Source organism: Bos mutus, chromosome 14 (genome assembly GCF_027580195.1).
Source record: "Bos mutus isolate GX-2022 chromosome 14, NWIPB_WYAK_1.1, whole genome shotgun sequence".
NCBI classification, from domain to species: domain Eukaryota; kingdom Metazoa; phylum Chordata; class Mammalia; order Artiodactyla; family Bovidae; genus Bos; species Bos mutus.
In genome coordinates, this window is record NC_091630.1 from 75,869,399 (window position 1) to 76,012,190 (window position 142,792).

Consider the following 142,792-nt stretch of genomic DNA (forward strand, 5'->3'; position numbering starts at 1 on the left):
TGACCAGCCCAGCTTGGGATTCCTGCCATCTTGTAAATGAGGAAGGGGAGGGTCCCTGGACTGAAAGTCTTCCCGGACTATGTGAAAGAAAGGAGTCATTTCTCAAAACACAGCCAGCACTGGATTTCACATAAGGCTGAAATATGAAGCAACAAATAAAGAAAGAAACAAAAAAGAGCTCTATTACTAAAAGAAAAAACAACTATCACCAGAACCCTCTTATTTGTACATGAATAAATAAACAAACAGTTTTCTTAAAAGTTGAGGCTGTCAGAAACAGACTCACAGACTTTGAGAATGAGCTTATAGTTGCCAGCAGGGAAGGATGGGGAAAGGGATAGTTTGGGATGGTCCTGTCTACACTGCTATATTTAAAATGGACAACCAACCAGGTCCTACTGTAGAGCACAGGGAGCTCTGCTCATTGTTATGAGACAGCCTGGATGGGAGGGGAGTTTGGAGGAGAATGGATACATGTATATGTGTGGCTGAGTTGCTTTGCTGTTCACCCAAAACTATCACAACATCGTTAATTGGCTATACTCCCATACAAAATCGGAGAAGGTGATGGCACCCCACTCCAGTACTCTTGCCTGGAAAATCCCATGGATGGAGGAGCCTGGTGGGCTGCAGTCCATGGGGTCGTGAAGAGTCGGACACAACTGAGCGATTTCACTTTCACGCGTTGGAGAAGGAAATGGCAACCCACTCCAGTGCTCTTGCCTGGAGAATCCCAGGGATGGGGGAGCCTGGTGGGCTGCCGTCTATGGGGTCTCACAGAGTCGGACACGACTGAAGCGACTTAGCAGCAGCAGCAGCAGCAGCCGTACAAAATAAAAAATTCAAAAAAGAGTTGAAGCTGTCAGTGTTTATTATTACTAAACTGCTTTTGCATGTAGAAAAATATTTAAGACTGATTTTTTAAATGTGTTAATGTGAAAATAATTTAGAAATCCATTTTTTCCTTAGGCCTTTGAATTCAACTTACAAGTCTCTTTAAACATAGACTATATTTTAGCAGGGAGACACATAGTCTCTTAGTCAATGTTTAAAGAAACCAAAATAGCTTTAAACAATAGGCCCAGATAACAAACCTCAATACATTAAATCTCTTCTGATATTTATACCAGTTTGATAAGCAAAAGCCTTCCAAATATTCAAAACATCTAGTGAAGTGATAAAATCAAATTTAAAGGCCCTTAGATTCGTCTAAAATTCCACGGACAGAGGAGCCTGGCGGGCTACAGTCCATGGGGTTGAAAGGGTAGGACATACACACACACACACATGCAGATTCTTCTAAACAATCAAACGTAGCAAATTTTCTTTTGTAAAATTTTCCAATAAAAATTTATATATCTAAATTAAACTGCTACTCACATTTTAAAGTGGCATTATCAGGCTAATCTGTCTTTAATATGAGAAAAATACTCTTTTATTATATCACATATTTCAGATACCAAACATCTGCTGATTTGCCCACAAGTATTATCTCTGTGATTTACTTTCCCATCACTCAGTATATTTCTAAACTTTCCCAGGGTGAAAAAATGTTTAGCACTAGGAGAATAAACATCACAAGTGAGTACCATCCTAAACTTAGGAATTTATCAACCAGAGATTTCTGGCTAGAATACAGGATCTGAGATGCAAGGACAATTTTTTTCTTCATGGCATTTGGCATATTCAGCCTTTTTATGGTTACTATGGCGACAAGCAACTCTGAATCCATACTTTGCACATGGGATTAGCTTCTGCACTCTTGCCCTTGGTCAAAATTGAGTGATCTGTCTCCTTTTAACCCTGCAGCACACACTGTTAATTGTCCCTAAATACCCACTTGTCTCAGCGTACATTCCCAGGATAAAGACCATATTACCAGCATCCCTTGTAGCTAGGCAGCTGAAAGTGACCTGGCCGATGAGATGTAAGAAAATATTAGTGTGGGCAAACTGTTGGAGATGTCCTGAAAGGTAAAAGACATGCTCTTATCTCTTTCTAAATGCCTAGAATAATTAATAATCGTAATAAAGATCTGATGGCTGGAGCGACAGCAGCCAACTTGGACGAGGAAGTAAAGTTAAGGATGGATGGTGTACACTCTCATGGAACAAGGAATATGAAGCCTGGGTCCCCGAGACAATAGAATGCCATATCAGCCTTTCTACCAGGACTTGTAAAAGAGAGAAATTAACTTCTACCTGATTCAGTTCAGTTGCTCAGTCATGTCCTACTCATTTCGACTCCATGGACTGCAGCAAGCCAGACTTCCTTGTCCATCACCAACTCCTGAAGATTGCTCAAACTCATGTCCATCGAGTCAGTGATGCCCTCCAAACATCTTATCCTCTGTTGTCCCCTTCTCCTCTTATCTTCAATCTTTCCAAGCATAAGGATCTTTTCTAGCGAGTCAGATCTTCAGATCAGGTGGCCAAAGTACTGGAGCTTTACCTTCAGTATCAGTCCTTCCATTGAATATTCAGGGTTGATTTCCTTTAGGATTGACTGGTTTGATCTCCCTGCAGTCCAAGGGACTCACAAGAGTCTTCTCCAGCACTACAGTTCAAAAACATCAATTCTTTGGTGCTCAGCTTTCTTTATGGTCCAATTCTTACATCCAAACATAACTATTGGAAACAACATAGCTTTGACTAGATGGACCTTTGTTGGCAAAGTAATGTCTCTGCTTTTTAATATGCTGTCTAGGTTGGTCATAACTTTTCTTCCAAGGAACAAGCATCTTTTAATTTCATGGCTGCAATCACCATCTGCAGTGATTTTGGAGTCCAAGAAAATAAAGTCTTTCACTGTTTGCATTGTTTCCCCATCTATTTGCCATGAAGAGATGGGACTGGATGCCATGATCTTAGTTTTCTGAATGTTGAGTTTTAAGCCAGCTTTTTCACTCTCCACTTTTACTTGCATCAATAGGCTCTTTAGTTTTTCACTTTCTGCCATAAGGGTGGTGTAATATGCATATCTGAGCTTATTGATATTTCTCCTGGCAATCTTGATTCCAGCTTGTGCTTCATTCAGCCCAACATTTCACATGATTAAGCCATTGTTATTCTGGGTTTTCTGCAGCCAAGTGTAATCCTAACTGCTATAGATACTATCATCTGATTTGTATAGATGAAATTCTGAATCTTTCCTTCATCAGTAGAGTTCCTCACCAGTCATTTTACTGCTGAATGGAATTATCTGGCTCTAGACCACAATCCTAAAGCGCCCTAATGACTTAAATGATTTTACCAAATTGACACGTGGAATTAGTAGCAGATGTCACATCTCTTAAAACTGATGCCATGGCTCCCAGCACAATCTCAAGGTAGATAGATCTGCCTCCAGAATCATTAAATGCAGATCATTAAGTGCAGGATGCTAACATTAATTTATATTTTATGAGTTTGCAGTTCAAAATATGTCAACACTAAACTGTTTAGTACATCAGTACACACAGAGGTAACAATTGCTAACTTATTGCACACCTACTGTGTGCATGGCACACTCAGGTTGCCCCTATCATTATCCTTATTTCAGGCACAAGCAAGCTGAAGCTAACTGTTCTGCCCGACTTTATACATGCAGTTCCACTCTATAAACCACTGAGTTATGGAGGTGTCATACCTTTTTGCTTTTCATACTATTCATGGGGTTCCAGCTCTATGCACTCTCTGTATTGTTTCAACTATCAAAAGAGGGGGAAAAAGATGTTTGCAGATTTAGTCTCAAGGAAAGTTAACCTATTAAACAAAAAAAATACAAAGAAATAATTTCAGGGCCTCTTTTTTATTTCTTAATAATATATATGGATGCCATCTTCATTCTTTTTAAACATGGACCACTTATGCCCTGAACTTGAATATTCTAAGTTTCAACTGGGAAAAATAACTTGCTCTTCTTTGAAGCGGGAAAATAGGCCAACCCAAAGTTTGAAGGCCACCACCATGGACATGGGTTTTATTTTTCAGTTAATTTTATTGGCGCATAGTTGCTTTACGACGTTGTGTTAGTTTCTACTCTTCAGCAAGGTGAGGCAGCCACGCGTGTATATATACACCCCCCTCCTTCTGGACTTCCTTCCCGTTCACACTGCCCTCCGTTAAGCAGAGTTCCCTGTGCTATACAGTATGTTCTTATTAGTTATCCGTTTTATATATGTATTTTTTAAAAGGAAGAATTACAAGGCTTTCTTCCCCCAGAGAAGACGCTGCTGGCCTGGCAAAGCCCAGGTACTGGGGAACTCTTACCCTTCGTGATTTTCTAGTCTCATTTATAAAACATCTGCAGGAATGTTAACAAGTACCATGTGAATTAGACAGACACTTAAATTAATAATGGCCACCATTCACTGAGTGCTTACTAAGTATCCGGCAGTGAAACGGTAATTTTTTACCTATAATCTTTCTCCTTCAGAGAGCACTGAGAGGCAGGAACAATATGTCTATTCTGCAGATGGAATCTAACAGACTGAGGAAGAGTGACTCACCTGACAAGGGGCTCAGCACAGAGTCTAGAGCCCCGCCCCTGCCCCGCTGTACTGGCCGCTTCCTCCAAAAGGCAGGCTCACACGTCACCCTTTTCTGTCCTTTCACTCATTTCCCCAGGGTAAGGGCTGGCTTTTAAATGCCATAAAACCACAACGCAGAACATTTTTGATCCCTAAAGAGCCCCACAATTTCTTTTCAAGAATGAAGGTGATAACCTTGGGGTCTTCAGTTCGGTTCAGTCGCTCAGTCGTGTCCGACTCTTTGCGACCCCATGATTGCAGCACGCCAGGCCTCCCTGTCCATCACCAACTCCCGGAGTTCATTGAGACTCACGTCCATTGAGTCAATGATGCCATCCAGCCATCTCATCCTCTGTCGTCCCCTTCTCCTCCTGCAATCAATATTTCCCAGCATCAGGGTCTCTTCCAATGAGTCAATTCTTCCCATGAGGTGGCCAAAGTAATGGAGTTTCAGCTTCAGCAAAATTCCCTCCAAAGAAATCCCAGGGCTAATCTCCTTCATAATGGACTGGTTGGATCTCCTTGTAGTCCAAGGGACTCTCAAGAGTCTTCTCCAACACCACACTTCAAAAGCATCAATTCTTCGGCGCTCAGCCTTCTTCACAGTCCAACTCTCACATCCATATATGACCACAGGAAAAACCATAGCCTTGACTAGATGGACCTTTGTTGGCAAAGTAATGTCTCTGCTTTTGAATATGCTATCTAGGTTGGTCATAAAATTCCTTCCAAGGAGTAAGCGTCTTTTAATTTCATGGCTGCAGTCACCATCTGCAGTGATTTTGGAGCCCAGAAAAATAAAATCTGACATGGTTTCCACTGTTTCGCCATCTATTTCCCTTGAAGTGATGGGACCGGAGGCCATGATCTTTCTTTTCTGAATGTTGAGCTTTAAACCAACTTTTTCACTCTCCACTTTCACTTTCATCAAGAGGCTTTTTAGTTCTTCTTCATTTTCTGCCATAAGGGTGGTGTCATCTGCATATCTGAGGTTATTGATAATTTCTCTCGGCAATCTTGATTCCAGCTTGTGTTTCTTCTAGTCCAGTGTTTCTCATGATGTACTCTGCATAGAAGTTAAATAAGCAGGGTGACAATATACAACCTTGACGTACTCCTTTTCCTATTTGGAACCAGTCTGTTGTTCCATGCCCAGTTCTAACTGTTGCTTCCTGACCTGCATAGAGGCTTCTCAAGAGGCAGGTCAGGTGGTCTGGTATTCCCATCTCTTTCAGAATTTTCCACAGTTTATTGTGATCCACACAGTCAAAGGCTTTGGCATAGTCAATAAAGCAGAAATAGATGTTTTTCTGGAACTCTCTTGTGTTTCCATGATCCAGCGGATGTTGGCAATTTGATCTCTGGTTCCTCTGCCTTTTCTAAAACCAGCTTGAACATCAGGAAGTTCACAGTTCACATATTGCTGAAGCCTGGCTTGGAGAATTTTGAGCATTACTTCACTAGCGTGTGAGATGAGTGCAATTGTGCGGTAGTTTGAGCATTCTTTGGCATTGCCTTTTTTTGTGATTGGAATGAAAACTGACCTTTTCCAGTCCTGTGGCCACTGCTGAGTTTTCCAAATTTGCTGGCATATTGAATGCAGCACTTTCACAGCATCATCTTTCAGGATTTGGAATAGCTCAACTGGAATTCCATCACCTCCACTAGCTTTGTTTGTAGTGATGCTTTCTAAGGCACACTTGACTTCACATTCCAGGATGTCTGCCTCTAGGTCAGTGATCACACCATCGTGATTATGTGGGTCGTGAAGATCTTTTTTGTACAGTTCTTCTGTGTATTCTTGCTACCTCTTCTTAAAATCTTCTGCTTCTGTTAGGTCCATACGATTTCTGTCCTTTATCGAACCCATCTTTGCATGAAATGTCCCCTTGGTATCTCTGATTTTCTTGAAGAGATCTCTGGTCTTTCCCATTCTGTTGTTTTCCTCTATTTCTTTGCATTGATCGCTGAAGAAGTCTTTCTTATCTCTTCTTGCTATTCTTTGGAACTCTGCATTCAGATGTTTATATCTTTCCTTTTCTCCTTTGTTTTTCGCTGCTATTCTTTTCACAGCTATTTGTAAGGCCTCCCCAGACAGCCATTTTGTTTTTTTGCATTTCTTTTCCATGGGGATGGTCTTGATCCCTGTCTCCTTTACAATGTCACGAACCTCGTTCCATAACTCATCAGGCACTCTATCTATCAGATCTAGGCCCTTAAATCTATTTCTCACTTCCACTGTATAATCATAAGGGATTTGATTTAGGTCATACCTGAATGGTCTAGTGGTTTTCCCTACTTACTTCAATTTAAGTCTGAATTTGGCAATAAGGAGTTCATGATCTGAGCCAGTCAGCTCCTGGTCTTGTTTTTGCTGACTGTATAGAGCTTCTCCATCTTTGTCTGCAAAGAATATAATCAATCTGATTTCGGTGTTGACCATCTGGTGATGACCATGTATAGAGTCTTCTCTTGTGTTGTTGGAAGAGGGTGTTTGCTATGACCAGTGCATTTTCTTGGCAAAACTCTATTAGTCTTTGCCCTGCTTCATTCCATATTCCAAGGCCAAATTTTCCTGTTACTCCAGGTGTTTCTTGACTTCCTACTTTTGCATTCCAGTGGGTGTTAGTTCTAAAAGGTCTTGTAGGTCTTCATAGAACCATTCAACTTCAGCTTCTTCAGCATTACTGGTTGGGGCATAGACTTGGATTACTATGATATTGAATGCTTTGTCTTGGAAAGGAACAGAGATCATTCTGTCGTTTTTGAGATTGCATCCAAGTACTGCATTTCGGACTCTTCTGTTGACCATGATGGCTACTCCATTTCTTCTGAGGGATTCCTGCCCGCAGTAGTAGATATAATGGTCATCTGAGTTAAATTCACCCATTCCAGTCCATTTCAGTTCGCTGATTCCCAGAATGTCGACATTCACTCTTGCCATCTCTTGTTTGACCACTTCCAATTTGCCTTGATTCATGGACCTGACATTCCAGGTTCCTATGCAATATTGCTCTTTACAGCATCGGACCTTGCTTCTATCACCAGTCACATCCACAGCTGGGTATTCTTTCTGCTTTGGCTCCATCCCTTCATTCTTTCTGGAGTTATTTCTCCACTGATCTCCAGTAGCATATTGGGCCCCTACTGACCTGGGGAGTTCCTCTTTCAGTATCCTATCATTTTGCCTTTTCATACTGTTCATGGGGTTCTCAAGGCAAGAATACTGACGTGGTTTGCCATTCCCTTCTCCAGTGGACCACATTCTGTCAGATCTCTCCACCATGACCAGCCCGTCTTGGGTTGCCCCACGGGCATGGCTCAGTTTCATTGAGTTAGACAAGGCTTTGATCCTAGTGTGATTAGATTGACTAGTTTTCTGTGAGTATGGTTTCAGTGTGTCTGCCCTCTGATGCCCTCTTGCAACACCTACCATCTCACTTGGGTTTGTCTTACCTTGGGCGTGGGGTATCTCTTCACGGCCGCTTCAGCAAAGCGCAGCCACTGCTCCTTACCCCGGACGAGGGGTCTTAGACAGCTTAAATCCAGTCATTGCATTCTGCCTGTTTTGACTTTACTCAGAAGTAAAATCATGGAAAAACATCATAGAACAAAAGACTTCCTCTTGCATGGACCCTTAGAGATCACCTAAGTGCTTTCAAAGCCAGTGCTTTCAGTCCTGGGGAGGGTTTGCCCAAAAGGCAATCCAATGGGAAGCACAGGCATGACAATTTAAAGTCCTTTGGCCAGCTCCCTCTCTTCTTGTGCTTCTCTCTCTTGTTTTGATTCTTTTGGCAGTGCCAAGGGGCATGTGGGGTCTCTGTTCCCCATCCAGGGCTCGAACCTGTGCCCCTTGCAGTGGAAGCATGGAATCTTAACTACTGGACCAGCTGGGAAGACCCCTGGGGCTTCTCTTTTGAAGTATCTTTCATAATTATAATCAGCCATTGATTGGGCCATATCCCCAGTATCCAGCCCAGGGCCCAGCGGACAGCAAACATTTGCTAAGTGGATTAATCCAGATGGCAGACCCAATCTGGAACCCCTTGGGTCCCCTACAGCACAGTAGGAGAGCATTGGTTAACTCGGCCTCCTGATTGTACAGATGAGAAAACTGGAATCAGAAGAAGGAAATTGGCAGCAGTCAGGTGGCTACAAAGCAGCCAAGCCAGGATTTGGAACCAGGACACCTTATCAAAAAGACTGTCTGTGACCACTTCAGGATTTGTGGCTGAGTGGCTAAGTACTGTAATGCCTGCCCAGGCCCTGCAGCCATATTAGAGGTGGAAGTTGTTTAAAAGGCAGATTCCTGGACCCTATTGCAGTTCTGCTGAATTCCAACCCTCTGGGAATGGATTAGAGGAGGCTATGCTTAGTAGAAGCCTCCTGACGTCAGCCTTGTGCACACTAAAGCTTGAGAAGCAGACTCTAATTCAGTTCAGCTCAGTTCGGTCACTCAGTCGTGTCCGACTCTTTGAGACCCCATGAATTGCAGCACACCAGGCTTCCCTGTCCATCACCATCTCCCGGAGTTCACTCAGACTCACGTCCATCGAGTCAGTGATGCCATCCAGCCATCTCATCCTCTGGCGTCCCCTTCTCCTCTTGCCCCCAATCCCTCCCAGCATCAGAGTCTTTTCCAGTGAGTCAACTCTTTGCATGAGGTGGCCAAAGTACTGGAGTTTCAGCTTCAGCATCATTCCTACCAAAGAAATCCCAGGGCTGATCTCCTTCAGAATGGACTGGTTGGATCTCCTTGCAGTCCAAGGGACTCTCAAGAGTCTTCTCCAACACCACACTTCAAAAGCATCAATTCTTCGGTGCTCAGCCTTCTTCACAGTCCAACTCTCATGTCCATACAAGACCACTGGAAAAACCATGGCCTTGACTAGACGGACCTTTGTTGGCAAAGTAATGTCTCTGCTTTTGAATATGCTATCTAGGTTGGTCATAACTTTCCTTCCAAGGAGTAAGCATCTTTTAATTTCATGGCTGCAGTCACCATCTGCAGTGATTTTGGAGCCCAAAAAAGTAAAGTCTGACAGTTTCCACTGTTTCCCCATCCGTTTCCCATGAAGTGATGGGACCGGATGCCATGATCTTTGTTTTCTTAATGCTGAGCTTTAAGCCAACTTTTTCACTCTCCACTTTCACCTTTATCAAGCGACTTTTTAGTTCCTCTTCACTTTCTGCCATAAGGGTGGTGTCATCTGCATATCTGAGGTTATTGATATTTCTCTCGGCAATCTTGATTCCAGCTTGTGTTTCTTCCAGTCCAGCGTTTCTCATGATGTACTCTGCATATAAGTTAAATAAACAGGGTGACAATATACAGCCTTGACATACTCCTTTTCCTATTTGGAACCAGTCTGTTGTTCCATGTCCAGTTCTAACTGTTGCTTCCTGACCTGCATACAGATTTCTCAAGAGGCAGATCAGGTGGTCTGTTATTTCCATCTCTTTCAGAATTTTCCACAGTTTATTGTGATCCACACAGTCAAAGGCTTTGGCATAGTCAAAAAAGCAGAAATAGATGTTTTTCTGGAACTCTCTTGCTTTTTCCATGATACAGTGGATGTTGGCAATTTGATCTCTGGTTCCTCTGCCTTTTCTAAAACCAGCTTGAACATCAGGAAGTTCATGGTTCACATATTGCTGAAGCCTGGCTTGGAGAATTTTGAGCATTACCTTACTAGCATGTGAAATGAGTGCAATTGTGCAGTAGTTTGAGCATTCTTTGGCATTGCCTTTCTTTGGGATTGGAATGAAAACTGACCTTTTCCAGTCCTGTGGCCACTGCTGAGTTTTCCAAATTTGCTGGCATATTGAATGCAGCACTTTCACAGCATCATCTTTCAGGATTTGAAATAGCTCAACTGGAATTCCATCACCTCCACTAGCTTTGTTCATAGTGATGCTTTCTAAGGCCCACTTGACTTCACATCCAGGATGTCTGGCTCTATGTCAGTGTCAACTCTTTTGTTGACCATGATGGCTACTCCATTTCTTCTGAGGGATTCTTGCCTGCAGTAGTAGATAAAATGGTCATCTGAGTTAAATTCACCCATTCCAGTCCATTTCAGTTCGCTGATTCCCAGAATGTCGACATTCACTCTTGCCATCTCTTGTTTGACCACTTCCAATTTGCCTTGATTCATGGACCTGATATTCCAGGTTCCTATGCAATATTGCTCTTTACAGCATCGGACCTTGCTTCTATCACCAGTCACATCCACAGCTGGGTATTCTTTCTGCTTTGGCTCCATCCCTTCATTCTTTCTGGAGTTATTTCTCCACTGATCTCCAGTAGCATATTGGGCCCCTACTGACCTGGGGAGTTCCTCTTTCAGTATCCTATCATTTTGCCTTTTCATACTGTTCATGGGGTTCTCAAGGCAAGAATACTGACGTGGTTTGCCATTCCCTTCTCCAGTGGACCACATTCTGTCAGACCTCTCCACCATGACCCGCCCGTCTTGGGTTGCCCCACGGGCATGGCTTAGTTTCATTGAGTTAGACAAGGCTGTGGTCCTAGTGTGATTAGATTGACTAGTTTTCTGTGAGTATGGTTTCAGTGTGTCTGCCCTCTGATGCCCTCTTGCAGCACTACCGGACCCTAATTATCCTTTGTTTGGTTCTAGGAGATCACTGGAGACTCAGATAACTGGGGTCTTTCTCCTGCTTGGGGCCAGATGTAGAATCACCAGCCTGGAGGGTGACCTGAACACAGTCGTGTTCTTGAACAAATTATTAATTCCAGAATCATTTACTGACAATAGCCATGAATTCAGGGCTCTGTCCTCATCCCTCTTTTCATTTTCCACAATGTCCCCAGGGGATCTCATCCACGCCTGGTCTCCATCACCCCCTGCTGCCTGTGAATCTGTCGACACCTGGGTTGTGCAAATCAGTCCTGAAAATGCAGCAGCTGCATGGGGCTGTGTGCCCTTCTAAAGCAGGCTGCAAACTCTGACACTCCTCCCATCAAGGGGCGGTCTAGCGCCCCTCCCTAGTGTCTGGACAGGCATGTGACTGCTCTGAAATAGTGCAGGGTGAATGATGCTATGCTATTTCAGAAGTTAGGTCATAAAAGGCGTGCGGCTTCCACCTGTCTCTCCTGGGATGCTCCTTCTCAGAACCCAGGGGCTAAAAATGGGGCACTGTGGCAAAAGACAACAAAAGAGAAAGAAAAAAACACCCTTAGGATTCTGATACCCCGAAATACATCTTAAATGCTAAAAGGGAACAGAAATTGGATATGCCCGCTTAGAGCAACAGCTCCTAACAATATACACAACACTCCTCCAGAGATAACCTCACAGAAATAAACAACATGCCATAAAACCGTCTTATCAAGAAGTGGGTTGAAAATACGTTCCATTGATCCACTTCTGCTATGGCTCAGACTCTCACTTGATGAAGCAGCATGCCTATTTACAGCAAAGGAATACCCTGCCCACCAGTCCTCCTAGCTCTTAAAGTGTGGGGGCTGCTAGGCCCTACAAAATATGTAGACCCTCCAGATGCTCTACCTGTATTCCTATGGTGGCCCCTACATCCTAAAAAAAAAATTGTTTTAATTCCTGCTAGTGCCAACATGTATGATATTCACAACCAGCTCAATTTCCTAAAGCAGCCAACCTCCCTCTCCTTACGGCCAGGTGGAGAGATTTTATTTTTCACTCATGCAATTAGTTGGCCTGGCCACCATTTTTATTCCCTCCATTGGTTTGGGAAAGATTATCATACATATGAAACCTTTTACCAAATTCACAAAAAACCCTGAAGTGATAGTCAACAAAGCCTGCCCTTACCAAACACTGAAGAATTGATGCTTTTGAACTGTGGTGTTGTGGAAGACTCGAGAGTCCCTTGGACTGCAAGGAGAGCCAACCAGTCCATCCTAAAGGAAATCAGTCCTGAGTGTTCATTGGAGGGACTGATGTTGAAGCTGAAAACTCCAATACTTTGGCCACCTGATGCAAAGAACTAACTCATTGGAAAAGACCTTGAAGCTGGGAAAGATTGAAGGCAGTAGGAGAAGGGGAAAACAGAGGATGAGACGGTTGGATGGCATCACTGACTCAGTGGACATGAATTTGAGTAAACTCTGGGAGTTGGCGATGGACAGGGAGGTCTGGCATGCTGCAGTCCATGGGGTTGCAAAGAGTCGGACATGACTGAGAGACTGAACTGAACTGAAAACATCTCTAATAAAAAAAAAGCAGCACTCCCAAATAAAATGGCCTTCAGTCCAGTTCAGTTCGGTTCAGTCGCTCAGTCATGTCCGACTCTTTTCGACCCCATGAATTGCAGCAAAATGGCCTTAAACATTATTATTGCCACACAAAGAGTTACCTATGCATTATCCAAACAAAATATTATATGTTCATATCTGATAAGTCTATTAATGGGATGTTGTTGCTAAGTCATGTCCAACTCTTTGTGACCCCATGGACTGTAGCCCGCCAGGCTCCTCTAGTCCATGGGATTCTTCAGGCAAGAAAACTGGAGTGGGTTGCCATTTCCTTCTCCAGGGGATCTTCCTGACCCAGGGTTTGAACCCTTGTCTCCTGTATCACGGGCAAATTCTTTAGCACTGAGCCACCTAGGAAGTCCCAAGTCTACTAAACATCATCTTTATTAAATCATATAAAAACACAAATAAAGGCCCTCAGTGATTCACTCTCCAACCATTTCTTTAGAAAAATGGTTCCTATCATGGGACACTCCATTAAAAAAAAAAAAAAAGCTATTTATTTTAAAAATCATTATTGGGACTTCCCTGGCGATCCAGTGGTTAAGACTTTGAACATCAGCTGCAGGGGGCATGGGTTCAATTCCTGGCTCGGGAACCAAAATCCCACATGCCACATGGCATGGGCAAAAAAAAAAAAAAAAAAAAATCTTTATCTTAATCTGTACTGTGTCTTACATGTACCTGCCTCCAGTATAGTCAGGGAGCCACCAAACAGGCCACTTTCATGATAGGAAGCCTCATTGCTGATCACTCAGGCCACATTAAAAAAAAGGGGGGTGGGAAACGTGTAAAAACCAGGCACAAAAAAAGAAAATGTCAGCAGAGGCCATGGAGAGGACATGACCTCCAGTGGACCGGAAAGCTGGACCCAGGCCATCTGAGGCTCCTCCCCCCACCTTCGTGATACTGTGGGGGTCCCGGGCACAAGGCCTTTCTGTGTCCCCCATTTCTTCAATTATAGGAAACTGCCTTCATTCAGCCTCCATGACCTTCCCCGACTTCCAGTGGGCAGATTCAAGCAGTTATTAATTAGGGAAGAGAGAGAATGGGAGACCAGAGAGAAACAGTCAAGAGCAGCCTTGGGGCAAGGGCCTGGTTCCCCATCAAAGGATGCACACAATAACGTCTTAGAGCAATTTTGCAGATACTGAAGCCCCTTCCAGGAGCCCACAAGCATGTAGACTCCAGATCAGTTGGACCTTAAGGTTGATGATGTGGACTCCTGCTTACCTCACCACCAACCCAGCAAAAGGATGTCCATAAGCTGATTATGCCTTCTTGGGACAATTAATATAAAACTTCTCACTATCTTCTCCAAGTGGGGATATGTGGTTTGGGGGGCATGAACCTGCTATATTCTCCTTTGCCCGGCAAAGCAATAAAGCTGTCTTTTTCTACTTCATCCAAAACTCTGTCTCCGAGATTCGATTCTGAATTGGCGTACAGACAAGCTGAATTTTCAGCATCACTTGTCCTAGGGATGTACACTCTGCCCATCATCTCCACCATGGCATCTGTTTTCAAGGATGCAGGCTTGAGAGATCACATGTGGTTGAGACCCTCGGGATGGTGTATGTCACCAAGCCCCTTTAAGGCTATGAACTCCTATGGAGAAGGAACCGTAACCCACTCCAGTATTCTTGCCTGGAGAATCCCATGGACAGAGGAGCCTGGAGGGCTACAGTCCATGGGGTCACAATGAGTCGGACATAACTGAGCGACTAATTGATGATGAACTCCTAAGATTCTGGTGGGTGGGGGCAGAGATCTACTTGTTTCTCGCTGCCCGAAATAAGTCTCCTGAGTAAGTGTCCGTCTTTGTTAAACCTGCCAACTACCAATCTGGAGTGCCTTCTTCTCTCTTTGGTCTCTCCTCGCCTCCATGTACAGAAGTGGTTTCAGATTTCACCCCCAAAACTCCTAAAGTGGGAAACCATCACCCTGTTCAGGATCTCAGTACACCCACTTATCAGCCTATCATGGCAGTGCCCAAACATGGTGAAATAACCAGCCACAGTCAGTCCCCTGCAAAGTGTGGGCTCCTGGAGGACGGGAACTGTGTCGTGTCCACCTCTTCATCCCCAGCACTTTGTATCTGATGCTTAGCAGGTGCCTGGTAAATTTGCATTGGATGAACTGATCGCTCCTTTTCTCCAGGACTTTTCCATCTCACTGGAAATGTAGCTTAATAGGCAAATAAACTACAAAGGCACAAAGGAATAGGAGAGTCTAAGAAAGACACAGCAAGATATCATGAAGGGAAGGGAGTAAAGCTACAGAGGGAATGACAACCCCCCCAGCTTCATGGGGGGGTGGGCAGTGAGACCGCAGGGGTCAGGCTGATGGAGAGCTTTCAAGGGCACCAATAGTCCATATACAGAGCCTGGTGGTGGGTTTTCTAGAAGGACTGGCAATGTGTGAGAACACAGGTATAACAGGCAAGGTGAGACACTCTATTATATACTACTTGTGATTTTTGTCCTCTATGTGTTCCCTTTTCATACCAGGCCTTGACTGTTTCTTTTTTGCCTCAAAGACTTTTGCCAAAGGGGAAATCAGAAGTAGGAATTCTTTGAAATCTTGTTTCAATCCATTTGCATAGGAAAAAGGAGACAGTGGTGTGCTTCTGAGAGCACTAGGAGAAAAAATGACAAAAAGGATCTCTAAGGCTGGAGGTCAGCTGGAGGTGTGCAGAGGGGAACCAGCACTCAAGGGCAGGGCCTTGAAGCGGGGTGAGCAGGAAGGTCGAGCGTCCCTGGTACAATGGCTTGAATAGCGTCTCCCAAATTCATGTTCCCCTGGGAACTTCTGAATGTGATCTGATTTGGAAATAAGGTCTTGGCATGTGTTGTTGTTGTTCAGTCATGTCTGACTCTTTGCAACCCTACAGACTGACTGCTGCACACCATGCTTCCCTGTCCTTCACTATCTCTCAGACTTTGCTCAAACTCATGTCCATTGCATAGGTAATTAGTTAAATAAATTCAGTTCAGTTCAGTTCAGTCACTCAGTTATGTCCGACTCTTTGCGACCCCATGAATCGCAGCATGCCAGGCCTCCCTGTCCATCACCATCTCCCGGAGTTCATTCAAACCCACGTCCATCGAGTTAGTGATACCATCCAGCCATCTCATCCTCTGTCGTCCCCTTCTCCTCCTGCCCCCAATCCCTCCCAGCTTCAGGGTCTTTTCCAATAAGTCAACTCTTCCCATGAGGTGGCCAAAGTACTGGAGTTTCAGCTTCAGCATCATTCCTTCCAAAGAACACCCAGGGCTGATCTCCTTTAGAATGGACTGGTTGGATCTCCTTGAAGTCCAAGGGACTCTCAGGAGTCTTCTCCAACACCACAGTTCAAAAGCATCAATTCTTCGGTGCTCAGCTTTCTTCACAGTCCAACTCTCGCATTCATACATGACCACTGGAAAAACCAGAGCTTTGACTAGACGGACCTTTGTTGGCAAAGTAATGTCTCTGCTTTTGAATATGCTATCTAGATTGGTCATAACTTTCCTTCCAAGGAGTAAGCGTTAAATAAATTAAGAGGAGGTTGTACTGGATTAGTCATATGTGTGTGCTCTGTTGCTTCAGTTGTGTCTGACTCTTTGTGACGCCACGAACTATAGTCCACCAGGCTCCTCTGCTCATGGAATTTTCCCAGGCAAGAATACTGGAGTGGGTTGACATTTCCTTCTCCAGGGAATCTTCCGAACCCAGGGACTGAACCCACATCTCTTGCATCTCCTGCATTGGCAGGTGAGTTCTTCACCACTGAGCCACCTGGGAAGCCCATAGTGGATTAAGGTGGGACCCTTAAATCCTGGCGTCCCTACAAGAGGAGACGATTTCATACAGACAGAGACACACACAAAACATACATACAGACTCATACAGACACACACAGACACACATAGACTCACACACAGAGAGAGAGAGAGACTCATACAAACTCCCCACACATAGCCATACGAAGACAGAAGCTTCCACAAGCCAAGGAAGGTCAAGGACTGCCAGAAGCCACCAGAAGCCAAGAGGCAGGAGACAGATTCTTTCAGGGTTTCCAAAAGGAATCGGTCCTGCTGACACCTTGATTTCAGACTTCTGGCCTCCTGAACTGTGAGAAAATAAATTTCTGCTGTTTTTGGCCACCTAGTTCATGGTCATTTGTACTGGCAGCCCTGGGAAACCGACACATCCAGGAAGGCTGGACCGCAGGATGGGGGCTGTTTAGGAGCCTTGGTCCCTGAGGAGTCAGGCAGTTTAGAGCAGCAGGAGGCTGGGCCGATGCAGCAAATGCTGCTCAGAAGCTGAGCTCCCTCACACCAGGCCCTGGTTAGAACTCTGGACCTTTAAACACCTCCCGAGTTGAAGAGCCCCATGACAGGTATTGGGGAACTCTTTACCAGCCCAGCAACACAGAGATCTATGTTGATTTCAAGGACCTAAAACATGTCAGGACTTCTGGGCTGACCCTAGTTTGCTATACAGAGGTTCATAAAAAGGAAGGATGGAAGACGAGTGAGAAACACGGGACCATATCAAGGAGGACTTGTTGCTAGGCTCAGATGTTTGGATTTACTTTCCAAGGCAACGGGAGCAATTGAAGTTTTAAGGGTTGTAAGCTTGGGGCTGACTTGGGGGGATGACTATTTTGAAGGGGGACTTCAGAAAAAGCACTCTGGCTGTAGTTGTATATAGGTTATCAAGTGGTTGGCTGCAAGTAACAGAACCGTGGCCTAAAGTGACTTAAACAAAATAACTCTATTGACTCATACAAAAGAAAAGCTAGATGTAGGCTTCGGGTACAGTGTGATCTGGCCTATGGATCTATCTAGCTTCAATTTCGCTTTCCTCAGGGGCACAAGCCCTGGAAGAGGGCATGACAACCCACTCCAGTATACTTGCCTGGAGAATCCCATGGACCAAGGAGCCTGGCGGGCTATAGTCCAAAGTGTTGCAAAGAGGCAGACACGACTGAAGTGACCTAGCACGCATACATGCATGCAGGGGCATAAGATGTCTTCTAGAGAAACTGAGTCAAAAATACTTTCTTGGGACTTCCCTGGTGGTCCAGTGGCTAGGCCTCTGTGCTCTCAATCCAGAGGGCCTGGGTTTGATCTGTGGTCAGGGATCATGTGGTCTCACATGCTGCAATTAACGACCTCACACACTGCAACTAAGATCTGGCACAGCCAAACACATAAATCATTTAAAAAAAAAAAAACTTTCTTGTTCAGTCCAGCTAGAATAAACAGAAGCTTCCTAGGATATACTTTTAAGAAATTCTTCCCTGTAAGACCCAAGTATGTTTCTATCTTATTGATCCAAATAGGGGTTAAATCTACTTATTACTGAGCCAAATTCTGCAAAGAGATTAGGGGAATCATGACTGGACAAGACTAATCAGCTGCCTTAGCTGTTGGTTCTAATACATGTGAGTGGTTTCAGTTCAGTTCAGTTCAGTCATTCAGTCGTGTCCAACTCTTTGCAACCCCATGAATCGCAGCACGCCAGGCCTCCCTGTCCATCACCAACTCCCGGAGCTTACTCAAACTCATGTCCATCGAGTTGGTGATGCGATCCAGCCATCTCATCCTCTGTCATCCCCTTCTCCTCCTGCCCCCAATCCCTCCCAGCATCAGAGTCTTTCCCAATGAGTCAACTCTTTGCATGAGGTGGCCAAAGTACTGGAGTTTCAGCCTCAGCATCAGTCCTTCCAATGAACACCCAGGACTGATCTCCTTTAGGATGGACTGGTTGGATCTCCTTGCAGTCCAAGGGACTCTCAAGAGTCTTCTCCAACACTACAGTTCAAAAGCATCAATTCTTTGGTGCTCAGCTTTCTTCACAGTCCAACTCTCACATCCATACATGACCACAGGAAAAACCATAGCCTTGACTAGACGGACCTTTGTTGGCAAAGTAATGTCTCTGCTTTTGAATATGCTATCTAGGTTGGTTATAACTTTTCTTCCAAGTAGTAAGAGTCTTTTAATTTCATGGCTGCAGTCACCATCTGCAGTGATTTTGGAGCCCCCCAAAAAATAAAGTCTGAGACTGTTTCCACTGTTTCCCAGGCTATTTGCTCTCTCTGACTCAAATGCCTTGAGACTTTCAGGGTTCGGAGGGGACTTAAGAGTCATGGGTCCTACCTTCCCTGCAATGCAAAATCTCCTATACAGGTCTCCATCCACACATTGACTCCTGAGCCAATGCTGTGTGGGCAGCCTATTCAGTTGACTAGTTGACCTATAACAGAGTGAGACCTGCCAATCAGATTTCTCTCCTGGAAAAACTAAAACCTGGAGTGGTCGAACAGTTGCCACAGTGTGGATGGGCTGGGGTCACAAACATAAAGCTTTTGGGGGTGAACCCAGGACCTAACAGAGAAAGTCTATGGGCAGGAGAGAGAGCAGAGAGAAACAGAAGGAGAGCAGGAGAGAGACAGAGAGAGCCAGAGCAGAAACACAGGCTACCTTCCCCCTTCTGGCACCTCACTTTCAGCATCAGTCTGTACATCCCCCTTTTTTTTTTTAATATCTAAGGAAAAGCTGGGCTAGGTCCTCACAGCCCCAAGAACCCAAAGCAAAATGCTGCCCAAAACCAAACACCAAGTGCCCAGCAGCTCTGAACTCACCTCTGACAAGCAAGGCAGTTCTTTCCTTTTCTGCACAATCACCCAGATGGCATCAGAGCCCAATAGGATCTTTCCACTCTGATGTGCCAAGAAAGGGGACCAGGAGAGGATGGAATCAATTTTCTTAACCATTATTACTGAGAGCTTTGCTGTTGCTCTCAAGCTGTTGTGGGGGTGGATGGGGTGATGGCGAGCTTAAATCAATGTCGGGTCTCTCCCGGGAGCTCATTGTGCAGACACTCCAGTCATGACAGGAGTTACCGGCAGGCTGTGTTGGGAGACACACAGGCTGAGAACCTGGAATGCTCACAGACACACATTCCTGACACACAGCCCCAGATCTGGGCTCCTGGAAACTGGCCAGGGCGTCAGAAGTGCTTTTCATCAAATGTCACGACTGTAGGAAAAAAGGGAGAAGAGAGCCCTTCTCAGCTACCTGGTAAAAAGAAAAAGAAAAACCCTTGTAAAAAGAAAGGAAATAGGGTTAGAAAAAGCCTTGGCAGGTTAACCCATCAGAGGCTGGCAAAAGATGCGTCTGATGAGCATCTTTTTATAGCAGTAAGCTGATGATATATGCATGTTTCATCAGAGTCACTTAATAAGAAATTTCCATCTAAGCGAACTGCCAAAAGCCCAGAGCTGTGACTAACAGCCAAATTTGATTCTTGGCTGCAGAGCAGAACAGCTGGATGATCTAGGGCACTTACTTGCCCAATCTGATCCTCTCTCCTACTAGGAGATAGCAGGATAGTCTTAATGACTGAAGCGTTTTCTATTCTGTGAAGTGCTTTTCTGTACATTATACTATTTGATCCTTGCAATAAACATTTCTTTATTAATTCAGCTAGAAACTCTTTATTGAGCACAGAGATGGGCGTTGCAGACAGCCGGGAGCAGTACACATCGTATTTCCTGCCCCCAGCAAGCTGAATCAAATCAGAAGGCCAAAGTCACCAACTATATAATCAGGAAAACCAACAGGGCACTGCAGGCAGTTGTTCCTGTGAAGACAGCAAGATGATCGTCGCCGCTCTTGTATTTCTGATGACTTGGATATGGGTGAAGCTCCAAGCCATGCTCCCAGTTGCTAAGTCCCAGAGGTCCATGTGAGAAGGTTCCTGTGGCCCAGAGATGCTGCCACTGCCGAGAACAGCAGCTGATGTTGCTGTTCTGGGCAACACCTCTGCTCCCCTCATCCCATACGCTAAAGCATTTTGGGGAATGCCAAGAGCAGTAGATACCCTGACACTCACCTTGGGAAGAGCGAAGTCCACAAGATACTTCCACGCAGGCCAGAAGGTTCACCTCCACCACCCCCCCACCACCACCCCACCCAGAACTGAAACAAAAGCCAATAGGTTCAAGCAAGAGTCTCAGGTCATAAAATACCCAGAACTTTTCTTGCAAACCCTGGAGGCCAGGAAACATAGCCAGATGGCAGTGCCCTGGTGCAGTTTGGCAGGACTCCTTGAAGAACTCCTGCAGATTCCTAAGTATGCTTTCTGTTTCGGCCCCTCTACCTCCAGTGCCTCACTTGCGCTTTGTACGTCTTTATTCCTCTTTTCCTTCCCTTTCTAGTAGAGAATCTTCTCACTTTCTCCCTGCCCTGTTTAATCATTATCTTTTCTGCAGCTTAAAATATCTCTCCTTTTCTCCTTCATGTCCCAGAAGGACTTGTCCAGTGCCAACACCGCATTCCCTAGGCCAGGCCTTCCCCCGTTGTGGGCAGGGACCTGGGGCTGGAGAAGTCCACCACGGGCACAACACACTCTTACTGGGCATTTGACAATATGCTGTATAGAGTTTTTAGTATTGGGCATACATGCTTTCACTTAGTCATCACAGTGACCTTGTGGGACTGATCGCATTACGCCTATTTTCACAGATGGAGAAACTGAGGCACAGAGGTAGCAAGCTTAGGGATTCTGAAACTAGCCTAATTTCACACATCCAAGGAGTGGCAATGCAGGTTGCAACCAAGAAGTCTGGTCCTGCGGGCCCTACTCTGGAGCATCCACTACATCTCTTTCTGATGAAGAGCTAAGACTATTCTTTCTGCTTCCGTTGCAGAAGGCTGGCCTCTCCGACTGGGGCCGGGGGCACTGCAAGAATTGACTGACCCCCTAGACCAAGCTGGGCCTTTTTCCTCGTAGCATTCCTCCGAAAAGTTGTGAAAGAGGAACAGCCCCAATAAGGAGTTAAGAGCTGTAAAACTAGATTTTTTTTTTTTTTTTTTTTTTTTTGGTAATGCCTCTTAAATCCTGTGTCCAGCACTTAGCCTGTAGAACTGGCATTCTGCTACAGAGCAAGACGCCAGCACCGCCTCACTTCCCTATAAAGAAGAAAGGGCCCAAATCCGCAAAGCTGACCCCAAAAGGGGGCCTGGTCCTGGCAGTCAGGCTGGCGAGAGAGCTCGCCCTGCTCTGGATCACGTCGCAGCCCCGGCGGGTGGGAGGGAAGAAGCAGCGGCGGGCGGCAGGGCCAGGGCGGGGGGCCGGGCCGCGGTGGCCCCTCCGGGCTCTCATCTGGGCGCCCGCCCCGGGGCCTCACCAGCCGCCCAGCCCCGCTCCCGCCACCCCAGCTCTCAGTCCCGCAGCGACTCGCGCGCCCTTAGAGGAAGTAGGTGGCTTGGCCCCACCGCCGGCAGGGGGATCGGCCCCTTCCCACTACCGCGCACCCACGCGGGCTCTTCGGTGCGCCGCCGCCTCCTCCGCGGGTGTGAGCCCGCGGGCCACCCCCAGGCCGCGCCTCCCCAGTCTTGCCAGCCCGCCGGCGGCGACCGTCCCCGCAGAGCCCCGCTCGGGGCGACGATCCTGTCCCCGCGCCGCCTCCAGCGTCTCCCCCGCCGGGCCTCCGCAGAGCCGGCTGCAGTCCACGTGGCTCGGCTCTCTCGGTTCGGCTCGCCGGCAGCCCGGAGCCCGGGGAAAGCTGAGCCGAGGCCGGGTGGGAGGGGGGACTGCCGCCCGGGGAGCGCGGGGCCGCGAGGGGCGGGAGCTGGGCGGAGGAAGCGGAGGGCGGCGCGCGAGAGAGGCACCCGCTCGGCTCCGGCGCTCCCCGGCTCTCGGCTCCTGGCCCCGGCCCCTCCCCGGCCAGCCCGCCCGCCTCCCCCTCCCATTCCACCCGGAGGAAGGTGTTCCCGAGACCGCCCCCCTGCTCACCCCGCCTCTCCGCTCCCCCGGCTCCAGCCTCCGCCGGCGGAGCTCCACTATGCCAGACAGTTTCGACACTTTGCAAAGACAAAGACCAGAGCGAGGAGGAAGAGGAGGACGAGGAGGAAGAGGAGGCGGAGAGAGAGGAGGCAGGGGCAATGTGAGCCGGGAACGGGCCGAGTGTTCGGGACACCCCCGTTTTTATTCTCCTCCGGATCGCCTCGTCCCGTACCCACCCCCAGCCCCAGAGCCCCGGAAACTTCCGCGTGTCTCCGGCCGCGGTGAGTGAGCGCGGGGAGCTAGGGGTGCGCGGGGGGCTACATCCACCCAACTTGGGGCTCGGGCAGTTTCGTGTGTGTTCTCCGAGTGGAGGGGGTGATGGTCCGGACCTGGGGACAGAGGCGGTGGGGAAGGATCTGGGAGTGTGTGACAGGGGCGTGGAAGTGGACTGAAGACCCCGGCGCCGGGAGGGAGGAGGGCACACGCAGGGAGCCCCCCTCCTTAGCAGCGGCGTCGCCGGGGTCTTTGGAAGAGCGAGGAGGTCGGAGCGGAGGGTCGGGCTCAAGGGTATACAGCCATTTCAAAAAGAGCTGCTGGGATCTCTAGAGAGCCTACGCCGGGTCTGGGGCAGCGGTCCCCGGGGTGGCCCCAGTGACACTGCACTCGGCGCGCGGAGCTGGCATCTCGCCGATCGGGGCCGCCGAAAGCGAAATGGCCCGCGGGGTTGCCTGTGGGCTAAGACCCCACGAGGAGACGGGGCCGCGCGACCTTTTAGAGCGGAAACCGGGGTGCGGGGGCGCGCGGAGGCCGCCCAGTGATCGCAGTCGAGCGTCCAAATCCGCTGCGAGCAGGCGCGGATTCGGGAGGTGGCCATCGCCCCCGGGGACACCGCAGGCCCGCGTTGCTCCGGATACGGTGGAGAGGTTGGCACCCAGGGCAGGCCAACTGGACGTGGCGGGTTGGGCAGGGAGGGACTGGGGTGGGCGAAGGGGAGTTTGACTGGGGTGGTGCCCGTTGCAACTCGAAACTCTTGAGTCTGCCCGGGATCCCGTTAGGCGCCGCAGCTGCCGCGAAATAATCCGACAAAAGTTAGCAACTTATCTGCGTCTGGGGTGTGTGACCTGCGCAGGGCAGGGGCGGCTCCTTGGGCGGGCGCGGGAGCGGGCAGCAGTGCCTTTGGGGCAGAGCGCCCAGATGGGGGCACAGCCTGGTTCGAAATCGGGACGGTGGCGCAACTTTGAGCTCCTTCTTTCACTAAGCGAGAGTGTGTTTGAGCTTGACCTTGCGGGAGGCAGCGCGGCTGAACTTGAGATGGGCACTGAGGCTGCTCCCTAGCTGGGCACAGTTATGCCCCAGGGCGCCTACGCTCTATCCCGTGGCCTGGTCTCCAGGGAAAGGTGTTGGGATCTTTTGGGCTCCCCTAGTCCGCCAGAGACCCGAGTCCCACCTCCCTCGTACGTGAGGGTCGCGGATAGAGCCTACAGAGCGTGGGGCTCGGTGAGGGCTCTTGACGAGCAGACGAGAGTCCGCTCGCAAGTGTGCGCGTGGCTGGGGGCTGGGCGGGTCACTGCGTCTCGCGGGCTCTGCGTGTCCCACAGAGGGAGACAGCCTTGACCCTGAGGGCAGTGACCTCCTGGCTGCGGTCCCGCATCGGGCATCCGCCTGGCTTTCACGTGCCCACCTCCGGGAACCCCTCGCCTCTCCCAGCCCATCCCCTTCCCGGGTCCCACGCCACGTGGATTTGCGCCGAGATGATTCCCCGGGGAGACAGTGAGCACCCACTCCCGCTCTGCGGCTGTGTGTTTTGGGCGAGCGGTACTCTCCAGCTCGGAAAATGAGGTCCGCTGGGGACTGGGTGGTCCAGCTGTCGCGTCTGGCACACAGTAGGTGCGAAAGGTGTGAAAAGGTCCCTTCCTGGGAAGGCGCTGGCGGAGGCCACGGTGTCTCTTCCCTCTTTCTCCCCACGTTTACTATTATTGAATTCGCATCCATCTGCCCTGTCCAGAGCTTTTGACTTCTAGACGTATTTTGCGCACCTACTGCGCTCTGGGCTCAAAGATGGGCTATTCTAAGAAGATGCGGGCGCAGCCATCAGGTTTGTTTTTTTTTTTGTCCCTGGGGAGCTGAGCGACTGCGTTCCTCAGGTTCAGAAAAGGCAAAGTGCACTGCCCCCTGCCGACCACTATGGAAACTGCCGCTTGGCTACAGGGATGGGAAGGGGCTCTGGAGACTGGGTGCCAGGGGTCGCTCCCTGCACCTTCTAACACCTTCCGTTACTGCCCCCAAACATGGCCTGGCCTTTTTCTGCAATCCTGCGGGTAGCTGAAGAGACCAACCCGAATCCCCCACGTTAACATGTCCCGATGTTGTGCCAAGTGAGGGTAAAATGGGGTCATGGCTATTACCTTCCAAATATGTTAGACTACGTATTATATGAATTGTGTGAATGTGTGTGTATAAGTATATATACATACGTATGTTTACACACATATATATTCATATGCCTTGACCTCAAGTCGGCACGAAAGGAATTTCATCCTATGAAAAATTTATTTTGTGGAATAAATAACAGAATAAGTAGGGGGGGGAGCCGTCCCCTGCTTTGAAGAATTCCACGTGGGTGGAAATATGCTGTCCTGAGTTTTGCAAGGCCTGCATTTGCTCTCCAGGCCTGCCTCCCCAGGTCTGCCTCCCTGGCAAGGCTAGGGCCTGGGTGCCGGCAGAGTCTTGCCTTGACTTCCCTCCTCTGTTGGTGGCGGGACCACCAGCACCCCCCTGGAACACTGGGCTTAGAGTTAAAAAAAAAAAAAAAAAAAAACAGAAAGTGTTGGGCAGAGGAATTTCTCTAAGGGGTGCACATTCTGCTCCTCCAGGCTCTTATCAGCAGTGGCCTCCTGCTCACCTCAGGACTGTTTCCACTTGGAGGCACAGGCCGGGCTCATCAGACCTAAGGTCCTGAAGTCCTAGTACTGTCTGTCTGGAGCTCTCAGTGTGCCAGTGTTGGTGGGCTGGGTCTATCTGCGGGCCTGGTGGGGAGGGTTTTGTGCAGGTGGGTGTCTGTCTCCTCTCTCCACTGCCAACCCCAGGAGCATCAGCTGGAGGCCAGCTGTCTGCAGCCCTGTGGGAGCCCCATAGAGGCCCCATAGGGGCCTCTTAATCTTCTGGTCAGTTAACCTTGCCTGAGTCTGTTGCTGACTCAGAGGATTTGTATCTGAACAGGCTTTGCCTTATAGGATCTAAACCTTAACCCTCCCCTGAAGTCCCCTCCCACACCATGAAAAACAGCCAAGAAAGCAAAAAATAAAATCCACTTAAAACCTTGCACGGCTTCCCAGTTAGTCCTCTGTGCATGTCTGCACACACCCATCATGGGCGGGTGAAAGAGCTGGCCTGGTCACCAAGAATTATTCTAGGGTAAGGCTTCCATGCACTTTGTCCAGTTGTGGAACCCTCTGGATCCTGCCGCACCAGCCCCCACCTCACCCCTGCCCTGGCCTAGCAGAGGATCTGGGTGCCCCCGCCCCACACTAATTTGGTTCCGGGAGCCCAGCCTCGGACCCCAGCAAGAGCCTGTGTTCTGGCCTCGGCCAGTGAACAATGGCTTGACCACTTGGCACCTAGACAGTTTCAGGCTCAGGGTCTCAGTTTCACTGTGGGAAATGAGAGACTCGGAGCTCTGCTGACATCACCTTGGGGCCCTTTGAGCCTTTTCCTTGTGAAGGCAGCACCTCCACCCCACCCCCCGCCATTTGCTTTTGCCTCCAGCTTCATCCTCAGTACCCTCCAGGCCTCCCTGGCATCACAGACAAGCCTCGCCCACCCCTTGCCAACAGTGCGCCTCCTGCTCTCCCTCCTGGAGCCTTGAGGAGTACACTCTCATGGCGAAGTCGATCTTTTATGCCCAAGAGCCGCACAGGGTCCTGCTTGGTATTAGAAATGGGGTTTTCTTATTTCTTTAAGTTTTGTTGTTGGATTTTTTTATTTCAGTTGAACCAACATTTATTAGGAACTTATTGTGTCCCTGACACCATGCAAGGTGCTGGACACGTGGTTGATCTTATCCCCTATGTGCGGACGTGAAGGGTTACCCTCCAGTGTGGTTTGCACTAGAGTGGAAATGTGCATGGGCTGAGGCAGGGTTTTGACAGAGAAGAAAGGATTCTTCTGCCTTGGGGGACCCATGGAAAGAGTCATTGAGGAGACAACCCATGAGCACCTTGGGGAATTCTTTTAGGCGTAAGTCAGGCTGCTGGAGAGCAAAGGCATTTTCTTGAATGCACAGTTACTGTTGTTCAGTTGCTAAGTCATGTCCGACTCTGCAGCCCGCCAGGCTCCCTGTCCATAGGATTTCCCAGGCAGGAATACTGGAGTGGGTTGCCATTTCCTCCTCCAGGGGCTCTTTCCAGCCCAGGGACTGAACCTGAGTCTCCCGTGTCTCCTACTTGGCAGGTAGATTTCTTACCTCTGTGCCACCTGGGATGTGAAAGATAAATGAGAGTCTCTCAACAAATGCTACCTTTTGTTCCTGAAAAGGTCTAGATCCAGACCTGTTGGTATAGAAGTGGGTTGTGTGCCATCATGGTCCTTTTAACTTATTCAATATTCAAGGAATACTATTTGAATAATCTTATATTAAAGATTTTTTTCCCTTCCAAAAATACCTGAGGATGTTTGGACCATTTCATCTGCTTCTGTGTGTATGTATACATATATATTTTTTCTCCTCTAAGATACATAAAAGCTATCTAACTAGGCCTGATTCTGGAACCCATACAAGATTATAAAGTACAAACTAAAAATTATTTATAGTCATTCAGAGTTCAGAGGAAAATGTTAGCTCTAAATTATGTGGCAGAAAAAAAGAAGAAGTTGCAAATGACTTTTGGAAAGTCCCTGTTTGGGTACAAAGAAAATACATTCTCCAAATTTCACTAGATACCTTAAAAAAAATCAAACCAATATCGATATTGTAATAGATTGTGCTGCATTAAATATACATCCATTTGAATCCACATGGAACCAACAGACCGGAGTGGCTAAAAATTCCCTTCATGCATATTTACTTAGCAGAGGGCTCTTGAGAAAAACCCAACCGAAAAACACAACCAAAGCAAACCTGGCTACTTCTCTGAGAGGGTGGAATGACTCCAAAAGATCGTTTCATGTTCAAAAAGCCTAAAACAACTCTGCATGAAAGATGAAAATCCTTCTAATTGGGCATTTACCTTTTCAGAAATAAAAGGCTCAGTAGAAAGAAAAGAAAATGGGAAAAAAAAAAAAAAAAAAAAAAAACCTTTTTCCTTGGAAGACCAGACTGGAGCCCAAAATAAATCCCCTGAATTTGGCCAAATCATGAAGAGCTGCATTCTCTCTCCCCACCCCTGGTCTAGCTCAGAGAACTCCCAGTGCTCTGAAAGCAAACCTTCTCTGAAATGCCCACCGCTGCACGCCAACATCTGCAGCTCCGACCTTGTGTGGACCTCAGTCTGTCCCCTCTGTGTGCTCCACTCTGACACGTGTCCTCCTCATTTTATGGATGTAGTGACTTACTCAAGGTCACACAGTCTTGCTCTCACCCACATCTTCCGTGTGCCTGGAGCTACCCTCGTGGGAAGTAGGTGACTCCTAGGCCAAGAATAAGCCCACACATCCAGCCACCTGGAATCCCCATCGCACATTTTCCTCTGCTCACCCTCTGGAACCCCCACCTTCACTCTTTCCACCTTGAACTGTACAGATGAGGAAGCTGAAGGTCAGTCAGGTGACCAGGTTCGTGGAAATGACCTCCAGCCTTGGTGGTGCCACCTCCCTGCATCCTGGCCTTTGCTGTCTTCACCTCAACGCCTGCTCCCTCTATCTGCTCGGCTAAGTCTGAGAACAATGGCAGAAAATCCCATAAGTTGGATCTCAGCATTCTTATTAGATCTTACAGTCAACTTAGGGAACAAAACTTCATCTTCACAACAACACAATATGACACAGCACTATGTAACACAACACCACATAACAACCACAACTGCCACTCACAGTTCATGCAGAGAGTGTATGAATGCACCAGAGCGGAAACGGACTAGGCTGAGAACCAGCTTCAGTATTAGCAGGAAGCCAGAGAGCGCCATCCCAAGGGAAGCCTTAAGGGAGGGGTTGTTGAAGTGGGGTCTGCTGGTGAGGCTCAGGGAGGCAGATGACAGTGGAACCTCCAGAAAGGAGCTCTCAACCACTAACTCAGGCATGTCGCTAGATAATTTCCCTACTGTTTGGTTATTTTGCCCATAAATAATTTTCTCCCAGGAGAGAGAGTCAGCTAACAAGTACATAGAGTCAAAGTCATAGAACAATAACAGGAACAGAGTTTAGAAAAAAGGCGATTGGAGAGAAGATGCCTACAGAGAGTCTGGGAACAGGGAAGCTTGCCTGCACATTTTCGAGGGTGGCCTCCTAAATGGCCTCCTGATGTGAAGAACCAACTCTTTGGAAAAGACCCCGATGCTGGGAAAGATTGAAGGCAGGAGGAGATGGGGACAACAGAGGATGAGATTGTTGGACGGCATCACCAACTCAATGGGCATGAATTTGAGCCAACTCCGGGAGACAGTGAAGGACAGGGAAGCCTGGCGTGCTGCAGTCCATGGGGTCGCAAAGAGTCAGACACGACTTGGAGGCTGAACGTGACATGGCATGAGTGGGCTCCCCAGGTGGTGCTAGTGGCAAAGAACCGTCTGCCGATGCAGGACACAGAAGAGATGTGGCTTTGATCCCTGGGTCAGGAAGATCCCCTGGAGAATCCCATGGACTTCGGAGCCTGGTGGGAAGAGTCAGACACGACCGAAGTCACTTAGCACACACGCAGTCTGGTTGGAGTCTCTGATCGTCCGCGTGGACCCCAGCATTGTTGACTGCAAGCTCTCATCCTTTGGCTGTCCACACAAACTGAATTCCGAGAGCCCACACAGTGCCCAGGGATTGAAGAAGGACTGGGCGGGAAGGCTTGGTATAAAGTTTGTCACCAGGCATGTAGACCTAACCAGGTTCCTAGACAGGTGTCTCTCGGGCAGTCTGCTGCAAGAAAAATGAATTGTAAAAGTTGCTGTTGTGACCCTAAAAGCTTCCCCTTGTTATATATTTATTTTTTTAATTTTTACAATGTGTTGGTTTCTGCCGTACAACAACACAAGTCAACCATAATCATACATATATCCCCTCCCTTGTGAGCCTCCCTCCCCTCCCTGCATCTTACCCCTCTAGATCATCGCAGGGTGCCAGGCTGGGCTCTCTGTGCTGTCTGGCAACTTCTCCCCAGCTGTCCACTGTACACGTGACAGTGTGTCTATGTTGAGCTACTTTCTGCACTTGTCCCTCTGTCTCTGTCCCCTTGCTGTGAACACAAGTCCCTTCTCCACGTCTGCGTCTCCATTCCTGCCCTGCAAATTTTCCTAGATTCCATATAGATGCATTCACATACGGTGTTCGTTTTTCTTTTTCTGACTTACTTCACACTAATGACACCTTCACAATGGAGAAAGTGTTGGCTGTTCTTCTTCCTTGAAAACACCGTTAATCCTCCCACCTGATGGAGAGTCTGATGAATCAAAACTGTTGCTTTGAAACGTTAGCTGCCACCAACAAGAATGTCTTAGTGGGGGGTATTCCTGGTTGTTCGGAAGCATATTCTTGGGGAAGAAAGGAAATTAAAATGAAAAGGAGAGATTAGAAGATAGCAAGGCTGTGCACCACCGCCTAAGGGTAATTTCAAATGAAAAACACACCTCTCAGAATGGTTTGAAAAATCGGTTCCAGCATAAGGGCCTCCTCTATTTTCTGTCTGTAATCTATGACAGGGAACAAACTGAGCTACGCAAAAATGCATCATGACGTATAGGATTATAGAAATTAAACTGATGTCTTCGCTGCAGAAAGCGGGAGCGGGGGCTCTTTCAGGGCCCGAGAGTGGGCTCTTGTCTAACGCTTGGAAATGAATTGTCTGAGGAGACACAGGTGCCAAGGAGACACACACAGCAAGAAACTTTATTGGAGAGGGTGCCCGGGCGGAGGGCAGCAGGGCGCGGGAACCCCGGAGAACTGCTCTGACACGAGGCTCACAGTCTGGGGTTTTATAGTCATGCGGTTAGTTTCTGGGTTGTCTTTGGCCAATCACTGACTCAGAGTCCTTCCTGGTGCACGCATAGCTCAGCCAGCATGGATGCTGGCAAGAAGGCTTCTGGGAGGTGGAAGGACACGTGGGGTCTCCTTTTGACCTTTCCCGAATTCTTCCTGTTGGTGCTGGCTTATTAGTTCCATGTTCCTTACCACAACCTCCAGTGATAAAACAACTCACGCGAACAGTAACTATGACATCTGGCCAGGGTGAGGGCTTTCAGTAAGTGTGTTTCCCCTAACATCTCTACAATGCCAAACATCCAAACAAGGAGAAAAGATGTGATGGACTTGAAGGCAGGCTGGAATATCGAAATACTCCTGTGTCCTTGGAAACCTGCCTCTGAAATGGAGTGAAGGGGCTTCTCTTTTTCTCTGAACATAAGTTGTGTTGTGCGTTGAGTTGATTAAATGATAACAAGTTACAAAGGCTGTACCTTTAAAGAGCATGAAATCAGAAAGAATTGTCAAATCTGAGCATTTGCAAAGATCCTCAGCAGTGCCCTTGTTCAACCTTCCTCTACTCCAGACTTCAATTATTCATCAACTGAGTCATTCATTGATTCATTCAGTGGAAGTACTGGCTCTGCCACTGGCTTGCTGTGTGACCTTCAGTGTGTTTCATAACCTCTCTGTGCCTCCAGCACCTCATCTCTAAAACTGTGGATAATAATAGCACCTACCACCTGGTAGGTACTAGATGAGTTAATACTTGGAAGGTGTTTAGAACAGGACCCTGCCGAGTGCCTGTTTTATAAGTGCTCGCAGAGTGCATGCTGCGATCATCATCAGCTTTCGAGTTAAGCAATGCCTTGCTCAGCTTCCCCTGAATTGTTTCCTCACTTTGACTCTACCAAGTGGTTAATGCTCCTCTGCTTGAATGTTGCCAGTGATGGCCCTCTGATTTCTGGACACCTCTGTGGATTAGAAAGCTCCTCCTCACACAGAGCTTCCATCCACAGAGGACTTCCTGAAGGAGGTGGTAAGGTGGGGGTGGGGCATCTCTGGAGCTGTCTGAATTTAAGGCTGGGAAAGTTCTTTGGGCTTAAGAAGCTATGGTGTGGCCCCTGGACACTAGTAGTAGAGAGGGTCCTCTGGAGACTCTGGACATGACATTTTAGACGCTCCCTGCCCTGTATTTCACCACTGAGATAGCTCAGGTAGAGGCCTGACCCATATGATTCCTCATTAGCAGGCGGAGCCAGAGTGAGAAACCACCCTGAGTTCAGGGCTGTCACGGCTGACTTGGGCAGCTCAAGGTGTCCTGGAGACGAGCTTCCAATGTGCAGAGCACAGGACGCGGCAGCAGGCACAGACTGGGGTGCCAAGGGCTCCTAGGTAACCCCACCGGGCAGGCCTCCTCCTCTAGTGATCCCCACTGTGTTTTCTCCTCAGTCTCCTAGACCTCCCTCTTGACCCCCAGTCTCCCTGAGATGGCCCTCTGAGCAAGTCCATGTTGGTTTTTGTGAATTCTGGCATCTCTCTGCCCTTCTCTCCTCCCTAAGTCCCGTTCCCAGGAAATACCACTTCTGGACACTCTGCACTCATTTAACCTTCTAAACAGGGCTTTTCGGTCCTTCTTGTTTTCAGTATTTTGACAGTTGAGAACACCAAGGCTCATGGAAGTGGGCCACTTGACCTCAGGCCCCCCAGGTGGGAACTGGTCCCCTGCCAGCACACCCCCACGTGTCCCGTCCACCCCCATGTGACAGCAGCTTCCTTCCACTTCCCTTCAGTTGTTCTGAGAATCAGATAGTGAGTGAAAGTCACTCAGTCATGTCTGACTCTTTGCAACCCTATGGACTACACAGTCCATGAAATTCTCTAGGCTAGAATACTGGAGTAGGTAGCCCTTCCTTTCTCCAGGGGATCTTCCCAACCCTGGGATCGAACCCAGGTCTCCCGCATTGCAGGCAGATTCTTTACCAGCTGAGCTACCAGGGAAGCCCAAGAATACTGGAGTGGGTAGCCTATCCCTTCTCCAGCAGATCTGCCTGACCCAGGGATCGAACTGGGGTCCCGGCATTGCAGGCGGATTTTTTACCAGCTGAGCTATCAGGGAAATCCGGGAATCAGATAAGAGGCTGAAAAGAATGAAGGCCCTCCTTCACCAAACGATACTTCAAAGGACTATAATTAGGACACTTACTGGTGGCACTCGGTCACATTCGCTATGGACAGGACAGACGCTGCGTGATGCCAGCGTGTCCTCCAGCCCAAGGTTTTCACGGTCAGCACTGGTTTTTTTCCCTGACGCTCTCTCACTCTCCCTTCTTTCTTTTTCTTCCTTCTTTCTTTCCCCTCATCCACTGTCTTGCCCCAAAGTACATAGTTCAGCCTCCTTCATTTGGCCATGGTTGCCTAGAAAACAAACACGTGCCTGTGTCACGATTTCTCCCAGTTCTGACAGACACGAAACAGTGCCCACCAGGCCCCGGGGAGGCTGCCCAGCCTCCCATCTCCCTCCTCTGCAGGCAAAATCAGGGTACCCAACAAGAACATCCACGAGGGCACCTCCTGCCCTGGAAACCATGGAGGGCAGAGAGGTCAGTGAAGGCTGAGGTTAGGGGAGAGAACAGGTCCACTGTTTGTTAGCTGTGGAGTGTGGGGCAAGTGCCTACCATGCCTGAGCCTCAGTCTCCCCACCAGTACTCTGGGGACACCACCACCCATCTTTCTGGCTGAGAGTTAAGATAAATCAGGCAGGAGAGGGTAGGGGAAAGGCCCAGAGGAAAGATGGTCTTCAGGCTGGAAGATGGGAGAGCCAGGGCATGGGGGACCGTGGAGTGGGACCCACATTTGGAGCCAAGGGCATCTCCCCAGCCATATGATCAGTAGAAGGAGAAAGAGGAAAACTTCAAGGCACCCACTTTGTGGGTCCCAACCGCTCTGCCCTCTTCAAGCCGTGATCAAGGTATCTTTTCCTGCGAGCAGAAAGAGATTTAGGCAGACCCACGTTTTAGGTGAACCAGCAAACTGAGGTTTGCAGTGGGTGGGAGGCAGAGGCCTGAGGAGCTCCTGGGTAGTCCACGTGGGAGTGTTTGTGTTGCTCCGGTGTGAGAAGTGGTGACTATCTCTTTGGGGTTCAAGAGCTCATTGTACTCAGATGCTGAGAAATTAGAAAGTGAAAGCCACTTGGAGATTTCCAGTCTGGTTGCAGAGGTAACTGGGGGGCCATGGATGACCACAGGGAGCATGGCAACTGGACAGCCCAGGGGACCGTGCTGTCCCTCCCATCCCAGGCCTGTGGGATTTGAGGTGTAGGAGGACACCCTTCTGGAGCCCAACCAGGCTGGAGGGTGAAGAGGAAGCCTGGGGCTCAAGACGGCCCTGGCTTTGAATCACATCTCTGCTGATTTCTAACTGTGTGGCTGTGGGCAGATACCTTACTCTTTCAGAGCCTCAGTTTCTGCATCCTTGAAATGGGGATAAGACTACCACCCTCAAGAGGCTGGCCTCGCAGGTTGAATGAAATCACACACGTGGAATGTGACTGTGGTGCTGGCCTTGTTGCCCGGATGCATTCCATGGTAGCTGTTGTTATAATAATATCTCCCTTGGCAGAGCAGCCAGAACTAAACAGTCAGGCCCTGGATTCAGAAATCCACTCCTTCTCAGGACTCCAGCATGTGGAACCCTTTCAGAGAGGGAGGGTGCACGCTAGCTTTCCCAGCCTGGTGAACATACCTGCTTCTTGCCGGAGTTCTGACTGGCTTCTTCAGCCCACACACCAAGATGGGGGAGGTGCGGCGAAACCCTGGAGAGGGCCAAGCTGCTGCACTCAGCTTCCTTTCGCTCTCGTTATTAGCCCTGTCATCTGTGGTTTGCACGCTCAGAATTTCTGCCTTCACACCCCACTTTCAGTCCTGCCCGACATTCTAGCACTTACACAGGCTTTTCTAGGGCATCTCACCGTTTACCCTTGCTCTTCTGTGTCATCTGTTCTCATAGCAAGCTGATCTAGCCAGTTTCAGTTCTTTTTCTCATCCTCCATGATCACTGAATGCTGCTGGTCAGGAATTGAGATTAAGAAACCACCCACTTAACCCGTGCCCTCTCTCACTGGGTACAGAGTGAGGTGGTTCTTACTGTCTGCCCGAGTCCCCTTCCCCACAGTTGGAAGAGCCTGCAAGTGTACTGCCGTCCCCATCAGGGCAGAGCAGAGTGCTTGCACAGCACAGAAGAAGCTCAGTAAGCGCTGATTGAAGGGAGCCGTGTTAGTCCTGATCTTAAATGGAGTCCACCTAGGAATTAGTTCATCATTCAGGCTCCACTCTTTACTATGACCATGAGCAAGTTACTTCATCTCTGCAAGCCTCCGCTTACTCATCTACACAGCGATTGCAGATAATAATACTGCACACATCACAGGACCATTATGAGGAGCCACTGAACTTTTGAGTACAAAGGGCCTAGTTTGGCAAAATCTTCACAAACATTTAAAAATGGTACCTGCTACTATCACTACTGCTAGTTTTACCTTATAATTTTTATTAAAGCAACTTCATGTTGTTTCTTATTCTCTTGCTTTGCAGCACAGCCCTGTAAGGCATTGAAGGAGGTAGAGTTTCCATTTTACTAGTAAGTAAACTATGACTCAGAGAAAGGCTGTTTTTCTAAACTCACACAGCTAGACTTTGTGTGGCTGGCCTCCTCTGCTTGGCATACCTTGCTAGCCAGCCACACTGTTTTGGAACATGATATGACCGTGGGCCTCTGAGAAAAGATTCCTGTAATTTAAAAGCACAGCAGTATTTTTTTCACCTAGGCCCAGTGTTAATAATTATTCAGATGATCTTTTTTTTTTTTTGACTTGGAGGAGAAAGGCTATGCTTTATTAAGCAAACTGCTATACTCCAGGTGTGATGGAGAGTTTCATATCCTGTTCCCTGCTCTATCCTAAGAAGAAACAGAATTGGAGAACACGCTCTCTTATAAGATTTATTGCATTCTGTTGCACAGAAGAGAGGAATTTCAGGTGGTAGATGCACTAACAGGGGCAAAGAAGGAATGATTTATGAATCCAGATTAGGAGAAGTGAGAACTCGCTGATTCGTTTGACTGGAATTTGTCCTAATCTGTGCACCGGCTGGAATTTGTGGGCATGTTTCTTGCCTCAGGTCTCCTGGTTTAAGCCCAGCAGTTTACCATTAAGGACCCAGTTGGTAGCTGGTTGCTGCCAGTTGGATGGAGAGAAATGAGGGGGCAAGCCCTGAGCCTGGAATCAGAAGCCTCTGGTCCATGTTCCCACAGCCCTGTTTTCAGCTGTGTGATCCATGGGCCCACCTCTCCAGGCCTCAGTTTCTTCATTTGTACCTTGGAGAGTCACATGAGCTTTTCTGCTCCCTTTCCAAAAATGAGGATTACATCTGATCCGTTTTCCTATGTAGTCCCTGTGTAGGAACACATTTCACCATTTTTAAGAACTGAGTTAGAAACAATTGTGGAAGCCTTGGGAAAGTAGGAGGAATAGAAGAAGATGCAGGGCAGGAGGGCATAGGGAAGAAAGTTGTGATGTGGGATGTTAGAAGAGATTTTTAGGGCTTCCCTGGCAGCTCAGTGGTAAAGAATCCGCCTGCCAGTGCAGGAGACACGGGTTCAATCCCTGATCTGGGAAGATCCCACATACCACAGAGCAACTAAGCCCGTGAGCCACAACAATTAAAGCCTGTGAGCCCTAGAACCCATGCTCTGCAACGGGAGAAGCCACTGCCCCGAGAAGCTTGTGCACTGCAACTCGAGAGTAGCCCCCGCTCACCATGACTAGAGAAAAACCTGCGCACCAACGAAGACTCAGCAAAGCCAAAAATATACATAAATACAATTATTCAAAACAAGAAGAGATTTTAAAGGATCAGTTAAAATCAGAAATCAGGGAGAGTCAAAGTAGCTGATGAGGCTGCTTCTCCTGGGCCCAGCAGGTAAGGCAGTGGGGTCCTCTCTTCTGTGTGATCAGTGCCTTGGGTCCTGTTAGAGCAGCTGAGAACCCCAGGCTCTGGAAGGTGGGTGATGCTTGTGGGGCACAGATCCCGTTTCTAAAGGCCCCATGGTTGCAAGCTTGCTAGTTGGGGTTGGAAATCCAATGCAGTTGCCAAGATATTACGTATCATTCCCTGTGCTATACAGTAGCTCCTTGTTGGTTATCTATTTTACATGCAGAAGTGTGTATATTTTAATTTCAAACTCCTAATTTATCTGCCCCCCTTTCCCCTTTGGTAAACATAAGTTTGTTTTCTATGTTTGTGAGTCTATTTCTGTTTTGTAAATAAGTTCATTTTTTTTAAGATTCCACATATAACTAATACCACGTGATATTTATCTCTGTCTGGCTTACTTTCACTTGGCATGAGAATCTCTAAGTCCATCTATGTTGATATGGCTTTATTTCATTCTTTTCTTTAGGGCTGAGTAGTATTCTGTTTTATATGTATGTATATGTATGTATGTATATATCTCACATCTTTAGGGCTGAGTAGTATTCTGTTATATATATATATATATATAAAACATCTTCTTTGTCCATTCATCTGTTGATGGACACTTAGGTTGCTTCCATCTCTTCGCTGTTGTGGGTAGTGATGCTCACTTACTCATTCATTCTATAGTCATTACTGAGTGCCCCCACCCCCGAGTGCCCCCTTTACCCATACAGTGTCCAGTGGGGGTGGGGAAATCTAGTTTTAGGTAAAGTCAGTAAAATACTGTCCTTTCCACCACCCCTAAGGCCTTCAGTCTCATGAGAACAATGGCCGATAGAACTGAAGTGATGGCTTGCGCTTGGTAAATTCTTGTTAAACGGAAGAGTGAACCAGGGGAGATCAGCACAGGAAACCATGGAGTCCCTGTAAGGTTCCCTAACCCATTTCAGGGTAAGGAGAGCATGGTGTCAAAGCAAACATCTTGGAAGTGTGGTGCATGAACTGCTTTGCTCATTCTCTGACTCAGGAGATAGTAATTGACTTTCCCCCGGGGGGAAGCTGGGTGGTGGCTTGTAGAGTGGCGTCTAGGACAGTTGCCTCACTCTCGCCTCCTGGAATTACGGGGCTGTGAACGATGCTCTGCAGGAGCGCAGGGAATTCTGGGAATGTGTCATGGCAGTGCCTGGCTTTGTCTGTCCATAGAGATGTCCCTGGGAAGTACACTGACACTGAGACCTGAAGGGTGAGTAGAGTGTGGGTGAGGATGGTGTGAGTCAGTAATGGGAGGGAGGAAGGTGTGAGCTGCAGTGTACAAGGACCCCTCTGGCATTGGAGGAGGTGGTAGACACCATTTGGAGTCTGGGGGCAGTGAGCCTCCTCCCCCTTCATTTTTCCAGATAACTGGGGCTGAAAAAAGTTTCATTCCCGGAACTTCCCCTAGCTGCTCTGGCCACTGTGTTTCTTCTGTATAAACATCCTGCCTACATCAGGACCTCCAGATAGAGTCTGTTTATCATCAACACCAGATGCCTGTAGACAAATCTGGAGTCAGTTGATCACTCAATCCTGTTGATTTTATGTGTAAAATAGTTCTTGAATCTTCTCCTCCTGGTCTTGCCCACAGCCCAGCCTTATCCCTGGCCCTCATCGTCTCTTGACAATCAGGCTGATATGGACGGCACAGGCTGACTTTTCTTTCTGACACAAAAAGCATGTGGTCTCACTGCCAGCAGAGTGAGGATAACTTGGTGGTTGTATCAACTAGCTCTCTCTGCGTAACAAACAGTCTCGAACCTTAGCACCTTCAACAATAAACATTTATTATTTTTCCTTATGCGGTGGGTAAGTAGACTAGGTGTTTCTTTTGGACTAGTCCACTTGGCTGGTGCTCAACTGCCTGTAGTAGCCTCCCTTGCAAGCCTGGGGGCTCAGCTCGGGGGGCTGAAGCTTCTCCCCATGTTGGTTGGTTTTCATCCTGGAGGGGCTAGCTCAGGTGTGCTCCTGTGACTGCAGAATGATTCCCAGCAGCAAGCCAGAGGAAGTCCTCTGTCTACTCATTCTTAAGCCTTTCTTTGTGTCAAGTTTGTTATCATCAGCTTATTGTTCAAAAGCAAGCCACATGGCCAAGTTCGGACTCCAAGGGTGGAGAAACGGCTTTCACTTTGTGGTGGGAGAGGTGGCAAAGCCCCACCACAGAGGGTAGGCTGCAAGGTGATGTGAGTAATAGGGGACCTTCACTGAAATCCTCTCTCGCAGTGGCTGAGATGAAGGCTTTGGAAGCAGACAGGATGGGTGTGTCCTGTCACAGCCTCCTCTCTGCCACTTACTGCTTTTGTCATGCAGGGCAGCTCCACTCATGTCAGCTCTCCAAGCTTCAGCTGCCCATCCGTGTTGTGGGAATAATCAATCTGGGCACCTTGGATTTCAAGAGAGTGTCAGCTAAGAAAATCCATGGTCTGCACACTGCAGTGCTTGGCACACAGAAAGAACTCACCTGAGGGTCTCTGTTCCCGTTCTCAGACGAGGTCTTCGAAAGGCCTTTCCTGTCCAGCCTCAGCCTGGTTTATCCTAACTTTGGTCTCACAATTTTCACCTTCACATCTTACCTATTTCTTTATCTTTGTCCTGAAAGACATTTTCCCCTGAGGCTTTTCTTTTGCCAAACAGCATCTTGCTTGTACCCTGATCAAGGAGCAGCTAAAAATACCATCTCCTCTTCAGATTTGTCTTTCAGACTGAGTTGGCTATTTCTTCCCCAGATATCATGCACACCCTCGTATCATACTTCCCCAGTTTGTTTATTTGTTTCCTCAACCAGGCTGAGCTCCTGGAGGGGTATGAACAATACTTTAGTCACCTTTCTGTCTCTGGCACTTGACTCTGAGCATGGAACAGAATAGGGGTTTATTTACAAAATATTTGATGTATAAATCATTGGCTGGGTGAATGCGGAAGTGGGTAAATGCCTTTTAATTATGTTGAGTCATCTTCAAAAGGCAGTGAGTGAAACGTCAAAGCTGACAAGCTTCTATCGTCTTCACTTCCAGCTGGTACTGTTTTCAAATTCAACCTTTCTGATGTGGAAATGCCAGTAGAAGTGATCAGCATCTCCAGGGGCTGTGGTGAGCAGACACTCTGAGCTTTGTGTCCGGGACAGTCGTCTGAAGAGCGGAGATGGACACTCCCTCAGCCCACTGAGGTAATGACTAACACCAGTGAGAAGCTCTTTCCTGTTTCTTCTGTGGATTACATCAGGTTGTGAGGAGAAGATGGAGGTGGGAGAGATTGCCCCTGTTTCTTGATCTCTTTGCAACTTGGGTATTCCATAAAGAGGGCTTTCTCCCTCCAGGAGAAACGTGCGCCTCTTAGAATATCAAGCAACCTCTCTGTTTTTTAGAGGTCTTTGTGCTCTCATGAAAACTGGGAGATCCTTCTATGACAAGTGCCTGTCATCCCAAAGAAGCGCTACAATCACAGTCTGGTGCAATGACAGTCTGGCGTGTCCTGGGGTGAGCGCTCAGCCAGCAAACCCTGTGACCCACAGGACAAGTCCCTCCTGGCCATGTTTTAGAAATAAAGTTTTACTGGCACTCAGCCAAGCTCATCCATCAGGGCTATCTGTGGTATGTCACACCACAGCAACCATTGCGACAGAGAAAGTGTGGCCCCAAAGGTTGAAATATGTACAGACCTGTCCTTAAGACAAAAACAAAATGTGTCGGTCCCTGGTCTAGAGCTGAGCTGTCCACAGATATCCACTCCATCTGTGGCTATTTAAATTTTAATAAATGAAAATTAAATAAAGTTAAACCCAGAGCATTCTTTTCAATTAAAAACGAGTTTTTTTCAGTTAGTTCATTTTTATATAATTGAAAATTTACAGGTAAGCTTGCAAGAATAGTCATGGGTACCCTTTACCCAGATTTCTCAATGTTAGCATTTTATATATCCCAGCGTTATTATAAACACAGTGCAGCTGAGTCAGAAGCTGAGCATTGATTTGCTGCTAACATTGATCTGTAGTTCACAACACTGACCTTTTTTGACACAGTCAAGCCAATTATTTTCCAGAATATCCCTCAGTTTGTGTTTGTCTGATGTGTCCTTGTGATTCGATTGAGGCTGTGGGCTCTTGCCAGGAATCCCACAGAACTGATGCTGGGTCCTCAGCGTCTCCTGTTAGGAGGAGGGTGTCGGTCTGTCTCAGAGCTGGTGATGTTGCTTTGTCATCTGGTTGAGGTGGCCTCTGCGAGGTGTCTGCATGTGAAATTACCATTCCATTTTTTGTAATTATCAAGTATCTTATTGGGAGCGTCTCTAAGACTCTGTAAACATCCTTTTACTCCTTAATCTGCCACACGAGCTTTAGCATCTATTGATGGTTCTTCCCTGCATCAGTTTATTATCAGCATGGTTACCAAATAGCGATTTTTCTCATCTCATTGTTTATTTTTCATTTGTTAGTTGGTTTTCCACCATAGAAAAGAACATTCCTCCTTCCTTTCCTTCTTTATGCGGGTTGTGAACTGGCAGATTTTAACTGTACTTAATAAATTTTAATCCTTTGTTATCATTAGTTCTTTTGATATTTTAAAGTTGTCCCAAATGTATCCAGTGAGGGATGGCTGCGGCATCTTTTTAACATCTCCCTGTTGGTTTTTTGGTCACTCTCTTACTTGTTGGTGAGACACAATATTCTAGCCTCATTTTATGCTTCCTCTGCCCAGCCTCAGAGTTAGCATTTTTCAAGGAATCCTTGTGCTCTTCAGTGCAGGATGTTATTTAGAAGTGCCATCTGGTGACAAGGCGTGTCCTTTATTACTAGGGTAGCATTGCTCCCAGGCCCTCTGGGCAGACGGAGCGGGCAATGTGAAATGGGTGGGGGGTGTGTGCATGGCTATACACACACCCATGTTTTTATGCATACATCTTCACATATACATCCACCCACATCATATATACGTGTTTCTATATGTACATATACACACCATCTAGACTATTTCTAACTCACACATGTGGGTGTGTGCTCAGTCGCTTGGTCACGTCTGACTCTGTGACCCTATGGACTGCAGCCTGCCACACTCCTCTGTCCATGGGATTTTCCAGGAAAGAATACTGGAGTGGGTTGCCTTGCCCTCCTGCAGGGGATCTTCCCAACCCAGGGACTGAACCTGTGTGTCCTGCTTTGGCAGATGGATTCTTTACTGCGGCACCACCTGAGAAGCCCATTTCTAACTCAACCTATCTCTGTGTTAAAACCACCTTACGTGCACACTGATGGTGCTGGAATGTTCTTGATGCACATCTAAATGCTGGAGTCACCCCACCCCTGCTGTCAGCACCATCATTCACCACATTTACTAAACTATGGATCAGATCCTGTCCAGACCCCTTCCTGGCCATTACTGCTCACAAAATCCCAGTGGCCCAAGTTCAGAGGAGGAAGCAAGATTCTGAAAAATTCCTTAACTTGTGCAAAGTGATGCAGCCAGCGAATGTGGCATGCTTGCAGAGAGTGCCTGTCTGCAGGCTGACATTTGATCAGATGGCCCTGGGAGACGAAACAGTCTCAGAGGGAAGAAACAGAGAAGGTGGGGGGAGCATATGTCCCCGTGGATCAGGGCATCTCAGGCCCTCGCAGCAGCAAGAGAGCCAAACAATGCTGGTGGACACTGTCTCCTTTGCGTCACACCCCAGGAGCTGTGCTTATGACTATATCACTGATAGAGCCGTGTCACATGTAACAGGACGTGTGGCGATGCACGTGGTGGAGATGTGCGTCCGTGTGTGATTGCGGTGTGCCTGTGTGCTTCCTGGCGGGTGGCGTGTGGCTGCTGTCCTAGGCCTGCAGAGACCTTGATCTGGTTGAAGGTGTGATTACAGAACTGGGCCTCTCTGGGGAGCAGGCATTTCCTCTCGCACTGGGGTTTTCTGGGAGGGAGCTACTTAAGCACAGAGGCCTTAACGTAAATACATTTGTGTTCCCAGCTCTCAGCAGAATATTTGCAGAATGTGCAGTAGATCCGTGCTACTTTTATTTGTGCTTCAACCAAATCAGAACTGAGTCAGAGAGCTCTCAGATCTCTTGATACACCAGGCCCTGTTCTAGTCAGACAGAGACCCAGAGAGTTCACGTGCTGGCAAACGGCGGGGAAGGCAGGAGATTGGCCTTGAGCAGTAAGAACTGGATCTGTGAGTGGCAGGGCTGGGGGCAGGCAGAGGGGGCCCCGGGAGGATCACAGGGTAGACATGGTGGCCCACGAAGGTGACTCTAAGATGTTTAAGGAACTGAATCCCACTGCAGATAAAACAGTGAAGGGGGGCAGCAAGCAGGGGCTGCTGATCTAAGGACAGGTGAGGGGACTCAGTTGCTCTCCCCTGGGGTCTGTGGCCCCCCGCCACCCCCAGAGCCAGGCCCATTTCCTGCCATGAGTCCTTTCAGGCCTGAAGAGTGTACATTCTCTCCCTCAGACCTCAAGCATTTCCTCTCCCAAAATAAATTTCATCAGCCGGCCCACAGGCAAACTGTAGGCCAAGGCACTCTGCTAGATAAGAGCATGGCCTGGCAGTCGTTAGGGGCATGGAAACGGACAGCAGGGAAAGGCTGGTGGAATTTCTGTTGCTGATAACCTTTAAGAAAGGAGCGCTCGTTACAGAAGCCAAGGCTGTGTCCCAGGAAGGCAGGAGCCCTTTCTGAGTATCTGAGATGCTATCAGGTGGAAAAGGATTAGCTTGTCCTGGGCGGGTCTGAGGAGGGAACCCAAGTGGAAAAAGTGAAATGAACAAATTTCTGTTCACAGCATGTTTTTCCTTCTCACTCCCTCATTCATTCATTCATTCAACGAGCACAACTGGGTGCCTGGCACTGGGCCGAGCACTGGAGGGATAACAGAATAAGACAAGGGCTATATCTTCAGCATGTTAATAATTTAGTGGGTTCCCACTGTAGGGCACAGGGAACTCTGCTCAATGTTAGGTGGCAGCCTGGATGAGAGAGGAGTTTGGGGCAGAATGGATACCTGTACATGTAAGGCTGAGCCCCTCTGCTGTCCACATGAAATTATCACAGCATTGTTAATCACTGTTGTTGTTGTTTAGTCGCTCAGTCGTATCTGAGTCTTTTGCGACACCGTGGATTGTAGCCCGCCAGGCTCCTCTGTCCATGTGATTTCCCAAGCAAGAATAACTGGAGTGGGTTAACATTTCCTTCTTCAGGGCATCTTCCTGACCCAGGGATCGAATCCATGTCTCCTACATTGGCAGGTGGATTCTTTACCTCTGAGCCACCTGGGAAGCCCCGCTAGTCAGCTATACTCCAATATAAAATAAAACTTAAAAAAAATAATTTAATGGGAGAAACAGATGAACAAATTAGTGATATGTAGATATGCAGTTATGAGTTCTGTGAGGCTGGAAGCTAATAGAATGTAGGTGTTCTCTTTAAGAAAAGAATATAAGGTTAGGAATTTAAAAGACAAGCCCTAGCTTAATGGGGATCCTCTAAAGGTCCCTGGTCCCTAGGCTTCCTTGGCCTGGCCCAGGCTTCCAGTGGGGGAGGTGAAAGGGCACGAGGGTTTGTTTCCTGCAGGAGGCGGGATGAACACTTGGCAGAAAGGCCTGCAGCAGGAATTCTGGGGTCCATGCAGTAAGGCCCCCACATACGAACCTTCAAGTTGGGAACTTTCAAAGATGCAGACGTGCGAATGCCAGTTAGTAAATCATGAAAATTAGTCCATGTGTCTGACTACACTGTCATTGTCACCTGGGCGCATCTTTTACAAGCGGTTGTCTTCTGTGTGCCTTACTGTGCAGCACCGTGTAGAGAACAGTAGTGCAGGGCCTTTTATCTCAAGCTCAGGATGCCCAGAAGCAAGCGTAGAAGCTGCGGCAACGTAGCTCTACTGTAGTTTTCAAGGTATTGTATTGTAAGATTAAAAAAAATTTTTTTATTATTTTTTTATGTCTTATTTGTGTGAAAAGTTTTATAAGCCTGTTACAGTGCAGCACTAGATAGCAGGTTGTGTTATTTGGGTGCCTAAGCTAACTTGGGAGAAGGCAGTGGCACCCCACTCCAGTACTCTTGCCTGGAAAATCCCATGGATGGAGGAGCCTGGTAGGCTGCAGTCCGTGGGGTCGTGAAGAGTCAGACACGACTGAGCGACTTCACTTTCATGCATTGGAGAAGGAGATGGCAACCCACTCCAGTGTTCTTGTCTGGAGAATCCCAGGGACGGGGGAGCCTGGTGGGCTGCCGTCTATGGGGTCGCACAGAGTCGGACACGACTGAAGCGACTTAGCAGTAGCAGTAGCAGTAAGCTAACTTGGTTGGACTTTCAACTTACAAATGTGCTCTTTTTTTCTTTTTAGTTTAATCTTGAAATGTATTTTTATTTTTTTAAATTAAATTAATTTATTTTAATTGGAGGCTAATTACTTTACAATTACTTTACAAATGTGCTCTTAAAATGGAACTTGTTCATATGTAGGGACCTTTCTGTATAGTAGGGCAGCCTCGTCTTCTGGGTCCCTTGAGCCTTTGTCCTTGGGCTAAAGACTTTTTTTCCTTAATGCTGCCGGGATTTTCACAGGTGCTCTCCTTAGAGTTCTGCAGCCTGACCGTGTGATCCCACTTCCAGGAAGGTGTTCTGTGGAATCGCCTGGACTTAGGGGTGTAAGCGCTGGTGGGGTGAGTGTGGGCACTTACAGAGGGCTGGCCAGGCTCTCCTGACAGCCCTGAATATTGACAACTTTACCCCCACAGCCATGCTGAAAGCCAGCTGCCCACATTCTTCCTGTTCTACTGATGATGGAACCGAGGCACAGGGTGGCTAAGTCACTTGCTCACAGACACACGGCTAACAAGTGGAGGAGTTGGGCTTTCAAGGTACCTAGTCTACCTCCAGGGCTCCGGAGGCAGGGCTTGCTCCATTGCCTCTCCTTGATCCTCGCTGCCTAACTCTTTTATAGCAGCATTATGGAAACATCCCGAGTGTCCAACATTGGCGAGTGGCTAAAGGACATCCATAGAATGGGATATTACATACTTGATCCTTACAGAGAGTTCTTTTTTTAACAAAATTTATTTATCGTTAACTGGAAGATAATTGCTTTACAATGCTGTGTTGGTTTCTGTCACACATCAACATGAACCAGCCGTAGGTATACGCGTGTCCCCTCCCTCTGGAACCTCCCTCATACCTTCCACCTCATCCCACCTATCTAGGTCATACAGAGAATTCTCACCAGCACGTTGAAACGCTTTGATTAGGTGCAACCGTGGAACATATAAGAAATGGCAGTGGCAACAGTGTTTCAGGGCCTGAACCCCCTCTCAGCCTCTGTACCCTCTCCTGGATGGTCATAACGGCTTGTTGGTTCACACATCCATCCAACAGGTTTTAACCCAGCCCGTTATGTGCCTGGTACTGGGAAGGTGATGATGACAAACTCAAACATGAACTCTGCTCTCCTGCCGCTAATTTACATCCAGCTTCTTTTTAAATTAATTTGTATTGGAGTATAGTTGCTTAACAGTGTTGTGTTCGTCTCTGCTGTACAGCCAAGTGAATCAGCTACACATGTACATATATCCCCTTCTGTTCTGGATTTCCTTCCCACTTAGGTCACCACAAAGCACTGAATAGAGTTCCCTGTGCTGTACAACAGGTTCTCAGTTCACTATTTTATTCATAGATAAACCCGTCTCTTACATCTCCTGTATTGGCAGGTGGGTTCTTTACCACCGATGCCACCTGGGAAGCCGGTTTTACGCAGAGTAGTATATATATGGGGCTTCCCTGGTGGCTCAGTGGTAAAGAAAGAATCCATCTGCAATGCAGGAGACCCAGGTTCAATCCCTGGGTCAGGAAGATCCCCTGGAGGAGGAAATGGCAACCCACTCCAGTATTCTTGTCTAGAGAATCCCCTGGACAGAGGAGCCCAGCGGGCTACAGTCCATGGGGTCGCAGAGTTGGACACGACTGAAGCAACTGGACATGTGTGCACACAGCGTATATGTGTCAATCCAACTCTTTCAGTTCATCCCGACCTACTTCCTCCCCTTGGTGTCCATACGTTTGTTCTCTCTATCGTATATTAACACGTATGTGTGGAATCTGGAAAAATGGTACAGGTGACCCTATTTGCAAAGCAGAAATATCGTCCGGCTTCTGACTGCAAGGTCTGCCTGGGCTTTCTCCCTCCATGTGACCCTGGACCTATTTTCCTGGGACTTTGATTGACCCCCAGCCCTCAGATCCAGCCCCCATCTGCACCTATTGCCTCATTTCTAAAACGGACTAAGGAGCCACAGACCTCCTGGACTTCAGAGCATAGGCTCTTCACAGTCGTCAGCAGCCACACCTCACATCATTACCACCTTCTAGAAAAGGTGGAGAAGGAAATGGCAACCCACTCCAGTGTTTTTGCCTGGAGAATCCCAGGGACAGCGGAGCCTGGTGGGCTGCCATCTCTGGTGTTGCACAGAGGCGGACACGACTGAAGCGACTTAGCAGCAAGCAGTAGTAGCAGTAGAAAAGGTCAGGCTCCTGACAGCTGCAGGGAGTGCCCTCCTCCCTGAATGTTCAAACATCCAGCCCCCGTGGACAGCCAAGCTGGAATGGAGGAAGCAGGGGCCCTGGATTCTAAAGAAAAAGCTTCAGGATGGCTCTCCAATTGCCAGCCGTGCATCCTTAACCTGATGAGCTTTGTTCCCTCCATTGATGGGGCCAGTCCCACCCACCAGGGGAGATGAACCCCCACGGCGACAGGCAGGCTGTGGCAGGTTCAAGGCCTGGAGTGGCACCCGCCTGGCAGCACCCACGTCTGTCCCTCTCCAGCTTTGGGGGATCAGATCAGACTTTTTACAGATCAGATCCCTGATCTGTAAGAAATGGGATGGTCACAGTACCCACCTACAAGGGGTTGTGAGAATTAAATGAGATGATGATGCAGAAAGCTGGGCGCGGTGCCTGGCCCGTAGGCAATGCTGGATAAGTTACAGCCCTGTTATAAGTGTTATTACATTATAGCTGTGCTGGAGGGATGTGGGTGAGCTGTGAGGGTAGCAGGGGAAGGTGTCTGGTTACAGCACAGACCCCTGGGGTAGCTGCTGCTGTCAGGCCCAGAGGCCTTAACAACATTAGTGTCACAGGAGGGCATCCACCCAAAGCGTGGACATTTGTCGTTGTTGTTATTGTTCAGTCGCTCAGTTGTGTCCGACTCTTTGCGACCCCATGGACTGCAACATGCCAGGCTTCCTTGTCCTTCACCATCTCCCGGAGCTTGCTCAAACTCATGTCTGTCGAGTCAGTGATGCCATCCAACCATCTCATCCTCTGCCATCCCCTTCTCCTCCTGCCTTCAGTCTTTCCTAGCATTAGGGTCTTTTCCAATGAGTCTGTTCTTCACATCAGGTGGCCAAAGTATTGGAGTTTCAGCTTCAACAACAGTCCTTCCAATGAATATTCAGGACTGATATCCTTTAGGATGGACTGGTTGGATCTCCTTGCAGTCCAAGGGACTCAAGAGTCTTCTCCAACACCACAGTTCAAAAGCATCAATTCTTCGACATTCAGCCCTCTTTATAGTCCAACTCTCACATCCATACATGACTCCTGGGAAAACCATAGCTTTGTCAGCAAAACAATGTCCTTTTAGAAGCCAAGCCCGCAGACTGAGTTATTCTCCAGAAAACAATTTCTATTCTATTCAGACCCGGCTGATAAGCATTTGGGTGTTCACCAATAATGTTTGTTCCTGAAGGGCATTGAGTTGTGCCTTTCCTTCTTTCACTGACCATTTCCCTTATGGTCTAGGGACCAAGTCCAGATCCCACCACAGGACAGACAAGGCCAACATGACCTGGTTATCTGCCAAGATCCTCAGCCTTATCACTACTCTCTGGCCTTGTAGTTCTTATTATGATTACAAGATGAACCTCAGCAATGACCATCAGGGAACTTCATTATCAGTTCAGTCGCTCAGTCGTGTCCGACTCTTTGCGACCCCACAAATTGCAGCACGCCAGGCCTCCCTGTCCATCACCAATTCCCGGAGTTCACTCAAACTCACGTCCATCGAGTCAGTGATGCCATCCAGCCATCTCATCCTCTGTCGTCCCCTTCTCCTCCTGCCCCCAATCCCTCCCAGCATCAGAGTCTTTTCCAATGAGTCAACTCTTCGCATGAGGTGGCCAAAGTACCGGAGTTTCAGCTTTAGCATCATTCCTTCCAAAGAACACCCAGGGCTGATCTCCTTTAGAATGGACTGGTTGGAACTCCTTGCTCTCCAAGGGACTCTCAAGAGTCTTCTCCAACACCATGGTTCAAAAGCATCAGGGAACTTAGGGAAAAACAAAAACAAACAAGGTTTTGGCTCAGGAGTTCTGGAGGTAAATGGCATGCCCAGGGCCACACAGGGAGGTGGGGGCCATGCACAGACCGGGGGTTCTGCCTTTACTGGGGCCAGGGTTGGTGGGGGGAGGGGCTAATGTTTTGCAAGGTTGCTCCTCATTGGCAAATCTGAAACAAAAGAGAGGGAATAAAGCAAGTGTAGGTAGGGAAAAGCAAGGGCACTCAGAAAGGCCAGCTATCTAGATCCCCCAGACTTTCTAGAAAGAGGAACTTCATGGGTGGGGCCACGTGACTCTTTAGTTGTGGATCTGTGGCAGTGTGTTTATGACATAGATGCCTAAACAATTAAAAGCTTAATGCCAGGCACTCACATTGCAATCAAAAGAGCTAATTGTCAGGCATTTACAACTACACAGATAAAGAATCCACCTGCCAACGCAGAAGATGCAAGAGATGCAGCTTCAGTCCCTAGGTCCGGAAGACCCCCTGGAGAACGGAATGGCAACCCACTCCAGTATTCGTGCCTGGAAAATCCCAAGGACGAAGGAGACTGGAGGGCTACAGGCTATGGGGTCGTAAAGAGTGGGACATGACTGAGCGACTGAGCACGGTACATAGTACCACGGCTATAAATACAGATAGAGATACAGATGCTTCCTATGTTCTCATTACCCTAAATAGCGTTCATACTAAATGAAGTAGCTTTGCTGTCTCCAGGACTTGGAATATGTGATGTTTATCTGCTCTGCCCTCCACCTAGAATGCCCTTCTTTTATCTTCCTGCTTCAATCATCTTTCCTTCAAAACTCAATTCAAGCACCGCTTCTTCTGGGAATCTTTCCTCCCTGCGTCCTGTACATTCCCCCAAACATCCCGTGTGTGTGTGTCCCCGTGTGTATGTGTGCGTCTGACTTTCATCCTGCTGACTCCACTCCTTACGGTGCCTGGCCTGTGTGTGTGTCTGTTTTCGCTGTTGGCCCAGGAGCTCAATGAGGAACAGGAATGTGTGATTCATCCTTCGTGGGGACTTCTTGAGAAGCCAGCTGGGCCAGGTGCAGCTCTGCATCTCCAGGGCCAAGCATGAGCCGCTGAAAGCGGGCCCAGTTTGTCCACTTGTCTCAGCCACACAGAGCCAGCCCTGGCTGTTGGTTTGATCAACACGATGTCCAGCTCACTGACCTCTCTGCTGAGCTGGACATGGGCCTGGTCCCCCTTGGGGATCATTTCTTTCTCCTTGGACACCCCCTGGGGCATCACTCAGCTTGCCACAATTTGGAGATCTGGAGATGGGGGAATCCCACGTCTAGAGGCTCTGGCTGTTTAACGTTGGGACTGTCCACCATCTCTGTTGTTCACAGCTCAGCCTGCCTGCCTTCAGAACACCTGCTATTTATAGATCTACATGCTCAGCCTAAATTAAGCAAGCACACCTTATCAGGATACCACAGCACACCACAGCCCTTTCAGATTTGGATCATGAGAAAGAGGAAGAAGGACATGGGAGGGACCCAGAGCCAGCCTGTCTGAAATGCACTTGGCCAAAATATCCCGTGCCTGTGCAGGGAAGAGGCACACTGCCTTGTGGCTCAATGGCTTCTCATAAACACTTTGTCACAGGCACTAAAAATATCCCTAGTGCCCGGGGATTGGCCGTCAGAAAATGAGAAGGACTGAAGGGAAGGTCCCTGGGACAGGGGAGTGGTTAGATGTTTGGAATTGGTTCCCTGTACTTTGAAACCTCAGCAGGTAGACAGGCACTTAACTGAAACATCCTTGAGGGCAGGCGCTATCTCCTTCCCCATTGAGCCCCCAGTATCCAGGTCAAGGAAGGGTTACTGGGTGAGTGTTTCTGGAGTTGTCCTGAACAGCTGTCGCCCTGTACAGTTGTGTAATGACCCTTCAGGTGGCAGTACCACTGACTCAGTCATCTCCGTGGCAGCATATTTCTGTATAAAGTATGTCAGTGTCTATGGTCATCATCATCAATCATCATTGTAAACAACACTGCCCGGAACATCTAGTGGCTTTAGCATTTTATTTCTTTTGGACTGTGTCCTTGGGCTAAGTTCCCAGGACAGAGATCCTAAGAATGTTTTCGGGGTTCCTGTCACGTATTATCAGTTGTGACTTTGTCATGGTACAAAGGGAGGAAGGGAGACCAGAGGACGGGAGCTGGAAAACAATTCCCGCTGAACTGGGAGCAGGAGGGAGGCGGCAACAGTAAGAGCTTGTGAGGGCGAGTGGGTCTGCTGCTGTCAGCTGGGTCCAATGGCCCTCCCCGCTGCACACACACAAACAGACACATTCCTCCACATAGGAAGAGGCATGTTGGCTGTCACAGCAGCTGGAGGGGAGGGTCGTCTGTTGTTCTATAAGTAGGGGCCCGGGATTCTGTGTGTCCTGCAACATGGCCAGTCCTGAGCTGGGCAGGAAATGCCAAGATGCACTCTTCAAAAACCCCGAGGGGCAGTTGGTAGCATAGCAGCTGTTCTTAAACAGTTGGTTTTGAAGGCCTCTTTACAGGGTCTTAAATGTTACTGATGGTCTCAAATAGCTTTTGTGTCTTCTGTCTTTAAGGAGACATTCTTTACATATTTATCGCTTTATTTAAGATTGGCAATAATAGGTCTATCGCCTGATTATAATGAAAAACAGCTACTTTCCCAAATGAAACAGAAATTTAGTGAGAAAAGTAGCATCGTCTTACTAATCTCCATGTCTGGCTGAAAGGAAAGCAGCTGAGTTCTCAGTCTGCTGTCGCCTCGGTCTGTGCTGGAATCCCACACTGCCTGTCTCTGGGAAACAGAGGCAACAGTCAGTTCCTGAGACAGTGAGAATGAAAAAGCGAGTGGTGTCTTGCCATGAAAATGGTTTTGCCCTCATGGACACCCTGGAAGGGGCTCATTGACACCCTGGCGGCTCTGGAACATGATTGACGGAGCACAAGTGCATGGTTAAGAGCTTGGCTTTTCAAGCAGGCTGCTGAGAGGGGAGGGGCGGTCAGCTCCCAGGGTCACCTGCACCCAGCTGGGTGACCTTAGGCAGGAAAGGTAACTCCTGTGCCTCGCTTCCAGCCTCTATCAAATGGGATAGTAGGACCTACTTCTCAGGATCATTATGAGAATTAAATGATCGAATATGTATAACAGTCAAAGAACAGCGCTTGGTACTTATTAAATGTATGTATCCACATATACGTGTGTGCATATATGCTATATGTGTATGCATATGTGTATACCTATCATACTTTATATGAACACTATATGTGTCTAAATGTATTTCTATACATGTCATACCAATGTGCATGTATGTATACATATCATACAACATGCATATACTATGTATGTGTATATATGTATATACTGAATAAAAAATAATTTTAAGTCACCACAGCAAGAGTCACCAATTTCACTTCATTTCTAAGAATTTGAATCTTAAACACAGCCCTATTTTTTTAATTAATTTTTATTCGAGTGTAGTGGCTTTATAAGGTTGTGTTGGTTTCTGCTGTCCAGCAAGGTGAATCAGCTATACGGGTGCAAACATCCTTCCCCTTTTAGTCCCCATAGAACACTGAGTAGAGTCTCCCAGCTGTACAACAGGCTCTCATTAGTTATCTACTTTGTTCATAGTAGTGTATATCTCTCTGCCCATCTCCCGATTCATCCCCCAGCCCAGCACCGCATCCTAGCGCAGCATTTCTGACCCCTCACCCGGGTGGGGCGCTGCAGGAACCGTCACACTGTGCTCAGGGTCTGTCTCGTGGAGCATGGCCAGACGCTAGCTCAGCTGTGGGGTCACATGTCTGTCCCCCTCATGCTCCCTGGAGCCTCGATCAAGGGCTTGGTGACAACTCCAGACCATCCTTCTCATTTTCTCTTCCTCCCTTTGCTGGTGAAGTGACTGTCTTCATTTAGCCGCCTGACTGAGAACATCTGGCCGCTGGGGCAGATATCAAAGTGGGGGTCCCAGGTGCCTGGCCCCAGAGAGTCCCCAGAAACCCCAGGCGCCTCCTGGGGGCTCGCGGGGCTGCTCTGTCAGCAGCACGGCTCACAGGGGGAGTGTTTTCCTGAAATGCTTTCTGTCTAGAAGCTCTCAGTGTGAGCTTTGCCAAGGCATATGCATTCCCTTAGCCTTTGAAAATACACATCGGTTCAAAGAGAGGAAAAAAAAAAAAAATAGGTCAGCATGAATTATCCAGCCACAGCATTCGAGCACAGGAAGAAGGAATTTGGGCGGAGGGTCTTTTAATAAAGTGCTGGTTGCTGTTCTTCCTCTTGCTTTTTTCATTAATTCTACTAACAAATATTGACTGGATGCCTCCTTGTACCAGGCAGGGTTCAGAAAGCCGGGACTGCTTCAGTCAATCCCTTGGGAAATGTAATAATATATGACTTCTGATAAAAGACAAAGGTAAAGGATTCAAAGATTTGTAGGAAGATGGGAAGTGCTGTGAGAGCGAGAAGCAAGGGGAGGAGAAGGTTTGAGGGGGCTGCTGGTGCAGGTGATGGGGAGGCCACACAGAGAGTAGACAGGTGAGCAGAGACCTGGAGGCGCTAAGGATCTGACCCAGGTGGGCACCAGGGGACCGCCATGGCCAAGCCCTAGGTCAGGAGGAGTGTGACTGGTGAGTCTGACCAGCAGTGGACTCAGGGGGCCCTGCAGAGTGAGTGAGGGGCCAGATGACCAGGGAGGAAGGGGAGGGCAGATTATAGGGGTTTCACCTTGGACTTTGGGTGACACTTGTCTCCAGGGGTGACCCTTGTCTCGATGGACTTCAATGACTTCCTGAGGTTAATTCCCTCCTCCTGTAATTAGTCAGCCTCCCCTCTTCTGGGAAACCAGCCCTGAGCCCTTGACTGGGCTTGGAGCCCCTCCTCTGAACATCCGAGGTCGTCCACGTTGGCCCCTAGCCTCGCATCCTCCAGCTCAGATGGAAATTAATCCACCTACCAGATTAAGGTCCATTAGCTGGGTGTTTCAATTTTCTGTCCACCAAGTGGGTGGCAGCTGGTCTTGGGTTTCATGACCTCCTACCCTTGTTCAGGAGCACCACCCCCAACCTCTAAGCCCCTAGGGACTTTCTCAAATTGCATCTGTCCTCTAGGACTCTTTTCATCCTGTCCCCAAATGGACCTTGACCTCCCCCTTCCTCAGAACCCACTCAGATGCTCTTGTGCCCCTCCCAGGCACTCAGCAGGTTCTGCCTGGCGTTTGCCTGTCACATTCCCCCACAAGATGCTAAATTCCATGAGGCAGGGAATGGCAGCCTGAACTCTGTGTGTGTCATCTTCCCTGTGGCTGGAGACAGCTGGAGGGGGGGACCCACCACTGCAAGGTTTGCCCCCAGAGCCTTCAATGCCTGACTGTGTGGCGCTTCTGTGCCCCCGGCGTGCACCTGTCTCCCAGCTCAGTATTTGCAGCACCCACGCGTCCTTGCCTGGCCAACCCTCTGCCTGGAGTGCCCTTCCCCTATTTCTTTTATTTATTTTTTTTAATATTTATTTACTTGCTTATTAATATTTGGCTGTGCCTCCTAGTTGAGGCTCTTTAGTGGCAGCGTGCAAACACCTAATTGAGGCATGTGAGATCCAGTTCCCCCACCAGGGATCGAAATCAGGACCCCTGCACTAGGAGCCCGGAGTCTTAGCCACTGGACCACCAGGGAAGTCCTTTCTCCATTTTCTTCACCCAGCAGGTCCCCTATCAGCCCTTACTAACTCAACAAAAGGGCCACCTCCTGGGGAAACAGTCCTCAGTCCTCAGTGCTCCCTCCCCTTTAGCGCCAGCCCCTCCCCTCTTGGTGGCTGTTTTCACCTCCCACGGAGGAGAGGAGGCTTTGATGTGTCAGAAGGATTCACGGGGCCCTGCCTTCAGAGCCCTTGGAGGTCCGGAGCAGGGGCAGAGAGCTCTTTCTGTAAACGGCCGGAGATAGTAAACATTTTCGTTTTTGTGGACTGGATCGTCTGTGTTGTGACTGCTCAGATATGCCACGGCCGCGCAGAAGTGGCCACAGGCAGTACAGAGATGAACAGGCATAGATGTGTTCCAGCAAAACGTCATTTACCAAAACAGGCGGCCGGCCAGATCGGGCCCACGGGTGGCCATTCGCGGAATCCTGGACTTGACTCAGCCTTGGCTTCAGAGGGAAACAGCTTGACCGGCACACGCACACCCTGTTTGCTGTCACTGTGGGGCCCCCGGTCGCTGGGCAGGAGCTCTTCCTGAGCGCAGCGTTTGCACCCAGAGTCGCACCCTCCGTGACTGGCATGTGCCCAACACAGGGCCAGCTGCTAGGACACAGGACGGGTCAGTGAGCGAGGCGATGACATTCCTGCAGGTCCTGAGCCTAGTAAGCCAGGCTGGACCTGCCCCTTCCCTCCCAGCACCAAATGCTGGGGAGGGGCCAGTCATGGGCTGTGGGACCCCTGGGCGAGTCACTAAATCCCCTCCTCCAGTGCATCTTTGCTGCACTGGTTTTAAGGGGGTGCAGATCATCCATCCCCTCGAGGTGGCGCTGGGAGGATTCGGCTCAGCCCTCCCGACCCCTAACAGCCTAGGAATGCCTCCCCCCTGGCCGCAGCCCACAGACTTCTGAGACACCCGGCCTTAACCGCAGAGCTGTGATGGGGGCTGGGGGCACCTGGAACTTCCTGTCTGCTCTTAGTCCCTGAAAAGGAGGCATTGAGGTGTGAGACCCCCCAGGAGGTAAGCGGATCCCATCCTGCACTAGAATGTTCTGGGGTCTGAGTGGCTTGAGTCCTGACGTATACTTAGGCAGGAGCACACACAGCAGCTTGTGTGCTCCAAGTACGATTCACACACTATTCACTGTTCACACACATTATTTAATTGCCGTAACTGCCTGTGCTATGGATATTATTATCCTGATGTTACACAAGGCCTTCTGCATCATAGAGGTTGAACCGCACAGGAGCAGAGCTCGAATTTGAACCCAGTGTTCTGACACCGAGCTTTGGCTCATAACCCCCAGGGCAAACTGACATGCAAGAGAAAGCATACAGAGCTGGAGGGAAGCGGAGTGGATCAAATTCACCCGCCAACCCAGCCCCCTTTCTCGAGCTGGTACATGGTTACACAGAGAACTGAAGTAACTTGCCCGAGATGACGCAGCATTGGTGACAGAGGCAATATTTGAATCCAAGGGTTGATTTCCAGCCCAGTACTTTATCCACCAAACCCAAACCTCTCCTTTGGCTTGGGACTTGTAGAAAAATACAACCCAGACTACTACTAACTCTCATCTTAGCCTTTATTAAGAAGCAACCCCTTCTCCAGGCAGTGGCAATATGGCTGTGCACCTTAGTTAACATGGATGGGTATCTGGGCCTGGATCCGGCCAGATCTGGGCTCAAGAATCAGTATCTGATTGTTGTTGTTCAGTTACTTAGTCGTATCTGACTCTTTGTGACCCCGCATGGACTGCAGCAAGCCAGGCTCCTGTCCTTCACCATCTCCCGGAGCTTGCTCAAACTCATGTCCATCAAGTCAGTGATGCCATCCAACCATTTCATCCTCTATCATCCCCTTCTCCTCCTGCCTTCAATCGTTTCCAGCATCAGGGTCTTTTCTAATGAGTTGGCCCTTCGAATAAGGTAGCCAAAGTATTGGAGCTTCAGCTTCAGCTTCAGCATCGGTCCTTCCAGTGAATATTTAGGGTTGATTTCCTTTAGGATGGACTGGTTGGATCTCCTTGCAGTCCAGGGGACTCTGAAGAGTCTTCTTCAACACCACAGTTCAAAAGCATCAATTCTTCACCGCTCAGCCTTCTTTATGGTCCAACTTTGACGTCCGTACATGACTACTGGAAAAACTATAGTTTTGACTAGATGGACCTTTGTTGGCAAAGTAATGTCTCTGCTTTATAATATGCTGTCTAGGTTTGTCTTAACTTTCCTTCCTAGGAGCAAGCGTCTTTTAATTTCATGGCTGCAGTCACCATCTGCAGTGATTTTGGAGCCCAAAAAATAAAGTCTGTCACTGTTTCCACTGTTTCCCCATCTATTTGCCATAAAGCAATGGGACCGGATGCCATGATCTTAGTTTTCTGAATGTTGAGTTTTAAGCCAGCTTTTTCACTCTCCCCTTTCACCTTCATCAAGAGGCTCTTTAGTTCCTCTTCACTTTCTGCCGTAAGGGTGGCGTCATCTGCATATCCGAGGTTATTGATATTTTTCCTGTACTCTGATAGGCTGGAGCAAATCTCTGACTCTCTGGTTTCTCATCTGGCAACTGGTGCTACAAGGCCCCAGGTGGCTGAGTTGTTCTGAGAACTAAGTGCAATGACGTATGTGTCATGCCATCCCGGAGTCCTTGGTCCTCAGCAAGTGTGCCCTCTGGTCCCCCATCCTCATCTGCTCCCTGCTTCTCCCTCCCTCATCACCTCTGCACCAGGGAGCCATGAGCACCCCTCCCACTTCGCTCTGCTGCAGAACCTCTCCCATGATTCCTCCCGTGAGTGGCCGCTCTGACCTCGGCTTGGGCAGTACTGCAAACCCAGGAAACCACGCTGAGCTATTTCCACCCCAGGGGCCATGACAGCTCCCTTTTTTGTTCCTGCCCTATAATTGCAGGGTTTTACAGTGGTTTCTCTGTTGCCTGCAAGTCCCAGGATTCGCCCTGTTTCTCTCTGACAAGTAATTGTATCTCAGGAACCCGCAGCAATTAGGCCCCCAGCCCCTGGGTGGAAGCCCTCTTTGTGTGGAGACAGATGTCTGGATGGAAAGGAAGACGTTAGCTTGTTGAAGCGAACTCTGTGATTAGACCAAGCTTTTCATAAAGCCTCTGCGTGGATTTGCTGGCTCCTGATGCCTGGTGAGCCTTGAAGTCATCATCCACTCTTTCCAACTTCCTTCCCCTTGATCTTGGACAATCTGTGGGAGCCCAGACCGTGGGTGCTTGCTAGGCAATGAGTGATGAAGAGGGAACAGGAGGGTGCAGGTCTCTGGTGCCCAGGGCTAGCAAGTTGTCGTGTCTGCAAAGGTGGTAGAATCTTCAGCTTAGGGACTTGTCAGAATGCACGTTGCTCATGGCTCAGACCTGCCTTCCAAGCAAGGTAAGGCTACCTTTGGAAGAACTAAAGGAAGCTGGGGGGGTCAACTTGCCTGCGAAACAGTAATGTCAGCTGGAGGCGGCAGTGTTGCCTGGTGGTTAAAGCGCTATCCTGGGCACACTGCTGGGTTGTGTTCTGGTTCTACCACTTTCCAGCCGGGTGTCCCATCCTTGCAGGGCCCCCTTTGAGGTAGGTGCTAGTTTTAGCATCACCACCCCTCTTTACACAGAGAGGGAAAAAGGCACAGAGAGGTTGAGAGACTTGCCCAGGGGTGCCCAGCAAAGATTTGGCAGCGCCAGATTCAGACTTGGGGAAGCTGGCCCAGGAGTTCACATGCTGAACCGCTAGGCTTTCCTGCCTCTCAGCGTGGAGGGAGTGACAGCGTGCACCTGCGTGGGTGTCACCTGTGCCGTGTGCAAACGCAAGCCCGGGGCAGGGCGGGCCCGTTGGTCCTCCGCCCCTGGGATGTTCGAAGGACAGCGCAACCCCCCGGGAAGGGCTGCACCACACCCTCCCCGGGAAGCTGGGCGGCTCTCCTCGGTTCTGGTCCAAAGGCTGGAGGCCCCTAGACGGGGTGCGACTGAGCAGGGTGGGGGTGGGGCCCCGGCCCATCTGTTTGGAATTAGACGGGAACGGAGCACAGTTGGCCAGAAGGCAGCCACAATGAGCCAAGAAACAGTTTGGAAACACTCTGCTCATGTCTCAGAGTTGACTTCTCCTCTTGTGATTCTGTCCCGGTCTCTCTACTGCGGCGCTCACAGACAAGCATGCTGGAGTGAGTGGCCATTTCCTTCTCCAAGGGATCTTCACCCACCCAGGGATTGAACCTGTGTCTCCTGCACTGCAGGCGGATTCTTTACCCGATGAGCCATCAGGACTGGGGACAGATCCAGGGATGCTCTTTCCTTGGCCTGGGGTGGGGCCTTAGAAGGGTGAGAGGCAGTGAGCTGGCGAACACCGTGAGGCTAGAGAGCGACCTTACTCCGGGGAGGACAAAGGTGATAACGAGCGACAGCATTGATCGTGTGCTGACAACGTACCGCTGGCTTAGCGTTTAAGCCCTGGGGTCAGCATCAGATTTGCCTCCAGCTCACAGATGGAACCTGGCCTCCCCAGGGTTAACTAGCACAACCTCCACAGCTGCTGAGTGACTCTGCTGGGAGTGGAAGCCAGGCTTCTGGATGCCAGCACTGGGCTCCTGGGCCAGCTGTGGCATGGGGTGAAGTCCTCCAGGGGTCAGAGCAGAAGCCTGAGTCCCAGGTTTTGTCTCTCACCAGCTGTGTGGCCTCGGGCAAGTTGACTGACCTCTCTGGGCCTCAGACCTTCTGCTGTGGCATACGCTGCATGACACTGTAGTATGTCCCCACAGGGACAGTGCAAGGAGCTTCACCCGTGTGGAGCCCTGACGGAGCTTGGAAAGATGAGCAAGGACTTTTCTGTGCTCCTGGGTGAAAGTGACGCTGTCCCGGGCTTTCGGTTGGGATTGGAGAGAGGTTCTGGGGGCTGGGTGGGCCCTAGGGAGCCTCAGAATGCAGGGATGGTGTGCCCAAGCACTTCTTCCTGGAAGCCAGGCCCACCCTGGCTGGGCCTGCATTCTCATAGACCTTTGCTGACATCGTATATTGCATCCTACTTTTCCTTCTCTTCTTTGGGTCTAAGCTTCTGGTAATGAAATCCTAAATCCTGGGAGATTTTCTCAGTAAATACAGCCTCGGAAGATTGCTAGGTCAGGGTCCCAGGGCCAAGCATTGGGTGGCTGGAGAAGGTTTTGAAGGTACCAACAGTTTTTAAGGTTGGGGAGCGTTGGTAGTTCTAGTTCATGATCATAAAAGTAGCCATGATCAGTGAAGAGAATCCTGAAAAGAGAAGAAAATGTGAAAAAAAAAGAAAAATTCCACAGAACCACCCCTCCAGGAAAGTACCTATTTTAGCATTTCAGAGAATTCTCTTTCACTGTATGTGTTTTGGTTCCTCTAGTGTTAAAACTGTCATCTGATTCTAATACTGTTTCCATTGTCTTTTAACAATTTAAGAGTATAGCAAATGTTTCCTCTTGTTTTAAATTCTTCATGAGCATTGTTAAAGATGCAGAGTTTTGCACGGTATAACAGATATTTGCGCAGACTATGGTGCACTTAGTAATTTCCTTAAGGTGGAGCATGTTGGAGCTCTGTGGCATTTTACTATTAAAAATAACATGATGATGGATAAAGAAGATGTGATATATATATACATATTACATGTGGTGTACACACACACACACACACACACACACACAGGAATATTACTCAGCCGTAAAAAATGAAATATTGCCACCTAAAGTGGGCGGACTTAGAGGGTATTATGCTAAGTGAAATAAGTCATACAGAAAGATAAATACTGTATGACTTCACTTATGTGGAATCTAAAAACATTAAACAAATGAACATATGAAACAGAAGCAGAGATATTAAAACAGAGAACAAACTAGCGGTTGCCAAGGAGAAGGAGGGAAGGGAGAAAAGAAAAAGGTGAAGGAGATTAAGAGGTTCACACTTCCAGTTGCAAAGTAAATGTTACAGGTATGAAATATTCAGTGTGGGGAATATAGGCACTAACTATATAATATCTTTGTATTGTGACGTATCAAAACTAGACTTATCATGATGATCGTTTTGAAATATAAAGAAAAATGTCTCCATGCTATGCATCAGAAACTAACATGGCACTGTAGGTCAATTACACTTCAAAAATAATAAAAAAAAAAAATTGCACTTCAAACAAGAGATCAGATTTGTGGTTACCAGAGGTGGGAAGGTAAGGGAGAAAGATTTGAATGAAAGAAAAAGGTAAAAACTTCCAGTTATAAGATAAATTAGTCCTAGGGATGTAACGTGCAACATAATAAATATAACTAACACTCATTGTGTTTCTGCTCAGTCGTGTCCGACTCTTTGCCACCCTATAGGCTGCAGCCTGCCAGGCTCCTCTGTCCATGGGAGTTCAGGGAAGAATACTGGAGCAGGTGGCCAGTTCCTCCTCCAGGGCATCTTCCCGACCCAGGGATCAAACCCTCATCTGAATCTCCTGCATTGCAGGCAGATTCTTCACCACTGAGCCATTGGGGAAGTCATAATTAACACTGCTATGCATTATACGTAAGCATGCTAAGTCGCTTCAGTCGTGTCCGACTCTTTGTGACCCTTCTGGACTGTAGCCCACCAGGCTCCTCTGTCCATGGGATTTTCTCAGACAAGAATATTGGAGTGGGTTGCCATGCCCTCCTCCAGGGAATCTTCCCGACCCAGATACTGAACCCGCCTCTGATTACATCTCCTGCCTTGGCAGGCGGGTTCTTTACCACTAGCGCCACCTGGGAAGCCCATGTATTATATACTGACATGAAAAATGTTAAGAGGCTCAATCCTAAAAGTTCTCATCTCAAAGTTTTATTCTGTTTCTTTTAATTTTGTATCTATATGAGAAGATGGATGTTCATTAAACTTATCATTTCCTGATGTATGTAAGTCAAACTGTGATGTCGTACACCTTAAACTTACACAGTGGTTTTGGTCAGTTACATCTCGATGAGACTGAAAGAAAAAAAATAACATGATGATAAACCTCTCCGGGTACAAAACTGTCCACATGTCGAGTCGTTTCTGAGAGCTGATTCCTAGCTGGTGACCCCAGGGGCAGAAGCTGAGCACTTGTTGAGGCTTTGGATGCTGCACGTGAAGGTCCTCTTGTTGGAGACTGGTGAGCAGAGCTGGCAGGAACCGTGCCTCTGCTGCGCGGGGCTCGCGCTGCTGCTGAAAGAATCTGAAACCACCTGTACCCAACTCAAAGGAAAGGTACCAGCTGGACAAGACTCGGCCTTTCTTTCTGATGAATGAGAAGCAGCTCTAGGCGTCCTGATGAGCTCAGTTAAGTTTCACTTGAAGCGAGAATGACTAGGACCCCCTCCCGCGGAAGGCAGACAAGGCAGGACACTGAAGCCTTTGTGCTGCTGGCATAGGGGGCTGCCTCCAGCAAGATGGGATTCACTGTCGAATATCGCTTCCTTGGTGACTCAGATGGTAAAGAATCTGCCTGCAGTGTGGGAGACTCGGGTTCCATCCTTGAGTTGGGAAGATCCCCTGGAGAAGGGAATGGCAACCCAATCCCGTATTCTTGCCTAGAGAATTCCATGGAAAGAGGAGCCTGGAGGGCTACTGTCGATGAAGTTGCAAAGAGTCAGATACCCTGAGCAACTAACATTTTCATCCACAAAGCAGTGCAGCTGTGTGGGCACACACCCACTCCCTGCCTTCTCCTCCCGTCCTCCGTTCTTTAATCTCTAAGGATGGTCTCTGGACATCTGACCTGTTGCTCATTTATTTCTCTGATGAGTCTCTCTTTCACCTAGAACTTAAGATCTCTTCATCCATTTTACTCCTTGCTGTAGGGCTTTCCAGGTGACTCAGTGGTAAAGAATCTGCCTGCCAATGCAGGATGTGGGTTCAAAGTGGGTTCAATCCCTGGATTGAGAAGATCCCCTAGAGAAGGAAATGGCTGCCCACTCTGGTACTTTTGCCTGGGAAATCTCATGGACAGAGGAGCTTGGCAGGGTACAGTCAATAGGATAGACACTGAAAATTCTTTGTCCGATTTGCAAAGAATTGAACTTGACTGAGCAACTGAGCACCCACACTGCCCTACCGCCTGATCCATTACCTGCATACAACAGGTATTCAGTAAATGTGTATTGAATGAACAGGGGAAATTGGAAATTTCAGATCAAAGGTCCCTAAAACATGATTATTTGTAGTAACAAGACTTGACCACATTGATTTATTGAATTAAACGTGCCTAGCATGTAATCCTCGGCCTTTCTTGGGTTACCCTATGAGGTGGCTCTGTTTTCATCCCATGTATTTTCTGCCTCCTGCCCCCTTGTAATTACAACAGAAACACTTCCCCATGTTTTAAAAAATTCTTTGTGAACCAGAATTTTTCTTCCATGCATGAGAGCATTCCAGATAGACTCCTGAGCACTTTGGATAGCTGGGAGCGGAACTGCTGGGGCATAGAGGATGCCTGCGTGTAACTTTTGCCACACTATTGCCAGGTCGTGTCTGAGGACCATTGCCGAGTTCGCCTTCCCATCCGCAGGGCGTGACTTCCCATGTCCGCCCACCAACACTTGGCATCACAGTGCCTGCTAATTTTTTGCCAGGCTAATAGGTGTCAAGTGGTGTCTCATTCTGTTTTTACTGGCATTTCTCTGATGGCTACCGAGGCCCCAGACCCCTGGGGCTGTCTTGCCCTCTGCCTGGCTCCTCTCCCACTTGGGCTCACTCTCTCTTCTGTGTCTGTTTCTGGACTCAGGACAGACATCTGTCCCTTCGGCAGGCTCTGGGTCCCAGCCTCCCCTCTCTGCTCCCCAGCCACCCTTCCAGAAGGGTTGTGTTTACAGACCCAGTTCTGGAGTCTCATATCGCTGGGTTCAAAGCCTGCTCCAGCACCTATAAGCTGTGCAACCTTGACCAAGGGCCTTAACCTCTCTGAGCTTCAGAGTCCTCACCTGCAAACGAGGAAGAGCTTTCCTGAGAATTCGCTGAGATGATTTATGCAGAGCGTTTGGCGTACAGTATGGGCTGAGTTCGTGGTGGCTGTTGAGAATCAGAGCCCATGCCATCCTGTGTCCTGGAGAGGGAAATGGCAACCCACTCCAGCATTCTCACCTGGAGAATCCCCATGGACATTGGGGCCTGGCGGGCTACAGCGTGTTGGGGTCCCAAAGAGTCAGACACCACTGAGCACATCCTGCCTCCTCACTGTCTGTTTGCCAGACTGGCCTCCCCAGCCTGGGAGGACTTGCGGGCAGGGCCGCCTTTGCTGCCTTTTTTATATTTTCAGCTCCTGATGGGCACATCATCAGGATTTGATGGAAGGTATCATGTCAGCCGCTCTGGAGGAGATTGAAGCATCAGATGGTGGGTTGGTCTAGAAGCTTTTATAAAGTCCCTTCTACCCCTGAAATTCTATGATCAGGAAATTACCCAGGAAACACTTCTCCTTGTGGAGTCCTTTCTAAGGTTTCTCAGCGGGGCTTTATTACACACTGCAGGTAATTATAGGAGGCTGCAGCGGCAGCAGGGAGCTCCCTGTGGCCTGATGGCTGGTTGGTGTGTTCTGGAGGCGATCATCTTTCCGCTGACCAGGGGACTGGAATCCTGGCAGAGGCAGGGCCTCCCTCTTCCGTAGCATGGGGAAACAGCCCTGGAGGTCACAGCCTCAAGCTGGTGGCCCTCCACTCTCTACCCCAGGGGATGGCAGGGGAGCACCAGTGAGGATGAAAAATATCAGGAAAGTCACCAAAAGCAGGAGCAGAGGGGACCTTCAGGACCTTTCATCCAGGAGCCCTAGTCCCCTATGTTCATAGTGACCATGTGGGTGGTACGAAGACAATAGGGATGATTAAGGCCTGCGGCAAACTGGGAAATGAAGCAAGGTCTGACCAAAGGTCATGGCTGCTGCTCACTGCAGGGAATTGTTGCTTTGGGGAATGGGAGCTCAGACTTCCATAATTTTCTCCTTCTTTATTAAAAAAGCTAGAGAGCCAGATTTTTATGATAAGCTTTCTGATTTTTTAAAATTATAGTTAATTCAGAGTTTTGTCAATGGCTGTACGACACAGGGGCCTATCGCTGGTGGCTCAGCAATAAAGAATCTGCCTACGGTGCAACAGACGCTGGAGACTTGGGTTCGATCCCTGGGTTGGGAAGATCCTCTGTGGGAAGAACTGGCAACCCACTCCAGTATTCTTGCCTAGAAAATCCCATGGACAGAGCCTGACAGGCTGCAGCCCATGGGGTCACAAAAGAGTTGGACACAACTGAGTGACTGAGCGTGTGCACACACACACGTATGCTGCTGCTAAGTCGCTTCAGTTGTGTCCGACTCTGTGCGATCCCATAGATGGAAGCGAACCAGGCTCCCCCATCCCTGGGATTCTCCAGGCAAGAGTACTGGAGTGGGTTGCCATTTCCTTCTCCAATGCATGAAAGCAAAAAGTGAAAGTGAAGTCGCTCAGTCATGTCTGACTCCAAGCGACCCCATGGACTGCAGCCTACCAGACTCCTTTGCCCATGGGAGTTTCCAGGCAAGAGTACTGGAGTGGGGTGCCATTGCCTTCTCCGACACACGTATGGCACAGACAAAATACCTTTGTGAGGCAGAAGTTTCCACATCCTCTGATTTAGCACATTTGACAGATCAGGAAACTGAGGGTCAGAATCAAAGTTCCTGGGTAAGATAAATCATGGTCTGACATGCCACTGGGCTTTCCCAGTGCCTAAGTGGTAAAGAATACAGGAGACCTGGGTTCAGTCCCTGGGTCAGGAAGATCATCTGGAGAATGGAATGGCAACCCACTCCAGTTTTCTTGCTTGGAGAATCCCATGGACAGAGGAGCCTGGCGGGCTACAATACAAGGGATCACAAAGAGTCAGACATGACTGAGAGACAAGACTGAGCCTATCCCAATGGGCTCCTAACTTCACCTTGTTCCGAGGCAGGAGCTGAAGCCCAGAGAAGGAAAGGCACCACCAGCTCTAAGTCACAGAGCTGGTAATGGCAGAGTCTGGGGGTGAGACCAGGGCTTCTAGGCCTCCTCCCTGGGACTATCCAGTGACTGTGCCGTTGTAAATGACCCTGGAATGGTTTCTACAAAAGCTTGAAAAAGAATGCAGCAGACAGCAAATTCTGACCCATCACCAATCAGCAGGAAACAGCTGGTGCGCAGTGGGCAGGGTGGCCAGGGCACTCCTGCCCCCAGGGGAGCTTTTTGTGTACTTGCTGAACTAAAGCTTTCAGCACCAAGGGTGCAGAGACCAGCTCTGGCCTCGCTCTGAAGGGTCCCTCCAGCCGAATGCCTGGGCAGTCTGATTGCCCTTGAACTGGTGTCTTTAGAGTCTGCCTGTGAAATCTCAGGCAGTCTAGGGGGATCTTTCCTCTCCTTTGTGGTCAGCCACATGGCTTCAAGAAGTGAACCTGAGCTTGGAGTTCATCATGAGCAGTTCCAGTTCCCCATGTTGCGGCTATGACCCTGGGCTGCTCATGTTCATCTCTGTTGCTCTGCTGCTGTCTCGGAGTTATTGTCAATATAATCAAGTGGATGGGTGTAAACTGACGAAGAAAAAGCTGGAGAAATGTAAACTCTTTGCCCTTCTATTCCTTCTCACCAAAGGGGAACATCTGAGCTGGGAAAGGAAGGATGAGAAAGAGTCAGCCCAGTCAGCAAGTTCAATGGCCCTGAGGCAGGTTGAACTTGGTGAGTTCAAGTGCAGTTGTGGAGTTAGCCAGAAGAGAGCAGAGAAGGCAGGGGAGCACGTGTGAGGGCGAGTCAGACGGAGGTGGCTGGGGGCTCTAGGAGTGTGGTCCCTGGAGGGGGGACCATCTTCCTGGCCTTTCACGGGAAGTGCTATCCCCCGAGAAAATAGCAAGGATCTCACCCCCGAGACAGGTCCTTCTCACAAGGCCAAGACTGTGGGTGGGGCAACAAGAGGTCCAGGAAATGAAGACAGTGGGGTGGGAGGAGGAGGCTGGATCACCCCAGAAGACATCAAGGAAGGGAGGGTGAGTGATCCAGATGCTGAGGTGTGAGGAGGGTGGGCGGGACAGTGAGAGGGAGATGGATTTTGCTGATAGGATGGGCGGAGGCCAGTGTGGACGCTAGCAGTGTGGCCTCACTTTCTGTGACACTGGCTGAGCCACAGTATGCCAGAGACAGCCCTGAGCCCTGGCCTAGGAAGGCAGGGTCTCAGAGGGCAGACCCAAGTGATGTCTGGACCTGGAATGCAGGCTCTTGCACCCCCTACAACCTCATTCCTTCCAGCCTTGCGCATGCACTCAGAGGTCAGGGCCCCAGGAAGGCATCTCTCTGCCCAGGGAACGCAGAAGTCTAAGGAGTCTCCAAGGACCCTTTGTGCTCATGTTGTAGGCAGGCGGCTTGGGTATTTACTACCCCACAGAGGGCACTTGGAGGAGGGGAGGGAGCCACCTGAAGGAGCCTGGGCATCTGTTAGAAGGAAGAAAGGGGACAAGCCGGAGCTCACTCCTCCTGGTCTCTCCCACTGACTCCCCTCCCACAACGAGGAGGGCATGTCCACTCTGAGCACCATGCTCCCGGGAGATGCTGAGCCAGTGCATAGAAGCTGGTCCACTCTGGGCGAGTCTGCGATTCCCAAATCGCAGTTGGAAGTTTTCCTGGGTGTGTGCCTTGTGGGGCGGGAGGAACTAGAGGTCAGGAGTAGGTCAGATGTTGTCATCCTCGAGATTCTGATAAGTTTGAAATGACGTCTCTTTGCTGTTTGAATCATTCTAATTAGTGAAAAGTGAAAGTGTTAGTTTCAAAGATCTCCTTATACCCTGTGCTGTGCCTAAGATACAAATTTCCTGTTAAAGAATTTTAATTGTTCATGTGAAAACCCAAACTGGTTTGGCAAAGGGCAGATCCATTTGGTTCTCTGAATTTGAGCAGGTTGAATGATTTTGTTCTTTCCTCCCAGCTCACGTCCGACCCACTTCTGGTTTGATCAGCCTCGGGACACGTGGCAGAAATGAGGCTTGGGGCCTGGACTGTCCCTGAGTTGACTCATAGCTGGCCTGTGACCCGGGAAAAGCCCTTCACCTTCTGCAACTCAATGGGCTTTCTTAAGAATGGAAATGATGATATATCACATCAAGGTCTGTAGAAAGAGGAGGGGAGACCTTAGGATCGTTTGTCACTGTTGGCGTCAGCTCCAGAGCCTGGCAGTCTGGCTTCTGGTATTGACTCTGCCGTGACTCACTGTGTGACCTTGGACAGGGGACTTCACCTCTCTGTGCTTGCCCAAATATGGGGTGATGATAAGGTACCTGATACTAGGCTGTTCGGAAGATTGAATAGCTTTATCTACATCAAGTATTTTACACAGTAAAACACCCACTAAGACGCTCTAATGCTGCACACATAGTAGGTCTCGTTGAAGACAGTCACTCTTCTGTGTTACTAGATGCTCCAGAACAATTCCATTCTGTTAATCTTTGCCACTTTCACAAGGACTGCAGATTTCCTGCATATCTCCCTCCCCATATACCATTAATGAAAGTTCTAAGCCCAGATAACCTTGCTTTTCTGTCCCTTAGCAAGCTTTGCCTTGATGAGAATTTTCAAAATGTGTTTGTCGATCTTTTAAAACCAGAGAAGAGTATTTACTGCCCAAATGTGCAAGTATATCAAAAAGATTTAATTCAGGGTGCTGGATATTAAGGCTGCAGATTTAAAGAGGGAAATGACAAGGGTTTCCTTTCTCTGCCCTTTGTGTGCTTGTGGCAACAAACACTTTCTTTTATCACTTGAAATCCTGTTTGAAAAGGTCAGAGGTTATTTGTGTGAAGTACAGCGTGAGGACTCAGAAAGGAAGAATAGGAGGTGGCGCCCTCAGATTTCTACTCCAGGCTCTGTCCGTAACCCGTGATGGATTTTGCCTGGTGTCCCGTGCTGCCCCTAGCTGGGGTCGGCGCCCCGGGCAGAGGAGGACCGCCAAGTCCAGGCTCGTGACTGTCAGTAATGAAGACCAGTCACCTGTCCCCAGCTTGCCTGCGGCCTTTAGCCCACTCTCTCATGGCTCTTGCCGTCCCCATTTTCCAGAGGAGGAGACTGAGGCTCCAGATGCTTTCAGCTCTGGCTTCAGGTTGCCAAGCCAGCGAGCGCCGGGACCTGCAGCTTCCTTTGGATGGCCACAAGCACCCCACCCAAAAGCCTGTACTCCGCCCTGACTCCTCTCCCCAGCAGGTGCTCCCCACGCTTCCTGCGCTCCGTCCATCTGATGTGGGATGACATGAAGGGGGGCAGATTTATGGGCCTTGTGGAAATGCTTATCAGCCTCATGTCTGCCAGGCGCCTTCACGTGAAAGCCCAAAAAACTCTTTGGAAAGTGGAGCTGATGTTCCGAGGGCCACTAATTGGTTGACTCACGAGCCTTAATCACTGGCTCTGAAATATTCGATGTGAAAGATGGACTTGGCCTGGGAAACCCCAGTGGGACAGGCATGCAATGGTTTCCCAAGGACAGAGCTCAACTATAGGAGGTGACTAGGTTGGGGTCATGAAGAGTCGCTCGTCTTTGCTAATTTGCTGGGTGACAAGCCTCTGCTCCCCCCGCCCCACGGGAGGGGAGCCGCATGATCAGGCCCTACTTCTTCGTCCTGTAAAATCATCCCTTGGCTCAAAGCGCTGGGCTTGGGCAGAGTACGCCCAGCTCGTTCCTGCCCTTACAACCTTGCATGGACTCTCCCCTCCACCTGCTCTCTGCTCTCCTCACCCCTATCTTTGCATGGCCAGCTCGTTCAGGAGCTCAGCTTGGAGTTCACCCCAGGGCCCGCTTCCCTGTCCCCCACTGTCACGCCATCCCCCTGACTTGGCTGCCCAAGTGTTTCCCGTGCTCCGCTCTGTGTGATGACTGAGCTGCCAGAGGAGAAGGCTGTTTCCTCTTTCACCATGGGGTCATCAGCACCATTCTTTTCCTCTCTATAAAGCCAGGAGTTTGGACCAGACAGTGGCCCTGGGAGCTTCCCCACTCTGCAAAAAAAAAGTTCTCGGAACTTCAGAGCACTTCACGTTGAGGCTTTCTCTTCCTGACGTCAAACCTGCCTCACCTGGGGGGCCCAGGTCTCTCCCAGCAGAGCCTGAGACCAGGATTTGGTGCATGTGGGTTACTGAGGAGGCAGTGAGGGGAGACGGACAGGGGTGGGGGAGACAGAGGCTGGGCAGGGAGGTGTCTCGGGATGGAATCAAGCTTCAGCCTGACCCCAGGGGCACAAAGCACCCACCAAGGGCTAGTTCCACATGGAGGCAAAGGGGGGGTCACCATCGAGCAGCTCTGATCCCCTCTGTCATAGACTGGGGGCCAGGGGTGGTCTCCTCCCTGGCTGGGCAGCTCCTGTCTGGCCAGGACAGTCCTTTGGAGGAGGAGGCAGCTGCCAGCAGCCAGTAGACACAGCAGCCGCCCAAGAAAGGCTCTCTGGGCTGCGTGCCAAGAGGAGCCACTCTCCGGGGACCCAGCCCCGTCCACCTCCCTAACCCTCGCTGAGGAAATTCAAACCCAAGACCTGCCCCTCCGGGTGGAGTGACTCCGAGGATCACTGGGAGTCGTTTGCTACCTGCAGAAGGGCTAGCAGCTTCTAGTTACCAACGCTTGCCCCTGCGGCCACTCAGGTTTCCTGCCTGTCCTCCAGGACAGCCCCAGGGAGGAAAGAAGTACTGGTTTCTCCTTTCTTAACGTCCCTACTATGTGCCAAGAATGGTTCTGGAAGCTTTAAGGGTACAGTCTCAAAATCTACCTCTCCCACCAACCCCGAGAGGTGGGGCTTACAGCGAAGGTATCAACCCTGTAAATCAACTATGTGCGTGTGCTAAGTCGCTTCAATCATGTCTAGGTCTTTTCAGCCCCATGGACTGTAACCCACCAGGCTCCTCTAGTTCATAGGATTCTCCAGGCAAGAATACTGGAGTGGGTTGCCATTTCTTTCTCCAGGGGGTCTTCCCAACCCAGGGTTCAAAACCACATCTCTTATGCTTCCTGCATTGGCAGGAGGATTCTTTACCACCAGGTATTCAATGAAAAAAAGTCCTCCTTTCATATGGTTTCCATGGAGAGTCGGAGGTAGGCTGGCCCCACCCTAGGCAGTGACTCCCTCCTGCCAGCCAGGGCGACTGCTGTGCGGGCACTACTGTGCACAGGCCATCCATTATTGATGGGCAGAGGTCAGCGAGCTCAGGTCAGGGGGAGCGAAAGCGGCCCCGGGGGTTTGAGTATTTGTAGGGCTGTTTTCACCCCCACCCCCAGGAGGGACAGCGCTTTGCACACCTCACAGGTGACGGGAGCTGGTGGAGCATGAGGCTGGAGCTGCTGCAAGCATGAAGGCTTATGTGTAATAATAACACCATAGGGTATCATTGTTGTTGTTTAGAAGGGCCCTCCCTGCTCCCCCACGTTTAGGAAAAACAGCTAAATAGCAATGACGCCTCCTGATTTCTCAGATTCAAGCTCTCTCTCTCTCTTCCCAAAGCACCCAGCGGTCTGCTGCCGGATAGAATGTTCCGGAATTAGACCCCGTCCCCCGCCTCCACGTGTGATCTGGGACTTGCCACCAGTTCACCCACAAGTGCCACCTGCCCGTTTCTGTCCTCTGGGTAGAGAAGGGCTACAACCCCACAGGCTTCCAGCCCCGCTCCGACACGGCCAGGCTTTGCCTGACGATCCTCGGTCTCGTCTGTCCCACAGGAAGCTGTAGGTTAACCCACGTGTGAAGCATCTTAAACTCAGGGCAGGGCGCACAGGGGTCGACAGGTCTGAGCACGCCCTCCTGTCTTTGCTCTAGAGCAGGAAGCCGGCTTAGCGATCAGGCAGCTCGGAGCTTTCGTATTCGGTGTGGAACAGGAAGCCTGCACCCTCGGGTCCCCCGACTCTCCCCACCCCCGGGACTCTGAAGGTGACAGCTGTCCCCTCTGCCCTCCACGTCTCTGTCACTTCTCATCAGCGCTTAGCATTCACTCCGTGTCTGAGCTGAGCATGAGGCAGGCTCTCTCCTTAGATCTTCACACTCTCTCTGTAAGACTGAGTGTCGTTTTTTTTTTTTTGGCCATTTTTTAGATGAAGAAACAGAGGCTCAGAGAGGTTAGGGGACTCTCCCGAGATCACACAGCTGGTAAGTGGCAGAGTTGGACTTTGAACCCAGCTCTCTGACACCAGAATCTGTGCTCTTAATTGCCTTGTTATCTGTGCCTTAAGCTGTTCGATTGTCCTCTTCCACCTGAGTGTGGGAGACCTGTGACTTGGTGACTATTTCTTCCTGTGCTTCCTGCAGCATCCAGAATACAGTAGGCTCTCCATGCCTACAGGGCATTTAGAAGGCAAGCCTTTCTGATCTCACTTGGTTGTACAGTGTTCAGGTAATGGAGTGTGTGTCTAATCACTGAACTGTCCTAGTTAACTGCTTCCACTTTTTGCCACGTTCAAATACATCAGTATTTCCAGTATCTCCAGTATTCTTGCCTGGAGAATCCCATGGACAGAGGAGTCTAGGGAGCTACAGTTTCCATGGGATCACAAAGGGTCAGACAGGACTGAGTGTCTAAGACACACAAGTTCATCAACGTCTCCAACAGATACAAATAAGAAATGCATTATACCCCCTTATTGTAAAGATCAGATACCCTACTGCGGACTGTAACCAGACTGTTTTGAAGATGAATGGGTCTTTTCTTTGTGATTCAAAAAATAAGAACGTCTCCCACGGTGGGACGGAGGGCAGGGCGGTGAGTGCAGCCTGGAGCCCCCTGCTCCTCCCCCCGCATCTAAATGGGCTCCCACTGGGTACTGATGCTCTCTCCCCACCTTCCTCCTGCAGCCTCACCTTGGCTCTGACTACATCCACTTTGCATTGGTCCTCCTGCTTTTCACATCTCTTCTCTTCCATCTCCTCTTTCTCATCCTTGAAACCAGTCTCTTCCTTTTCAGAAGATTTCCTAGAACTCATCTTTGAAAACCCTTTGAATATGAACAAGCCCCATTTAGTAACATGACCACATGCAAACTACCTGATTCAGTCTCCAGACTCCTCAAAGAAAAACCCTGTATTGGGGGTGGAAGTGGGTGTGACGTTCATAGGCCACCAGTGTGGACCTTGGGTGTGGTCTATTAACAATTTTGGTTTTTGAACCCCCTTAGAGGTAATGAGGAGGCCCAGCAGCTGAGCCAGGGGTCCCCTCTCCAGGCCTTGTGACCTGGAAAAGCTGAGTTTCAGTAGCTCGTTTCTGCCTGGGTGAGATTCAGTTTAAAAAAAACATGAAAACCACAATTGATGTGCTTGTCCGGAAGTCTTGTTCTAAGCCTGGTTCTGCCACATCACCCGGTATGGACTTTGCTAAGTCCCTCCTCTTCATGGGGGCCTCAATTTTTCCATCTGTACAGTGGGTTATGGACCAAGTATAGCTAAGACTGACCCCCGGCTGTGGTTTCTCAGCTGTGGCATCAGTGAGCCTTTGACGATGCTCTTGCAGATTCCTGGGTTGACAGGGAAGAGCCACTGGGGCAGAGGACTGAGGGAGGCATGGCGTGTGATCAAAACAACGCTGTACCCTGATCAGGACAGGCCCAGAGCCAGATGCACATGTGGGTTCAGGGATGAGCCTCCCGTGACCGACAGAGGCCATCCCCCCACTCCAGGGAGGTCAGTCAGAGGCTCAGACCAGACCCATGGCCCCCAGCAGGCCAGGTTCCTCCACACAAGCAGTGTACCTGTGTCGTGTTCCGGCCACAGAAGGACTCAGCAGGCAGCTCTCACACCTGCAGGCCACACCTCTGAGTGCCGTACAGATAAACAGTGCGGTTTTGTCGTATTTTGGGGTTTGCTGCTTTTGCAAAAACCAAAGGAAGTCTGTAGGCTGGGCTCTGACTTCCTCTCCCTGAGGGTGGCCAATCTGCTTGGGCAAGGACCAGCAGAGCCTAGCAAGGACTGGAAACCTCCAGACACAAGGTCCAGGGATCAGAGGGCACCTGCTTCCACCCCTTCATGGGTCAGGCCGACTGAGTTGTCACTGGAATCGTCCCATTCACTGTGTGAGGACACTGAAGCTGGGAAGTGACCAAGACCCCTCGCTCACACTGTGCACACACCAGAATGAACTGTGCTCCCTGAGCTTGGACCACCTCTCACCCTGCCATCAGTCCACATGGATCCGTTGAGGCCCCAGTGTGGTTCTCAATGGGGTCGACGCAGCAGTGAGGGATGCTGGTGAAGTTCCTGCCCCCCTGGTTGGTGGGGAGACACACAGACAAAGAAAGAAGGAAATCAGCATGCAATGGGGTGTCCTTTTGTGATTAAGGCTGTGAGGGAAAATGCAGCTGAACGAAAGGGCTAGTGACAAGAGTGATCCCTAGAGCGATCCTGTCTTAGGGTGATCGGAGAAGGCCTCTCCAAGGAGAGCAGCTGGGCAGAAGCATGCATGCAGTGAGGAAGCGAGCCCTGTGGGCTCCACCCTAAGACAGTCTAGGTGGAGGGAAGAGGATGTTCCAAGGCCCTGGAGCAGGGCATGTGCTTACTGTACCTTGCACCCTTGGCATCTGATGGTCTGGGTGTTTGCCTCCCCACCTTCCCAGCAACACAGCTCCTGATCATCACCGTTATTCCCTCCATCCGTCACCTCCACGTGTCTAGGGCCGTGGCAGGGAGTAGCTGTTGCATGGTAAGAAAAATCAGACAGAACTGAATGGGGCCTAGGGAAGGTGTGACTCTAACAAGAAATTGCTGGTCTCATTCCTTCATCTTCTTTGCACAGTTCACTCTTGGGTGGCTTCTCTTGTGGCTTAGTCGATAAAGAATCCACCTGCCATGCAGGAGACATGGGTTCAATCCCTGGGTGGGGAAAACCCTGGAGGAGGGCATGGCAAGCCACTCCAGTGTTCTTGCCTGGAGAATCCCCATGGACAGAGGAGCCTAGTGGGCTGCAGTCCATGAGTCTGACACCACTGAGCTACTAAGCACAGCGCACAGTGCTCTTGGGTGACACTTGACAGTTTCACATTCTTGCTTTGCATTTATCCTCATAATGCATGTTTGAACCAAGACTGAGTTTTCAGCGTGCTGTGGTGCACTAGTTCAAGCTCGTCTTTCCAAGCAGGGCAGGAACCTGGATTCCAAAATCACAGCAACAGAGCAAGAAAGTAGGCTGGGGCTGCACCACTGACCTCAGGCTGAGCGCAGGAGAGGAGGTTCCAGCGCACTGAGCAGGGCCCGGGGTGGGGGTAGGGGTGGGGGCATGGGCGTGGCCATTAGCGGGCTGTGATCTGGAACAGACCCCGTCCCCTCGGGGCTCCGTTTATTTCCTGTGCATCCTTATTGGTACTGATGCTTGTCTAGCTCCTTCCGGAGCAGCTCACAGCCCGGGTGGGCCAGAAGGGACATGCTTTGGGAGTGAGGGATGCCAGCTTCTAATCTTCCTGCTGCTACCGCATTTACCACCTTGGACAGGTCACATCCTCTCCTAGAGCCTTCGTGTCTGCACCTGGGGGGAAGAAAAAGTGGAAAGGCCTGATCCTCCCTGTGATCCTCTGCGATCTTGAAATGCCACAAGCCTTTGCCTCCAAGGCAGGCAGCAGCCCAGCCCAGGGACAGAGCAGCACCCCTTTGATTCTGTAGACCTGGAGCTCTCAGCGGAGAGGTGCCCAGTGAAGAGGGCACGACCTTGGCCGTCCTGCCTCAGGCATTCAGATTAGAGCTTCAGATAGTCCTCACCTCCCCCTGATCTGAGACCTGGGGCTGCAGAGCCAGAAACTCATTTACTGGAATAGAGGAATATGTCTGTTTCTTCAGGGCCCAAAAGGACTTATTAAGTCTTCCATGAACTGAATTTCATTCAGCTGGAAAAAGAATAATCAGAGAGCAGTTCCGCCTGGTTACTTGAACGTTTCTCATAAGAAAGGGTCAAAAAGCTCCTGTACCTTGAGGCTCAGCCCTCCCTGCTTCCTCCCCAGGGAGCAGGCAGCCTGGTGGTCGACCAGCAAGCCCATCTACGTCACTGGGCTATTCACCTGTCCATCTGCCCATAGCAGGCCCCCATGAGGGGCCAGGGCCAAGGGCACAGAGACACAGCCTGTGCATTCAGAGCAGTTAAGGCTCAATCTGACAGTTTTCTACATCTGGTCGAACTCTAGAGAGTCTGTGACTGAGTTCACTCTCAAGGTCACAAAAACGTGAACATTCAGAAACTTTCACTTTTCGATGTTTTCTGTTTTCCACAATGTTTACTCTAAATTCATTGGCTCAACACATCCTTTGTTTACTAATGAAAGCTAATGTCTGTCTCTCCTTTAATCAGTGCTAATTTTCTTCTGATCCATTCCATTCCATGCAGTGCCTCCTAGCCTCATGTGAATTCTGGGGAAAAGGAGAGGCGAGGGCACCAGGGAAGTTCCTGGGAAAGTGGTGCCAGAGACATGGAATTCACCAGCCGGGAGGGGACAGGAAACAGCCACTCCATCAACAGGGAATTTTGGCTGATAACAAAATACTTTAAGATATGGAAAGTAAGCTCTGGGGTTTGATTTATTCTACTTACAAGCTAATGGGTATGGGGTCTGGGGTTTGATTTATTCCACTTATGAGCTAATAACTAAATTGTTAGTGTTTTGGGGATGCTGGCAGAAACAGAGGAGTCCTAGGTCAGAGATGAGAGACTTGTGAAGTAGGGGAGACCCTACTCCTTTCATGCCTGGAGCCTCAGCTCAGGGTGGGTTCTTCTGTACAGTCAAAGCTATGGTTTTTCCAGTAGTCATGTATGGATGTGAGAGTTGGATCATAAAGAAGGTTGAGCACAGAAGAATTGATGCTTTCAAGTTGTGGTGTTGGAGAAGACTGGAGAGTCCCTTGGACTGCTCCAGAATTGACTCAACCAGTCAATTCTATAGGAAATCAGTCCTGAATATTCATTGGAAGGACTGATGCTGAAGGTGAAAACTCCAATACTTTGGCCACCTGATGTGAAGAACTGTCTCCTTGGAAAAGACACTGTTGCTGGGAAAGATTGAAGGCAGGAGGAGAAGGGGATGACAGAGGATGAGATGGTTGGATGGCATCACCAACTCAACGGACATAAATTTGAGCAAACTCTGGGAGATAGTGAAGGACAGAGGAGCCTGGCATGTTGCAGTCCATGGGGTCACAGAGAGTGGGACACAGCTTAGGGACTGAACAATAACAACAACATAACTTAGTCAATACTTTCAGAGGTTGAGTTCAGGAAACAAAAGGGAGTGAAGGTTCTTGGTACCATTTCTTAGGTCATGGCTTATCAGTAGGCACTTATTCTCTATACCTGCTTGCTGCTGCTGCTGCTGCTAAGTCACTTCAGTCATGTCCGACTCTGTGCGACCCCATAGACGGTGGCTCACCAGGCTCCCCCATCCCTGGGATTCTCCAGGCAAGAACACTGGAGTGGGTTGCCATTTCCTTCTCCAGTGCATGAAAGTGAAAAGTGAAAGTGAAGTTGCTCAGTCCTATCCGACTCTTCGTGACCTCATGGACTGCAGCTCACCAGGCTCCTCCATCCATGGGATTTTCCAGGCAAGAGTGCTGGAGTGGGGTGCCATTGCCTTTTCTGCTACACCTGCTTATCTACCTGTAAAATAGGAAGGAAATAAGCACCTAGGTATGTATGTTGAATCAGAAGACCATGTACTTATTATTTGCATTAATGTGAGGAAGCAAACTCACCCTGATAGTTCAGCCTTCTAGGTTTTGGATTATTCCTTTCTTAACTGAGATTGAAACTGTTTGAGTTGCAGCTCTAGTTCACAGCACACATGCAGACACCTGTGTAGAATTCACCTGCCAGGATCTTCCCTGATAAAGATGCTGGTCATTCACTGGGAGAGGGGAAGAGGTGAAGGTGAAAAGGGTCAGATTGCCAGAGAGCAAAAGAATAGAGCAAGAGAGAAAACAGCTGAGGCAGTGCCTCTTCAGATCTTGCCCCAGTGGACGAAAAAAAAAAAATCATCAATAGTCTATCTAAGAAAGAAATGGAAAATTTTATTTGAGCCAACCTGAGGATCACATGTTGGCTTAAAACTGAACATTCAAAAGACTAAGATCATGGCATCTGGTCCCATCACTTCATGGCAAATAGATGGGAAACAATGGAAATACTGAGAAACTTTATTTTCTTGGGCTCCAAAATCACTGCAGATGGTGACTGCAGCCATGAAATTAAAAGACGCTTGCTCCTTGGAAGAAGAGCTAGGACCAACCTAGACAGCATATTAAAAAGCAGAGATATTACTTTGCCAACAAAGGTCCATCTAGTCAAAACTATGGTTTTTCCAGAGATCATGTATGGATGTGAGAGTTGGACTATAAAGAACGCTGAGCACTGAAGAATTGATGCTTTTGAACTGTGGTGTTGGAGAAGACTCTTGAGAGTCCCTTGGACTGCAAGGAGATCCAACGAGTCCATCCTGAAGGAAATCAGTCCTGAATATTCATTGGAAGGACTGATGCTGAAGCTGTAGCTCCAATACTTTGGCTACCTGATGCGAAGAACTGACTCTTCTTCAACACAACTGAAGCGACTTAGCATGGCAAGAGGATCATAATCCAGGAGACAGTCTTTCAGAAAGCTCGGAGAAGTCAGAGCACAGTTATATACATTTTGGAGACAAAAAGTTCTACGTCAGATGACATGTTATGGACCGTTTACACAATCCAGATCTACACATCCAAAGCAAGCAATGGGTTATGGGTCTTCGTGAACCCTCACAAGATTAAGAAGAAAGGTTCTCTCCTGAAGAATGTGGTGGCCCTTGAGGAGATGAAGGAGGAATCTTCTAAGGAAGTGAAAGAAGGTGAAAGTGTTGTCGCTCAGTCGTGTGCGACTCTTTTCAACCCCATGGACTGTAGCCTGCCAGACTTCTCTATCCATGGGATTCTCCAGGCAAGAATCCTGGAGTGGGTTGCCGTTTGCTTCTCCAGAGGATCTTCCCGGCCCAGGGATTGAACTCAGGTCTCCTGCACTGCAGGCCGATTCTTTACCCTCTGAGCCATCAGGACCTCCCATCTTCTAAGAAGATCTGGTCAAGACAGATGCACAACACACACACTAAAATCAAAGTGTTAGTCGGGCTTCCCTGGTGGCTCAGATGGTGAAGAGTCTGCCTGCAATGTGGGGGAATCCCCGGGTTAGGAAGACCCCCTGGAGAAGGGCATGGTGGTCTGGTTAACAGGGACGCACAGCACATACTATAATGGAAGGAGCAGGCCCGCATGGACAAAGATAACCCTTGTGCTTAAGTTTTTCTCCAGAGGAAAATTTTCTTGTCTTGCTGTAAAACGGGCTTGATTTCATTATCTATCACTCTTACCCTGTATTGTATATCTGGGGAGGGCTATAGTTACCCCAATGTCCCTCCCACAAACTCCAGTGGTCCCTGTGTCAGCTCAGGATACTCAAACACAAGGATGCGCATTGCCCCACGGCTGGGTGAGGTCTCCCAGCTGGCAGAATAGAAGTCCTGGGACTCTCGGATGGAGACCCTGCCTGGTGTCAGGTACGCACCACCAGACCCCGAGACACGCCTGGACCCGCCACCCCGGCCAGCCTCTGAGACCCCAGGGCAGCAGCCAGCCTCTTTAAAGCCTGCCTCTCACCACGGCGTTTCAGGAAAAGATGAAAGGAAGTCTGTGCTTTAAAGCAAATTAGGCAGAACGAGAGGGTTTCAAAGTGCCACTCTCCCCAAGTGGGAGGCTCTTTGATGGGCAACCGGGGACAGACCCTGCCGTCTCCTGCCCTCAGCCTGGGGAGCTGGGGCAGAACGGCTTTATCTCCAAGCACTTGTGGCCACAAGGGGAGTGTTCGCCATCTGGGAGGGGGTGGTCAGCGTAGCTCACTCTTTCCTGCCTTCCCGCTTGACTTGCCTCCCTCATTGCATAGAGGATGGCTTGTAGCTGTGAGCACTTTGTAGGGAGGAGTGGGAGTAGGGCTGAGTGGGTGTGTGACCTTCCAGGCGGCATGGATGCACCCACAGCAGGGGTGTTGGGCTCCAGCTAGGACTCCAGTTGTGAGAGCAGCTCAGGCTTGGGGGTAGATGCCCCCCAGGACCCTCAGGACCCTCGACTGAATCTCAGCCTCATCCCTGGCCAGGTGCCCTTGAACAAGAGCCCTCAGCCTTGACCTTGACAGAGGCAGCACCACCCCCTCACGGCCTGGGAGAAGCGCCCAGCTCGGTGCCTGACGCACAGCTGTGTATGTTAGAGACAGGTCCCCTGCCTCTTCCCCGACACACACACCAGCAGGGGTTTCTCCAGGACTCACCAGCTGTGGGTGCGAATGGGGAATACTCACTCAGGGATCCTGTCTCTCCCGTGGCTCCCAGCCTCCCTGCCACTCCCGGCTCTGAGGACTCCTGCCACGCCCTCCACGTGCGCAGGTCGTCCCTGGTCCCTCTGCTCTTGCCCGGCTCGCTGGGCCTCTGCTGCCCGCAGGCTGCCTGATCTCAGCCGCCCCGGGAGCTCGCTGCAGCCCCCAACACCATCCTTGCGCGTCTTCTCAGACACCTTTGCTGTCAGTCCTCCCGGTGGACAGCTGCACAGCCCCTCATCAGGGGGCAAGGTGTCCCTCCTTCCCCAAGTTCAGGGCTCGAGAGGGGGCCCCACGTGGGTGACTTGGGCCCAGACCGCTGCAGGGTTAAATACACAGAGTGGCCCCTGGTCTCTTCCCAAACGGGGCTTGGCCAGGGGTGGGGAGCTGGGCCAGTTATATCCCAGTCACCCCACTAGACACCATGACAGTCCTCCGACCCTTGACTTCCAGGGATGGTTTGTGCCAGACACATGCTTTTCTGGGGCCCCTGCTCACCCCAGAACACAGGTGCGTGCTGGGCTCCTTGCCTCTTTGGCCACTGGGTTTATCCTGCAATCTGAACCCGCATTCTGGGAGTCACCAGAGATCAACCCCCTCAACCCCCTTCAGGAGCTGATTGGATGCCTCTTGTTAATCATTAGAGTTCAGATCTCCCCTTGAAGTCAGGGGGCCTGGAAGGAAGTCAGGGAACCCCCAGCTCTTTAGAACCAAGGGCAGACCCCCGAGGTGAGGGTGTGGTGGGAGCTTCCCCCTTCTGAATCATCTTTCCTTTGTCTTGACTTCTCCGCCACCCAAATCAGAGAAACCCCTCTTTCTTCTGGGACCTGGTGTCTGCCTGGAGGTGCCTACACAGGGTGACTCCTGAGATTCCTGACCACGTTACACACCTTGGATATTGTGTGGCTGCCTTTGGACTCCGATTTGAGCATCCCTCAGTCTACACACATAAGGAGATTTGTGGATTTAAATTCCCTTTTGTGCAGCTCAAAGCATGAAAATTGATCCAGCTCCTTCTCATATGACCCTAATCCTGGTTAATCACGTTTCTCACGGGTGCTTCTCCAAACTGCCTGCTCTGAAGTCCAGCTGGTGCGTCTGGAAACCTCTGCTTTGTCCTCCAGCTCCCCAGCACAGGAGCAGGCAAGAGGTACTAGGGTGAGGAGGATTCACAAGTCCTAGAGAGGGTTCCCCCAACCTGCCGCACTTCTTGGGTGTGCGGGAAATGGGCAAAGTCATTGCAGGAAGGAGTGGAGGAAAGTGAAGTCCCCCCAAACGGGCTTCCCAACGCACCAAGATCGAGGCAGGGCTGCTCTCCAGACTCCAGGGGACGCGGTGTGCACACCGTCCAGTCCAGGCTCCAGGTGCTGATTGTGTGGATGCCTTCTGCTGCTCACAGACCATCGCTGGCTCCCCACTGCCTTCATCCCAAAGTCCGCTTTCCTATAGACTTCCATCACCATGCCCCCACCTAGCACAGTCACTCCTAAGGGCACCCCGTTTTCCAGAACTGTGCCCCCCATCACCACCACCTCCACCAACTCACTGTTTGGAAGCCACCTGGTTTCCACCACCTCTCCAATCGCCTCCATCAGCCCCAGGCCCCTGCTGTGTTCAAGGTCCAGCTCCATGCCCACCTCGTCCACAGAAGCTGTGTCCCTTCTCCCTTCAGTTGTTACCAACCTGCCACTTCCAAATCCCTGGGGCCCTTGGCATTCCCTCCTTAATGATGCTGGTCCCTCATGGAGTGCTGCCCAGGCGGGCTTCCCTATCTAGCAGTGAAGAGAGGTGATGGTGCTCAGTGGTGTGCTCCGTGAGGTGTTACAGGTGTCCTCACGTGCCCAGGTGAGAAGCCAGGAGGGTGGTATTGAAGAGCTGGCTTGGGCATCAGCCCCAGCCCTCCATGGTCATGTGACCCCAGCTCTGCCCTGTACCAAGGAGGTGATGATAATACTACCTTCCGCAGAGGACTTGTGACTGTCTCGTACCCACCCGGGCTGGTCCCTAAGAAGCCACGTGTCCTTGAAGGGTGTCCACCCCAGAGATCTTCTAGGTGCCTTGCCAGGTGTCCAGCAAAGAAAGCATCAGATACTGACACAGCTGGATGGGTGGGTTGCATGAATAGACAGGGAGACAGGACGAAGGTCACTACCCGTGGCCCCCAGATCTGGTTAGAGATATTCTATGACCCTTGTTGCTGTTCAGTCACTCAGTCATGTCTGACTCTTTGTGACCCTGCATGGACTGCCGCACGCCAGGCTTCCCTATCCTTCACCATCTCCTGGAGCTTGCCCAAATTCACTTGTCCATTGAGTCAGTGATGCCATCCAACCATCTCATCCTCTGCCACCCCCTTCTCCTCCTGTGTTCAATCTTTCCCAGCATCGGGTCTCTTCCGACAAGTCAGCGTTTTGCATCATGTGGCAAAAGTACTGAACCGTCAGCTTCAGCATCAGTCCTTCTAATGAGTATTCAGGGTTGATTTCCTTTAGGATGGACTGGTTTGATCTCCTTCAGTCTAAGGGACTCTCAAGAGGCTTCCCCAACACCACAGCTCAAAAGCCTTAGTCCGCAGGAAAAACAGTGAGGATTCTGTCTGATACCTGGATATTTAAGTCCAGCAGAAGTCAGAGAGTTGACGAGTGGGAGACAGCCGGGGAATCGTTCACAGACAGGGCCTTGGGAGTGGGTGGGGTCAAGTCCCAGGCACCACCCAGAGCAGTCAAGGGCTAAAGGGGCCTGGGTCTGTGACTCACCCGTGATCCTGCAGGAGGCAGCCTCGGGCGGCAGCTGGTGTTACCCCGGGAGCCTGGAGGCAGGGCTTGTTAGTGCGCCCCCTGGTGGAACCTGGAAAGTGGTGAGCCTGGAGCCTGCATGGCACCCACAGAGACGCCCACCCCAGTGCTGTCCCTGCCTCAGGCTGTCTCATCGGCCGGAGGAGGACAGGGAGGCTTCTTGATGGGTGAGTCCCGGGCAGCATTGGGAGCAGCGTTGGAAGGATTCCAGAAAGAGCCTGAGCCAACTCTTCCTGAAAAGCCCTCCGAGCTGCCGCGGCTGTTCTTGGAGCAGCTGTTTCTCTGGGGAGAGAAGGGGTGGGGGCGGGGCTCCCTGCGGACCACACCTCCAGAGGATGATCTTTGCCGGATGTACAGGGTCCATTCAGAGTGGGCCACCCAGGGCAGGTGAATGCCAGGGTGATTCTCAAGGCCGTGGTTTGGCCCCTGGGGATGAAAAACCATGGGTTATTGCTCATCCTGGGGCTGAAGAGAACTGAGACCCGCAAACAGAGCCATCGCATGAAGAGGGCCATTGACGGGAGCCAGAGGCTGCCAGGTCTTGGCTGCCCCACGGGGGTCGGGAGGGGCCAGAGCCCTAAGTGTCTGGCCTCAGCCCCCATCCTCCTTCCATTCTCCTGTCTGTGCCCACATGGCCCAAAGCCAACCAGTGTGGGAACTCACAGGTGAGGCCCCAGGGCAGCCCTGGGCACAGAGCAGAGTGCCAAGAGTGGAGGGAAGGAAAGCCAAGGTGCCCAGCTCACCACCTGAGCCCCCGGGAGGCTGGGCCACACAGCTTCGACCCTTCCAGGAACCCAGGGCCGGCCGGGCAGGGGCAGTGCTGCGCATGGGAGGTGCCCTGCGGGTGCCCCAACCCAGAGGACTTGGGCAAGTTGGGACCCTCCCGAGCCTGACCTCCCCTCTGCTGCAAAGCCTGCAGAGACTTCCCCTGGCTCCTGATATGTGGCTCCAGCCCCATACCCCTACCCCATCTTACATCTTCCTCTCTGGGTTTCTGCTCGGCTTGACCGTCTCTCTCAGTTCCTGCCAACCCACCTGCTTTCCTGACAGGCCTTTGCACCTGCAGCTTCCTTTGCCCGTAGGCCCCTGTCCTCTCTGCCCAGTTACTGGCCCATCCTGTGGTCCTCTGGCCGTTACCACTTTCTTAGGGGGCCCCCGACTCGTCTCCGGCTCTCTCTTCAATCACACAAAGGAAAGGGTAATAGCTGGTTCTCCAGAGGAAAAAATCCAATACAATAGATGTGTGTGTATATTGAGAGATTAAATTTTAGGAATTGGCTCATGCCATGTGGGTGGGTGGTGACAGGCGGGGCCGGGTTCCCTGGTGGCTCAGTGGTAAAGAACCCGCCTGCCAAAGCAGGAGATGCGGGTTTGATCTCTGGGTTGGGAAGATCCCCTGGAGAGGGAAATAGCAACCCACTCTAGTATTGTTTCTTGGAAATCCCATGGACAGTGGTACCTGGCGGGTTATAATCCGTGGGGTTGCAAGGAGTCAGACATGACTTAGCGACTGAAAAACAGCAGCAACATGTAACGCGGGGCTGGCAGAGTCAAAATCTGGGCGGCAGACCTGCAGCCTGGAGACTTAGGCAGGAGCTGACAATGCAGTTGTGGTTGACGTTGCAGCCGTAAGTGTGAACTCTTACGGCCAGCTGGCGGGCTGGCAAGTCAGGCAGGATTTCTGTGTTACTTATCACAGCCTATTTGCCTCTCCCTGAGGCCATCTCTCAGGCCTCACCTCACCCAAGCTGGGCTGCTCTTGGATAATGTTTTCTGGAGCGATCTGAGTCTGGCTGCAGCCAAGGCTGGTCCTTCTTGAGCTGGGGGAGAGAGAGACACACACAGAGCTAGTCAGGTCCAGGCTGGGCCACACGAGCCTGGCTGCCAACTTTGTGTGTGACTCAGAGGGTGGAGCTGGCCTGGAGATGCTGACCAGAGAGGAAGCAAAAGCTGGGAGAGGAGAGGTCACATCTGCACCCTGCCAGGCCCCAAACTGGCTCCATGCAGATCCTCATGTCGCTGCTGTGGCGTGGTCACTGTCAGTCTTCCTCAGCTCAGACGTCAAGGGGGGCTTAGGGCGGGGCCCCTACCTCCTGCGCTCCCCATCTCCCAGTACCCCAGCTCCTTGGGATTCTGTCCCTTGACAGCTGTGGGCCTCTGTTCCTGCCTCTGAAAGATGGAGCTGGTACTCAGTCCCAGAGCTGTGACAGTCCAGTACTGTGGGTAAACAGGGTCTGCAAAGGGGGAGCCTCCATAAGCAGGTGATGTCCCCTGATGACAGATTAATCAGTGCCTGATGCAGCACCCTCAGCCCCTGCTGGCTCCTTTCCTTGTCCATCCCAGCCTGTGTTGCCCTCCACCCTCCTGCCCCCGGCAAGTGTGGAAACAGCCAAGCCAGGGCAGCTGCGTGAACAGAGCAGGTTCCTTCTAAGGATCCAGGCGGTCTTGGAATCAGGCGCCCGGCTCCCCTCTCGGTTCTGGACTTTGCCATGTGTTGTTGGATGCACTGCTTCCCCTTCCTGAGCTCAGTCTCCGCGTCTGTTCAGTGACGTGGGCAGAAAGGAGAGGGCCGAGTGGGGCTGTTAGATGGCGCTCCTTGCAGGAAACCAGAAGCCGCTGGAGGATGTCAGAAGTCAAGCCCAACATTCAGGGAGTGCTCCCTGTGTGCTGGGCGCAGACTCCTGAGCTCTGCCTGCACTGATTGGAGCCTTTCTCAGCCCAGCCCCGTGAGGCATGTGTGAAGTGTGAAGCGAAATGAAAGTCGCTCAGTCGAGTCCAACTCTTTGTGACCCCGTGGTCATGGACCCTGTAACCCGCCAGGCTCCTCTGTCCATGGGCTTCTCCAGGCCAGAATACTGGAGTGGGTAGCCTTTCCCTTTTCCAGGGGATCTTCTTAACCCAGGGATCAAACCCAGGTCTCCCACATTGCAGGCGGACTCTAGCAGCTGAGCCACAAGGGAAGCCCGTGAGGTGGGCACCGCCTTATCCCCAGGTGTTGATGAGGCTTCACTGAGGCAGAAGCTTCAGAAGGATTTGGTTCAGAGGATCTGGGGCTTAGACAGTCATTGGAAAGGTGATGGGGGCCGTGCCCTCAGGTATATCGGTCCTGATGCTGAAGGCTGGAGCCCAGAGGCCAGGAAGCCACAAGAAGCCAGCACAAGGATTCCCTGGTGCTCCTGTGGTTAAGAATCCACCTGCCAGTGAAGGGAATACGGGTTCGATCCCTGCTCCAGGAGGATCCCACATACTGAGGAGCAGCTAAGCCCATGCAGCAGAACTCCTGAGGCTGCTCCCTAGAGCCCCTGCTCTGCAACAGAGAAGCCACACAAGGGGAAACGTGTGCACCATGACAAAAAGTAACCCCTGCTCGCCACAACTAGAGAAAGCCTGAGCGCAGCAACGAAGACCCAGCATGGCCAAAAAGAAGACCAAAAAGTAACTCTTAAAAAAAAAAGATGCCAGCTCAGAGTGTGGAGATGCCCTGCAAACTGGAAGGTGGAGGAGGCAGAGGGTTGGTCCACAGAGCAGCCTCTGCCCCCACAGGAAGGAGGACAAGCCCACCTCCATGCTGATTATCCTGTTATTGCAGAGCCGCCCAGTCAGGGGAAGTTGGGAAGTGTCATTTCTAACCTTCCAGCCCCACGATGCAGAGGAGAAAGCAGAGACAGAATCCCCAGTCCAGTAGATGCTAGCCGGCAGGGGCCGTGCAAGCAGGAAGAATCAGGATGCCCTAAGAGCCCTCACGTTGCACACAGGTTGATGCTCCAACAGTTAACCCTTTGAAGAGAGAAGGGCCCCGTGAATGACCACAGATAGCCATTACACTCTAGCCCATGCATTGCTCTGGGACCCTCCTCCCTGCAGGTCCTGGCCAGTAGAGCAGGAGGAAGTGAAGGGCTGGTTGTCCCATCCCTCGACGCATGGAAGCAGCTAATGAAGCGAGTCGAAATCATCATTTTCCTCATTCCCCCAGTTTGTTCTTTCATGCCTGATTTCATTCAGTCTTTTAAATAACCCTGCCAGTAAGGCAAGCCAGGGAATCTGTTGGACTTTTTACAAATGAGGAACCTGAAACTCGGGGAGGGAAGAGAACTGACATTTATAAGGTGCCTGCTCTGTGCCCCCAAACCAAGCTGCTCGCTTTTGTGCAAATCCCTTTATCCCACAGCAGCCCTGCCTTCCGGCGTTACAAGTCTCACTATGTGGGCTTCCCCGGTAGCTCAAGGGTAAAGAATCTGCCTGCAACGCAGGAGATGAGGGTTCAATCCCTGGGTCAGGAAATTGCCCTGGAGGAGGAAATGGCAACCCACTCCAGTATTCTTGCCTAGAGAATTTCATGGACAGAGGAGCCTGGCGGACTACAGCCCATGGGGTCACAAAGAGTCAGACATAACTGAAATCAGTGGGCACGCACACAGTCCCACTTTGTGGACTCAGAAACCGAGTGTCAGAGAGCTGCAGTGCCTTACCCCTGAGAACAGAACTGGGAATAGGAAGAGCTGGGATTTGAACCCAGGTATGTCTGGGCCATTTTTTTTTTATTCCAACAACCACTGGCCATGATCCACTGGCACAGAACCAGAACAGATGGATTCCAAGTGTCCAGTGACCAGCGGCTCCAGAAGACAAGCAGAGAGAAGCAGCTCAGTGTTGAGCAGTCTCAAGAGGTGAGGAGTGAAAAATAGTAATAATGAAACGAAATAAAAATGGAGGACACGACTCCCAGGTCAGCTAAAATGAAGGGGCCAAGAAGCAAAGCAACAGAAACCTTGGGAAGAGGGCCATTATTCTGCACCTTTTTTATTCCTTTCAAGGCATTTGGCAGAATTTAAGTTGCATGGGACCAGAGCCTAAGGAAACAAGCTGAACACAGCAGCTGAGAGATTGAAAAGCTAGCCTGAGCTTTTGATAGTCTCACAGTATAGGGGAGACAGAAATTGGAAGTGAGAGAGTGCGTGGAGGAGGCATGCCTAACAAATTCATAGCCCTCCCAGCTTCCCTTTGGAAGGACTATGCCCTGGGCTTCCTTGCGGATCAGTGCAGGAGACTCTGGCTGGATCCCTGGTCCTGGAAGATCCCACAGGCTGTGGAGCAACTAAGCCCATGTGCTCAGTCACTCAGTCATGTCTGACTCTTCATGATCCCCTAGACTTAGCCCACCAGACTCCTCTGTCCATGAAATTCTTCAGGCAAGAATCCTGGAGTAGGTTTCCATTTCCTACACCAGGGGATCATCCCGACCCACAAGTCAAACCTGGGTCTCCTGCATTGGCAGGCGGACTCTTTACCACCGAGCCACCAATAAAGTGGCTCAATAGTCCACTAAAGGTGGAAGTCCAGTAAAGGTGGAAGCAATTCAAATATCCATGCGTGTAGTCAGTCGCTAAGTTGTGTCTGACTTTGGGACCCTGTGGACTGTAGCCCAGTAGGCTCCTCTGTCCTTAGGGATTTCCCAGGCAAGAATACTGATGTGGGTTGCCCTTTCCTTCTCCGTGGGAGAAGCCCACGTGCCACAACTACTGAGCCTGTGCTCTGGAGCCTGGGAGCTGCAACACTGAAGCCCACAGCAGGAGTGGCCACTGCAGTGAGAAGGCCGTGCAGCACAGCTGGAGAGTAGCCCCCGCTCGCCACAACTACAGAAAGAAAGAGAAAGTGAAGTCACTCAGTCATGTCTGACTCTTTGCCACCCCATGGACTGTAGCCCACCAGGCTCCTCCATCCATGGAATTTTCCAGGCAAGAGTACTGGAGTGGGTTGCCATTTCCTTTTCCAGGGGATCTTCCTGACCCAGGGATCGAACCCGGGTCTCCTAAACTGCAGGCAGACTCTACCGTCTGAGCCACCAGGGGACCCCACAGCTAGAGAAGAGCCTATTGAAGCAAAGCATAGGCCTAGCATAGCCATAAATAAATAAATTAAATATTTAAAAAAAGAAAGGCTCTTCCTTATAAGTAAGGGCAAGCCAGGAATAACTAGTCATCATGAAGACTGTGCAGCCTGGTTGTCGGTCACCAGCTGGGACAGGGGGAGTGTGCCTGTGCTCTACCTGCCTCCAGGGCCAAACAGATTCCTTCCTGTCCAAGGACCACCTTGTCCTCAGCTGCTACACTTCCGGCCCGTGCTCTGTCCACTGTTAACCAGGCATGCTGGGAGACAGAGCCAAATGACCAAAGAGAGATAAGGAGAGAAAACAGACAACAGAAATAAACCCTCATCTCCAGATGTCACGAGGGTAAGACATGGTTTTAAAATAACTGTGATGGATCATTGCAGGCAGACAGGTGACAAGGTATAGATTTTCACCCGAAAACTGGAACTTATTTAAAATATTACTCAGGTGGCAATTCTAAAACTGAAAAAATACAGTAACTGAAATAAATGTAGTATATAATTTAAACGGAGTGGACACAGCAGAAGAGAGGATGGACAAGGTAGTATCCATTTCAGGAAGGCAGAAAGATGACAGATTTGAAACCCACAGAAATGACAAGAAAAGAAATGAGGGCAGGTCCTGATGAAGTAGAACAGTTAGCTGTGTTTATGGAGGACAGCCCAGGAGGAGGTAGGAGCCTGGAGCAAAGTGCTGGCTTTGCTGGCATCTCGCTGTGTGACCTTGGACAAGTCACTTGCCTTCTCTGAACTTCGGTTTCTCATTTCAGGGAAACGTGTCTGATGTTGTGTCTAAGTTGTGTCTGACTTTGGGACCCTGTGGCTCCTTTGGCTTATTTCACCCAGTTGACTTGAGGATCCCATGGAGGACAGTCATGGCAGCTCCTTATCAGAAGTGTGAATATTACCAACAACCTACTGTTCACTCGGTCACTTCACCAGCCAACATGAGGCAGAAGGCTATGCAGAGAGCTAGTATGACATCCCAGCCTTGTGAGACCTACGGTGCAGTTTGTACTTAGTCACTCAGTCATGTCTGACTCTTTGTGACGCCAGGGACTGTAGCCCGCCAGTCTCCTTGGTTCATGGGATTCTCCAGGCAAGAATCCTGGAGTGGGTTGCCATGCCCTCCTCCAGGGGGTCTTCCCAAGCGGGAAGTTTAGCAGGCATTAACCAAACATTCACAAACCCCATCTGTCCATTCATTTGGTTTGCCAAGTATTGGAAGCAGTTCTTCTCTTAGTGGCTGGTAATCATCACTATCTCCCTATTTTTAGGGGTGGAGGGGAGGAGGGTAGCTTCATTAGGGACCCTCCTTCAGGGAATCCTTTCTGAGTTCTTGAAGGGGCACTGACTTGTGTCAACTTTGAGGGGTGACCCTCTGGGACCGTGACATGCACCTCCTCTGTGCGTCCTCCAGTGAAGTCCATCAGTCATATCCAACTCTTCGCGACCTTATAGACTGTAGCCCACCAGGCTCCTCTGTCCTTGGGATTCTCTAGCCAAGAATACTGGAGAGGGTTGCATTTCCTTCTCCAGGGGATCTTCCCAACCCGGGGATCGAATATGGGCCTCCCGCACTGCAGGCAGACGTTTTACCCTCTGAGCCACCGTTCCAAATTATCCATCTTTTCTGTGCACCTCCTCCGTCGTCCCCCAGAACTCCTGTCGGTGGCTGAGACATGACTGCCTCTCTGCAGACAGCACTGGGAGCTGGGTCCTCCTCCCCTTCCTTCTCCTCGTCCTCCTTGTCAGGGGAGGCATAGCCAGCCTTCCTTGCTGTGCACTTGGCTCAGGGAGATCTTTGGCCCGTGGCGTCTTGGCCTCAGTCCCATCTCAGAGGCCCGGGCTAGCATTCCCCATGTGTTGCAGGCTGCCTCACTTAATAGAGAACAGAAAGTCACGCATTCTTTTTTTCTTCCCTGGGGCAAGGGAGAAGGTTGGGGGGAGCAGGGCCGGGGGTGGGCTGTTCCTACTTTTCCAAGGCAGTTTTGTTCCAGGGCTTTTGAGGGTACTAATTGGTACCAGCCTGGAAGGGTCTGCTGGTAGGTGGGTTTAAAACCAGCACCCTGGCCTCAGAGATGCAGCTACCAGGATGTACCAGATGAATGGATGGGAGGAGGGTGTCACGGTCCCCCCTGCCTCTGCCATCCGGCCTTGCGCTCTGTCCCAACGCTCACCGCCCCCTCCCTCCAGCATCAGGGTAGAATGTTAATACCTCTCGTGGAGCTGGGACATTGTAAGGGACCTAGCTTCTCATTCACAGTTGTATTTGATCAACATGGTTCAGTAATTATCTGTTTCAGTGAACTGATGCCCTTGGCATCAGGATACAGAGTCCATAAGAGCATCATGGGTTCTGCTCATTACAAAGACAAATGTAATGAGACCTTGTGAGTCAGACCCTCCAGTGAGTCTCCATGTTGCTCAGAGACACTCAGTCTTGATCCTGGTTTCTGAATCCCACACACCCTCCGCCCCACCCACATGCATGCCCCTCGGATCCAAGGACACCAGCATCCTCTCTCCCAAAGTGCTGGGGCCTTGCAGGTGCCTGGGAAGTTCCCAATTTAGAATCTTTCATGATTGATCCCTGCCACCCAGCCCAAAGCCTGGCACAGCACAGGGCCCTGGCAAATACGCATCAAGTGAATCAGTTGAATGGATAGATCGTACCTTAGTTGATAGCCTCAAGAAGCGGGCAGAATCTGTGTCATCAGCTCCATTTTCCAGTTGAAAGGGTGATTCAGAGAGGGTCAGGCACTTGTTCACAGTCACACAGCAAATGGGGGTGAGCATCCTGGTGAGAATCGCAGACTCAGCCTGTGCTTTCTGGCCCAGCTTTCCCCTCTGACTCTTTCATCTTTCCCTTCATCTACGTCTGCGTCCCTTTACGCCCTGTGGGTTCCCGATGTCAGGGCCACGACAATGAGTGGGACTGAGTGTCCATCCTCATGGAGCGCCCAGCTCAGGGAGGAGACAGGCAAGCACATAGCACAGGCAGAGAGGAGCCGGGATGCAGCGGAAGCCAGGAGAGGCCCCCGCTCAGGCCAGGCACCGGCAGACCTCCCTCCCGAGTCAAAGGAGCCAAGCAGGGTGGGGTGGGTTTTCTGGATGGTGGGGACAGCCAGGCTGGGTGCCCAGAGGCCAGAACAACTGACCTGTGGGTCAGTCAGTCAAGTTACAAACAGTCTGCTTTACACAATAAAGGGGATTTATTCTCTGATGTCACTGAAAAGTCAAGGCCCAGGGAGGGTGGCAGCCATGATCAAATAGGGACTTAACACCAATCAGTGAGGGAGCTAAATGTCTGGTACAACTCCAGACCTCGCATTCAAACAGCAAACTGGCCAAAGCCAAAGAACGTCTTTTTCCCCCTTCCTCTGCAAAAGTCAGGAGTTTCGCTCCAGATGAATTAGGCTGCGTGCCCATCCCTGGACCAATTACTGCAGTAGGAGGGGTGGGAACCTTCTGCCTGCCAAGTTAAATCAGAGCCCGCCCTTGAGGATAAGCAGGTTAATCTGACTCAGATGACAGAGCTGGTTGCTGGACGGAGGAGCAGGGGTGGCTGGAAGGGACGGCTCTACACACCATTAGGTTCTCCATACAAGTCACACTGTCACGACAAGTACAAAGTGGAGGAGAAGGCAAATGAGGAGACCTTACCCGCCGGGCTGAGGCCTCGAGGAAGCAGTAGAAGCAACATGTCTTGTCCCCTGGCTATCTCCAGGACGGCGCTGTGGATTTAATCTGGTTTTTGAACTGCCCCTCTTTCTACCAGAAAGTAATCAATCTTCCTTTCACTATCACTTCCCTGGGCAGCAGGGGCGGTGGGGAGGGTGGTCGGAAATCCAGCTGCTTGACAGCCTACACGTTGGGATGGCGAAGGTAACTGATCAGACGGATAGAGACAGGGGCATATGCTCAGCAAGGACCAAGGGGAGTCAGGTTCAAGTGCAGAGGTGTGACCACAGCTGGGCTGTGCAGGAGCCCAAAAGCCAGGGAGGTGTGGGGACTTGTGTTACAAGCCTCTCAGGCGTCCCGGTGTGCTTTCTCGGAATAAATGGCTCCCAGCTTTCTCTGTACCCCTCCAACTATGGTCATCTGGTGCCCAATTAACGGACAGGGTGTCCATCCAGGGCACACTCCTGCCCTGTTCTTGGTACCCCGGCCCCTCCAGGTGCATGGACTCAGAAGGTCTGGGATCCAGACTCAGATCTCACTTCTTCCTCTCCCCACGACCTTGGGCACAGCCACTTAATCTCTTTGAATCTCAGTTTCTTTGGACAACTTGGGAGACCCCTATCTGGGTGACCATATGCTTTGTTAGTTGAGGAAATAGGTATGCATGAATGCACCATCCTCTCTGGCTCTTAGTGGCTCATCCAAGAATATCCATTCATACGTAGAAAACAGCAAAGAAAAGTTTGTGTGTGTGTGTGTGCATAGTCATGTCTGACTCTTTGTGACCCCATGGACTGTAGCCTGCCAGGCTCCTCTTTTCCATGGAATTTTCCAGGCAAGAATACTGGAGTGGGTTGCCATTTCCTTCTCCAGAGGATCTTCCCAACCCAGGGATCGAAGCTGAATCTCTTGTGTCTTCCACATTGACAGGCAAGTTCTTTACTAGCTGAGCCACTGGGGACAGAAAGTTTAGCAATTGCTTAATGAATACCAGAAACTCAGCAGAGAGCATTTTGTCTTATCTTCATGGCCATCCCATAAGTGGAGGTATTATTGTCTTATATTATAGAAGGGAAAACTGAGGGTCAGGAAGGTTGAATAAATTGCCCCAAACCATTCAGCTGGTAAACCAGTACTTGAACCTCGGCCAGGTAGAAGTCTGGGCTACCCTCTTAAGAGTAGCATTTTGGTTGTTGTTGAACTTCAGAATCCAAGAGAGAGTGAAGGAGAGAGAAAGTAGCTTGTGGTCAGCAAGCTCTGTGTGCCCAGCACCGTATGTGCATTATTAACTCATTTCACAAACTTTGGTCGTGTGCTTCAATGTACTAGGTTCTGGTTGCAGGAAAGATGCGGGGGGACACCTTCCGTGTCTCTTGGCAACCTTGCACAATAGGCATTAACATCCCACTGTACACATGCATGCACTGAAGTTCAAAAGGTTAAAAAATTGTCCACCTGCCATATCGGTGGTGTCGCAACAGAGAAGAAATGGAGGAAGTGGAGAGACAGAAAAGTTTTTTTTTTGAAGAAGGGAAGAGACATTCATCCTGTTTTCTTCCTCTTTCTCTGTGTAGATGACAGACAGCCCCCAGTGCCTTCATCAAGCCAGCTGCTTCCCCACCACATCTCTGGTTACAGCGTGGGCAAGACCCAGTTCTAATTAAGAATTGTCACGCACCATCCTGTCCAGAGGGCGGTGGCAGAAACAGCTTCCCTCTGTCCCGCACCGTGGCCCTTCCTGTGACGTCTTCATCTTCGAGGGACCCTGGGCTGTCACAAGGATTAATTACCCCACCACCCCTTGGATGGGAAAGGAAATCACGGTTATTAAGTTTTGATTAAAGCTTCATCAAGAGACGTTATCGGCTGTTTGAAGATTGCTGATGAAACAGGCCACTCTATTTCCTGAAAAGACAAACTGCACGCCAGCAGAGCCAACCCACCACGAGTGGTCCACTTAGCCTTTGAGTATTGCGGGTGATGTCCAGCACAGCCTGGTGGCTGTCCGCCTGCAGACGTGGCCGTCAGGAAGCTCTAAAGCTCCGTGGCTGTCCCTGTCTTGTCCCGCCCTGCGACTGAGCCTCTATCTCCGGGCTCTTTCTTTGGAGTTCTTCCCCAGTTAGGCCTGGTTTCCTCCAGCCCATCCCTGCCCCGCCCCCTCAGTAAAGCAGAAAAGGCGACCATGAGGAAAAGAACTCTCAAAGTGCTCACGCTCCTCCTCCTGTTCATCTTCCTCACCTCTTTCTTCCTGAACTACTCTCACACCATGCTGGCCACCACCTGGTTCCCCAAGCAGATGGTCCATGAGCTCTCGGAGAACTTCAAGAAGCTCATGAAGTATTCCAACAGGCCCTGTACCTGTACTCGCTGCATCGGGCAGCGCAGGGTCTCCTCCTGGTTCGACGAGCGATTCAACCGGTCCATGCAGCCGCTGCTGACGGCCAAGAACGCGCTCCTGGAGGAAGACACATACAACTGGTGGCTGGTGAGAACCGGGGCTGTGGGCGGGTCTCGTGGGAGGCGGGCGGGGGCTCCTGAGGGCCAAATGCTCAGTCCCTGGCGTGCACTTGGGGCCCTGCCAGGCGCTTGGTGAGATTCGGAATATTAGTCATTCATTCATTCAGCATCTGTGTATTTAGAATCCACTCTATATAAATCAAAGCCAAGGGTTCTGTAGGCGTTTCCGGTGTCTGCCATAACAGGTAACGTAGAAGGTGGCTTGAAGCTACAGACGTGCGTTCCCTCTTGTTTCTGGAGGCAGAGTCTGAGATCAAGGTTGAGATCAGCAGGGTTGGTTCTTCTAGAGGCTCTGAGACACTCCATCTCACGCCTCTCTCCCTGCTTCTGAGGGTCGCTGGTCGCTGCGAATTCTTTGGCTTGTACACGCATCCCTCCGGTCTCTGCCTCCGTCTTCACACAGACCCCTTCTCTGTCTTAAGCGCCTATCTTCCTTCTTCTGTAAGGACACCTGTCACTGAGTTTAGGGCCCACTCTGTATTCAAGAGGACCTCATCTCAATTCCTTAACTACATCTGCAAAGGTTGTTTTTCCAAATAAAGTCCCATTCACAGGTTCCAGGGGTCAGGACTTGGACATATCTTTTTAGAGGCCACTATTCAACTATTACTGAGGAGCAAAAAAGACAGAGTCCTTCTCTCGTGGAGTTATATTCTGACAGAGAGAGATGGATAACAAACAAGATAGGCTCAGATAGAAGTGCTCGGAGGAGGAACTTCCTCCCAAAGGGGTTTGTGATGGGGGGAGCTTGGGGCAGAAGCCTCTCTAAATGGGGTCAATGGGAAGGTCTCTGAGGAGCCAGGACTTGAGTGGAGACTAAAGGCAGAGAGGACGCAGGCTGTGGAAGGATCAGGGGAAAGTGCGGTAGGTCACAGGGACAGCAGGTGCAAGAGCCCTGGGGCCGCATCAGCTTGGTGTCTTGGGGGGTGGGGGGAGGTGAGTAGAGGAGCTCTGTGTGGCTGTGAGCAGGGGTTGCTGCCTCTAGAGGAGGTCTGGGGGCAGGCAAGACCCAAAGCGAAGAATGTGGCATTTGTGTCTAAGTGCAGCAGAAAACTTCAAGAGTTTTAATCAGGAGAGGTCCATGATCTGATCTAGTTGTTTGAAAAGTAACTCTGGTTGTCAAATGCAAAATGGATTGAAGAAGAGTGAAAAATACCCAGTCATTCAAGATTTATTGAGCATCTAGTAGATGCCAAGATATTTAGATGGAAAAAGAGCTTTCCCTTTTTAGGGATGGTAGGAGAGAAGAGAAAATGGACAATCACAAGACTGAGTGATGGATGGTAGGCACCCAGGGTCCCTGGGTTTTGCTTTTAATTTCCTATATCAAGAATGATTCCGAGGAACTTCATCTTGCTGAGTTTCACATTGAAGTCATAATAGTCTCCTCACTACATTTCTCTACAACACTGCAAACATTAGGTTTTAACATTTTTATTTATTTGTGCTGCTTTAATGGGCAAGGGGTAATGAATTCACATTTTTTTCAGTACGTACGAAGGCTGAATATTTTCCCACATGGCTGTTAACATTTTATCAGTTTTTTTAATCCCTACCCCAGTGCTTGTCTGCAGTTCTTCTTTGCTGGAGTTTAGCCTCTGGTTACCACTTGGTAGGGACTTTGCAGGGGAGGAGGGGAGGCGAGAAAGGGCCTCACCAATAGAAATCAACAGAAAGGAGCAGGCCTTTCGGGCTTCTGGGTTCCTTGACAACACACAGACCACATGTTTTGAATAAAGAGTTGGGACACCACATCTGACAAGCACTTCTGTCCCTCCAGGCAGAGACACAGAATACTGAAATCAAAACCATCCTGAGAGCTCCCGGGAGGCACCATAGCACTGCCTAAAGGCCCCCAGGCATCCAGGACAGATCCAGATCTAGGATGCTGAACACAGAGCCCTGCCTTTCAAATGTGATGAGCCTGGCAGGAAATGCCCTGCAGGCTGATGGGCTGGCAGGGGGCCACGGAAGGTGCTGGATGCGTAAGTCAGAGGGGCTGGGCCTAGACCCGCTTACCCCCTGTGGTCTGCTGCCTCTTCTCCTCTGTCTCCAAGTCGAGGTGAAGGACTTGACTGAGGTCACCGGGCTGTCAGTACAAAGCCAGACCTGGGGCTGCGCCGTCTGCCCCCAGGCACCGTTGTTTTCTGCCTTCTTGCCCACTGCGGCCTCTCCAGACCCACATGGGAGCGAGGGCAGGGAGGCCGGACCAGGGATGGAGGCTTCAGAGGCTGGAAGCTGACAGCCCAGGTGCCTTGGAGAATCACAGAATCCCCCATGTCCTTCACATCAGGGTCATGCTGGCTGTCTGAGCTTCTGCCTCCAGGCTCTGCCCTAAGGCACGAGCCCTACCAGCAGCAGCAGGCACTGGTTGAGCCCTGACTGTAGACAGGGAAACACACTACAGTGCTTGGAAACTAGTCAGGAGAGTGAAGGGGAGGAGGCGATTGTGAACCTCTGCCCACTCTCTCCTGTGTGCTTGTCAGCAGCCCTCTGGGACTTTGCATTGTCATTTACAGAAGACAGAGAAATCAGGAGGTCCTTTCCCAGGGAGGACAGGGACGCAGCAGGGTGTGACTGGCCTCAGCTCCCCAAGCCAGTGAGGGGACGCTTTAGGGTGCTCATCCCCAGAAACACAGCTAGATCCTGGCCCGCTGCCCCCGGTTCTGCCCGCTCTGCCCTCCCGCTCTGCCTGGATCTTTCCATCTCTTGACCTCAGTCTTCTCTTCTGCCAATGAAGGTCGGGAACAGAGCCAAGATTCCTGGAGTGTGAGCTGGGGGCCCAGGGCGTGATTCCTGGTGATACGGGGGCGAGGCCTTTAAGAGCATGGTGTCAGGCACGGGTTGGAGGAAGTCATCCCTGCTTTAATTCTCTTTCCATCTTTGAAGTTGCAAGGGTTACATGTGCCTCCTTGTTTCGTGATGAGCCTTTTAACACCTGCCCGTCTCAGTTCTATTAATAGCGAAGACAGGGCGGCTTGCCCGGGCAAGCAACAGGATGGAGGTGGAAGTGAATAAGGTGATTTTGTTTTCATCGTATTGGATAATTACTTTTTTACTTCTGCCAAGTAACTCTTGCTTTCACGTGTGGCAGAGATATGAGATTGCCTTTTCAAATAAACTTACTCTTTAAAAACAGTCAATCCTAAAGGAAATCAACCCTGATCATTCCTTGGAAGGACTGATGCTGAAACTCCAATAGTTTGGCCACCTGATGAGAAGAGCCAACTCATTGAAAAAGACCCTAATGCTGGGAAAGATTGAGGACAGGAGGAGAAGGGGGCGATAGAGGATGAGATGGTTGGATGGCATCACTGACTTAATAGACATGAGCTTGAGCAGGCTCTGGGAGATGGGGAAGGACAGGGAAGCCTGGCGTGCTGCAGTCCATGGGGTCACAAACAGTTGGACACAACTGAGTGACTGAACAACAGCTTTTTAAAATGAATCAAGGAGTGAGTCGGTAATAGGCGAATGGGACAACAAAAGGCTTTCCTCCCAACACGGGTATCCTGCCAGCTCTGAGCCTTCAAACACTGGGTCCCTTGAGACAAAGCAGGCATGTGTCATGTAGGAGGCGCTCAGTAACTACTGCTGAGCTCTGGATTAAAGAGTGCCACGTGGCTCCTTAACCCAGCATGCAGCGTCATGTTCCCCGAGGACTCTCTCTGGTCTTGGGTGCATCCTCATGATGTCTGGGCCCTTCCTGGGTGGGTGTCCTCAGAGGAGGTTCCTGATGGGGAGCTTGGCTGTGGTCTTCAATCTCAGGGGTTGTCAGTGTGTGGTCCCCACTTTACCAGCAGCAGCATCGCCTGAGAGCCTGTAAGAAGCGCCGAATCTGGCTCCCAGATCTTGCATGTTAGCGAGATCCCCAGGTGACCATGTATTCAGGAGCCTGGAGCTGCCCCAGGAGGTGCTATAGGAGCAAGTGTTTAATCTGGATGTGCTTTTGGTCTTGTGATAGAATAGGCATCACATGGGCTCCCCAGATGGGCAGTGGTAAAGAATCCACCTGCCAATGGAGGAGACTCAAGAGACGTGGGTTTGATCCTTGGGTCGGGAAGATCCCCTGGAGGAGGGCATGGCAACCCACTCCAGTATTCTTGCCTGGAGAATCCCATGGACAGAGAAGCCTGGTGGGCTACAGTCCGTGGGATCACAAAGAGTCGGACACGACTGAGTGACTAAACCATCACCATGCACATATTTATCATCCTAGCTCTTTATAAGTGTGCAATTCAGTGACAGTAAATGCATTCATGATGTTGGGTAACCGTCACCACTACCCATACCTGGCACTTTCAACACCCCCAGAGAAACCCCATACCCATCAAATAATAACGACCCCTACCGTCCCTCTCATCCCCCAGGCAACCACCATTCTACTTTCTGTCTTGATGAATCTGGTGACTTAGTATCTCCTGTAAGTGGAATCGTACAAATATGTCCTTCTGTGTCTGGCAAGTAAGTCAGAGAAATAACACTTAGCGTATGTGTTTTCAAAATTCGCCCTTTGGCACTATACATGGAAATGTCCCTTTTCTCTTTCTAATAACTGAGTGGTGTCCATTGCATGGATGCTCCACATTTGCTTTGTTCATTCACCTGTCAGTGAGCCCTTGGGTCGTTTCACCTTTTGTCTATTGTGAGCAACGCTGCTCTGAACACAAGTGAACTTGTTCAGGACCCCGATTTCAGGTTTCTTTCTCCTTTTCTTGGTCGCGGCTTGTCGGACCTTAAATTCCCTGACCAGGGATTGAACCTAGACCCTCAGCAGTGCAAGCGCCGAGTCCTAACCCCTAGGGAGGTCCCTGATCAGTTCTTTTTAATACTTAGCAATGGAACCTCTGAGAGACCGCCAAGCAGTTTGCCACCGCGGCTGCACTATTTTACGTTCCCCCAGCAAGGCACGAGGGCTCCGGATCCTCCAGGTCCTCACCAGCATTTGTTAGTTTCCCTTTTTCTTTCATGATTACCATCCTGTGTGATGTTTACAGTAGGCGAGTGCCTGTGGTCCTGATATCATTGCCCGCGGCTCCCCAGGCACGTGCCGTGGCTTAGGCTAGAGGAGATGCTATGTGGCCTTACCCGTGGGACCATCCGGGTCTCCTGCTCTGCCTCCTGTTGTGGATGCTGGCTCCTCCCGTGCCAGGTGGGGACCAGGCGCCCGGGGACCTCCCCACACATTCCCCCGGTCACTGATCTCCTAGACAGTGGCCAGAGCAACAGCTAACCTCACCTTTCTCTCCCGCAGCCCCTCCCCTGTCTTTGAGGCTGGTGAGACAGGTGGGACTCACCCCACAGCCACGTCCCCCTACCCAGCCCCAGGGACTGGGCTTTCCATAGGTCGAGGTTCCAGGGCTCTGAGACAGGGGTGGTGTTGGGGGAGAGACATTAAGGTGGGCTTATAAAAGCCTGGCTTCAAATTCCCCTTTGGATTCGGGACACATGCTCAGCGGACTCAGACCCTCCTTCCTTGTGTTGAATTGACAGCACTGTGGCCTGGTGATGCAGGAGATACGATGCTTCTTAGGAGATCGCACCAGGTTTCACTCTGAGTGGGCGAGTGGTCTGTGTCAGCGTGTGGTCACTGTGCAGTGTGGCCAAGCTCCCCCAGAGGCAGTGGGCAGACGTGGGTAGGCAGAGGGGGCCTCACTACGGCAACCCCTCACCCCACTGTCGTCCCTGAGGGTCCCGCTCCCAGTGCTGGTGCTTGGTTGTGTCTGACCCCTTGGACTGCAGCCCTCCAGGCTCTTCTGTCCATGGAATTCTCCCGGCAAGACTGCTGGAGTGGGTTGCCATTTCCTCCTCCAGGGGATCTTCCTGGGTCAGGGACCTAACCCGTGTCTCCTGCATTGGTGGGCAGATTGTTCACCACTGAGCTATCTGGGAAGTCAGGGAAACTCCTTAACCCTGGGCCAACCAGGTGGCTGGTCGCCCTCAGGATAAACCCAGTGTTTGCCCGCGCCTGGGGGTCAGGGAGTTCCCAGGGTAGTTGACCTTGGGTGTGGACGTGAAAATAATTTGTTAAGCAGACAATGGACTCCTTGATGCATCCGGCGAAGTGCTGATTCTTAGGTCTGGACAGACGCCAGTGGTCCTGGGCTGAGGCTGCCGAGCGGTAGGATGGGGAGCTGAGCCAAGGCAGGGGAGGCGGGCGTGGAGGGTCGCCTGGCCTTTCTTCCATGTGCCTCACTCATACCACCCGGTCTCAAGAGGCCAGAGCTGCACCATGTTCATGAAAGTGAAAGTGTCAGTCACTCAGTTGTATCCGACTCTTTGTGACTCTGTGGACTGTAGCCTCAGTCCTTGGGATTCTCCCGGCAAGACTGCTGGTGCGGGTTGCCATGCCCTTCTCCAGGGGATCTTTCCAACCCAGGGATCAAACCTGGGTCTGCTGCATCGCAGGCACATTCTTTACCCACCAAGCATAGCAGGTTCTCAGGAAGCATTTGTAGACTGAATGAATGATCCCTGGCCTTCCTGTCTCCCCGAGTGGCTCCTGTGGGGGAGGTGGAGCTCTGTCTCCAGGTCCCTTGGGAGGAGCCAGGTCACCAGACCCGAGGAGCTCGGGGTCCAGCCCGGCTGACTTGCGTCCCGTGTCCTCTGCCCACAGAGGCTCCAGCGGGAGAAGCAGCCTAATAACCTGAACGACACCATCAAGGAGCTGTTCCAGGTGGTGCCTGGGGACGTGGACCCCCTGCTGGAGAAGGGCTCGGTGGGCTGCCGGCGCTGCGCCGTCGTGGGCAACTCGGGCAACCTGAGGGAGTCCTGGTACGGGCCTCAGATAGACAGTCACGACTTTGTGCTCAGGTGGGTAAGGCCCTCGCCCCCTGCCCATCCTGCCGCCCCCACCTGGGCCCCTGAGCGCAGAGGGTGTCATGGCTTGGGGTCAGGAGGTCAGGACTCCAGTCTGGGAGCCCAGACTTCCCCAGGGCCTCAGTTTCTCCATGTGCATTGCAGGATGGGGATGAATCAGTAAGGCCTCTCTGAACCCAGAGAGGAAACTGGGCAGAGAAGCACCCAGTGGGTGGGAACTCGCCTGGAGCGGCCTGGCTAGAGGACAAGACTAACAAGATTCTTGTTTCATCTTTGCAGTCCGTCCCTGCTTGGCCATCTAGGGCATAATATAACTTATACTTCTAATGCAATAATAGGTTTCCCTGTCTTCAAGTAAAATGAATGTTCCAGGAAGATGCCAACCTCTCTCCTGGGTTTCTCGTCACCCCCACACCAGGGACCAGACCCTGGGCACCAGTGCCCAGCATGAGAAACTCAGGCAGCCATCCCCAGACCCCTTCTAGAACTGTCCCCCATGTATGTGGACTCCGACTTTATGTCTTTAGACCACTCACCTGGCCTCGGGGAGCCTCAGTGTACTGGTGTCCAGTGGGAATGTCTCTGGTGAGGGGGAAAGAGTCAGATTTAGGGCCGACAGGCCCTGAGTTCAAGGCCGCCACAGGGTAGCTCTTGTGTTCTGGGATAAATTCTTTATGCTCAGATTAGTTTGGCCGTAAAAATAGGACCATAAAATACATATACGAGTTATCGTTAAAGGTCAACGGGCTACATCACTGCACCGGGACAGAGTCAGCTGTTGGTGGTGGGGATGGTTAGGCTCACCTGAGATCATAAATGAGAAAAAAGTTGCTAAAGCATCTGACCTGTGCCCTCCCTGTGCCCATTTTACAAATGAGGAAGTTGGGGCCCAGCGAAGGGGACACAGCACAGCCTCTCTGAGCTAAAGCTGACCCTCCAAGTCAGCTTTGATGCTGACATGATGCCTGTCGTCTCTCCCTCCCCCTGCCAGGATGAACAAGGCCCCCACTGCAGGGTTTGAGGCCGACGTCGGGAGGAAGACTACCCACCACCTCGTGTACCCTGAGAGCTTCAGGGAGCTGGCAGAGAACGTCAGCATGGTCCTGGTCCCCTTCAAGACTGTCGACCTGGAGTGGGTGATCAGCGCCACCACCAAGGGCACCATCTCCCAGTAAGTCCCCTTGGGGAGTCTGCATGGCGGGGGGTCACTGCCGGGGGGGTCACTTCTCCTCCTTGCTGAGTGAGGGCCTCTGAGCCCCCTGCCGTGCTGTCCCACCCGCTACAGCCACACTCATGCTGTCCTGCTGGCGCACCTCGCCTCCCCAGGCCTCCTCCTAGACAGCAGAGCCCCGCCCCCAGGCTGCCTCCGGCTCTTCCTGGTACCCATCCTCCCATCACCCGATGACCCCGAGCTCTGGCCTTCCTCCTGCTCATGACTCCCCACGCCACAACACAATAGACCTCCCAGGTTTGCTTCCCCAAAGTGAAAAGTGAAAGTGTTAGTTGCTCAGTGTGTCTGACTCTTGGTGACCCCATGGACTGTAGCCTGCCAAGCTCCTCTGTCCAGGGGATTCTCCAGGCAAGAAGACTGGAGTGGGTTGCCCTTGCTTCCCCAAATGCCCTGCGAGTCCCCCAGGAGGTGGACCCTGCTGAACTTTCTCATCTCTGTGCTGCTCCCCAATTATGACAGTACCCCCGACACCTGCCTCTCACACTCAAAGCAGCCCCAGCCGGGCTGAGGGACGGCTAGGGAGACTGGGTGAGGAGCATGTAGGCTCTGGTGTGAGTCCCCAGTCCTGCCTGGAGCATTGGCGAGTTAGTTCACATCTGATTTGTTCCGGCCGCTTGGCACACATCTCGCTGAGCTCACACTAGTCCTTCATGACCTCTGTCCTCCAGGGAGACCTGGAGGCTTGGCCTCTACACAGAGCCAGGCTCGCACCCGGTCCCATTCCTTCCTGAAAGAAAAGGGGCTTAGTGCCCAGATGGCTGAGCGCCTGCTTGTCTGGGGCCTGGTTAGGAAATCCGAGGGATTCGGGCTGCAGGGCAGTGAGGGAAGCAGGCTTGGGCAGAGGAGGGGTTGTATCAGCTGGGGCTCAGCTTGGCCTCCGCAGAAGGTCCTCAAATTAGCCACGATCGCCCTCTGGTGTCCATAATGGGCTACTGCAGGAGGTGGAGCCCCTTGCTGAAAGAGTGCTTCTCCCCGTGGCCCGCCTTCCTCTCCCCGTGGCCCGCCTTCCTCTCCCCGTGGTCCGCCTGCCTCTCCCGATGGCCTGCCTGTGTCTCCCCGTGGCCCACCTGCCTCTCCCCGTGGTCCAGCTGCGTCTCCAGCCCTCCCCGCCCCAGCCGATGCCCAGGCAGCCGGCCCTCTCCTGTGCTAACCAGCTGTCTTTTCCTCCTGCAGTACCTACGTTCCTGTCCCCGCCAAGATCAAAGTGAAAAAGAATAAGGTGAGTCAAGGCGCAGGTGCCTTGCCCTCTGAGCTCAGCCTCGCTTTCAAGGCTCCGCCTGATGACAGAGAGAGCCATCTCCCCGCCCTGCCCGCATCTGGCTGCAGAGAGCCCCTGGGCCCCCAGGGTTGGCGGCAGCGGGTGGGCCCCCACTTAGAGAGTGGAGAGACGAACCCTGGAAAGTTTCCCTAAACCTGGACCCTGGACCAGCCCTTGTCACCAGTGCAGATCCTCGGGCCGCCCCAGATCTGCTGAATCAGAAGCTCTGGGTTTTTACAAGCCCCCCAAGGATGTGGACGCTATTTGAGAGCCACTGCCCCTATGGTGTGAGCATCTCAAAGCCAGTCCTCACCTCCTGTCTCTCTATATCGCCATGTTCCCCAGTAGGACCTGGTGTGGGGTTGGGTAAGACGTGGGCAAAGGGCACAGGGATGGTGGAAGTGAAGTGTTGCGTGGAGATGAAGAGATCAGGTTCAGAGAGGCCAGGTAACTTGCCCAGAGACACACAGCTTGTTCACCGATGCTGTGTGCTGATGTCCTCCCAGGGGTGGCTGTGTGACGTTGAGCATGTTACTTAGTGTCTCTGAGCCTCGATTTCCCCACCTATGACACGAGGAGAGGGACAGCTGGCATGGGAGGTCATTTTAGGGGCTTAAGGTCATTCAGGCCCATGTCAGGCCAGACGGGTGGCTCGGTGTCTTCCTGCAGGGTGCCAGGCGTGTCCTGTCCCCAGCTCATGCTGCTCCCTTGGGGCCTTCTCCTGCAGCCTCATGTCCTGCTCCTGGCCTCCTTGACTGTAGTTCAGATGCCGCCTTCTCACCCCTTCCTTCCTCATCTTTCTCTGCTTTGTTTCTCTCTGTGGTCATCCTCTATTCCAGCATGCTCTGTGTATCCGTGATTTAGATTCAGTTCAGTTCAGCTCAGTCACTCAGTTGTGTCTGACTCTTTGCAACCCCCATGGACTGTAGCACACCAGGCTTCCCTGTCCATCACCAACTCCCCGAGCTTGCTCAAACTCATGTCTATTGAGTTGGTGATGCCATCCAACCCTCTCATCCTCTGTCGTCACCTTCTCCTCCTGCCTTCAATCTTTCCCAGCATCAGGGTCTTTTCCAGTGAGTCAGTTATTTGCTTCAAGTGGCCAAAGTATTGGAGCTTCAGCTTCAGCATCAGTCATTCCAATGAATATTCAGGACTAATTTCCTCTAGGATGGACTGGTTTGATCTCTTTGCAGTCCAAGGGACTCTCAAGAGTCTTCTCCAACACAGTTCGAGTTCAAAAGCATCAATTCTTCGGCGCTCAGCTTTCTTTATGGTCCAACTCTTACACCCGTACATGACTACTGGAAAAAACATAGCTTTGACTATACAGACCTTTGTTGGCAAAGTAAGTCTCTGCTTTATAAAATGTGGTCTAGGTTTGTCATAGCTTTTCTTCCAAGGAGTAAGTGTCTTTTACTTTCATGCCTGAAGTCACCGTCTGCAGTGACTTTGGAACCCCCCAAAATAAAGTCTGTCATTGTTTCCATTGTTTCCCCATCTTTTGGCCATGAAGTGATGGGACCGGATGCCATGATCTTGGTTTTTTGAATGTTGAGTTTTAAGCCAGCTTTTTCACTCTCCTCTTTCACCCTCATCAAGAGGCTCTTTAGTTCTTCTTTGCTTTCTGCCATAAGGGGGGTGTCTTCTGTGTATCTGAGGTTATCGATATTTTTCCCTGCAATCTTGATTCCAGCTTGTGCTTCATCCAGCCCAGCCTTTCATGATTTAGGTTAGGGTCCGTATTGTCCACTAGATCGTACCCCTCCCAACCCCCCGTGTAGGGATATGAGCTCCGGGCACCACCGTGTCCCACGTGGACACAAGGGCATGCGGCACCTGATGCCTGCCTGGCTCTCCCCAGCCCCTCACCCTGGGCCGCATCCTTCCCTCCGCAGATCCTGATTTACCACCCGGCCTTCATCAAGTACGTCTTCGACAGCTGGCTGCAGGGCCACGGGCGGTACCCGTCCACCGGCATCCTGTCCGTTATCTTCTCACTGCACGTCTGTGATGAGGTAGGACACACCCCATCCCCACTGCCTCGTGTTCCCCAGGGGCCCGCGAGAGCGCCTGCGGTCAGGACCTCCATCCCCACCCCCAGGCCTCTTCTGGGAGCTCAGGTCCTGTCTCCACTGTGGGGCTTGCAGTGCCTCCTCCATAGGACCTTCCAGGAAGGAGTCTTGTTCTCCTGGTGTGGGAGCTGCCCTGGGCAGGGCCAGGCCCAGCAGGTAGCTCAGACCTGGGGGCCAAATAAGGGAGCAGATTGTAACGGGAAGCTGTCTGGGGCTTCAGTTTCCATCTCGTTTGCTTGTTAGAATCATCTGTGCAGCTAAATTCTAGCCCCCAGGCCACAGCCCAGCCCACTTCCACCAGAACTGCTGGCAGTGGGGACCAGGGACCCAAGGGTTCCCCCAGGCACCCAGGGCTTCCTCTGCTCACCAAGATTGAGAACCAGTGATTTTGTAAAGCATGCCTTTCCCCATCCGGAGAAGGCAACGGCACCCCACTCTAGTGTTCTTGCCTGGAGAATCCCAGGGATGGGGGAGCCTGGTGGGCTGCCGTCTATGGGGTCACACAGAGTCAGACACGACTGACGCGACTTAGCAACAGCAGCCTTTCCCCATCATGGACTCTCCTCACCTTCTGCCAGGCTGTGCCCATGTTTCCATGGGCGATCTGGGTGCTCACTGCCTGTGGGCAGTGAAACAGGAGGGGGACCACAGTCCCTCCCGCTAACTTCCTCCCTGGCCCTGGTTCAGGCAGGACCCTCCGTGTCCCTTCTTGTCACCTACGGTCCGTCCTTGCCCGCTGCAAGGCTCCTAGCGGAAATCGCAGGTAGGGATTGAGGGAGCAGCAAAGCCTGCCGCCATCTCTAACTCGTGCGCTCTGCCGCCATCTGCCCCCATCCTTCAGCCAGAAACCCGGGTGTCCCCACCGGAAACCATATCTGCCTCTTGACTCCCCCTGCTGCCCCCACCTCCTGTCTGCTGCTCACAGAGACCGTGGGCTTCTGCCTCAGGAGTGCCCTTCCCTCCTGCCCTGGGGTGGCCGTGTCCGTGCTGGCATTTCCTAAAAAGTCTGCAGTCAGCACAGAGCTGTCTCCTGGTCTGACGGGCGCCCGCCCTGGAATCTGTCTGCCACGTTGCACCCCACATGGCTGCTCGTCTCCCTGAAAGCCTCTTCCCCAGTCCCTTGGGCTTCCCGGGTGACGTTAGTGCTAAAGAACCCCCCTGCCGATGAAGGAGAGCTAAGAGACATGGGTTCGATCCCTGGGTTGGGAAGATTCCCCAGAGGAGGGTGTGGCAACCCACTCCAGGATTCTTGCCTGGACACTCCTATGGACAAAGAAGCCTGGTGGGCTAGGATCCATAGGATCACAGAGTCGGACATGACGGAAGCGACTTAGCATGCCAGACCCTTCCTGGGCATCTTCTACTCATTTTCCAAGACCCAGTTCGAAGGTCACCTTGTCGGCCAAGCTCTCTGCCCCCTCCGGTCACCTCACCCTCCTCGGTGCGGGGAGGCAGAGGCGGGGAACTGTGGGGAAGCCCTGGCATCAGCCCCTCTTGAGGGCTCAGTTGGTGGCTGTCATAAGTTAGCAGCTCAAGGGGACTGTTACTCACACCTTTTTGTCATCATCTCCTCTTGAATATGGGCAGGACTGTGATTTGTTTCTAAAAGATAGGATATGAAAAAGTACTTAATATTTGACCCTCTACAGGATAAGTGTGCTGATCTCCGAACAGAACAAAAGCAAACAAATAACCATCTATTAAACTTTCTACCTTATTTGATCATGAAATATATTATTTTGTGTTAACACTTGTTTCTCCAAGAAGCACATTAATTAAAAATACTTTTATGGGGAGTTTTGAGGAAAGAAAAGTTAGGATTTAAGTTGCATAATGTGCAAGTAAAATTTTCTCATATATTTTGTCTTTTACCCTAGTTTAAATTTATTAAATGGTGATATCATAGAAGCTAGAGAAAGAGAAAATATCCTGGAATCATATAACCAAAAATATGTATTTTTGTCTAAGTAGACAATTTTTTTCCCCTAACACAGTACTCATCCTGGCAAGGGCATGTTGATAAAGATATGATTATATATTGATTAAAAAAAGAAGAAGCTCCGAGGGCTGAGACCTAACTCCCTCATCCCTAATTTCTCTAGCATCCCCCTGAACTCTGACGGGTTTAATGCACACTTGACACAGAATAAAGGCTCAGGAAATGCGTGTCGCATGTAAGAAGCCTGCCCCCCGCCCCCAGACAGTGAGGACCCCTGGACCAGATGAATATTGGCCTAGGGGAAGAAAAGGATCAGTACCTTTTCTTGGTGGATCACACCCCCCTCTCCATGGGCATCACTCTTGGCCCCACTTCCCAGATGAGGAAAGTGAGGCTCCAAGAAGTGGTTTGGCATTCACAGGTTACACCAGCAGGAGGCAGAACTGGGGCCTGGGGCGGACTGCTGGACTTTGAAGTTCTGCTCTTCAGTCCTTGGAGAAGAGGTTGTACCTCTGCGGAGGTGGACCCTGCAGGCACAGACAAGCAGTAGGCTTCCGTGATGCCTTCTGGCCTTGGACTTGACTTTTACTCAGCTTGCCTTTGCTACCCCAGGCTCCCGGGAGTTGCGCTCCTGGAGGCCGTTTCCCCCACTGGCCAGTCCTCACCTTTGCTTTGCCTTTGGCAGGTGGACTTGTATGGCTTCGGGGCGGACAGCAAAGGGAACTGGCACCACTACTGGGAAAACAACCCATCGGCGGGGGCTTTTCGGAAGACTGGGGTACACGATGGGGACTTCGAGTCCAACGTGACGGCCACCTTGGCGTCCATCAACAAAATCCGGATCTTCAAGGGAAGATGACGCTGCGAAGGCCTCAGGACAGGTGCCCCACATGCGACTCCGCATCCAGCCCCAGCTTCTCACCGGAGCTGTTCTTCTCCAGGAACTTCCAGGACCAGCCTCAGGGGTGTGCCCAGGTGCCCCTCGCAGCCTCTTGCACCCCAACATTTGGCAGCATCTACTCAGCAAGGTCACCGACCCCTGCCAGGGCCGCAGAACAAGTCTCAGAACCAGTCTCGGGAGGGGAGAACCCCCGCCTCGCTGCTGTTCTGGGCTGGGGGAGGCGGGGAGACTCTGGAGAGGCCCCATCCTAGGAGTCCCATGTTCTAGACGAGAGGATGGTCTCCCGGGGGGAAGCACAGAGACTACGCTGCCAAGGGGTCCGGGGCCAACACTCTGATTCTTGCTCGGAAGTTTCTGGGTGAAGATGACCTCCAGGAGAGCCACCCCACCTCCCCTTTCTGCCCAAAGATCATTAAACTGTGGCCATGAGGGGTCCCCACCCTGAAGGTCTTCAGGACCCTAAATGCCCAGGAGATGTCTTCTTCCCAAGCTGACGTTTCCTCGAGTAATTGATCTCTGTGGTTACCATGACAGCTGAGCATGGGTCTAAGTGCTTCCACGTGCCTTGGTACTGGGGGGAGAAACGCATGCATTGACTGAAATGTGGCAAGAGCCCCAGCTTGGGGAAGGGGACCCCAGCAGTGCACTCCCCTTGGTCTGTAGCTGGGGAGAGTGTTCTAGTTTCCGGAGCCAGAGTCTGAGCTGCAAGAAAGCTCAGTTGGAACTAGGCTCCATCCAGAGGCCCGTCAGCCGTGGACCATACATTCTCATTTTCACAGACTATTGGATTTGGTGCCCGTAACCTTCCAGAGCTTTGTGGTGGAGAGGGGGCATCAGCCAGCGGTTGCCACCAGGGTCAGATCCCCCCTGGCCACCTGTGTGAGGACATCCTAGAAACGTGACCGTCAGAGGGGAGAAGTCATACCTCATCCTTCACGTCCCAGCTGCTCTTTCTTCCTCGTCAGCCTTCCTGATTATTTATTGTTTTGTCTTTTAAATTCAACTGACATCGTCTGCACTTTGTGGCTCAGTTACGCTCGCTTCGGCAGGCAGCTGCCGTGTGGGCGCTCAGAGCCAGTTTTGTAGAAATCTTCAGACGTGGGGTACTGGGGTGTTTAGGGCTTGAGGGCTTGCTGGTGGGCAGACCCTGGAATGTCGGGTTGATAGGTTTGCCGGATACTATGTATCTCCTTCTCTTCCAGCCCCACTTTCTTCTTCCTCACTGTGGGCTTAGATTCAGTCTCAGCTAAGAATCTCCAAATCAAGCGGCACTGTCTTGGGGCTGGGTGGGAATAGACTCATAGTTCCAGGTGGCACTTGTGGTAAAGAACCCTCCTGCAAATGAAGGAGACGTAAGAGATGCGGATTTGATCCCTGGGTTGGAAAGATTCCCCTGGAGGAGGAAATGGCAACCCACTCCAGTCTTCTTGCCTAGAGAATCCCCATGGACAGAGGAGCCTGGTGGGCTACAGTCCATAGGGTCACAAAGAGTCGGACATGACTGAGCGACTTAGCATGCACGCACTGACATTTAATCAAAAAAAGAGAAATTTCTTGCTGTCGCGGGCATTCCCTGAAGGGCCACAGGTGCCTTGAGAAGGTGTGACCGTGGCCTGGAGGAGGATGAAGGATGCTACTCTCAGAGGCCAGGGGGTCCCGCCCCACCGCGCCCTGCAGCCCTCTGGCAAGCCCTGCCCCCCGCCTCCGTGTCTCCCTCTGCCAACGGGGAGTGTCCACAGTGGGTATCGGTCATTTACAAGTGTCCCTAGAAGTCACACACCCTGCTGGTTCTTCCCCTGAGTGTTTGCCTGGGGAGAGGGTCCAGTTTTTCTTTGATTCTCTAAGGTTCAGAATCCAGAAAGTGGTTTTTTTGTTTTTGTTTTTTTTTTTTAAAAGAAAAAGCAAGCAAACGAAAAAAACTGTTCGAGCATTAAAATCCTCCAAAACCAAAGACCCTCTTGACTGACAAATGCTTGTCAATTGCTGTGAGGTCATGATTCCCAGCATAAATCCTCAGAGGCTAGAGGTCACGGCAGTCCTTGGCGTGAGGAACTCTGCCGGGTGTGTGGCTGACTCACTGCCACCTGGTCTCCACCCTGTCTCTCCCCGCCACCAGGCTGTTCATCGTGACAGGCCTTTCAGTCCTTGGGTCCCCATTTGCAGATGAGCAAAGCAAGGCCAGAGAAGGGAAGTGACTGCACAAGTGAACCAGCTGTGAAATAGATTTCGAGCTAAAAGAGGATGTTATTGGGTCCCTATTAGACCACCTGGAGGTGGGCTGCCCCAGCCCCTCCGAGAACTGTAGGCGGTGTAAGCTTCTGACTACAAGCCTCTCACCACCGGCTTCGTTCTCAGGCCACCACGGGGGCCCGAGGCAAGCTGTGACCTCTGCCTTCTCACGCTCTTCTTCCAGTGCAGGGGATAGCATCACATTTCCCCACAGCTGGGGCAGACACGGCCTTGTGTCTGTTCCTGGGCTTACCAATGGCCACCTAAGCGAATCCAGCCAGCCGCTGTGGCCAGGATTAACACACCATTGCCTTAAACCAGCGGGGCCCATACCTGGGGTAAGGGTGGCCGAGACCTGGACAAGACTGTTTCCACGGGGGTTTGGCCACCAGCCAGAGGGTGAGAAGCACCCACAAGAGGAGGCTGTCCCTGGGGCCCAGCATACCAGCCCAGGGCTCTGCCCATTCCGCAGACAGAGCTCCTTGGAGACTAGCCCCAGGCAAGCGTTAGAGGCATTCCTGTTGCAGCAGTCAGTGCTGAGCCTGAAGCTAAAGAGGCCAGGCTAATGAGGGAGAAAGATGTCAGCAACACCCTAGCCTTCTGGCTCCCCCAGGGAACCAGGAAGCTGCTCTCTGGTGCTGGAGCAAAATCTACACCTGTAGCCATATCCCCTGGAGCCCCTGGCCTCACCCATGGGAAGGAGAAGAAAGGAGGGCGGGAGGGTAGTGATCTGGGGCAGAGAAGAAAGTTCTTAAGCGGATGCGTTTGGAAACCCCAGCTTCATCAGGTATTGTCCAGAAAATCACCTAGACTGGATTAGTGGGAGAAGCCAGATCTAAGGAAATAGGACATAAAAGGGAGAAGCCAGGCAACGAGGGGTGGTCAGGTGATTCCTATAGTGGGTGGGAGAGGGGGGGCAGGTTCAGGGAGACCACCCCCAAGGCTCGGCTGTGGCCAGAAGGGCCAGGGAAAGGGGACAAAGCTACCTCGATGCAAACTGGGCCTCTGGGTCCAGGCAGAATGGAGTCTCAGAGAGCGCTGAGCACTGTGATGTTTGCTTCAGCTGTTTCCTTCAAGGCAGCCTGAACCCAAAGAAAAAGTGGAAGACAAAACAGCCCGCCCTCCCTCACGTGCTTGTGGTCGGAAGTGCTCTCTCCAGGGAAGCCAGAGTTGGCTGGACTCCGGCCACGTGCCATCAGGACGGGCAACTGTTCTCACCCCTCCAAAGAGCTGGGGGCTGTCACTGCATCCATCAAGGACATCTGGTTTGTGGCAGGGTTGGCCATAGGCCATCGGCTGGCCATCCTCTTGTGGGGTCTGGGCTAATGTGTTTGGAGCCCCCTGGGGGGCCGTGGCGGGGGTACATGACACCTGTGCATAGAAGAGGGTGAGGAACAGCTACCAGGCGAGGCGGCATCACACAGTCCTCCCCCAAAGCAACACATTTCCTCCAAGCCTGCCTCCAGCCCCCTGTTTCCCTCCCAGTCCATCAAAGATCTGTACTTATGTTGAACTTGACCCTGTTGCTCAGCTTCCAATCTGCCATCGTCGCCCACCCACCCAAGATCCTGGTCCAGACACCAGCTTTAACCTGGGTCTATGTCAGGAGTCCCCACTGGGCCCCAGTAGCATGGACGTGGTGCACCGTCGTGCTAACACTTAACCCAGTTCGTGTCAAAGCCAAAGTTCCCCGAGCACTTTTCCCCTCTTTGCAGTCCTGTTGGTGGGTTGGTTGGTGTTGTTTTAAAGTCTGCTTTCTTTGTCTGCCCCTCCTTGCCTGGCTCTCGTGTTTTGCAGCTGAGTGTTCATCTGGATGCTTTTTTGAATGAAGTTGGCAAGAGTCTGCTTTCCACAGCCTCTGCTCTATTTTTTATTTTTAATTTATTGTTGAATATTTCCAATGATCCAAATCAAAATGAATAAAAGAGAGCTATTTTATCGTTCGGGTGTGTCTTGTTTTTCTGTAAGGGTGGTGTCTTGGTGTGGCTTCTCAAAGTCTCCAATGCAAGAGACGCTTTGAGTCTTAAAAGACACCTCCGGGGTTAGTGCCCACCCCGACCAGGCACCCAGAGGCTCAGGACATGAAGAGCTAGCCTCTGCTCAGATGCAACTGTGCCTTCTCCCTGCTGTGTGACTAATGCCAGTCACCCAAGCCCTCTGAACCTCAGCTGTCTCATCTGTCCAATGGGCACCACTTCAGGAGCTGCCAGATGGGGTGTGAGGTCTAGAATGAATGCATCCTAGGAGGCTGGAGGAGACACGTGCCCGCTCAGTGCACTGAGCGTTTGCTGAATGAAGTAGCCTGATGTGGGCAGAGTTAGTGTCCCTCCTTCCCGAAGAGACGGGCACATCCATGTATGGGTCCATGTGCAATCCAGAGTTGGCACAAATCTCCCAGGTTTTAGAATAATTCCAGCAATCCAATCACGGGACTACAGAATGGAAAGTTGGTGTCAATAATACTACCTCCCGGTTAGTACAGCACTTTACAGTTTGCATACTCCCTCCCTAGGGATGGTCTTGAACTTTCTCAACAGCCCTGCAGGGCTGGTGAATGGCAGCAGGCAATTGCAGGCAGAGGTGAGGTTCAAGCTAAGACTTCCTTCCCTCCTCAGACCTGGGGCTCCCTGTTCTCTTCAGTGACACCTCCCCAGTCTCTTGACAAGTTTGTGGTGACCTGAAGGCTGCTCAGGAAACGGGACAGTGCAGAGATTAGCACAGGCGCTCGGGAGTCAGGCTGCCCGGGGTCCTGTGTATTAGCTGTGTGAGCTTGAGCAAGTCGCTTAACCTCTCTGTGTGCGTATTTCCTTATGAATAAAGTTGGGACGGGTCTTCCCAGGTGGCGCTACTGGTAAAGAATCTGCCTGCCAGTTCCGGAGATGCAGGAAACTCGGGTTTGATCCCTGGATCGGGAAGATCCCCCGGTGGAGGAAATGGTCACCCACTCCAGTATTCCTGCCTGGGAAATTCCATGGACAGAGGAACCCGGTAGGCTACAGGCTCCATGTGACCCAGGGGTCACAAAGAGTCGGACAAGACTTAGAGACCGAACAAAGTTGGAGTGTTGAAGTACCATCCATGTAAACATGTGAATGAAAGTGATAGTCACTCGGGGGTCTCTAGCTCTTTACAACCCTACGGACTATGGCCTGCCAGGGTCCTCTGTCCATGGGATTCTCCAGGCAAGAATACTGGAGTGGGTTGCCATACCCTTCTTCAAGGGATCTTCCAGATCCAGGGATGGAACCCAGGTCTCCCGCATGGAAGACAGATTCTTTACCATCTGAGCCACCCAGGAAGCTGTAAACATGCATTGAGAGTTAAATGAATTATACCATATCTGGGCCCTGCTCTTATCATTTGTTGACTGAAAAAATTACTGACCCTCCATCAGAAACCTATCTTCCCCTAGGTTTGTTCCTGGTTGGTGTCACATTAGACCTCTGCAGAGGGAATGTCTATCCACTCCAGTATTCTTTCCTGGAGAATTCCAAGGACAGAGGACCCTGGTGGGCTACAGTTCATGGGGTTGCAAGGAGGTGGACAAGACTGAGCTACTAATACGCCCACAGCCATTCTATCACAATAGAGTTGTAATGTGGACACGCGGCCACAAGGTGGCGACACACGAAGTCAGGCCCTACCGGATGAGCTCAGCCAGGTGGGAACTCACCGCCCCCTTGTCCCAGGCGGGAGCTGCCAGCAGGCAGCAGAATCAGCCAGGATCCTCCATAGGTGTTCCCGAGGATGCAAAGGCATTTCTTTGGGACCCTTCAGGCACGCGTTGGGTACAAGCCAGAACCAGCTTGCTCTGCACCACTGACCCTTCCCACAAACACCGGTCCCCCAGGATTTGGCTGTGGGGCCACTGACGAAATACACCCAGCAGCATCCCACAGGCTGCTCCAAGCACACGCTTGACTGTTTCACAAAGGGTTAACGGAATAAGAAAAGAACAAAATTTTCCCATTTTCAGCAATATGGATGGACTTGGAGGGCATGATGCTATGCAAAGTAAGTCAGACAGAGAAAGACAAATACTGTATGGCCTCACTTAGAGTGGAACCTAAGAAATACAATAAGCTAGGGAATATAACAAAAGAGAAACAGAACAAACCAGTGGCTACGTGCAGGGGAGTCGGTGGAGGTGTTGCAATATAGAAGTGGGAAAATGCGAGGTGCAGACTACGGGGTGAAGACAGGCTCGGGGGTGTATTGCTCACCATGAGGGATATAGATGCTGCTGCTGCTGCTAAGTCACTTCAGTCCTGTCCGACTCTGTGTGACCCCATAGACGGCAGCCCACCAGGCTCCCCCGTCCCTGGGATTCTCCAGGCAAGAACACTGGAGCAGGTTGCCATTTCCTTCTCCAGTGCATGAAAGTGAAAAGTGAAAGTGAAGTCGCTCAGTCGTGTCCGACTCTTCACGACCCCATGGACTGCAGCCCACCAGGCTCCTCCGTCCATGGGATTTTCCAGGCAAGAGTACTGGAGTGATACTATCTTGTAGTAACTGTAAATGGAAAGTAACCTCTAAAAATTGCATAAAAGTGTATCTGAACATTTAAAAAACAATGAAAAATTTTGAAAGTAGGAAAAAACAAGCCAACCAAAAAAGAAGGTGGCTTCTAATTTCTGTTTACTTTCTATCCTAAGGATCTGCACATATACGCAAGGATTGACGGGAGAGAGTGTATGAGCATCAGTGTTTCCTACATACCCCCCCATATTTTCTTTCTCTTCCTTATTCATTGTCACTGTTCACGGCCCCCTGTACTTAGGGATTCGCTTCAGGCATTGCTCTGTCCTTGTGCATGAGCGAGTGGCTTTCTTGGAACGTGCCTGTCACCTGTCACACCCATCTGCCATGTCACTCACCAAGCGGAGGTGTCCCTGGCCCTCTGGTGCCCCGTCCTCCAATTGCCTTTGGAAGATGTTTTGTTTGCACCAGCACTCACTAAAGTCAAGTCACCAAAGTCTATCCCTTCCTAAGTCAGGACATCGCGTGAGGTACAGGAAGCTGTGCTCTAGGGGCTTGAGAAGAAAGCCCCACACTGGTCCGTGGGTCCCTCTGTGTCCACTGGGGAAGGGCCAGCCTCTCCTTCTGCTTTGTTCTGACTCAGCACCCACCGAACACGGCTGGGGCTCAGGCACTGGCAGCCCTCCCTCTCAGCATCCGTCCACAGGACAAGGATGACAGTGCGCTTTCCCCTCTCAGCCTCTCCCTCTAACACACACCACTGGGTCTCTCCAAACTCTGGAGCCCTGGAGGACACAGTGATGTTCCTTCCGCATGTCAGAGTCACGGCCCTTTGGTCATCTTCAATGAAACATCAGGTCCTCGCTGGAATCGGCAAATTCCAGGTAACCTGTTTCTCAGAGACTCTGGGCACCTTGCCACACTTTTGTTTGTGGGCATAGGGAAGGATTCAGAGACTGGCTATGCTCAATTCCAGTCCCACTGCTATGACCTGAATTGTCTTCCCCCAAAATCCACATGTTGAAGCCTTCACCCCAATGTGATGGTATTCAGAAACAAAGCCTTTGGGAGGTGATTTGGTTCATATGAGGTCATGAGGCTGGGGCCACATAGTGGGATTAGTGCCCTTATAAGAAGAGACATGTCTTCAAAGGTGTCTCAGTGGTAAAGAATCTGCCTGCCAATGCAGCACACGTGGGTTCCATCCCTGGGTCTGAAAGATATGCTGGATAAAGAAACGGCATCCCACTCCAGTAGTCTTGCCTGGAGAATTTCATGGACAGAAAAGCCTGGCGGGCTACAGTCCATGGGGTTGCAGAGTCGGACATGACTTAGCGATTGAATAACAGCAACAACAAAGAAGAGATGTAGAGAGAAGGCAGCCCAGCAAAACCTCATCCCCGCTGCACTCCGGGGAGCTTATCCCTCCCCCGGTCTCTCCCCCATCTCCAGACCTCCGCAGTGCTCACTGCACAGGCTGTCATGGCTGCTGCAGGCGGGATGCTGCAGTCAGGGGTGGAAAAGTCAGTTTGACTGGATGAAACAAATAAGGGAATTGCATGTTTTGCTCCAGTTCAAAGCCACACGCTCCAGTTCAGCTTGACTCGAAGTACAGTGAGCAAAGGATTTTTACTGGCTCCTTAAGCAATCTCTCCATGAACCCAGAGGCCAGGACAGAAAGGTGGGCTTGAAGCACTAGGATCTCAGCCACTTGGAATCAGAGACTTGGGCCTTGTCAGGCTCTGGACCGTGGAGGCCATGGATCTGGGCAGAAGCCTGCAAGCCAAGGGAGCAGGTTGGTAAGAAACACACATCATGGATTTGCTGTCTGCCATGAATGGGGGAGCGTCTGCAGCAGGACGGTGGGTACAAGTGACAGGAAAAGAGGAAGGGGCCATCTGGCACCCACAGCCCAAATGGCACCTGCAGCAAAGGAAAGTTTGGGGAGCGGGGGTGCGTGAAGTCCAGAACCATCAACGAAGCCAACAGAGACGTGGCCCTCAACCTGAAAGCTGCTGCTCGGAGCTGGACGAGAGCGGCCACAGGCTGGGGTGATGGCAGCGTCCTCAGGAGCCCCCAGGCACTTCCCACAAGTCAGGGAACAAGCCAGCTTCTTTGCAGGGCTGGGGGTCCACCTGTGTGCCACAAGCCTGGCAAGTGGAAGACCACAGCAGGGGGTCCTGATAACCATGAATTCAGAGCATCCTTTCTCCAGTCCTGGAGAAGCGGTGCTTACATAAAACCTATTACTGCAGAAACTCGAGAGCCCTGAGGGTGCCTTCCGCCCCGCCACGATGTCCAAGCTCAGCTTCTTGTGGGGACCAAGTAGTTCCGAGAACTCCTTCCCCTCCAAGTTTTAAAACATTTGGACAGGCTTTCCCGAAACTTTGTCCAAAATAGGGAGCTAGAGTTGGTGTAGATCTGTGGACTGCTAGAAGATTCTTTCCCTTTGTAAGTCCCCCAAGAAGGAACCTTGGCTGAATCATAGATACCCACAGGTCCTGGGTGTCAAAGACCTGGATTCAGACAGGGACCTTTTCTGCAAAGTGGGAACCGTGATTCCTGATGATAGGATATGTGTGTTAGTCACGCAGTTATGGCGGACTCTGCGGCCCTATGGACCATGGCCTGCCAGGCTCCTCTGTCCATGGGATTCTCCAGGCAAGAATACTGGGGTGGGTTGCCATGTCCTCCTCCAGGGGCTCTTCCCGACTCAAGAGTCAGACCCACATCTCTGATGTCTCCTGCATTGGTGGGCAGATTCTTTATCTACAGCATCACCTGGGAAGCCCAATGTGATATATATATGTATATATACATATATATATATATATATATATATACACACACATGTCATTTGATGAATATGTACCAAGAGCCACTGGGGGCTGGGGATGGGCAAGACAGTTTCTCTGACATCGGAAGGTCACAGTCTTATGCCAGGACGACAGCAACACCAGGAAACATAGGAGATTCTTAATGATGATCATAATTCCCTTTCAAATGCTGTCAACATGGGTTAAGGGCTTTGCCTACGTTAGTCTCATTTAATCCGGCAGCAATCCTGCCAAGAGGCACTGTTTCTGGAAGAAGAGAAACAAGGAAACTGAGATTCTAGGAGATGAAGTCACCTGCCAGTGAAGGACGGGGGAGAGAGCCAGGACTCCAAAAGCAAGGTGCTGAGATCCCCACAAGAGTCTGCTCTGCTCCAAAATGAAGCAATTTGGAGATGCTTTCCCCCCAACAGACTGGTTTTCCCTGACCTGGGAACTGCCCACATTCCACGGTGACCTTGGTCAAGAGCCGGACCCGAACAATGAGAGCCACTGACCACCAGAGGGCGCAGTGGAATCGCCTTCGGCCAGAATGTCAACACAGAGAGTGTGTGAAAATTGTATGAGAAAACACACACCCAGGTCAGGATTTAAAATAACTTGGCATTGATTAGTTGGGACAAATTCTGGACAAAAGATACAAAGACACTAAAAAAACCCAATTGCCACTTTTGAAGAGCCAGCGGCAAAAGCAAAGTGCTATGCACGCCCCACTCCCCCCCACCGCCCCACACACAGCACCACCCAATAGGTAGGCAAACCACCTCTCCAGCCTGACCCCTGGACACACCCCTACCTCCACCCCATGTCAGGAATCAGCTCGCCCCTCCTCAGGGAGCGAGCCAGCAAGCAAGGGAAACTGTTGTTTGTTCTTGCTTCCCTCCCTGCTGCAGTAAGTGCCCCCAATATAGCTTTGCCTGGAAAAAAAAAAAAATGACTTGGCATCGAGAATTATCAAGTCCACACCCTCCAGATAAGGACATTGAGATCTCTGTCACTTGGCCAAGAGAATTGGGTCAAGAGGAAAAGGCTGGACGCAGTTGGAAAAGGTCAAAACCCCAGCAAGTGTGGACTGGCTAAAAAGCTCTAAATGATGTCACAGTGTCACACAGCTCAGCTCTCCCCATGGCCCTGCTGGATCTCAGCATTTCACTAGCTTAAGACTCCCGCCCTTTCTGTGACTCATTAGCCTTGTAACTTATGGGATAAACCTGATTTCTTAGAACCTCAGCTTCTCAATCTGTAGGACGGGTACTAAAAGGCAAAGTATACAGAAAGCCAAGAGGGCAGCCCCACATTTTCTGAGTCCTGTCTCTGTTCCAGGCATTTGTTATGCTGTTTTTCATTCAGTTCTCACAAGAGCCCCCATGGATGAGATAGTGCTACCACTTTCTGGGAAGATTGAGGCTCAGAGACTATTAGTTACTTGCCTGTGGTCACAAACTCCATGAGGGATTAGAGGGTTCAAGATTAGACCTGACTGCATCAGTCAGGATGTGACAGGCTGGTGCTACAGTAACAAATAAGCCTACAGACCCCGGTGACTTACAGCAGAGCGGCAGAGGTTTATTTCTTGCTGTGTCAGAGGCTGGTGGGTTTGGCCGTCCATTCAGGCTCCCCCAGTGTCTTCGTCTTGTGACTATGCCAACCTCAACTTTAATCCACGGTCTTCAAGGTCACTGGTAAAGGGACGAGGAGGTGGAGATGACTCACTAGTTCTTAACTCCGAGTCCACACCCATCACTTCTACTCACAGTCTAGTGGCCAGCGTGATCTACCCATGCGGTCCAAACAGAACCGCCGGGGAGGCTGGGAATGTGGGAGACCATCTGGGATAGCAGAGGAGCAGTATGTCCACCCATGTCTTCCTTGACGTCACGGACATCAGGGAGCTGACCGGTGAGAGAGCCCCAGAGTCCTGAGCGTGCCTGGGTGGAGCGCTCCCTTCTGCGGGCTCAGCAAAATGCAGACAGGCCACCCCAGAGCCTAGTGAGGGGCCCCACAGACAGGGGGTAGTGGAATCAAGGCTGTTCAGCCTAGTCTTCATCCATGCCTTCTGTTATCGCAAGGGCTGGTGTGCAAACTAGGAGCTTGGTGTGTCCGGGTGGCTGTTACTGCCACCTTTGTCTGGCTCCTTCTCTGCAAGATGGTCCGTCCCAGTGTAGACGCCCCAGTGATGGCATGAGCAGCTGTCTCCTGCGGGAAGGGAGCTCTTCCTGGCAGCTGCCTCAGCAAGTCCAGAGAACTACTCTGGGAGATGCTAAGAGTAATTTGCGCATCAGGGAAAGCACACTGGGAAGAGAGGGTGGATTTTGCCAATGAAGCCAGGCCACTCCCATTCTTGCAGACAGCATGGCAGTAGCGGCTACATACTGGCTCCCTCGTCCCTGTCACCAGATCTGTACACTGGGCAAAATCTATGTGTCTCAAGCTCTGACACCGAAGGATGCCTTAATTCCCCACTCGCCCAAAGTCACAAACAAAAGTTCCCTAAGGCCAGGAACACAGTCTGTTTCTTCTCTTTGGAATTCCAAACTACAAGCACAGTACCAGGTACATAGCAGACTCTTAAAACTTGTGTTGGCTCACTACGTGGGCCTTTGGGAATTCATTCTATTTATACAGAATGAAAAGGGTTTCCCTGGTGGTCCAGTGGTTGAGACTCCACCTGCGAATGCAGGGGACACAGGTTCGATCCCTGGTCGGGGAAGAGTCCGCCTACCGCAGGGCAGCTGAGCCCAAGTGCTGCAACTACTGCGCCCACGCTCCCTAGAGCTCGAGCTCTGCAACAAGAGAAGCCACTGCGGTCGGGAATTGGCCCCCCACAGCGAAGATCGCCCCCTCTAGCTGCAGCTAGAAGAAGCCCACGAGCAGCAACAAAGACCCCGTTCCACCAAAAGTAAGTATGACTTACTTAATTAAAAGAATAGAAGGAAAGCTAACATGTGTTAGGTACTTCCCTGGGTGGCTCAGATGGTGAAGAGTCTGCCTGCAGTGCAGGAGACCTGGGTTCAATCCCTGGCTGGGAAGATCCACTGGAAAAAGAAATGGCAACCCACTCCAGTATTCTTGCCTGGAAAATCCCATCGACGGAGGAGCCTGGCGGGCTGCGGTCCATGGGGTCACAAAGAATCGGACACAACTGAGCGACTTCACTTTAACAAGTAGTAAGTATCTCTCAAACTCCAGTCTGTTCGCAGTTTGCAAGATGTAACTTACTTGCTATGCAGTTCTAGGAGATAGGTACCCTTCCTGGCATGTACGTTTTAAAGATAAAAATCTCTGAGACATAAACCAGCCTGCCCAGGTACACGCAGCTCCTCAGCAGTGGAGCCTGAATGTAAAGCAGGTGGTCAGGCTCTGAGCCTGTGCTTGGAACCCCTAAGCTCCTCTCAGTGTCTCCCGAAATAGCTGTCCAATACCCTCAAGACTCTCTATACTGTGGGGGTATAGAGAGGACAAACTTGTGGAGATGACTTATGCTGGGAATGAAATGAGTCATTACTGAGACTTATGTGTGCTCCATCTCCCACCAAAGCTGTGGGGACAGGAAATAAACAGTTTTGCTCTAAAGCAGACATGTTAGGCTTCCCTGGTGGCTCAGATGGTAAAGCATTTGCCTGCAATGCAGGAGACCCAGGTTCGATCCCTGGGTCAGAATAAGATCCCCTGGAGAAGGAAATGGCAACCCACTCCAGTACTCTCGCCTGGAAAATTTCATGGACGGAGGAGCCTGCTGGGCTACAGTCCATGGGGTCGCAAAGAGTCGGACATGATTGAGCGACTTCACTCATTCACTCAGGCATGTTAGAGGTGACCCTGGTGGGCTGATTCATCACAGAAGGGCCAGCCCCGTGCAGGGAATGCCTGGAGCTGCCAGAAGGTTAATTTTCACCTTGGTCAAGAGTGCTGATCAGACTGAGCTGGAGGGGTGCAGCAGGACTGGGGCAGCTCCAAAAAGAGGTCACACCCAGCTGGGTCCTGAGGGCGTAATAGGAGTTTTCAAAGACCCGCCGCTCTTCGCATGGCTGCTGTGACCCACCTCATTCCTCTCTGATTCCGTCTTGGCCCTTTGCATGTTCCACATCCCCCACTTCGCCTTCGAATATCTGGGGTTTTTGAGAGGCCTTCTTTTGTCTTCTTCCTACAGATCACAGTCACGCCGCTCCTCGCTGATGGTGCCACCACTCTCTCTCTTCTTTCTCCTCCCTCAGACCCACATACCCATCTGTCTCCTGCATATTTTCTCTGCTATGGCCCTTAAAATTCCACAGACCCAAACCAAATCCTTCGTCTTCCTTCCTTGCTTCTGCTCTTGGGGACTCCATTGGCCTCTCTTGTCTGCAAAACAGATGTGCAAGGCAGCTCCCCTGGGGTTCCCCATCTCTCACCCACCACAGCCATCCCGTGTCCCCATACCCTGTCCATTCTGCCTCTGTAACGTGGACACTTTAAATTAATTAAACATTTTTTTAATTTAATTTTTTTTTTTTTGGTGCTGGGTCTTTGTTGCTGTGTGCGGGCTTTCTCTGGTAGCAGTGAGCAGGGGCTACTCGCTGGTTGCGGTGCATGGGCTTCTCATTAGTGGTAAATGCACACCATGGCAAAAGCAGCATGGTATAATTTAAAGTGCTTACTTACGTATAATCTGGATTTCACTGAAGTTAAAAAATTAAATACACAAATCATTTAAAATAGTAATCAATAATTGTTTTCCTATATTTTCTCATTTGATAAGTCCTAGGAAGAGGACAGAATATGAGTTAATAACCCCTTTTTATGGATGTGGAAAACAGGGTGTGGTATAAAAGCTTGCTTGGCATCTAAGAGGGTCTTGGCATCAGGAGGAAGATCAGAGCAGGATTCCCTGATTGTCTGGCTTTCCAGGAGTCTCTAGGGCCTTGGGGGAACTTACCAGGTGGCGCTAATGGTAAAGAAGCCACCTGCCAATGCAGGAGACATGGGTTTGATCCCTGGGTTGGAAAGATCCCCTGGAGGAGGAGATGGCACCATGCTCCAGTATCCTTGCCTGGAGAATTCCACAGGCAGTAGAGCCCGGCGGGATGCAGTCCACGGAGCCGCAAAGAGTCAGACATGGCTGAGCAACTGAGCACACACCCAGTAGGGGCTTGTGTCTGCAGAGCTGGGCCCACGGCCGGAGATTAGGGAGGCAGGATCTCCCTCTGGGTGGAGTCTCTGGGAAGCCCTCCAGCCCCATGTCCTCAGAGCGTAAGGATTCCTCTCAAAGCCCTGAAGGAAGGCGGCCAGGTCACACACTCCCCACAGCCATGTCACACACTCCCCACAGCCAGACCTCTGCAATGGGGGCCAGGAAGGAGCAGGGAGGGCTCGTCAGGACCAGGAACAATGAGAGAGAAAACTGGCCTTGCAGGGTTTCATTTGAATTTCCTAAAGAAATTGGAGCCAGTCAGATTGTTCCAGAAATAGAGCTGTGACTCCAGGCACGTCCTGGAAATGTGACTTCCTGTCCCCACACGTGGCTTCCCCTTACCAGCTGAACTTTCCGAATCAAGGTGGAAAACGCACAGCGCAGCCTCTCCAGGTCATCGCTGCGTCAACAGTGGAATTTTCTCTGTCCTGACGCACGTAGGCTCAGCTGAGAGCGGGAAGCTTAGAAAGAGCACCGTTGCTCAGGTGATGCCTCCGGTCAGATTCATACTCCCCAGGGCTCTGAGTCCCTGGGAAACCAGGTTGCCCAGTGACCTATGCCAGGTCCCAGCCCCGCCCCCGACCTCCAGCTGTGCAGCCTCCTGGCGGGGCTGTCATGCGTCTCCTCTGGACCACTGGAAAGTCATGAGCTGGCCTCTCAGCTTTGTCTGGAGCATCCATCGCCCCCTGCCTCCTGGCGCCCACATCTCGTGTCTCACCAGGCTTCCAGAGCCCCCAGGATGACCCTGTACTTTCAGAGGAACACACTTATTCCACAGCAAATTGCTTCTTTGCCTTCCTGTCCACCTCGCCCCCTGGGCAGCTCTTGGTTGGGGGTGGGCAGAGGGCTCCTCATGTTCTCACCGTGCCTGGCAGGTACTTAGTCAGTGCTGGCTGAATGGAAGAATGCTGGTGGGACAGGTGGGCAGTGAAATGGAAGAGATGAAGCAGAAGGTGGAGGATGAGTGAGAAGTGAGCATGTAGGAGAGCCCTCCCTGAGTCATTCCCAACCCACTGGAGACCCCATAGGATCCCCTGTCTCTCCCTTGACCCTGGTCCTCTTGGCCATAAAGTAAAGGCCTTGGGGGTCCAGATCCCAGAAGTACTCCCCTAATCTGACCCTCGATGAGACTCAGAGCCCAGGGCGTACAGAGGGATGCACGGGGCTGTCCCAAGGCCAAAGACTCGGCTTGGCAGAGTTCTGGACCAAGACATACCACCTGGAAGGATCCACCTGGGATGGAGAGGGGATGGACAGAACAGGGGGACACTTTGTGCTAAGATCAGGGGCCCCCAGGAATATTGTGCAGTATTCCAGATCCTGGAATAGTGTCTAAATTGTCACCAAATCGTGTCTGACTCTCTGTGATCCTGTGGACTACAACACACCAGGCTTCCCATCCTTCACTATCTCCCAGAGTTTGCTCAAACTCATGTCCATTGAGTCAGTGATGCCATCCAACCACCTCATCCTCTGTCGCTCCCTTCTCCTTTTGCCTTCAATCTTTCCCAGCATCAGGGTCTTATCCAGTGAGATTCTTTTTGCTTATACATTCGTGTCCACAATCACACGTCACAATCCTTGCATAGAGCCAGGAGAAGAGGCCACCAGCTCCACATTTAGGGACATGCAGTGACTCACTGAGGCCTCACAGCACACAGCATCGCTTTCCTTCTTTAGGCTTGAACGTCTCTGTTCACATCCACAATGGATCCAAGTGAGGGCGTTCAGTGAGGACCAGGACCCAGGGCCCTCTGTGTAAATTACCTGGCCTGACAGCTTCAGTGCAACACAGTGATGGCTGAGTGGGGATGGAAAACAGCGACTGACCTGGCACCAAGCCTGCTCCCTCCCGCCCCCCTGCCCTCCCGGCCCAAGCAAGTTGTCAACTGGAAAGTCTTCCTACCATGAAGACAGCCAGAGTTCCTGTGAGACCCATGCTCCTTGTCAACCTCTCCAGCCTCTGCATCTTGCATCAGCCCTTCTGCCCACTTCTCTGCCACCTGCCCTCTTGTGCGCACATCTCACCCCACCACCACCCCCACTCCCTGCCTCACAGTTCCTATCTCTGCTTCTCCTCCAAGCCCACACCCTGGACATTCCCTCCTCCTGTAAGACTAACTCCTTCCCAGTCCTGATGTTTATTTTCCAGCCAGAGCTGGTCTTTTCTGTCCTCTGCCCCCCACGGATAATAACGGGGCCTAATTAGCATGCAGGGCAGCTTGCTAACACAGTGTGTTTCCCTGCCACTTCTCACCTCCCTCCCCACACAGTTCACAGGGGCTTTAGCTTTCTAGGGGCTTCCCTGACAGCTCAGTTGGTAAAGAATCCACCTGCAAGGCAGGAGACACCAGTTCGATTCCTGGGTCAGGAAGATCCACTGGAGAAGGGATAGGCTACCCACTCCAGTATTCTTGCCTAGAGAATTCCATGGACTGCGTATTCCATGGGGTCACAAAGGGTCAGACACGACTGAGTGACTTTCACTTTCAGTTTTTAGTGAAAAACTGACTTTCACTTTCAGTTTTTTCTGTGACTTTCACTTTCAGTTTTTTCTGTACTATCCCACACTTAGTTGATTCTATAATAAATATAACAATAGCCAACGTTTATTGGGTGCAGACTATGGACTAGATGCTATATGGGGGTCCCTCGTGGATAAACTCATTAAACATTCATGTCTATAGGCAGGGTTGCTGCTGGAAAGTTACTCATAGAGGCAGTCTTGACTCCTCCTGCAGCAATGCCATCTATAATGTGGACAACGTCATTATCATTGTCACCACTGTCTTTGTCGTCATCATTAGCCCCATTTTATAAATGAAGAAGGAGAGACACAGAGGGCTTCAGTAACTTGCCCAAAGTCACAGAGCTAATAAATGACAGAGCCAGGATTTGAACTGGCCCTTTGACTCCAGGTTCAATTAATGACTCCTAATTATGACATTCTGCTGTTTTCTACCACGTTGGGCTGCCAACATGTGAATTTGGGGTGTTGGGATGGAAGAACTAATGGTTTCAATGTCTTTAAGAAGAGCAAGAATGATGCTTTTGAACTGTGGTGTTGGAGAAGACTCTTGAAAGTCCCTTGGACAGCAAGGAGATCAAATCAGTCAATCCTAAAGGAAATCAGTCCTAAATATTCATTGGAAGGCCTGGTGCTGAAGCTGAAACTCCAATTCTTTGGCCACCTGATGTGAAGAGCTGACTCATTTGAAAAGACCCTGATGCTGGGAAAGATTGAAGGCAGGAGGAGAAGGGGACGACAGAGGATGGGATGGCTGATGGCATCTTTGACTCAATGGACATGAGTTTGAACAAACACTGGGAGTTGGTGATGGACAGGAAAGCCTGTTGTGCTATAGTCCACACGACTGCAAAGAGTCAGACTTGACTTAGTGACTAAATGACAGCAAATAACAATAAGATGTTTCAGGAACAGTGTTAACCAAAGCCAATGGATGTAAATCAAGATGGTGCCCCTTCCAGATCCAAAGAGTCTATGATGAATTGATATTGCTGTGGTTCTCTGACTCCCGTCCTTCCCCCAACCTGCCCACAGGACTGAAGTGTCTCCTGCTGATGTAGCAAAGATCTGACCCTGCCGGATACTTTACGTGCGATTTAGGGCAAATTTCTTAATCTCGCCGAGCCTCGATGTCTTCATATGTAAAATGTGGAAAAGAATTGTGTCTTCCTCATAATTTGCTCAGGAATGGAAAGACATGTGGTCTAAGAATTGCCTAATGTGGTACCACGAACATTGTGAGAGCTCAAGAAATGGTGAAAGAAGTCTAACGTACTCTGATAAATATGGTGAACTGTAGAGTGTAGACACTGTCCCTTTGTCAGCTCTACTTGTGGCCCAGACGGCTGACCCCTGCAAACTACACTTCCCAGGCTCACTTGCCAGTAACTTCCAGCTGGGAACAGGAGGCACTGGTAGGGGATGGAGGGAGGGAAGAAGGAGGAAGCGATGCTGTTTGTCCCTCTGCTTCCAGCAGCATCTTTGCAGAGGCAAAATGCCCTCTCTGGTCTCAGCCCCAGCCAGGAAGTCCCTGCCAGGGTGCCAGCTCCAGGGGGCAGCATCAACCCCTGGGCCCTGGTAATAGCCCCTTCTTTTTATGCCTCAGCCCCAGGAAGGAATGCTTCCTCCTATTGCCAACCTCCAGGAGGCTTCAAAGTCCTCTGTGAGTAGAGTTCACCAGAATTAAGAAATAAAAATACAGCAAGCCCAGTTTAAAATGTGCATTTCAGATAAACAATACATCTTTTTTTTTTTTTTAGTATAAGTGAGTTTTCCTTAATATCACGTGAAACATACGGAAAAAAAAGTCCTGTTTACCTAAAATCGAAACGTAACTGGCTGTCGTGTATTTTATCTGGCAGCCTTGTATGGAAGGCCTCTCCAATCTTCCTACAGTGTTGTACCTAGCAGTATGCATTACATGTCCTCTAGTAAACTTCCTGCTAAGGGCTCTTTCATTGCTGTTTCCTGCTTGATTTGAATACTGAATCCAGCGTGATCCAGGGGCACATTTGTGGAATTCTGAAGTTGCTGCCTTACCCCAGCCTTCTATTCCTCTTCCAGCTCCCCAGGAGTTCAAAGAAGAAGACAGAATTCAAAACTAACATTAATTCAGCATCTCTAGATGCCAAGCACTCAGAAACTTGGCAGAGATAAAACACTTTGCCATCTTAATTGCTGGCATCAGAACACATCCCAGATGTGTTGTTCAGGAAAACACCTCAACAAGCCACTCAGGGTAGAATCAGAGACCCCGAGGGCAGAGACTGGGACAATAAAAGACCTGGCTAATGGGATGTTTGGGCTTCCCAGGTGACTCAGTGGTAAAGAGTTGGCCTGCTGTGCAGGAGATGTAAGAGACACGAGTTTGATCCCTGGGTTGGAAAGATTGTCTGGAGTAGGAAATGGCAACCCACTCCAGTATTCTTGCTTGGGAAATCCCATAGACAGAGGAGCCTGGTGGGCTACAGTCCATGGGGTTGCAAAGAGTCAGAAATAACTGAGCACGCACACAACAGGATGCTTAAGAAAAGCCCTAAGCGTCTGGGAGATCTGGGAAGGGAGATCTGCTCTATTACTGAAGTGCAAAGCAGCCCCAAACCTGGTAACGGAAAACCACAGTTTTATTATGCTCATAGATTCTGTGGGTCAGAAAGTGGGGTGGAGCATAGAAAAGTGGCTGAAGACTCAGCTGAATGGGCTGTCTCAACATCAGGTAGCTGAGAACATCAAAAGGCATCTCTGCTCCCCGACTTGGGACCAGTGCAGCCTCAGCTGGGGCTGGTGACCAGAGCCAGCATCACAGTGTCTCCATGTGGGCTGGGCTTCTTTATACTATGGTGGCCCCAGGGGAGCTGGATCTCTTACCTATCAGTGCAGGTTGCTAAAAGCAGGCGTCTAAGGGGACAAGGCAGAAGCTGCATCGCCTATAAGGTCCTGGACTCAGAAGTCATGAATATAACTTCCCTCTTGTATCAGGATGAAGCAGTTACAGACAGACCTGTTCAGAGTCAAGAGGGCACAGACCTCTCGACAAGAGGATGGTGAGTCACAGAGTTGAAGGGATGGGAGATGGTGTTGCAATGCTTTGGGGATAAAAGCACAATCTGCCCCAAGGAGAGTGAAGAGAGGAAGAAGAGGAAAAAGACAACCAGGAAAGGGCCAGGCAGTGAGAATAATGTATAGAGAGATACGGCAGGGAGAGTACCTGGGCGCAGCCGCACGGGGGCCCCAAAAGTAAAAATGGGTTGTTGACTTCATTTGGATACTGCATGCATTGCAGTGGGATGAACGTCATCCTCTGCCCCCCTCTAACTTCAGTTAGATGAACGTCATCCTCTGCCTCCCTCTAACTTTAGTTAGATGAACATCATCCTCTGCCCCCTTCTAACCCTGGGCTGGCGTGTGTGTGTGTGTGCACAGAAAGAGATGGGGTTCCATGCTTGACTTGTCAAACTGAATGCGAGGAAATGAAGACACTCAGACTCGAATAGTCCAGTGGAAAGGGGAGCAAAATGCCAAAACTCTGAACCCTTGAGCCCAAGTCCATGAGAATTTGCAAAAGCTTGAGGTGGGCATTGGATTTCCATAGAGTGTTTAGAAAGCAGAGTCAGGGCAACTTGACAACTCATAATATCCGACAACTCAACATAAATACAAGTCATGTATTTGTTTATCCAAAAAAGCTTAGTTCGTGCACCTACCTTGGGTCAGAGACACTGTGCTCAGAGCTGAGACAACAGGAACCAGGACAGCCAGTGACCCTGCGCTCCTGGAGCTGACATTTTAGTGAGATGGGCAATCAGCAAGGAAGCAGATACAAAAATGTCAGGGTTGACCAACAACCCCAAATCTCAGCAGCTTAGAACAATGGCACTTTCTTACTCATAGAGAAATCTGGACTGGGTGTTTATCAGGGCTCCTCCAATTAGCAGGTGAAGTCTTCACTAGCATGTGACCCCTGTATCCCCCTCTGCCAGGACCTCCTAGTCCCCACTGGATGCTCTGTATTTGGCCTTACAGCCAGGGACAGGGAGAGCAGCGAGGACCATGCAGGAGGTTTGTACAACTGAGTGATGTAACCGAGGGCCTCACTCCCACACACGTGCCACCGGCGGCAAGGACAGTCACCCGACCATGGCTCACTGCAAGGAAGGCGGGAGGTGTGGTCCAGCTCGGTGCCCAGGAGGAGGAGGAACGTGACACGTGTGATGAAGGAAAGAAGCATGGTGCTCAGATGAGGAGGAAGAGCGGGAAACGACTCTGATCTGCCCTAAGAGATGGGATCTGGGCTAAGTGCCAAAGGCGAGAGACAGTGGCTCACTTAGCTGGGGAAGACTGTGCTGGAGAGGTAGAGAAGACGGACAAATCCCAGAAGTGGGTTTGATGTATTTAAGGAACTGGAAGCGGGCTGGTGGGGATGATTTGGGGCAAGAGGAGAGAGGTGGGTAGGGGTTGGACAATGTGGTTCTTGGAGATTTGGGGAGAGAGCTTGATCTTAATCTAAGTGCTTCTGGAAGCTTCTGGAGCATGTCAGGTAGGGAATACCGGAATCCGAGCTGTTCTTCAGAGATCTGATCCTCATTCCAAAGCGCAAGACCTTTACGGGCGTCTGAGTGATCTGAATTGCAGTTTGCCATTTTGTCTTCACAACAGCTTTGGGGAAGGGATGGCATTGATGCTTCATTAACAGAGTCAGAGGCAGGAGTAAGTTGTCCAGTTATTCTTGACCTTGGCGTGGCCAAGTCTGGTTCTAAAGTCAAGGCCGAGAGAGGAGCCCTGGCTGAAAATAGAAGCAGGAGCTGCGTCAGCATCCAAGGGTAAGGATGTGCCCAGAGGCGGCGATGCCTGGCAGTGCGAGTGTCACCCCGGAGCGAGCTTCACCTTGTCACCCTGGGGGAGGGCTCCTCCCGGCCCTGGCACACGATCCCTTAAGCAGGGAAATCCTGGGATGTCTCTGTGTGTGGCTCAGCGGGAAGCTTGGTGTCCTCAGGACAATGTGATTAGTGCAGAGAGTGCAAACCCACTGTTGATACTTGCTTCTGTTGTTTGGGTTACTAAGTCAAGTCTGACTCTTTGCAACCCTGAGGACTGTAGGCTCCTCTGTCCATGGGGTTTCCCAGGCAACAATACTGGAGTTTCTATTTCCTTCTCCAGGGAATCTTCCAGACCCAAGGATTGAACCCATGGTTCCTACATTGACAGGCAGGTTCTTTACCACTGAACCACTAGGGAAGCCCACTGTTCACCCCCCAGTAATGGCCTCCGTCCCCAATGAGGTCCACATGCTGGCAACCGAATCTGGGAACACGTTACCTTACATGAGAGGGACTTTGCAGATGTGATTAAGTTAAGGGCCTTGAGATGGAAAGACCATCCTGCGTCATCCAGCTGGCTTCAGGTGGTCACAAGGGTCCTGAGAAGAAGGAGGCAGGAGGGATGGAGTCCCAGATGGAGATGTGGGCAGCAGGGTGATGCAGGCCCTGATTCGAGGAATGGTGGGCAGTCTCAAGCTGATGATTCTCACCTCAAGCCTCCAGAAGAAACACAGTCCCATTTTGGACATCTGACCCCCAGAACTGTAATATAACCAAGTCCCGTTGCTTTAAGCCCATGTTAATTCGATTGCCTTGTGCTCAGTCATGTCTGACTGGTTGCCATTTCCTCCTCCAGGGGATCTTCCCAACTCAGAGATCGAACCTGCATCTCCTGCATCTCCTGCATTAGCAGGCAGGTTCTTTACCACTGTACCGCCTGGGAAGCTTATGCTCCTGTTTGTGGCAATTTTTCACAGCAGTCACAGTAAATCATACACCCATCAACTAAGACAGAGCCCTGGGGACTTTAGAAGATTCCAGAATTTCATTTCAGTTTTTGTTGTTTGCTTTTCTTGACAGTCATTTCTCTTCCCACTTTTCTGTTTCTCTGCAAGTATTATTCATGAAAACTTTGAAGACCTGTGAGTTTACCAGTGAATGTGGGCTTCCCTGGTGGCTCAGGTGGTAAAGAATCTGCCTGCAATGCAGGAGACCTGGGTGTGATCCCTGGGTCAGGAAGATCCCCTGGAGGAGGGCATGGCAACCCACTCTAGTATTCTTGCCTGGAGAATCCCACGGACAGAGGAGTCTGAAGGGCTATAGTCAGTGGGGTCGCAAAAAGTCAGACATGACTGAGCAACTTAAGCACAGCAGGTTGAATGTTTGTGTCTTTAACTTGGAGCCAGTGTGAGGGCCAGGTCAGAGATGGCAGTTGAGGCCCCAGGACCAGCGGGAGGAGAGACAGCCAGGGAGGCTGAGCAGCTGGCAGGCCTGGAAAGCAGGGCTTGGTTAATCAGTAAGGCTCTTGTTTGTCTGCCTCGGCCTTTTGATAACTTAGCACCCTTGGCTGATGTATGAGGGTTGGCGATATCAGCATTTAATAAAATTTAATGAGTAATCCAGGTCCCGAGGCTTCCATATCTGCCTTTTTTAAACACAGTTCACTGGGCCCAGTCTCCCTGGGGACTTTGTTTATTATTCAGTGTCTAAGTTGTGTCCAGGTTGGGGGCAAATCCGACATGGTTGAGAACATGTGGCCTCCTGTGGGGTTGAGCTCCTGGAACCTGAGCTGGTCTCAGGTTCTGGGTCCAACTTTTCTTACCTGCCCCTGCAAGGGACGTGCCTTTGTCCATTCAACCAATGCTTGCTGTTGTTGTTCAGTCACTAAGTTGTATCCAACTCTTTGCGACCCCATGGACTGCAGCACGCCAGGCCTCCCTGTCCATCACCAACTCCCAGAGTTCACTCAAACTCATGTCCATCGAGTCGGTGATGCCATCCAACCATCTCATCCTCTGCTGTCCCCTTCTCCTCCTGCCTTCAATCTTTTCCAGCATTAGGGGCTTTTCCAATGAGTCTGTTCTTCACATCAGGTGGCCAAAGTATTGGAGTTTCAGCTTCAGCAGCAGTCCTTCCAATCAACATTCACGGTTGACTTCCTTTAGGACTGACCACTCATTCACCATGAGCTCTACTGCCTGTGCTGAGGAGTATGTGACAGGGTGAAGGCCAACAGACGAGGGCATTTGAGGCACCTAATAAGCGCCTCAGTCCCCGGATATCACCCAAGGTGGCTTGAGTTTGCCGTCAGGGGCCCTCAGAGATCCAGGGCCTCTCAGAGAGGCACGTCCCGCTGGTGAGGGGCGTTGTCCAGGCAGACGTGGCACAGGAAGTGCCCACCCCAGTGGTGCTGGGCTTGGGCTCTGTGCACCAGGCATCAGGTGGCCCGAGGCGAGAGCTAGGTTTGAGTGTGCCGTGAGTCAAGCATGTGACTCAGTGTCCCACAGCCTCAGTCTCCTTGGGTGTAAAATGAGGAGAGTGAGTCATGCCCATATTAGGAGGACGCAGGGAGGTGATGGGCAGAATGCTGTGCCCTGGGTGGCTGGCATGTATACAGTAGGTGCTTAGCAGAGGTGGAGTCTCTTCTCTCCTATCAACTCCACAGACCTCACGCCATACCCTCAGAGCCCCCAAAAATGGAAAACCTCATTCTGTATGGCAGGGAGCTCCTCATGGCTGGAAGCTTTCCAGGAGAGGTTGGACTCCCACACATGAAATATTAAGAAAAGACTGAGGGAATTCCCTGGAGGTCCAGTGGTTAGAACTTGGTGCTTTCAATGCCATGGCCCCAGGTTCAAGCCCTGGTGAGGAAACTAAGATCTTGCAGGCTATGCAGTGCGGCCAAAAAAAAAAAAAAAAAGAATTACTGTTTCATTTAATTCTTAAATATATTTTCCTCTGAGAGGCCACCTGTTGAAAAGACTTTCTCCTTGTTACTCTGCATCTCAACATTTAACCCAATGTTTGATCATTTTGTTTTTTGTTGGAAACATTTGTTCATTCATTCAACATGTGTTATTAGGTAACTTCCTATTTGCCAGGACTGAAGATCACATGGTAAGAAAAAGTTTCCTAAAAATAAAAATTGTCTTTGCCGTCACAAAGCTTACACGTGGGACAGAAAGATATTAAGTCACTGTAGAAATTGTTCTTGGTTTTCCGCCATCAAACCGTGAGCCCATGAAGATCAGGATTCAGTGGGTCCTCCTAGGACAGATAGAGAGCAGAAGCTCACGAGACCCTAAAAGCCGGTTGATAAAGATGCAGGAATCTTGCCAACCAGGTAAGCCATCAGTAGCTTGAAACGGTTGATGGTGAGGGTGTTTACAGCACAGCATCTGGAAAAAGCCACATATCAGGGCCTTTCTCTTCTTTTGCAAAGTGTGGTTTATCAGCACGGCCTCTTGCCCTCTGTACCAGGGGGCCCAGACACAATGAGAACTCATGAAGTACTTACTCTAATTGGTGAACACTCAAAATCCATTTCTTTGAAAGAGGCATGGTCTTGTGCCTATTTTTCAGATGAGGAAACTGAGCTTGAAGAGGTTCAGTAATCTGCTCAAGGTCATACAACCTGTGAGTGGTGAAGCTGGACCTCAGACTCAGGTCTCTGGCTCCCATTCTGTGTGGTCAGGTCTTCTGGGAAAAGAGGACCGTCTGCACTGCAGGAAGGAGGAGGGGGAGGGCCTGGGGCTCGGACATTGGGGCTGCCTGATGAGATGGGGAGGGAGTCTGAGATGCTGCCCTGGGAGGTCAGAGTTGGGTTTCTGAAAGTGGAGGCAGACACTGCTTGTGCCTGCTGTTGATCAGTTTTGTTTTTAAAAATATAAATGTCTACCTAAGGTGCCTGGAGTCCTTCCCAGGCAGGCACGTGTGAAGCGGATGGAGGTGAGGTCAGCTGACACACCCTGGGGCTGGTTGCTTAAACATGCATTTGCCAGTGAAGCTCACAGACAGACCTGCCTCTCTTTATAAGAAGAGGTGGCTCCTGAGGGCTCTTTGTCCCTGGGTGGACCCAGATCTCACAGTCTCTGTCAACTTGAGGGCTCCATGGAGGCTCGCCCGCTGTGGACTGACCGTCTTGGTAACACCTGTGATTATTAGTTCTGATTAGAGTCAGCACTTGGTAAACATGATGAATGAAGAAGAGAGTGTATCTTTGATGTGGATTAAAGAACTAACACCTGTGTTTATTCTGATTTGAAAGTAACAAACTTTAATATAATGTCAATTTGGAAAAGACAAATAATTATAAGGAAGAAAGTAAAAGCTATACCTGGTAGTTACAGAGATAACCACACTCAGCATTCTAGGGTATCCTTTTAAAAACGTGTGTGTGTGTGTGTGTGTGTGTGTGTGTGTGTGTGTGCCCACCCTGATTGAATCATAACAATATGTATTAAGTTTGTATTTTCTCATTATCACATAATCCTTCATCAGAAAAAGTTTCTCATGCTATTAAAGTCCTATAAAATTTTCATGTTATTGTCTGCCTAGCTTACTATCATTCAGAATTACCAAAATATAACTGATCCCCTAATTTGACTTTTGCATTGTTCCTTTTTTAATTCTTATACCTAACCTGGCAATGATAATGGTTTTACATAAATTACGATTCATACGGCTGTTTTGTCTTCTTTCCCTTTTGAAAGAGTCTCTAGACGTGGAATTAGTGGGCCAGAGAGTATGGAGTTTTCAAAATAATTGTTGTTATTGTTTATTCGCTAAGTCGTGTCCAACTCTTTGTGACCCCGTGGACTGTAGCCTTCTAGACTCCTCTCTGTCCACAGGATTCTCCAGGCAAGAATACTGGAGTGGGTAGCCATTCCCTTCTCCAGGGGATCTTCCCGACCCAACGGTCAAACCCAAGTCTCCTGCTTGGCAGGAAGATTCTTTACTACTGAGAAACCTGGGAAAGTCCTTTCAAAATAATATTATAAGCCTAAACAGATTTCTAGCAAATTTGTTTCAGGACCCGTGAAAGCGTGAGTATTGGCCTTTTTAATGTCGTGAGTGTGACAGGTAACCCATGTATGCTTCTTTGATCGCTGGTGAGGGGAGCTGAGCTTCCCGTCTACCCACTGTCCACGTTTCCTCTGGCCCTGCTCTGTGCTCACCGGGTCTGTGAGCGCAGATCTCTAGCGGGCCTCAGGAGAGGGTCCTGATGACCCAGGGCCTGGGTGCAGCACCCTCAGGCCCTGTGCTGCCCGCCCCCACGCAGGCCGGCCGGAGCAGCAGAGCCAGGTTCCGCCCGGCACAGTGGGCAGCGTGGATTCCAGGACGAGACTGGCACAGCGTGACGATTTCTGGGAAAAGCCACAGCCCACCTGGCCAGAGCCCGAGGCTGACTTGGCACCTGAACACCTCAGCTTCTCAGTGGGAGGCCAGGACTGGGGCCCCCAGGGCAGAGGCCGGGGTGCAGCCTGGCTGAGCTCGCCAAACTGCCTCCCGGCTCACTTGGCTCCCAGCAAGGTCCATCTACCGCTCCAGCTGTTTTCCTTCGTGCTGCCGGCTTCCTCCTCGCGGAAGGAGGCAAAGAGAAGGTGAAAAGTAAAGAGGAAAGAGAGATTCCAGCCTCGGGGGTCTGGTTGAGGAAGGAACTGAGGTCCTTTGAGATTTTTCTTTAGAATGCACACTAACACGGTCAGCTGTGGTGTCTGGGGGTCACAGCAGTGAAGATGTCCAGCATCTTTTAATTTAGGGGAGCAGCTAAGAGCTGGGGCTCTGGAGCCAGACTGCCTGGTTCCAACCCCCTCCTGCCACTTAGTATCCACGTGACAGTCACGTCACTTCTCAGCCTCCCAGGGCTAAAAGACAACAGATGCAGCGAGCCAAGCACAGGGGAAGGTACAGGGAGCCTTCCCCATGTATTAGCTGTTCCTTTTTTGATGTTTTCTTATTGCTGCTGTAATAAGAAGGCAGTGCCTTAAAATGACACAAGCTTAGGATCTTACACAAGCTTTGGAGAAGGAAATGGCACCCCACTCCAGAACTCTTGCCTGGAAAAATCCCATGGATGGAGGAGCCTGATAGGCTACAGTCCATGGGGTAGCAAAGAGTCAGACATGACTGAGCGACTTCACTTCACTTTAGGGTCTTACAGTTCGTGAACTTGAGGGCTCCATGGAGGCTCGCCCATTGTGGACTGAGCATCTTGGTAATGCCTGCGGTTATTAGTACTGACCACAAAGTCAGCACTTGGTAAGCATGGTGAAAGAAAAAGACGTGGAGTGGGACTCCATGACCTAAAATCAAGGTGTCCGCAGGGCTATGTTCTTCTGGAGGTTCCTTGGGGGGGAGTTTTGTTTCTGTTTATTTTCCAACTTCTGGAGTCAAGCTGCATTCCTTGGCTTGTGGCCTCTTCCTCCTTTGTAAAGAACTTAATTTTTATTTTATATTGAAGTAACTGATGCTGAAGCTGAAACTCCAATACTTTGGCCACCTGATGCGAAGAACTGACTCATTGGAAAAGACCCTGATGCTAGGAAGGAGAAGGGGATGACAGAAGATGAGATGGTTGGATGGCATCACCAACTCAATGGACATGAGTTTGAGTAAACTCTGGGAGTTGGTGATGGACAGGGAGGCTTGGCGTGCTGCAGTCCATGGGGTTGCAAAGAGTCAGACACAACTGAACAATTGAACTGAACTGAACTGAATAGTTGATTTATAATGTGTTGATTTCAGGTGTATAGCAGAGTGATTCAGTTATCCATATACATATAATCCTTTTTTTTTTCAGATTCTTTCCCCATATTTTTTGCTGTTTTTCAGCCTCTAAGTTATGTTTGACTCTTTGTGACTCTGTGGACTACAGCATGCCAGGCTCCCCTTCCTCCATTATCACCCAGAGTCTGCTCAAATTCACATCCATTGAGTTGGTGATGCTATCTAACCATCTCATTTTCTTAGAAGGTTCTCCTCCTGCCCTCAGTCTTTCTCAGCACCAGGGGCTTTTTCAATTAGTTGGCTCTTCATATCAGGTGGCCAAAGTATTGGAGGAGCTTCCACTTCAGCTTCATCATCAGTCCTTCCAATGAATATTCAGGCTTGATTTCCTTTAGGATTGACTGGTTTGATCTCCTTGCAGTCCAAGGGACTCTCAAGAGTCTTCTTTAGCACCACAATCTGAAAGCATCAATTCTTTAGCCCTCAGTCTTCTTTATGGTCCAATGCTTACATTTGTACATGACTTTTGGAAAAACCTACCGTATAGGTCATTATAGAATATTGAGTAGAGTTCCCTGTGCTTTACAATAGGTCCTTATTGATTATCTGTTTTATCTGATATACACTAGTGTGTATATATTAATCCCAAACTTCTAATTTATCCCTTCCCCCACCTCCTCCCCCCATTTTTCAAAGTCAGCAATCACTTCACTATGACAGCTGCTTCTATCATCACATCTCCTTCTCTAACTCTTGTGGCCTCCTCTTCCATCTCCACAAGATGCCTTGTGGTTACTTGGGTCCCACCTGAATAGCCCAGGGAGAGGGATAAAGATGTTTGGAATTAATGTATACACACTACGGTATATAAAATAAAATAAATAATCTCTCTGTCTAAAAATCCTTCACTTTATCCCAATTGCAAAGTTCCCTTTGCCATGTATAGTGAAATATTTACAAGTTCCAGGGATAAGGACCCAAACATCTTTAGGAGCCATTAGTCTGTCTATCACAGAGTTATATTCTCACACATATTTATTGAGTATCTATTTGTTGCCAAATATAGTATCTTATTCTAAACTGAACAAGATTTAGGCCTGTCTTCTCAAGAAATTCACAGCCTAGTACAAATGACAGACAAGTAAACAAATCAGCAAATTAGAGAGTTTCAGATGTAAAGGTGTAATTCTATACAGGGAGTGGTGGGACAAACGAGGCAAAAAAGAATCCTGAGAAATTCCAAGAAGAGGAAGCAGGAAAAGCCAAAGCAGAAAGATGCCAGTTAGAGACCATGTCAACAGTAGACTGCCATCTTCTCTTAGAGCAGGTGGCTACTTACAAGTAATACGTGCTGGTTGAGTCAGGGGCTGACACGACTTTGAGACACGAACCTAGAGAGGAAAGAGAAACCAGATCATAGAGGGCATTATACGGCACAGTGAAGAGCCCGGATTTTATTAAGTAGCCAATAGAATGGAAGAGAAAGATTGAGGCACTGTGTGGCATGGATAGGTTTCTAGTTTACATCAATAAGATGTAATGTGGGTCACAGAGGGTGATATGGCATGGTGGTGGTGGTGTAGTCACTAAGTTGTGTCCAACTCTTGTGACCCTGTGGACTGTAGCCTGCCAGGCTCCTCTGTCCTTGGGATTTTCCAGGCAAGAATACTGGAGTCGGTTGCCGTTTCCTTCTCCAGGGAATCTTCCCGGCCCAGGAATCGAACCCAGGTCTGCTGCATTGCAGGCAGACCCTTTACCGTCTGAGCCACCAAGGAAGCCTGATGTGGCGTGAGGGGAAACCAGCTCATCCATTGCCATCCTTCTGTCCATGCATACAGTCAACTGTCTTCCCTTCTTTAATCCATCCACCCCTACTTTAATTCATTCATTCATACACACATACATACATACCTATATACAACTAATTTATCTATCCACTCTTAAATTTTCATCCATACATACAACTATTCATCCCTCCATCTAGCTATTGAATTGTTTATTATCAATTCTTTTAGTATTCACCCATTCATCAACCTATCCAGCCATTCATCTATCCATCCACCCATCCATCCTCCCATCCATCCATCAGTTTGTCTACTAATCTATTTAATAAATATTTAGTTACTACTTATTTCCCTGCTTGGCACTGCAGTCAGAATGCAGAGACACAGAAAACATAATCTATGTCTCAAGTAGCTCAATTTCTAGAAGAACTGATAGATGAATAAAACCTAATTACAATTTAGTGTGATAAATATCAAGATAACAAAAGCTCTCAGGAGTTGGGGAAGGAGATATGGCCAAAGAAGCCACTTTTGAAGGACACCTAAAACAACCAGAGTGTGAGATGAGGGAAGGCTTCCTGGAAGAGGTTAACACCTAAATTGAGGATTTAAAGTTGAGTAGGAGTCAATGAAGCAAGAGAGAAGAAGGGTAGGAAAAGTGTTTCAGGTAAAGAGGACATTAAAAGCATGAACAAGCACAGTAGGTTCTGCAGTTCCTTAAGGGATTCATAACACGACCCCAAACTAAGCAAGTAGCAGGAATTATTGTCCCAGGGCCCAGTAGAATGCCAGCTCCATGAGAGCAGGTGCCGGGGTCCAGCCCCAGTGGATACAGGGTATTCGAAGGAGAGACGGCGTCGGCGAAGATCAGGAAACAACTGCTTAATTAAACGTTAATTAAGGATATAAAGAGATACTGAGAAATGAGTGGAGAAAAAGAGCTCAATAAGATAGCTCAAAAATTCAGTGTAGAAAAGAGGCTGAATAATTCAGCCAGAAGGTAAGAGAAAGAACAACATGGTGAGACCAAGTTTCAGTGAACAAGGCCCGCACTTTATTTTCCAAAGTAGTTTTTATACCTTAAGTTATGCATAGAGGATAATGGGGGAAGGGGTAGAGTCATGCAGTAAAGCCAGGCTTTCTTCCTGCAAACTTATCATATGCAAAAGTTTAGGTGATTTGCATCATCTTCTGGCCGGAGGCCTTTTTCTCTAAAGGTGATTATTCTAAAGTCAGGCGCCAGCCTCAAAAAGCATTAGATAAAGTTGCATTCCTACAGAGCAAAGGTGTGGTGGGCTATAACAAGAAAAAGAATTAACTCAAGGGTCCCAGGTTACAAACATTAAAGCTACTACTTACACCAATTATATTAATCAATACACTGCCAGGGACACAGCAGATAAGGGATATGGAGACTTAGCAGCAAACATTGGCCCAACAAGTGAAAATCCCTTCACCAATACAATTTCTAATCAATCTTTTAACTGCTCAAAGGAATCTGTATTTAGACAGTTTAGAACATCTCCTGCCTCTCACAGTTGGGAGGCTCTGAACAGTCACACGTGGCTGGAAAAACCTATTCAGGCAGGCTAGAGGATTTCCAAAGGAGTTTGTAGGTTGAAACACTGTCACACCCAAGAATTATTAACTGGAGCTGTAAGCTAACTCTTTTTTCAGAGAGGTAGTGGGGGACAGCCCCCGTAAAGTCAGAGGTGTAGGTGAAAGCACAAAGCAGAAAGTAGGCAGACTCTGGTTTTGGGGGGTAGATTGCTCGAGAATTTCCAGGGAGACTCCTGAGGCTTGATCCCGCCTTTGCGTATGCCAAGCCTCCTTCCTCCTGACCTTTGCCAGGGGCGGAGCTCGCTCCCCGCAAGCAGGGACTTTGCCTCGTTCTGACACATAGTAAGTGCTCAGCTAATATTTGCTGAATGAATAAATAACAAAAGGAAGTCTGTGCCCTTATGTATGTTTCTAACATTCCTCCTTTTCCACTGCATGGTTATTATATGATTAGTAATATTAAATTTGATATAACTTGCATTCTATTTCAGAACTATAATTCTTGCATCTGTTTTGAATCACTCGGGCGTTTAAATGAACTTGATGTTCATCATCGGTCTGTTTATGGAGCTTCTCGCTGTCAGTGCCTTGTGTTTATCACTTGGGGAACAGGAATTTATATCAGCTAGTTTTTCTCTTATTTTCTTCTTTTTTCCCCCCAAGAAGAGCTCATGCATACTCTAGTTTCTAATTTCTTGCTTCACTGCAATTACCTGTCTGTAGTGTGCAAAAATTCATGGGGTCGCAAAGGGTTGGACACGACTGAGCGACTGAACTGAACTGAGCCTTTATACACAGAAGTCAGTGTGGCTGGATTTTATGTATTTGAACTCTGCTTCCTTCCTTCAAAATTTCATTGCCATTGTTTCTGGGAGTTGAAACTGCTGGAAAAAAAATCAGAAGTCAGCCTGGCTTTATCCCCTCTCATACCTTTTTCTACCTGAATGTCTTTGAGGTCCTTTCCTTAGAATTAAAGTTCAGCAACTATATCTTGATATTGATTATTTTCTGGCATTTTTTTCTGAGACTTTACCCATTGAATCTGCATATTTATTTTAAGCAAGTTTCACTCTAGTATATATGTGAATGATTTCCCCCCATCTTTCTGTTTTCTTTCTCAGAATCCTAATTATGAATAAATTAGACATTTTCTGTTTGTCTTCCTTATTTATCTCTCCTCTATTTTTACCTTATTTTTCACATTCCTGGAACAAGGGAAAGATAGGATCAGAAAAGAAAGAAAGGAGAGCTGATTACATATGACTTTGTAAACGTTTTGGCTTCTTCTATGTAGCTCAGATGGTAAAGAAGCCGCCTGCAATGCAGGAAAACCCCCGTTCAACCCCTGGGGTGGGAAGATCTCCTGGAGGAGGGCATGGCATCCACTCCAGTATTCTTGCCTGGAGAATCCCATGAACAGAGGAGCCCGGCAGGCTGCAGTCCATGGGGTCGTGAAGAGTTGGACGCGACTGAGAGATGAAGCACAAGCGCATACATGAGAGATGGAAAGTCGTTAGGGCAAGAAATTACTGTTTTATTATTATTGTTGCCTTTGATGTTGTTGTTAGCAAGATGGCTGCTGAGC

The 142,792-nt window shown here is 50.3% G+C and overlaps 1 protein-coding gene across 3 annotated transcripts; it reads left to right on the plus strand.

Moving 5' to 3' along the window:
• Positions 1–22,551: 22,551 nt before the first annotated feature.
• On the plus strand, positions 22,552–110,979 carry ST3GAL1 (ST3 beta-galactoside alpha-2,3-sialyltransferase 1). 3 transcript variants are annotated; one of them, XM_070382752.1, is made up of 9 exons: positions 22,552–22,834; positions 39,673–39,824; positions 71,713–71,767; positions 93,913–94,823; positions 101,472–101,668; positions 102,666–102,845; positions 104,079–104,124; positions 106,062–106,181; positions 108,863–110,979. In XM_070382752.1, exons 4-9 carry the CDS (start codon positions 94,521–94,523, stop codon positions 109,034–109,036), a joined length of 1,020 nt encoding a protein of 339 aa, XP_070238853.1. In that variant the 5' UTR covers positions 22,552–22,834; positions 39,673–39,824; positions 71,713–71,767; positions 93,913–94,520; the 3' UTR covers positions 109,037–110,979. The 3 variants fall into 3 exon arrangements, with proteins under 3 accessions (XP_070238853.1, XP_070238852.1, XP_005900805.1); XM_070382751.1 differs by lacking the exon at positions 71,713–71,767; XM_005900743.3 differs by lacking the exons at positions 39,673–39,824; positions 71,713–71,767.
• Positions 110,980–142,792: the final 31,813 nt, after the last annotated feature.

Bases quoted from the DNA above. Each gene is read 5' to 3' on its own strand.
- ST3GAL1 (XM_070382752.1), top strand. From the start codon at position 94,521: ATGAGGAAAAGAACTCTCAAAGTGCTCACGCTCCTCCTCCTGTTCATC. The intron at 104,125-106,061 runs GTGAGTCAAGGC...TTCCCTCCGCAG, and splicing joins TCAAAGTGAAAAAGAATAAG to ATCCTGATTTACCACCCGGC. The intron at 106,182-108,862 runs GTAGGACACACC...TGCCTTTGGCAG, and splicing joins CACTGCACGTCTGTGATGAG to GTGGACTTGTATGGCTTCGG.